This window comes from Amia ocellicauda, chromosome 7 (assembly GCF_036373705.1).
Source record: "Amia ocellicauda isolate fAmiCal2 chromosome 7, fAmiCal2.hap1, whole genome shotgun sequence".
In the NCBI taxonomy this organism is placed as follows: Eukaryota; Metazoa; Chordata; class Actinopteri; order Amiiformes; family Amiidae; genus Amia; species Amia ocellicauda.
The window spans coordinates 54627-178735 of NC_089856.1; the positions used below are offsets into that span (position 1 = coordinate 54627).

General features: G+C 43.8%; 8 protein-coding genes and 7 long non-coding RNA genes across 18 annotated transcripts; 3 read left to right on the forward strand and 12 right to left on the reverse strand.

Moving 5' to 3' along the window:
- Window positions 1–1041: 1041 nt before the first annotated feature.
- Window positions 1042–2111, reverse strand: LOC136753997 (uncharacterized). The gene is made up of 3 exons (XR_010817475.1): window positions 1975–2111; window positions 1544–1627; window positions 1042–1171 (listed from the first exon to the last, which is right to left on the reverse strand). It is a non-coding gene; the product is annotated as an uncharacterized LOC136753997 (long non-coding RNA).
- Window positions 2112–11314: 9203 nt separating this feature from the next.
- Window positions 11315–13352, reverse strand: LOC136753998 (uncharacterized). The gene is made up of 2 exons (XR_010817476.1): window positions 11852–13352; window positions 11315–11443 (listed from the first exon to the last, which is right to left on the reverse strand). It is a non-coding gene; the product is annotated as an uncharacterized LOC136753998 (long non-coding RNA).
- Window positions 13353–16332: 2980 nt separating this feature from the next.
- Window positions 16333–24061, reverse strand: LOC136752395 (uncharacterized). The gene is made up of 3 exons (XR_010817302.1): window positions 24043–24061; window positions 16870–16953; window positions 16333–16461 (listed from the first exon to the last, which is right to left on the reverse strand). It is a non-coding gene; the product is annotated as an uncharacterized LOC136752395 (long non-coding RNA).
- Window positions 24062–34019: 9958 nt separating this feature from the next.
- Window positions 34020–35068, reverse strand: LOC136753999 (uncharacterized). Its single transcript, XR_010817477.1, has 3 exons — window positions 34925–35068; window positions 34495–34578; window positions 34020–34149 (listed from the first exon to the last, which is right to left on the reverse strand). It is a non-coding gene; the product is annotated as an uncharacterized LOC136753999 (long non-coding RNA).
- A 4616-nt stretch (window positions 35069–39684) lies between these two features.
- On the reverse strand, window positions 39685–40740 carry LOC136754000 (uncharacterized). Its single transcript, XR_010817478.1, has 3 exons — window positions 40597–40740; window positions 40166–40249; window positions 39685–39814 (listed from the first exon to the last, which is right to left on the reverse strand). It is a non-coding gene; the product is annotated as an uncharacterized LOC136754000 (long non-coding RNA).
- Window positions 40741–45364: 4624 nt separating this feature from the next.
- LOC136754001 (uncharacterized) lies at window positions 45365–46420 on the reverse strand. The gene is made up of 3 exons (XR_010817479.1): window positions 46277–46420; window positions 45846–45929; window positions 45365–45494 (listed from the first exon to the last, which is right to left on the reverse strand). It is a non-coding gene; the product is annotated as an uncharacterized LOC136754001 (long non-coding RNA).
- A 4616-nt stretch (window positions 46421–51036) lies between these two features.
- LOC136754002 (uncharacterized) lies at window positions 51037–52093 on the reverse strand. The gene is made up of 3 exons (XR_010817480.1): window positions 51950–52093; window positions 51519–51602; window positions 51037–51166 (listed from the first exon to the last, which is right to left on the reverse strand). It is a non-coding gene; the product is annotated as an uncharacterized LOC136754002 (long non-coding RNA).
- A 5030-nt stretch (window positions 52094–57123) lies between these two features.
- LOC136752397 (zinc finger protein 180) lies at window positions 57124–64150 on the reverse strand. Its single transcript, XM_066707698.1, has 2 exons — window positions 63832–64150; window positions 57124–59755 (listed from the first exon to the last, which is right to left on the reverse strand). Exon 2 carries the CDS (start codon window positions 59559–59561, stop codon window positions 58266–58268), a length of 1296 nt encoding a protein of 431 aa, XP_066563795.1. The 5' UTR covers window positions 59562–59755; window positions 63832–64150; the 3' UTR covers window positions 57124–58265.
- Window positions 64151–74886: 10736 nt separating this feature from the next.
- LOC136752396 (zinc finger protein 391-like) lies at window positions 74887–83345 on the reverse strand. The gene is made up of 2 exons (XM_066707697.1): window positions 82990–83345; window positions 74887–76445 (listed from the first exon to the last, which is right to left on the reverse strand). The coding sequence occupies exons 1-2, from the start codon at window positions 83009–83011 to the stop codon at window positions 74959–74961; spliced, it is 1509 nt and encodes a 502-aa protein (XP_066563794.1). The 5' UTR covers window positions 83012–83345; the 3' UTR covers window positions 74887–74958.
- A 3424-nt stretch (window positions 83346–86769) lies between these two features.
- On the reverse strand, window positions 86770–89010 carry timm29 (translocase of inner mitochondrial membrane 29). The gene is made up of 2 exons (XM_066707699.1): window positions 88899–89010; window positions 86770–87618 (listed from the first exon to the last, which is right to left on the reverse strand). The coding sequence occupies exons 1-2, from the start codon at window positions 88993–88995 to the stop codon at window positions 86969–86971; spliced, it is 747 nt and encodes a 248-aa protein (XP_066563796.1). The 5' UTR covers window positions 88996–89010; the 3' UTR covers window positions 86770–86968.
- Window positions 89011–90720: 1710 nt separating this feature from the next.
- yipf2 (Yip1 domain family, member 2) lies at window positions 90721–93403 on the forward strand. 2 transcript variants are annotated; one of them, XM_066707703.1, is made up of 10 exons: window positions 90721–90837; window positions 91313–91465; window positions 91587–91640; window positions 91839–91972; window positions 92051–92131; window positions 92210–92297; window positions 92374–92490; window positions 92592–92755; window positions 92825–93007; window positions 93084–93403. In XM_066707703.1, the coding sequence occupies exons 3-10, from the start codon at window positions 91610–91612 to the stop codon at window positions 93168–93170; spliced, it is 885 nt and encodes a 294-aa protein (XP_066563800.1). In that variant the 5' UTR covers window positions 90721–90837; window positions 91313–91465; window positions 91587–91609; the 3' UTR covers window positions 93171–93403. The 2 variants fall into 2 exon arrangements, with proteins under 2 accessions (XP_066563800.1, XP_066563801.1); XM_066707704.1 differs by lacking the exon at window positions 90721–90837 and adding an exon at window positions 90874–91197.
- A 262-nt stretch (window positions 93404–93665) lies between these two features.
- Window positions 93666–101190, reverse strand: carm1 (coactivator-associated arginine methyltransferase 1). 3 transcript variants are annotated; one of them, XM_066707701.1, is made up of 16 exons: window positions 101011–101190; window positions 99378–99500; window positions 98930–99036; window positions 98691–98795; window positions 98443–98553; window positions 98189–98366; window positions 97929–98019; window positions 97701–97782; window positions 96804–96889; window positions 96547–96636; window positions 96245–96382; window positions 95938–96027; window positions 95716–95828; window positions 95412–95489; window positions 94857–94931; window positions 93666–94719 (listed from the first exon to the last, which is right to left on the reverse strand). In XM_066707701.1, the coding sequence occupies exons 1-16, from the start codon at window positions 101150–101152 to the stop codon at window positions 94580–94582; spliced, it is 1749 nt and encodes a 582-aa protein (XP_066563798.1). In that variant the 5' UTR covers window positions 101153–101190; the 3' UTR covers window positions 93666–94579. The 3 variants fall into 3 exon arrangements, with proteins under 3 accessions (XP_066563798.1, XP_066563797.1, XP_066563799.1); XM_066707700.1 differs by having other exon boundaries at window positions 99378–99503; XM_066707702.1 differs by having other exon boundaries at window positions 94863–94931; window positions 99378–99503; window positions 101011–101189.
- Window positions 101191–102029: 839 nt separating this feature from the next.
- LOC136752402 (guanine nucleotide-binding protein G(I)/G(S)/G(O) subunit gamma-5) lies at window positions 102030–103873 on the reverse strand. The gene is made up of 4 exons (XM_066707705.1): window positions 103728–103873; window positions 103241–103440; window positions 102767–102893; window positions 102030–102536 (listed from the first exon to the last, which is right to left on the reverse strand). Exons 2-3 carry the CDS (start codon window positions 103325–103327, stop codon window positions 102768–102770), a joined length of 213 nt encoding a protein of 70 aa, XP_066563802.1. The 5' UTR covers window positions 103328–103440; window positions 103728–103873; the 3' UTR covers window positions 102030–102536; window position 102767.
- A 1443-nt stretch (window positions 103874–105316) lies between these two features.
- On the forward strand, window positions 105317–107642 carry clpp (caseinolytic mitochondrial matrix peptidase proteolytic subunit). The gene is made up of 7 exons (XM_066707706.1): window positions 105317–105493; window positions 106057–106158; window positions 106242–106313; window positions 106478–106574; window positions 106654–106841; window positions 106941–107046; window positions 107309–107642. Exons 1-7 carry the CDS (start codon window positions 105332–105334, stop codon window positions 107527–107529), a joined length of 948 nt encoding a protein of 315 aa, XP_066563803.1. The 5' UTR covers window positions 105317–105331; the 3' UTR covers window positions 107530–107642.
- A 1919-nt stretch (window positions 107643–109561) lies between these two features.
- On the forward strand, window positions 109562–116788 carry LOC136752404 (afadin- and alpha-actinin-binding protein). The gene is made up of 14 exons (XM_066707708.1): window positions 109562–110040; window positions 111724–111786; window positions 111859–111974; window positions 112130–112300; window positions 112409–112519; window positions 112597–112720; window positions 114704–114779; window positions 114861–114996; window positions 115073–115223; window positions 115337–115446; window positions 115568–115729; window positions 115845–115917; window positions 116001–116148; window positions 116409–116788. Exons 1-14 carry the CDS (start codon window positions 109962–109964, stop codon window positions 116491–116493), a joined length of 1605 nt encoding a protein of 534 aa, XP_066563805.1. The 5' UTR covers window positions 109562–109961; the 3' UTR covers window positions 116494–116788.
- The last annotated feature ends 7321 nt before the right edge of the window (window positions 116789–124109 follow it).

Consider the following 124109-nt stretch of genomic DNA (forward strand, 5'->3'; position numbering starts at 1 on the left):
TATCATTTATAAAATAATTTTTCTCTTCCTTGGAAAAAAACCTTATTGACATTCTGATTAAAATGCTTCATTTGTGTGAAGTGGTGGTGGGGGGCAGAGGAGGACGGGCTCCTGCTGTCCTCCTTAGGGTGGGATCTCTTCTATCAATTTAATGTACTTCCTTTATTTCCATGCTAATCTGTTATTGGCCAAGACACGTAAAATGATGCTCCAAGGGAGGACGTCCTCCATAACCAATCAACAACCAGAATACAATATTGACATCGTGTTCATCCAATGATAATTTCCAAATTTCATCTTCAGTTCTCTACCATTGTATCGTACGTGAGTGTGACGAACTGGTGGTAAAGCGATAGATAGCGATAGATACAGTACCACATTAGAAAATAAAAATTATAAGTGCAAAATGCGAACCACATTTAAACTTTTCAGATTTACGTTTCCCTTTCTTTTATAGTAGCTTGCTAGTGTTGGCTTTTTAAATCAGAGGGTGTTGTGAAAACTTCCCACTGTAACGTACTGGGTGCTGTGTCACCGCTAATGGGACTGACAGGCTTCTAGTGACACACGAGGTTCATCCCCATCCAGAGCCCGCAGTGTTTACATGTGTCTTTCCCTCTCGTTATCCTGGCCCCTTTTTTATATTCATCCTTTGTGTTGTAATATGATACATGATAATGTGATATTTGTTCCTTAGATGGGGATAAAATGGGGATAATCTTTGGGTGCATTACCTTATCTTAGTTGTATAGTAAGTCTGCATTAGGTTGCTAGTTGGATTATTGCTACATTTGAACATAAGAACATAACACAACCGGAACATAAGAAAGTAGAGCTAAGTAGCCAACTAGTATTAAATAACATGACGCAGTGTATTGGTTCTCCTCTTGTCCACCCAAATTGTTTGAGTCACCAGCCGCCACTGCTGCACAATGTTGTGTGAGCCCAGTTCTATGAGTGTACAGTGACACAACATTGTCAACACCCTTCCTAACAGACACAGGATGGTCTCATCACTGGTAATGACAGACAGGAACACAGTTTTGTGGACAGGGATTTTATTTAGTCAAACAGCCTTCTCACTGATTCTAGTATACAGGCGATTACACAGTTTCTTGGTTCAATAGAGCACGGCTGGAATGGTCTTGATTACTGCAGCCTCCGATGAACTCTAGAAAAAGAACGGCACAGACAAATCAGTTATAATAATAATAAAACTCAAGGTCCCTGAACCACCCGTGACCCTCTCTCTTTCTCCTTAAAAAGATTACTGAGAACTAATTTCCAACTCTGAACATGATCTCTTAAAAACGCCTATGCAGTTCATGGGGACTCTGTGTAAAGAACATGTTGTTGTTTATTTAGTATTTATTACATATAAGAACAGCAAACAGACAGCTTCTTCTTTGAAATTGAGAATTGTGGTTAAGGGTTTCTTGTATACACCTGCAGGAACCACTGTAAAAGGCGTCTGATGCAGATAAAGCATACAAATATTATTAATTATAATAATAATAATAATGAAACTTTTCAGTCTACTTACCTCATTACACGCCTGAATAAAATCTGAAGATTGGATTATTTTTTGGCTGCATTTCACCACAGGCCAGTACACCTACAGCTGAAACTGAAAAGAAGAGCATTTAAAGCAGATTAGTGTGGAATCAATACAGCACTTGACTGACACAGACACAATGGGTGGCTTTCTTTATGCTGGAGTCTGTATAGAGTTTCCGAAAAGCTACATAAACCATAGCTTCAACTTTTTAAACAATTTTAAAGACATTGTATATTTTTAGGGCTGCCTGTTACAAGAGCTCTTGATAATTTCTGTTTACAATGTTATCTTCACATTGATGGCTGTTATTTTGGACAAGTCTACATTGCCTTCTCAGTTCAATATTCCACTGTCAATCAATCCATTTAGGCCCAATACAGAGTTATTGACGATGATTTGTCATAGGTTTCACTTACTGCTGTAGAGCACGCCAACGATGAACAGGATGGTCATAGTCTTCATGGTGTCTCTGGGTGGGTCAGTGTTGTCGTGCTGAGGAGCAGAGTCTCTCTCTTTATGCAGGAGAACTCACACCTCACTCCCTCATCCTGCAGCCACAGGGGTTGTGATGTAATAGTTTGCATAATTCTGAAGCAAAGCAGCTGAGACGTGGCGTGTTGTCAAAGTGGGATCATTTCTCATCTTTCAGCAGAGTTTCATCAAACATCACAAAACATACAGGATATTCCAATGAGGAAGACCATTACACCAGTGTCACATTGTTTGTGCATAAACACACTCCCATACACTAAAAGATGGCTTTCAAATTATTCTCACACTCCATTAAAAATAACATCACTCACAGATTTATTAGGTTTAATGAATGATGGTAATTAAAGAATACCTATTTATCAAGAATATGTATGAACACTCTGTAGGAATCTGGGTCCTGTAGGAAACTCCTTACAAACAAAATCACAATATTGGGTGGAAGCTAAAGCATTATTACAGTTGGAGATTAATACTTCATTGGCTCTTTCCCATCCTGAGAATGTTAAGAGGTGAATTGAATGTTCCAATACCCCTCAAGAAAATATGATAATTTTAAAGATGCTTTTATGAAAATGATTAGGAGGAAACTAAGCTATTCAAGACTGTCATCCTTATATATATAGTATATATATAATATAATCCTATTATGCTAATATAAGCTCCTATTATGGTTAAAATGACGTACATATTACATCACAAACGTTTTCTTGCATTTGATATAAAAGCTCATACATTCTGGAAAAATGTTGAAAGTTAATGTAGATTATCTAAATTGCTAAATGAATTCTCAATTCATTGTGAAATATTGAATAGTTTCAGTTTTACGCTTCAAAAAGGCTATGACGATTCTTTGGAAAGAAAAAGTAATTTGATAAAATCATTAGAAAACTCAGCAATGGATGTCATTCTATCACAACAAGCACACTTTGTTTAGAAGGAATTCAAAGAGAATATACAATCCTTTGGTGTGAAGTTAGTTCTGAATCATCACCACACTCCCTTTCTTTCTTCATTTCTCTGCATCACAGATGGCGAGTTAACTCTGATAGTATGTGGTCATATTTTGAAATAGTGAGCTGATGATGTGCAGTGTATTTATTGCAGTACTAGTGTTATTTTGCACAGGATTTGCTCCTATTACTAAGCTTATTTAAATGAGCAGAATATATTAATTTTTAATTTCTTGTAATGTTGTCCTGTCTTTTTTGAGACCATGCTATACCTATTATTGACTTTTCCTGTCAGGTGGCTAATACACAACCCTCATGTGTACCAACCAACCCGAATGTCAATATTATCTCCCCAAAGGGCTACCTATGGATGTACATTTGGGCGGAGACATGATAGACTACTTTAGTTGTCACATTTATGTAACCAAATGTTGTTCAAATTACTTTGCTCCTCAGGAAGCAAAAGGCTGTATTTGTGTGACACGTTGTACCTGCCCTGAAGATAACATCAATCAAATGTATTATATTTGAAAGAGCAAAAACTGTATGATGTTGCTATGCTGGTGAGAGCACAGCTTTAAGGCAGGGGTTCTCGAGCTTTGTCAAAGTGAGCCTCCTGGAGCAATGACAGAAAATGGTCAAACACATTGTTCTTTTGTTTTAGTAAACTATGGGGAGGCACAGTCACCTATGCAAAATAACGTAATTATTTCAATGTTTAAAACGTGGAAATGTGCTCTCCCAAAAAACAAATGTTCATTAGATCACTTTTATTGTTGACTTTTACAACTGGAAGGAAAATCGATGCAAAACATTGAGGAGTTTGGTCCAGAGTTCCAGAACCTGCAGGATCTCTGTAGCAGATTGTTCTTCAGCGAATGAACTCTTGCAGTACAGCTGTCTGTACCTATTTCCAAGAATAAGCACTGTATCCCCTCAAATGTATACTTGAGTTATCTGGGGTTGTCCATATTAAGTTTGTACAGTACAGGAGTCCTATTACGATGGCGAATGTATTTGGAGAGTCACCAAGGTCATGCATGATCACCTGCTCTCCATCAGCAGGGCTCTGTCGATTTCATTGGGTGGTCGTGGTTGCTCCTCGTCCTCAGTAACAGTGAGTATGCCAGTCTTCACTTCCTTGACAGCAGCATCCTCAGGATCAGCTGGCAACGTATACACAGTGCAAGAGGACTCATTAGAAGAGGTATAATAGCCCCGAATTGTTGTAATTTAGAAGAAGTTCTATTAGCTCTGCATCTTCTAGTTCTGTCAATGAATAGCTACAAAACATGACCCAATCCACAGTGCTCGTTACACATTTGAATGAAGCAACTACGGTGTTCCTAAATCTCCAGGTGCAGCACATCTGGTCCAAATACTCAAAATGAATTACAGCAAATCCAAATGCAGATGTTGAGGAGCCACTAGAACAGAGTGGCAGTTAAGTTACTATCCTTTGAGTGTAAATTGTAGAGGGAAGATGTACTTTCATTATTTTCTTTATATTATTAATGATTTAATGTTGCTAATTCAGTTTTGTCTGTTAAGCAATCATTAGCTTGTATTTACCCTCTTCTGGGGGCTACTTTAATTATTAGTTCCTAATGCATTTCTGTCTTGGAGGTTATTTCAATCAGTGATTGTCTTTTGGTTATTTAAATCGACTACTGTCTTTAGAATTATTCAATCAGCTATGGTGTAACAACCTCAGGGACAAGGATAGTGGATCCAATTGCAGGCTCACTAATAAGATGGAAGACAGGCAAACAATCCAACAAGGGGAAATCCAGAAGGCAAAAACAGGAACAGTCCAAGGGTCAATCGATTGAGCAAACAGGCTAGACAAGGAGATCCAAGAGAGGTAGTCAAGAACGAGAAGGCAATGGTCAAAACACCGGTAAGCTACAAAGATAGGGTAAATGCTCAGAAATGCTGCTAAAGAGAATGCAAGACTTCGGAAAGTGCCTGAGGAACAGAGGGGAATATATACTCTGTGGAGGGGAGCAGATAACAGGAGAGGAGAAAGATGGAACAAGTGCACATGGGTGAAAGGAATGTTAAGTGGATGATTGATCCTGGTGCTAGGGAATGTGAGAGACAGGGTTTAGTATTCGGGAGAGAGGGACCTCTGGTGGTGAACTAAGGTAGGATCAGGTGAAGCTGTGACATATGGCCTTTACATTAATTAATTCAGCCAGTGCCTTCTAGGATATTCAATCAGCTAAAACAGTTACATAGTATAAAGGTTGTGTGTTTTGGGGCACAGGTATTTGATTAAGGACTTACATCAATGTCTTTGATAAACATCTGCTGCCTGAAGAATGCTGACCATCACCCATCAACACATCAAACAGTTCAACATCAGCAACAAACCTAGCTCTCTAAAAAGATACTTCACAAGCCCATATTTTAATTAGTTACGAGTTGGAAGTATAATATTCTGGCATTCTGCATGTGTTTGTACCAAAACTTAGGAAATTGAGGACCAAACAACATTGGCCAAAATGGTTTAATAGAGGTATGCAAAAAAATATCAAGAGAAAGAAAATGTTGTATAGCGCAAACAAAAGGGATGGAGACGAAACAAAATACATAGAATATGTATGACCTTGAAAGAGATATTAAGAAAGGGATCAAAGAGGGAAATAGAAAGAAACCTATCTCTTGGAGCTAAAGCTAATGGAAAGAGCTTTTATTCAATACAACAACAGCAATAGGTCAATAAAGGAGGAAGTGAAACAGATAAAAGGCAAGAAATGAAGTATCTTATAAAATGCACAAGATGTGGGAAATGTTCTAAATGAGAATTTCACAGAGGTTTTTACAAAAGAAAAGACAGATAACATGCCACAGTCAACAATAATTCCAGGCAAATCCTAAGAGACATCAGGGTAAATGAGGAGAAGGTACTAAAGGGACTAGCAGAATTAAAAACCAACAAATCTCCTGGGCCGGATGGTATATTTTCAACAGTACTTAAAGAAATGTGGGAATTTATTTATAGGTCGCTAAGTCAATTATTCCAAATTACACTTAGAACAGGGGATGTGCGAACGGACCTGAAGACAGCAAATGTCATACCAATCCACAAGAAAGGGGACAAAACTGAGCCAGGAAATTACTGACCAATCACTCTCACCTGCATCACCTGTAAAATGTTGGAAAAAATGATTAGACAGAAAATAGAGGAGCATCTTAATGAAAACCATTCTTGGTATTCTTGGAGATAGTCAACATGGGTTTGGAAGAGGCAGATCATGTCTTACTAATTTATTAGAATTTTTTGAACATGCAACTGCAGCTGTAGATCATGTGAAAGCATGTGATATGATATACTTAGATTTTCAAAAAGCTTTTGATAAGGTTCCACACCAAAGACTGGTCCTCAAATTGGAAGCTGTAGGCATTCAGGGTAATGTAAGTAGATGGATTATGAACTGGTTGATGTATAGGAAACAGAGGGTGTTGATTAGAGGAGTTGCTTCTAACTGGAGTGAGGTTGTTAGTGGAGTTCCCCAGGGATCAGTAATAGGGCCTTTGCTGTTTCTAATTTATATTAATGATCTGTACTTTGGGATAGTTAGCAAACTTGTCAAATTTGCAGATGATACTAAAATAGGTGGCTCAGCAGATACAATCTCGGCAGCACAGGCTATTCAGAGGAACTTGGATAATATTCAGTTGTGGGCCGACACCTGGCAGATGAAATTCAATGTGGACAAGTGCAAGGTAATACATGCAGGCAATAAAAATGTCCACTGTAATTACACTATGGGAGGAATTGAACTGGAAGAAGTAACGCATGAGAAAGACTTAGGAGTCTACGTGGACTCCTCATTTTCCCAATCCAAACAATGTGGGGAAGCAATACAAAAGGCAAACAAAACGTTAGGGTATATTGTCAAAAGTGTAGGGCAGTAATGTTCAGACTGTACAATGCACTAGTTAGAGCTCATCTGGAATACTGTGTACAGTTCTGGGCTCCACACTTCAAGAAAGATGTTGCTGCTCTAGAGGCAGTTCAGAGGAGAGCAACCAGACTTATTCCAGGTCTGAAGGGAATGTCCAACTGAGAGACTGAGGGAAGTGAACCTTTTCACCCTGGAACAGAGGAGACTATGTGGGGACTTGATTCAAGTCTTCAATATCATGAAGGGCATCGACCACATCTAACCAGAGGAGCTTTTCCAGATCTGCAGGGACACACGCACCCGGAAACACAAATGGAAATTGGGCTTCAAGGCATTCAAGACAGAAAACAGGAGACACTTCTTCACACAGAGTTGTCACAATCTGGAACAAACTCCCCAGCAATGTGGTTGAAGCTGGATACTTGGGCACATTCGAAATGAGACTGGATAGGATCCTTGGATCACTTAGTCACTAATGGACACCAAACGAGCACAATGGGGCGAATGGCCTCCTCTCGATTGGACACCTTCTCATGTTCATATGTTATGATTAGGGCCCTACCAAATTCACGGTGGTTTGCCTTACATTTCACGGTCATACCCCTGGAAAAATCTTAACTTTCACGGTCTCGCATATTTAATTCATACATTTCACGGTGTTGTAACAAAGTAATTAAAATACATATAGGCCTGTATGTATTGAGAAAAAAAAATAGCCTATAAAGCCTATAGCCTATATAAAGAGCCCTTAATATAACATAAGCACGTGTTATTAATTATACTTACAGTATATAAAGAAAGTGTGAAAACGGTGAATGTACAGAAGTCAGTGAGCATGGAGCATCCTGCAACTGTCTCTTTCTTCATTCCCTGTCTCTGTGCTGCAAACACCTGTCCGTGTTTAGACAGAGCTCTCTCTGCATCCACGGAGTTTGTTGGAATTAATAGACAGTGCCGAGCCAGCCTTGCCAGGTGGGGGATTATGCTTTCAAAACTGGAGCACAGGCAAACTACAGTCGGCTTCTTTAGCAATGTTTTTATAAGCAGGAATCTATAGCCTACAGTTCTTGTCAAAGCCAGGAATTGCATTAAGCCATGGGAAATCCACCCGCAACACATGTATTTGTGCGGTCAAAAATATGCACAGCTTTTAGGATCTGTGATGCAAGTTGTTGAAACCATTCAGATTTGTTTTCTGTATCACTTGACTCTTTGCCGTAGCAGTAATAGTTTCATTCTTTAGTTTCTTTACCATGCCCCAAAACACCTGCTGAGCACTGACATTTTATTCAGCGTTGTCGGAGTGATTTTCACTTGACTGTGCTTCAGCCCAGGACAGCAGATCCATTGCTTTGTTGTAAGCTTCATGGATCGTGCCAAGTGATTAAGTCCATCAGTCATGTAGCATGTGTTGCAACAAACTGAATTTCCTCGTTCAGGAGAGCATTGTTTAGAAGGGTTGAAAGTTCTGTTAAAATCTTTGTTTTTGGGGTGAGCGCTAGCTCTTCTGAGACAAACTCAGATTAGTACTTCAGGTGAGCTGCATGGTACTGTACAGCTCGAAACCACGAATCCCAAGTAATTACTGGCGAGTGCAACTTCTTGATCCCCCGATTTAATTTGTACATTTTCAGTCTTGTCAGAAATACAATCAAACAGAACATGCAGAACGTAGTTCAATCGTCAGTGGACTCGTCATTAACAATTCCAAACGACTCGCATAAATTAATTAGAGACTTAATTTCCTCAAAATGTGCACGAAAAACTTTAGGAAGGTAATCCTGTCGTAGTTTCTTTGCTCATGGTAAACAACCTGCATTTTGAATGCAATTCAATGACATTGAATGACATTCTTTTGAATGAATTCACGCAGTTGTGGGTGACCAAGTTTTCCCAACGGTATATTAGCACTTGCAAATGCATCCACAAGTTCCATTCTAGCGAGATGACGGCTGTCAGAGCTGTGTGTCGTCTTCTTAAAAAGTCTTGTTTTCTTACCTTGTCATTTACCAATGCATTGCAATCTGCTGGCCTCTTTGTGCTTCGATGACTTTCTGAATCTAAGTGGCGCCGAATCGATGCCCGTCGCGTGTGATCCAACGAAAACATTGCAGCTTGTACAAAACGGTATACCACCATCGGCATGTAGAATCTGACTTCCAAATTCTTTGACACGATCTGCTGCAGTAATCACTGTAGAGGTTTTTGACTTGCTTTGGACACTCATTTTGAAATAATTTCACTTTTTTTACAGTAGACTACGAATTGAAATTACTATGATATAAACCCACCCCAGATGCCCATATCTACCAATCAGTGAGTTGAGCCCTGAGTGTTATTTGCATCTAAGAACTGTCAATCAATTAATCCTGTCCAATTAATCACCTTTCTTTTTTTCTACTTAACGAAACAGAATATGAATCGCGTCTGGAACATGTAACACTACTACATTGGATTTCATGTTATTTTTAACATTTCACGGATGAGACCATATTTCACGGTCCGTGACACGTTTTTCATGGTCTTGAATTTGGTAGGGCCTTAGTTATGATTGTAATAATGAACATTTTGAAATGCCCTGTTATGAAGCAAGAGTAGATCCGGAGATGTTTTTTTATTCGTTTTTATAGAGCTTATTGAAATGTTAATATTGTTTTTCCACAAACAAGAATTTATAATATGATTTCAAGGAGGCACCAGCTAAGCTTATTCAATGCTTCAAATAACTGAAATCAATGTTGATAGCAAATGTGTGCTTTCCTTACAATAGAAACATCCAAAGTGTTTATAGGCAACATTGAAAACTCAATGCCACAGACTACAGGAGCAATTATTATTATTATTATTATTATTATTATTATTATTATTTATATTTCTTGGCAGACGCCCTTATCCAGGGCAACAAAAAACAATGTGGGTCTCCAGAAATCAGTAAAGTGAGAGAATACAATATTCAGTGTGACTTTGACAAAGTACACCTATGACGTCAAATTGGCCAGAGTTTCTTCAAGAATCGTACAGCGAAGTTCTTGTTTGATTTTGAAAAGGCTGCACACAGAAGAGGCTGGTCTACAGAGGTAGAGGAGGTTGCTCCTCCTCCATTTGTGAGAGGCAAGAGTGAAATCAAGCTATAAAAAAGAGTAATTGGTTGAAATAAACCATTACCAAATCTCAGGAAAATTTATAAAATAATTTCTCTCTTCTTTGGAATAAACCTTATTGAAATTCTGATTTAAATGCTTCATTTGTGTGAAGTGGTGGTGGGGGGCAGAGGATGACGGGCTCCTGCTGTCCTCCTTAGGGCGGGATCTCTTCTATCAATTTAATGTACTTCCTTTTTTTCATGCTAATCTGTTATTGGCCAAGACACGTAAAATGATGCTCCAAGGGAGGACGTCCTCCATAACCAATCAACAACCAGAATACAATATTGACATCGTGTTCGTCCAATGATAATTTCCAAATTTCATCTTCAATTCTCTACCACTGTATCGTATGTGAGTGTGACAAACTCGTGGTAAAGCGATAGACAGCGATAGATACAGTACCACATTAGAAAATAAAAATTATAAGTGCAAATTGCAAACCACATTTAGACTTTTCAGATTTACATTTCCCTTTCTTTTATAGTAGCTTGCTAGTGTTGGCTAGCTTGCTGGTGTTGGCTTTGACTTCTGTCTTGCTCTTGGATGCAACAATAGGCCAGCTATGGAGATAGTTTCCCAACCTGTAAAGTGAGTGGAACCCTCCCACATGCAGACGAACTCATAACACACTTCATCTCTGCTTTGTTTTTGATAATTCCAGATTTTCGTGGTTTTTGCTTTTCCTTTTTAAATCAGAGGGTGTTGTGTAAACTTCCTACTGTAACGTACTGGGTGCTGTGTCACCGCTAATGGGACTGACTTCTGGCTTCTAGTGACACACGAGGTTCATCCACATCCAGAGCACGCAGTGTTTACATGTGTCTTTCCCTCTCGTTCACCTGGCCCCTTTTTTATATTCATCCTTTGTGTTGTAATATGATACATGATAATGTGATATTTGTTCCTTAGATGGGGATAAGATGGGGATAAACTTCGGGTGCATTACCTTATCTTAGTTGTATAGTAAGTCTGCATTAGGTTGCTAGTTGGATTACTGCTACATTTGAACATAAGAACATAACACAACCGGAACATAAGTAAGTAGAGCTAAGTAGCCAACTAGTGTAAAATAACATGACGCAGTGGATTGGTTTTCCTCCTGTCCACCCCAATTGTTTGAGTCACCAGCCGCCACTTCTGCACAATGTCGTGTGAGCCCAGTTCTATGAGTGTACAGTTACACAACATTGTCAACACCCTTCCTTACAGACACAGGATGGTCTCAGCACTGGTAATGACAGACAGGAACACAGCTTTGTGGACAGGGATTTTATTTAGTCTAACAGCCTTCTCACTGTTTCTAGTATACAGGCGATTACACAGTTTCTTGGTTCAATAGAGCATGGCTGGAATGGTCTTGATTACTGCAGCCTCCGATGAACTCTAGAAAAAGAACGGCACAGACAAATCAGTTATAATAATAATAAAACTCAAGGTCCCTGAACCACCCGTGACCCTCTCTCTTTCTCCTCCTTAAAAAGATTACTGAGAACTAATTTCCAACTCTGAACATGGTCTCTTAAAAACGCCTATGCAGTTCATGGGGACTCTGTGTAAAGAACATGTTGTTGTATATTTAGTATTTATTACATATAACAACAGCAAAATTGTGAAACTGAGAATTGTGGTTAAGGGTTTCTTGTATACACCTGCAGGAACCACTGTAAAAGGCGTCTGATGCAGATAAAGCATACAAATATTATTATTATTATTATTATTAATAATAATAATAATAATAATAATAATAATAATAATAATAATAATAATAATGAAACTTTTCAGTCTACTTACCTCATTACACGCCTGAATAAAATCTGAAGATTGGATTATTCTTTGGCTGCATTTCATCACAGGCCAGTACACCTACAGCTGAAACTGAAAAGAAGAGCATTTAAAGCAGATTAGTGTGGGATCAATACAGCACTTGACTGACACAGACACAATGGGTGGCTTTCTTTATGCTGGAGTCTGTATAGAGTTTCCGAAAAACTACATAAACCATAGCTTCATATCATGTTTTTTCCTATAAAGTTTACAAACATGAGTACAACTTTATAGGAAAAAATTACGTAACATCTTATGGCCGTTCATCCAATCAGAAGATACAGGTCCGGGTCCGTTTTACGATCTGTCCTCCCGTGAAGAGGTGATGGATCCAAAGCAGATGTCCGTCTTTGATGTGCACTAGGAAGATGCGATCCCACGGTCGTCATTTACCTAGTGTCAATCATTCTTTAACAGAAGCAATTCCTGCCTATCTGGAGAAACAATTAAGTCATAAACAAATTTTCAGCAGACAGCTGTAGGCTATTTCGGCACTGTGTAATCTTTCATTACTGACAGGAGTTTCTAACAAATCGACCTTGTTGACCCTTTACTTGTCCTGCTAAATCGAATCTGCTCTGTATACAAAACTACTTCTAATGCTAGTATTAATATAAAACATTATATAATAATCACAAAAACACTTTCTTTAACTTCTTATACAGAGTCTTCATTCCCTGCTGTTTTGCAATAGAGCAAAGTGGAAAGAAGCCAAAAAGTTATGTTTATCAGTTACAAGCAAATCCCCTTAGGGGTTAGGAAGATTTGACGCTGCGTTTTCAGCTCCTTCATCCCAACCCTTCCCCGTGGGGTGTATATGTGTGTACGGTGAGTGTAAGGGTGTCCCTGCTGTCGGGGAGAGCGATAAGTGTGTGTCCCTAAATGTGAATGTACAGAATGTCCTGAAGGCGTCTCATGGAGCAGAGTGACTTTTGTAATAGTATCTTTCCATTGCATCCTTTGGTTTTCCTTGAGTCATGAGGTTTATTGCCTTTGATACTAAATCCATTTGTCCTCAGTCACATGGAGCCTCCAGAACCAAGGGGATAGAATAAGATTTGTGTCAATGGGTGTGTGAGTTTTGCTCCTCCCGAGTGAGGAACGGTGTCGTTTAGTAGAAATTTAGAGAAAGTCTGCCAACGAGGGTGTTTTAATTGCAGCTGTAACCATAGTAGATACATTATGAGGTTTACAAAGTTGTTGAGATGCTCTTTGAACAGTGTATTTAAGACATAAAAAAGAAACATACAGACATAGCAGAATAGTAACTACCGATATCAATCCTTGTAACACAATCATACCCAGATTACCAAAGGAATCAGCAAGCCATCCCCAGAGGGTTTTTCCTCCAGAGGACTGGTGTATCTTTGTAGTTGCTTTCCTAATGTGCTCTATAAGATTATCAATGTGTTCAGAGTTATCTGGTATGTAAGTACAGCATTCCTGCCCTATAATGGCACATGTCCCTCCTTGTGCTGCTAGAAAGAAATCTAGAGCTAGCCTGTTCTGGAGGGCAACAGTTCGCATAGCCACTATTTCAGTTGTTAAATTGCTGAGAACTTCAGTTGTAGAAATACTTAATGTTTCTAATATACCAGCTACGAATCCCAAGTAATTACTGGCGAGTGCAACTTCTTGATCCCCCGATTTAATTTGTACATTTTCAGTCTTGTCAGAAATACAATCAAACAGAACATGCAGAACGTAGTTCAATCGTCAGTGGACTCGTCATTAACAATTCCAAACGACTCGCATAAATTAATTAGAGACTTAATTTCCTCAAAATGTGCACGAAAAACTTTAGGAAGGTAATCCTGTCGTAGTTTCTTTGCTCATGGTAAACAACCTGCATTTTGAATGCAATTCAATGACATTGAATGACATTCTTTTGAATGAATTCACGCAGTTGTGGGTGACCAAGTTTTCCCAACGGTATATTAGCACTTGCAAATGCATCCACAAGTTCCATTGTAGCGAGATGACGGCTGTCAGAGCTGTGTGTCGTCTTCTTAAAAAGTCTTGTTTTCTTACCTTGTCATTTACCAATGCATTGCAATCTGCTGGCCTCTTTGTGCTTCGATGACTTTCTGAATCTAAGTGGCGCCGAATCGATGCCCGTCGCGTGTGATCCAACGAAAACATTGCAGCTTGTACAAAACGGTATACCACCATCGGCATGTAGAATCTGACTTCCAAATTCTTCGACACGATCTGCTGCAGTAATCACTGTAGAGGTTTTTGACTTGCTTTGGACACTCATTTTGAAATAATTTCACTTTTTTTACAGTAGACTACGAATTGAAATTACTATGATATAAACCCACCCCAGATGCCCATATCTACCAATCAGTGAGTTGAGCCCTGAGTGTTATTTGCATCTAAGAACTGTCAATCAATTAATCCTGTCCAATTAATCACCTTTCTTTTTTTCTACTTAACGAAACAGAATATGAATCGCGTCTGGAACATGTAACACTACTACATTGGATTTCATGTTATTTTTAACATTTCACGGATGAGACCATATTTCACGGTCCGTGACACGTTTTTCATGGTCTTGAATTTGGTAGGGCCTTAGTTATGATTGTAATAATGAACATTTTGAAATGCCCTGTTATGAAGCAAGAGTAGATCCGGAGATGTTTTTTTATTCGTTTTTATAGAGCTTATTGAAATGTTAATATTGTTTTTCCACAAACAAGAATTTATAATATGATTTCAAGGAGGCACCAGCTAAGCTTATTCAATGCTTCAAATAACTGAAATCAATGTTGATAGCAAATGTGTGCTTTCCTTACAATAGAAACATCCAAAGTGTTTATAGGCAACATTGAAAACTCAATGCCACAGACTACAGGAGCAATTATTATTATTATTATTATTATTATTATTATTATTATTATTATTATTATTATTTATATTTCTTGGCAGACGCCCTTATCCAGGGCAACAAAAAACAATGTGGGTCTCCAGAAATCAGTAAAGTGAGAGAATACAATATTCAGTGTGACTTTGACAAAGTACACCTATGACGTCAAATTGGCCAGAGTTTCTTCAAGAATCGTACAGCGAAGTTCTTGTTTGATTTTGAAAAGGCTGCACACAGAAGAGGCTGGTCTACAGAGGTAGAGGAGGTTGCTCCTCCTCCATTTGTGAGAGGCAAGAGTGAAATCAAGCTATAAAAAAGAGTAATTGGTTGAAATAAACCATTACCAAATCTCAGGAAAATTTATAAAATAATTTCTCTCTTCTTTGGAATAAACCTTATTGAAATTCTGATTTAAATGCTTCATTTGTGTGAAGTGGTGGTGGGGGGCAGAGGATGACGGGCTCCTGCTGTCCTCCTTAGGGCGGGATCTCTTCTATCAATTTAATGTACTTCCTTTTTTTCATGCTAATCTGTTATTGGCCAAGACACGTAAAATGATGCTCCAAGGGAGGACGTCCTCCATAACCAATCAACAACCAGAATACAATATTGACATCGTGTTCGTCCAATGATAATTTCCAAATTTCATCTTCAATTCTCTACCACTGTATCGTATGTGAGTGTGACAAACTCGTGGTAAAGCGATAGACAGCGATAGATACAGTACCACATTAGAAAATAAAAATTATAAGTGCAAATTGCAAACCACATTTAGACTTTTCAGATTTACATTTCCCTTTCTTTTATAGTAGCTTGCTAGTGTTGGCTAGCTTGCTGGTGTTGGCTTTGACTTCTGTCTTGCTCTTGGATGCAACAATAGGCCAGCTATGGAGATAGTTTCCCAACCTGTAAAGTGAGTGGAACCCTCCCACATGCAGACGAACTCATAACACACTTCATCTCTGCTTTGTTTTTGATAATTCCAGATTTTCGTGGTTTTTGCTTTTCCTTTTTAAATCAGAGGGTGTTGTGTAAACTTCCTACTGTAACGTACTGGGTGCTGTGTCACCGCTAATGGGACTGACTTCTGGCTTCTAGTGACACACGAGGTTCATCCACATCCAGAGCACGCAGTGTTTACATGTGTCTTTCCCTCTCGTTCACCTGGCCCCTTTTTTATATTCATCCTTTGTGTTGTAATATGATACATGATAATGTGATATTTGTTCCTTAGATGGGGATAAGATGGGGATAAACTTCGGGTGCATTACCTTATCTTAGTTGTATAGTAAGTCTGCATTAGGTTGCTAGTTGGATTACTGCTACATTTGAACATAAGAACATAACACAACCGGAACATAAGTAAGTAGAGCTAAGTAGCCAACTAGTGTAAAATAACATGACGCAGTGGATTGGTTTTCCTCCTGTCCACCCCAATTGTTTGAGTCACCAGCCGCCACTTCTGCACAATGTCGTGTGAGCCCAGTTCTATGAGTGTACAGTTACACAACATTGTCAACACCCTTCCTTACAGACACAGGATGGTCTCAGCACTGGTAATGACAGACAGGAACACAGCTTTGTGGACAGGGATTTTATTTAGTCTAACAGCCTTCTCACTGTTTCTAGTATACAGGCGATTACACAGTTTCTTGGTTCAATAGAGCATGGCTGGAATGGTCTTGATTACTGCAGCCTCCGATGAACTCTAGAAAAAGAACGGCACAGACAAATCAGTTATAATAATAATAAAACTCAAGGTCCCTGAACCACCCGTGACCCTCTCTCTTTCTCCTCCTTAAAAAGATTACTGAGAACTAATTTCCAACTCTGAACATGGTCTCTTAAAAACGCCTATGCAGTTCATGGGGACTCTGTGTAAAGAACATGTTGTTGTATATTTAGTATTTATTACATATAACAACAGCAAAATTGTGAAACTGAGAATTGTGGTTAAGGGTTTCTTGTATACACCTGCAGGAACCACTGTAAAAGGCGTCTGATGCAGATAAAGCATACAAATATTATTATTATTATTATTATTAATAATAATAATAATAATAATAATAATAATAATAATAATAATAATAATAATGAAACTTTTCAGTCTACTTACCTCATTACACGCCTGAATAAAATCTGAAGATTGGATTATTCTTTGGCTGCATTTCATCACAGGCCAGTACACCTACAGCTGAAACTGAAAAGAAGAGCATTTAAAGCAGATTAGTGTGGGATCAATACAGCACTTGACTGACACAGACACAATGGGTGGCTTTCTTTATGCTGGAGTCTGTATAGAGTTTCCGAAAAACTACATAAACCATAGCTTCATATCATGTTTTTTCCTATAAAGTTTACAAACATGAGTACAACTTTATAGGAAAAAATTACGTAACATCTTATGGCCGTTCATCCAATCAGAAGATACAGGTCCGGGTCCGTTTTACGATCTGTCCTCCCGTGAAGAGGTGATGGATCCAAAGCAGATGTCCGTCTTTGATGTGCACTAGGAAGATGCGATCCCACGGTCGTCATTTACCTAGTGTCAATCATTCTTTAACAGAAGCAATTCCTGCCTATCTGGAGAAACAATTAAGTCATAAACAAATTTTCAGCAGACAGCTGTAGGCTATTTCGGCACTGTGTAATCTTTCATTACTGACAGGAGTTTCTAACAAATCGACCTTGTTGACCCTTTACTTGTCCTGCTAAATCGAATCTGCTCTGTATACAAAACTACTTCTAATGCTAGTATTAATATAAAACATTATATAATAATCACAAAAACACTTTCTTTAACTTCTTATACAGAGTCTTCATTCCCTGCTGTTTTGCAATAGAGCAAAGTGGAAAGAAGCCAAAAAGTTATGTTTATCAGTTACAAGCAAATCCCCTTAGGGGTTAGGAAGATTTGACGCTGCGTTTTCAGCTCCTTCATCCCAACCCTTCCCCGTGGGGTGTATATGTGTGTACGGTGAGTGTAAGGGTGTCCCTGCTGTCGGGGAGAGCGATAAGTGTGTGTCCCTAAATGTGAATGTACAGAATGTCCTGAAGGCGTCTCATGGAGCAGAGTGACTTTTGTAATAGTATCTTTCCATTGCATCCTTTGGTTTTCCTTGAGTCATGAGGTTTATTGCCTTTGATACTAAATCCATTTGTCCTCAGTCACATGGAGCCTCCAGAACCAAGGGGATAGAATAAGATTTGTGTCAATGGGTGTGTGAGTTTTGCTCCTCCCGAGTGAGGAACGGTGTCGTTTAGTAGAAATTTAGAGAAAGTCTGCCAACGAGGGTGTTTTAATTGCAGCTGTAACCATAGTAGATACATTATGAGGTTTACAAAGTTGTTGAGATGCTCTTTGAACAGTGTATTTAAGACATAAAAAAGAAACATACAGACATAGCAGAATAGTAACTACCGATATCAATCCTTGTAACACAATCATACCCAGATTACCAAAGGAATCAGCAAGCCATCCCCAGAGGGTTTTTCCTCCAGAGGACTGGTGTATCTTTGTAGTTGCTTTCCTAATGTGCTCTATAAGATTATCAATGTGTTCAGAGTTATCTGGTATGTAAGTACAGCATTCCTGCCCTATAATGGCACATGTCCCTCCTTGTGCTGCTAGCAAGAAATCTAGAGCTAGCCTGTTCTGGAGGGCAACAGTTCGCATAGCCACTATTTCAGTTGTTAAATTGCTGAGAACTTCAGTTGTAGAAATACTTAATGTTTCTAATATACCAGCTACTAATCTGATTTCCTTTATTGCTCTTCCGACTCCATACATAGGAAATAGTATGGAAGCAAACCTGTCTCCTTCCCCTATCTCACGTTTAGGGTGAGTAAATTGTTCTATATCTGGAAGGTATTTATCTTCAGTGTGGCGCAAAGCTGGCACCACAAATCCGAAATAACAAGAACCTGTGAACTTACAAGGAAGTTCCCAATATGCCCGCATGCCGCATATCCAATAAGTCCCATTCCATGGAGCGTAAAATCGACAAGTCTGATACCTAAAGTCAAGACCATCGATAGCCACAGTGTGATTACAAGTACTATTACCTATAAATTGGGATTGCATGGTTTGGTTATAGTATGAAACACACACAGATCCTTTGTTACTGTGAGCCAAGTAAATATATGGCATTTTAAAATCTCTTCTATTCTGATCCATCTTTGGTCTAAAGTACCATTCTCCTGTGATGCCTAAGGCATAATCATATGCATACCGTACATTAGAGGCAACTCTAAGTTGTGAATAATTAGAAAATACTGGAATTGGAATGGGGATCATTGGAACCCCTTTCTTAGTGTTGTGTGGAATGTGGGAACAAACCCAACATTTTGTTTTATTAAGGGCATTTCCATAGGTGCGTGTCATTTGGATAAATTTGTTATCTGTCCATGATTCAACCAAGGACAGGCAGATCAGTCCAAATACTGTAGTGTACACAGTCGTCTTCATGCTGGATTATCTCTTAGTACCTGTAGGGGGACAAAACCTTTACCAGTTAGGGGAATGTCTCTCAAAATTCAGGAAATCTGCAACTGTTGCTTTCCTAGGAATGAAAAAAGATAAAGGTTTAGTACACAGTTCTCCTGGATTATAATTTTTAACTTGTGACCAATGTTTCCATCTAGTACCCCCCTCCTGTCCGTCAATACAGACCGAAGTGTCTGTAGAAAGAAGGACATTATGCGGTCCTGTCCATTTGGGCCTGAGCACTGGTCTGCTTGGGATTATTTTACACATTACTTGTGAACCAACCTCAGGAAGTGTTGTTGGCATTTCCTCTTTGAGTTCCAAGTCTCTGAGGGACTGGAGATCACGTGCTTGTGATCTAAGTTTTTTTAAGTGTGTACATAGCTGTGCCACATACTGTTTAAGATAGTCTTTGAATGGAGCACTGGGATGAATGGGACCCCAGATGCCAGCAGGGAGTTGCATAGCTCTCCCTGTCATTAACTCATGTGGAGAAAGCTGAGTACTAGGTGACGTTAGGTGACGCTCTAACTTTATACAGCACAGCGGGGAGCTGTCCATCCCTTGCCTGTAGTTAACAGGGCTTTTGCCAAACTTTCCTTCAGTGTCCGGTTAGTGCGCTCCACTAAGCCTGAACTCTGAGGGTGATAAGGTATATGAAATCGTTGTTTTACCCCTAGCAGTAAACATGCTTCCTTCATTACCTTACCAGTGAAATGAGTCCCTTGATCTGAGTCCATTTGACGGGGCACACCCCATCGAGGAATAACCTCAGTTGCTAGGACTCGTGCTGCAGTGGTGGCAGAGCAGTCCCTGCAGGGGAAAGCCTCAACCCATTTTGTGAAATGGTCAATTATTACCAAGCAATAGGATTTCCCATTAAATTTTGTCAGGGGTTCTTTAAAGTCAATTTGAATATTTTCCCACGGACCTCGAGGCCGGGGCTGGTGTGATTTAGTGACTTTGATCGGTTTACCTGGGTTTACTTGTGCGCAAGGAATATACTGTTGACACCACTTCGCAGTGTCCCTGCCTATGCCAGGCCACCACCAGTATTCACGCAATTGAGTTAACATGGCCTTGCGACCCATGTGAGCTGGGCCATGGTACTGGTCCAGAAGCTTTGACCTAATACACTGGGGTGCTAATACACATTGTAAGTTAGGACTTCACCACAAACCGTCTGAGTGTACTGCACCTCCCTTAACCCACTCTTGTACTTCATTCTCCTCACAGTCTTTCTGTAGCTGTGCGAGGTCAGTAGTTTCTGGTTCTAGGATACTCGCAAGTTTACTAGAGCAGGGGAATCCTGCTAACGTCACATAACTGCCTGTCTCTGCTGCCTTTTTCGCAGCTAGGTCTGCAAAGTGATTCCCACGGGTGCGCAGGCATCCATCATCAGAAAGATTCTGATGAGCTTTCACTTTAACTACTGCTACCTTTTCTGGAAGGTGTGCTGCCTCAGCTAGGGCTATAACATACTCATAATTTTTGATTACTTCTCCTGCTGTTGTTATAAACCCTCTACGTTCCCAGGTTGCCATATAGTCGTGTACTACTCCAAATGCATAGCGACTGTCAGTGAAAATATTAACTTTAATGTCTTCCGCTATTTTTAATGACTCAGTCAACGCTACGAGTTCTGCCACTTGGGCTGAACAGTGTCCTGGCAGGGATCCAGATTTTACAACGGTGCTGTCATCCAATACCACCGTCCACCCAGTGTGGGGGATTCCATCTATTATTTTCCTGGATCCATCAACATATAGTTCCAAGTCAGGGTCTGTGAGGGGGTTTTCTAGGAAGCGACTGTGGTCCTCCTGGAGCACCAGCTCAGAGCATGTATGCTCTTCTCCCTCCCCTAACATCCCATCTGCTGGGTTTACTCGTGTGTCTTTTATTATTTGTATGGATTTATCTCTGGGGAGCAAAACAGCTTCCCATCTAGCTCGTCTACTATCGGAGACTGAACGCAATTTGCCGGTGTGTAATAACTCAACTAACGTGTGTCCTGTATGCAGAATCAACTGTGTGTTCATTACAATCGGCTCGCATGCCTGCACATTATGTGGTTTTGGCATATTTAGAATGGCTTCTTGCCTATTATGCGTCATAGATTTTTGTCTTTGTGAAATGTTGTGTCCGAGATATTTAACCTTAGTTAGGCCTATTTGTGCTTTCTTAGGGATTGCTTTAAATCCTGCTTTTTGTAAGACACCGAGGACTGTAATTAATGCGCCTAAGTGTGCGGTCTCATCAGGAGATGCAATCAAAAGATCATCCACATACTGGATGATTAAACTATCCCAGGGTGTCAGATCCATTCCTTCTAAAGTCTTGGCCATTGCCTGGTGAAAGAGTGTCGGGCTGTTGTGAAATCCCTGTGGCACTCTAGTCCATGTGTACTGTTTGTTGCATACAGTACTGGCCAGATTGGAGAATTAGTGGTTGAATGTGTTTCGCGTATTATTCCTTCATTTTGCAATGTTTGAATAATTGTCTGAACTGCCGTAAAAGCTTCTGGTTTAATAGGATACTGTTTATGTGCTTTGTGTACTGGACCTGGGATAACTATAGGTTCAATTTGTGCCAGACCACAATCTTGTTTATGTGTTGCCCAAACATCAGGAAATGCCTGACACACGTGTCCAAGTGGTGTGTCTGGCCATATATGAGATGTTGACGGTGTGAGTGAGATACTAGATACTTCTCTAAGGATATCTATGCCTAATATTGTCCCCTCTGGGTTTTTACAAACCCAAAAAGACACTGGTATTAGGAGATCGCCTATTTCTAGAAGTTGAGGTGTGTTGAGTGTGGCTGTGATACATGCGCCGCCTACACCTGAGATCTGTAGTCTGCGTTTAGTCAGTGGGAGGGGGAGATCTGCACACTGCCGACCCCCTAACAGTGCGGTTATGTGGAGGTGGGGATCTTCCGCTGTACCGACCTCGGGGGCCGAGGCGACCTATTTCCTATTTAGTTTCTCTGTCAGATCTTGGATGATCTGCAGAAGCTCCGCGTTTCCTCTGGGCTGACCAGGGTTTGTCTTGGTCTGATTCCAGGGCGCTTCGTGTTCGCCTGGAGCGCCTGCCTTCCAGCACTTGTCTCCCATGTGCCCTGTCCTCCCACAGAAACTGCACTTAGGGTGGGTTGATTTAGACCGACAGTCTTTAGCGACATGTCCTATTTTTCCGCAGTTGTAACATTTACCTCCGTTTTGTGTTATGGCAGATATAGCTGCCACAGCATTTATTTTAGCTTTTGACTGCTTGTTTTCTACCTCTGAAGCCCATTGTACAATCTGCTGATATGTGTTTCCTACAGGCACACCCATATTGAGGATGTCTTGGTGTGCTTTACTAAACCCTTCTTTTAGTAATTTTAAAAAGATCGCATTATCACGTTCGGTGTCTGGCATTCCGGAGTATTCTCTAAAAGTAGTGTACTTTCGTTCCGCATAATCGTAGCAAGTCTCTCCTGGCTTCTGTACGAGGCCACAGACTATACCCCAATTTTCCTGTCCTGCTCCGAGAGCTGTCTTTACAGCCGTGATGAAGTTAGTGATCCTTAGATTATTATTATCATTTCCAGCTGTTATCCAGGTACCATCCTGCTGGGCGGCGGTTAACCAGTCCCAGATTGGCCTTGCACATTTAGTTTTAATTATTATATGTACGTCTCTAGCGTGCATTTGGTGTACATCTAACATCTCATAAAATTTTTCCCAGAAATCCAGATTCCCATGATTGGGTTTAAGTTTTGGAAGATCGCTTAATATTGTGTGTTTCTCTCCGGGTGTGAAGGGGCGATGCACCGACGTTGTTAATGCATAAAATTGTCTGTCGGCATCGCGGTGTTGCCTAGTGCGCGTCTCTATAGGTGCTAATTTTACTTTCTCTGACTTGAATGAACTCAAATCTGGGTAAAGTTTAGACTCTGTTCTATTATCAGTGGGGTTGTCTGAATGTTTATATGGTGGAGGGGCAGAAGCACCAAATCCACATCCCCCATATTTTTCGCATTCATGTTCCCAGGCTTTTCGGTCTAAATCGTCCCAGTCAGGTTCATCGCCTTCTATATGTGCCCCCAGGGCACTTGCGCATCGTTTCCCTACATTATTAGTTCGTTCTTTATTTTTCTCTTCCTCATTTCTAATTATTTTCTCATTATTTATCTCTATTTGCATCTTAGCGACTTTCTCTTTTAATTCTTTTATTGTTGCTGTATTTTCCTTATCCATTGCGATTAGTTTCTTCTCTAATTTCGCACTATATTGACAAAGGATTACGGAAGCTTTATTGGTTTTCTCTCTCTTTTCCTTATTCCACCATTCTCTATGCTGTTTGGGAACCCAGTTAGGATCCCATCCTGCCATTTCCATCTTAAGTTGAAGTTTCTTAAACTTCTCTTGTAGGTATTCACATATAGACACGTCTTGTAATGCCATAATGCCAACCCTATCTTTGCCAACGATGGGGCTATATCGTTGGACTTTACAGTACCTCCGGTTCCGTCTGGTTATTGACTGCCACTAACTCTGGCCCTGGCGTACAAGGATTTCCTTGCTTAACTTGGGGCTCAGCAGGCCTCGTCGTACCTTTAGGTTCCTTTGGTATCTCTCCCCGCAGATCTGTCTTACTTGGAGTTCACCCTACTGTGAACCTCCGCTGTACAGTCAACCTTTCTATTTGTTTTACCTCTACCTCTCCACAGGTTCTCTATAAATTACAATCTGACAGCCAAACACAATCCTGAGATCAAATCTAAATATACAGGGTGGTAATTTTTAAAGGTACTCACCCTTGCTTTGGTCCCGGGAGTGGAGGCAAGTTCAGATCCTCGTTCGTGACGCCAAGTTGTAGAACCGTGTGGGAAATAAGTGGAGAAGTCGCGGAGATAAAGCAAATAGAACTTTAATCGAGCCGGCTCGGAAGCTCCACGTCAGAAATAATTCCTTCAGTGAGACTTAATGTTTACAAACATGAGTACAACTTTATAGGAAAAATGACGTAACATCTTATGGCCGTTCATCCAATCAGAAGATACAGGTCCGGGTCCGTTTTACGATCTGTCCTCCCGTGAAGAGGTGATGGATCCAAAGCAGATGTCCGTCTTTGATGTGCACTAGGAAGATGCGATCCCACGGTCGTCATTTACCTAGTGTCAATCGTTCTTTAACAGAAACAATTCCTGCCTATCTGGAGAAACGATTAAGTCATAAACAAATTCTCAGCAGACAGCTGTAGGCTATTTTGGCACTGTGTAATCTTTCATTACTGACAGGAGTTTCTAACAAATCGACCTTGTTGACCCTTTACTTGTCCTGCTAACTCGAATCTGCTCAGTCTGTATACAAAACTACTTCTAATGCTAGTATTAATATAAAACATTATATAATAATCACAAAAACACTTTCTTCAACTTCCTATACAGAGTCTTCACATACTAATCTAAAGCAGATTCCCCCTGAGTATTTGTTATAGGCTTCCTGTTTGTATTCAGCATTGTGATTTATAATAATGCATTTGATTAAGGTTGAATAAATCCAAAACAATAAAATAAAATAAAATCTTGATCTTTGTTAAAATGAACCTTTGTCTTTAGCCTGTATTTTACTGATAAGTCAAATCCCGCTTAAAAATTGCTTGTACATCGGGCCCAAAAGCCAAATATGTCCACCAGTATAAAAACTGTGTTCATATGATTTAAAATACATGTGCTGAATAAAACAACAAATCAATAAGATTTTATTAAACATGCTGTTAGAAGGCGATACACATGGCACCATACTTCTTGATAGACCAGAAAAACTGATGTGGTTGAGGCTGTACTTTTCATTTCAGGGGTGATGCAGACAGATGACGGGGTCCGAGAATCAGTGTCCTATGCTGTGGGACGTGTGATGGTGGTTCAACCCCCTTAAAGCCTGAGAAATCCTGTCCCCCAATTTGTGTAACGCTCCAGACGATCACTAGTGTTGTATTTTGAATAATGTTCAGCCAGGCTTAATAGCCCTGCCCATTCATTAACTGTATTGCCCTGAATTCAAGGTAACCATTAAGATGCTACTTATTCTTACAATTACTAATCTGTTAAATCTCAATCATTTAATTTTAAACGCCTCTTAGATGCAATCTTTACACTTTCACACTTTCAAGTTAGTGTATTTTTAATGTCACTATTTGGAAAGTTTAATTTGTCTTTAGTGCGCTCACAGAGAGGCAGTGGTGGGTGGTCAGTTTAGTTATTATTGAAGTTATTTGTAAAACAAATCAATACAAATGTAAAGTGAAATTAATATTTTAAAGCACAAACATTTCATTTTATTTTCCTTTAGTTTACTGATCCTGTCTGAAAATGATAATACCTTAGTAAGGAAAAATAAAAACATCAAGACCTTGCAGTTCTCATGCGTTTCTGTACAGCCTTAACAGTGTCAATGCTGAGAATTCATACAACTATCTAACTAACTAGACAGACACCCTGCATTTGACAGATCTGTTCAGGGTGATGCTGTGTCTGTCTGTCAGTCTGTCACTATGTATAAACATAAAGAACAGCTTTATGTTATCACCAGACTACATACAGTTAAAAGGAATGCCAAATGGCTAAATTTGGCTCTTGAAACAGAGCAGGGCAATAAGGCTTCTGGAAATGCCTGAGCTCAGACCCCCACCCCAACCCATACAGCTCCACTTAAACTCCTCTTGAGGAGACCTATGTGTAATAAAAGTAATAAAATCGATATATGCAATAAGCCCACAAAGTATTTTGAATATAACATACAGTGAGGGAAAAAAGTATTTGATCCCCTGCTGACAGAGGTCAGACGTTTCTTGTAGTTGGCCACCAGGTTTGCACACATCTCAGGAGGGATTTTGTCCTACTCCTCTTTGCAGATCCTCTCCAAGTCATTAAGGTTTCGAGGCTGACGTTTGGCAACTCGAACCTTCAGCTCCCTCCACAGATTTTCTATGGGATTAAGGTCTGGAGACTGGCTAGGCCACTCCAGGACCTTAATGTGCTTCTTCTTGAGCCACTCCTTTGTTGCCTTGGCTGTGTGTTTTGGGTCATTGTCATGCTGGAATACCCATCCACAACCCATTTTCAATACCCTGGCTGAGGGAAGGAGGTTCTCACCCAAGATTTGACGGTACATGGCCATCGTCCATCGTCCCTTTGATGCGGTGCAGTTGTCTTGTCCCCTTAGCAGAAAAACACCCCCAAAGCATACTGTTTCCACCTCCATGTTTGATGGTGGGGATGGTGTTCTTGGGGTCATAGCATTCCTCCTCCTCCAAACACGGCGAGTTGAGTTGATGCCAAAGAGCTCGATTTTGGTCTCATCTGACCACAACACTTTCACCCAGTTCTCTTCTGAATCATTCAGATGCTCATTGGCAAACTTCAGATGGGCCTGTAGATGTGCATTCTTGAGCAGGGGGACCTTGCGGGCGCTGCAGGATTTCAGTCCTTCACGGCGTAGTGTGTTACCAATTGTTTTCTTGGTGACTATGGTCCCAGCTGCCTTGAGATCATTAACAAGATCCTCCCGTGTAGTTCTGGCCCGATTCCTCACCGTTCTCATGATCATTGAAACTCCACGAGGTGAGATCTTGCATGGAGCCCCAGACCGAGGGAGACTGACAGTTATTTTGTGTTTCTTCCATTTGCGAATAATTGCACCAACTCTTGTCACCTTCTCACCAAGCTGCTTGGCGATGGTCTTGTAGCCCATTCCAGCCTTGTGTAGGTCTACAATCTTGTCCCTGACATCCTTGGACAGCTCTTTGATCTTGGCCATGGTGGAGAGTTTGGAATCTGATTGATTGATTGCTTCTGTGGACAGGTGTCTTTTATACAGGTCACGAGCTGAGATTAGGAGCACTCCCTTTAAGAGAGTGCTCCTAATCTCAGCTCATTACCTGTATAAAAGACACCTGGGAGCCAGAAATCTTGCTGATTGATAGGGGATCAAATACTTATTTCCCTCATTAACATGCAAATCAATTTATACCTTTTTTGAAATGTGTTTTTCTGGATTTTTTCGTTGTTATTCTGTCTCTCACTATTAAAATACACCTACCATTAAAATTATAGACTGATCATTAATTTGTCTGTTGGCAAACATACAAAATCAGCAGGGGATCAAATACTTTTTTCCCTCACTGTATACACTCACCTAAAGGATTATTAGGAACACTTGTTCAATTTCTCATTAATGCAATTATCTAACCAACCAATCACATGGCAGTTGCTTCAATGCATTTAGGGGTGTGGTCCTGGTCAAGACAATCTCCTGAACTCCAAACTGAATGTCTGAATGGGAAAGAAAGGTGATTTAAGCAATTTTGAGCGTGGCATGGTTGTTGGTGCCAGACGGGCCAGTCTGAGTATTTCACAATCTGCTCAGTTACTGGGATTTTCACGCACAACCATTTCTAGGGTTTACAAAGAATGGTGTGAAAAGGGAAAAACATCCAGTATGCGGCAGTCCTGTGGGCGAAAATGCCTTGTTGATGCTAGAGGTCAGAGGAGAATGGGCCGACTGATTCAAGCTGATAGAAGAGCAACTTTGACTGAAATAACCACTCGTTACAACCGAGGTATGCAGCAAAGCATTTGTGAAGCCACAACACGTACAACCTTGAGGCGGATGTGCTACAACAGCAGAAGACCCCACCGGGTACCACTCATCTCCACTACAAATAGGAAAAAGAGGCTACAATTTGCACTAGCTCACCAAAATTGGACAGTTGAAGACTGGAAAAATTTTGCCTGGTCTGATGAGTCTCGATTTCTGTTGAGACATTCAGATGGTAGAGTCAGAATTTGGCATAAACAGAATGAGAACAAGGATCCATCATGCCTTGTTACCACTGTGCAGGCTGGTGGTGGTGGTGTAATGGTGTGGGGGATGTTTTCTTGGCACACTTTAGGCCCCTTAGTGCCAATTGGGCATCGTTTAAATGCCACGGCCTACCTGAGCATTGTTTCTGACCATGTCCATCCCTTTATGACCACCATGTACCCATCCTCTGATGGCTACTTCCAGCAGGATAATGCACCATGTCACAAAGGTCGAATCATTTCAAATTGGTTTCTTGGACATGACAATGAGTTCACTGTACTAAACTGGCCCCCACAGTCACCAGATCTCAACCCAATAGAGCATCTTTGGGATATTGTGGAACGGGAGCTTCGTGCCCTGGATGTGCATCCCACAAATCTCCAACAACTGCAAGATGCTATCCTATCAATATGGGCCAACATTTCTAAAGAATGCTTTCAGCACCTTGTTGAATCAATGCCACGTAGAATTAAGGCAGTTCTGAAGGCGAAAGGGGGTCAAACACAGTATTAGTATGGTGTTCCTAATAATCCTTTAGGTGAGTGTATATATATATATATATATTATTCAGCAATATATCATATATTATTGTATACTTTTGAGTATTCAAAAATGGTGCTTCACTGTGTCTCTCTAAGAAAAGTGGTGAAATTGTCTTTATTCTCTATTGATCAATATGATAAATATATATATATATATATATATACACTCACCTAAAGGATTATTAGGAACACCTGTTCAATTTCTCATTAATGCAATTATCTAACCAACCAATCACATGGCAGTTGCTTCAATGCATTTAGGGGTGTGGTCCTAGTCAAGACAATCTCCTGAACTCCAAACGGAATGTCTGAATGGGAAAGAAAGGTGATTTAAGCAATTTTGAGCGTGGCATGGTTGTTGGTGCCAGACGGGCCGGTCTGAGTATTTCACAATCTGCAATTTGCACAAGCTCACCAAAATTGGACAGTTGAAGACTGGAAAAATGTTGCCTGGTCTGATGAGTCTCGATGTCTGTTGAGACATTCAGATGGTAGAGTCAGAATTTGGCGTAAACAGAATGAGAACATGGATCCATCATGCCTTGTTACCACTGTGCAGGCTGGTGGTGGTGGTGTAATGGTGTGGGGGATGTTTTTCTTGGCACACTTTAGGCCCCTTAGTGCCAATTGGGCATCGTTTAAATGCCACGGCCTACCTGAGCATTGTTTCTGACCATGTCCATCCCTTTATGACCACCATGTACCCATCCTCTGATGGCTACTTCTAGCAGGATAATGCACCATGTCACAAAGGTCGAATCATTTCAAATTGGTTTCTTGAACATGACAATGAGTTCACTGTACTAAACTGGCCCCCACAGTCACCAGATCTCAACCCAATAGAGCATCTTTGGGATGTGGTGGAACGGGAGCTTCGTGCCTTGGATGTGCATCCCACAAATCTCCATCAACTGCAAGATGCTATCCTATCAATATGGGCCAACATTTCTAAAGGCAGTTCTGAAGGCGAAAGGGGGTCAAACACAGTATTAGTATGGTGTTCCTAATAATCCTTTAGGTGAGTGTATATATGTGTATATATATATGCAATATGCAATATATTCTTAAATATGATATATGTTAAGTCTACTTCTGAGCATTCACTAATGTAACAACAATAATAAGTACAGGGCTGGTCAAAATATACATTTATAATTCTGTACATTTCACAGTTTTTCTCTAAGAAAAGTGGTGTATATGTCTTTAGTGTGTTTAAGTGTGTTTGCTAGTATATATACCCTTGCCAATAAACAAGTAGAGGGAGTTGCTAGAGCGGTGCAGTTCAGTTGTTTCTTCCTGTCTGCTGTAGGTGTTGGGGAGGGGAGATCATTGGTCACCCGTGTCAGTATCTAATTTCACCGACACACGCACCCGTGGACACAAATGGAAATTGGACGTCAAGGCATTCAAGACAAAAAACAGGAGACACTTCTTCACACAGAGTTGTCACAATCTGGAACAAACTCCCCAGCAATGTGGTTGAAGCTGGAAACTTGGGCACATTTGAAAACAGACTGGATAGGATCCTTGGATCACTTAGTCACTAATGGACACCAAACGAGCACAATGGGGCGAATGGCCTCCTCTCGATTGGACACCTTCTCATGTTCATATGTTATGATTAGGGCCCTACCAAATTCACGGTGGTTTGCCAAACATTTCACGGTCATAGCACTTGAAAAATCTTAAATTTCACGGTCTTGCGTATTTAAATCATACATTTCACGGTGTTGTAACAATGCAATTAAAATACATATAGGTCTATATTAAAAAAGGGTGAAAACAGTGAACGTACAGAAGTCAGTTGTTGAAGGTGAGCATGGAGCATCCTGCAACTGTCTCTCTCTTCATTCCCTGTCTGTGCTGCAAACACCTGTCCGTGCTTAGACAGAGCTCTCTCTGCATTCACAGAGTTTGTTGGAATTAATAGACAGTGCCGAGCCAGCCAGAGGTGGGGGATTATGCTTTCAGCTGAGTTCCAGAACTGGGGCACAGGCAAACTACAGTCGGCTTCTTTAGCAATGTTTTTATAAGCAGGAATCTATAGCCTACAGTTCTTGTCAAAGCCAGGAATTGCATTAAGCAATGGGAAATCCACCCGCAACATTTGTATTTGTGCAGGGTCAAAAATATGCACAGCTTTTAGGAACTGTGATGCAGGTTGTTGAAACCTTTCAGATTTGTTTTCTGTATCGCTTGACTCTTCGCCGTAGCAGTAATATTGTCTTAGTTTCTTTACCATGCCCCAAAACACCTGCTGAGCACTGACATTTAATTCAGTGTTGTCGGAGTGATTTTCGCTTGACTGTGCTTCAGCCCAGGACAGCAGATCCATTACTTTGTTGTAAGCTTCATGGATCGTGCCAAGTGATTAAGTCCATCAGTCATGTAGCATGTGTTGCAACAAACTGAATTTCCTCGTTCAGGAGAGCATCGTTTAGAAGGGTTGAAAGTTCTGTTAAAACCTGTGTTTTCAGGGTGAGCGCTAGCTCTTCTGAGACAAACTCAGAGTAGTACTTCAGGTGAGCTGCATGGTACTGTACAGCTCGAAATCACGAATCCCAACGAGTAATTACTGGCGAGTGCAACTTTTTGTTCCCCCCGAATTCATTTGCGTTTGCATTATGGTGCTGGTATCGAAGTTTGTGGCTAGGACAGTGTTTAAATAGCTTCTTAATGTAACTGACCAGTTTGTCAACTTTGCCAAACTCGCACTTCCACAGCTCACTGACGAGTCAAATTATATATGCGTTACATGTAATGTGGACAGCATTTGGCATTAGACCTTGGAGTACAGATTTGAATGATTTTGTCATGTAAGTCGCATTGTCGCTTATGAAAGCAGATACTTTGTCAAAGTCCGCTCCGTATTTTGAAACCGTTTGAATGATCGCTTGAGAAACTGTAGTGTAGTTTACGGCATCCAAGTAAGCGCAGTCAGCGAGCACAGTTTTTATCTTTTCTGTTTGTACATTTTCGGTCTTCAAACAGAACATGCAGAACGGAGTTGTCTTGCTCATCAGTAGACTTGTCAGTAACAATTGCAAAAGACTCACATGAATTAATTAGAGACTTAATTTCCTCAAAATGTGCACAAAAAACTTTAGGAATGTAATCCTGTCGTAGTTTATTCGCACATGGTAAACAACCAGCATTTTGTACATTCTTTTGAATGAATTCACGCAGTTTTGGGTGATCAAGTTTTTCCAACGGTATATTAGCACTTGCAAATGCATCCACAAGTCCATTGTAGCGAGATGACGGCTGTCAGTGCTGTGTGTCGTTTTCATAAAAAGTGATGAAATTGTTTTTTGTTTTTTTACCATGTCATTTACCAATGCATTGCAATCTGCTGCCCTCTTTGTGCTTCGATGACTTTCTGAATCTAAGTGGCGCCGAATCGTTGCCCGTCGCGTGTGATCCAACAAAAACATTGCAGCTTGTACAAAACCACCATCGGCATATAGAATCTGACTTCCAAATTCTTTGACACGATCTGCTGCAGTAATCACTGTAGAGGTTTTCGACTTGCTTTGGACACTCATTTTGAAATAATTTCACTTTTTTTACGGTAGACTATGAATTGAAATGACTATGATCTAAACCCGCCCCAGATGCCCATATCTACCAATCCGTGAGTTGAGCCCTGAGTGTTATTTGCATCTGAAAACTGTAAATCAATTAATCCTGTCCAATTAATCACCTTTCTTTTTTTCTACTTAACGAAACAGAATATGAATCGCGTCTGGAACACGTAACACTACTACATTGGATTTTATATATGGTACAAATTCCAACATTTTTTTTCAACATTTCACGGAGGAGACCATAGTTCACGGTCTGTGACACGTTTTTCACGGTCAAGAATTTGGTAGGGCCCTAGTTATGATTGTAATAATGAGCATTTTAAAATGCACTGTGATGAAGCAAGAGAAGATCCGGAGACGTTTTCCTATTCGTTTTTATGGAGCTTATTGAAATGTTAATATTGTTTTTCCAGAAACAAGAATTTATAATATGATTTCAAGGAGGCACCAGCTAACATGCATTGTTAACGTTGGTGTGATATCCTCCCTTTGTAGATAACCTGCTCTTTCTCTTACTTGTGGAGGATTCATACACCTCTGTTTCAAAGGTTTATTTACAATGTGTTACAGATAACCTTTTTCAATGCTTTTTCAATGATTTCAATGCTGAAATCAATGTTGATAGAAAATGTGTGCTTTCCTTACTTTTTACATTAACAATAGAAACAACCAAAGTGTTTATTGGCAACATTGAAAAATCAATGCCACAGACTACAGGAGCCACATTATTATTATTATTATTATTATTATTATTATTATTATTATTATTATTATTGTTATTGTTATTATTATTATTATTATTATTATTATTATTATTATTATTATTATATATTTCATAGCAGATGCCCATATCCAGGGAAACAAGAAACAATGTGGGTCTCCTGAAATCAGTAAAGTCAGAGAATACAATATTCATTGTGACTTTGACAAAGTACACCTAAGACGTCAAATTGGCCAGAGTTTCTCTAAGAATCGGACAGCGAAGTTCTTGTTTGATTTTGAAAAGGCTGCACACAGAGGAGGCTGGTCCATAGAGGCAGAGGAGGTTGCTCCTCCTCTATTTGTGAGAGGCAAGAGGGAGATCAAACTATAAAAAAAGAGTATTTGGTTGAAATAAACCATTACCAAATCTCAGTATCATTTATAAAATAATGTCTCTCTTCTTTGGAAAAAAACCTTATTGAAATTCTGATTAAAATGCTTCATTTGTGTGAAGTGGTGGTGGGGGGCAGAGGAGGATGGGCTCCTGCTGTCCTCCTGAGGGTTGGATCTCTTCTATCAATTTAATGTACTTCCTTTTTTTCATGCTAATCTGTTATTGGCCAAAACACATGAAATGATGCTCCAAGGGAGGACGTCCTCCCTAACCAATCAACAACTGGAAAACTATATTGACATCACGTTCGTCCAATGATAATTTCCAAATTTCATCTTAATTTCTCTACCACTGTATCGTACGTGAGTGTGAAGATGGGGATAAACTTTGGATGCATTAACTTACCTTAGTTGTAGAATAAGTCTTCATTGGGTTGCTAGTTGGATTATTGCTACATTTGAACATAAGAACATAACATAACCTGAACATAAGAAAGTAGAGCTAAGTAGCCAACTAGTGTAAAATAACATGACGCAGTGGGTTGGTTTTCCTCCTGTCCTCCCCAATTGTCACCAGCCGCCACTGCTGCACAATGTCGTGTGAGCCCAGTTCTATGAGTGTACAGTTACACAACATTGTCAACACCCTTCGTTACAGACACAGGATGGTCTCAGCACTGGTAATGACAGACAGGAACACAGTTTTGTGGACAGGGATTTTATTTAGTCAAACAGCCTTCTCACTGATTCTAGTATACAGGCGATTACACAGTTTCTTGGTTCAGTAGAGCACGGCTGGAATGGTCTTGATTACTGCAGCCTCCGATGAACTCTAGAAAAAGAACGGCACAGACAAATCGGTTATAATAATAATAAAACTCAAGGTCTCTGAACCACCCTCTCTCTTTCTCCTCCTTAGAAAGATTTCTGAGAACTAATTTCCAACTCTGAACATGATCACTTAAAAACGCCTATGCAGTTCATGGGGTCTCTGTGTAAAGAACATGTTGTTGTATATTTAGTATTTATTACATATAACAACAGCAAACAGACAGCTTTTTCTGTGAAATTTAGGAACCACTGTTAAAGGCGTCTGATGCAGATAAAGCATACAAATATTATTATTAATAATAATAATAATAATAATAATAATAATGAAACTTTTCAGTCTACTTACCTCACTACACTTGTTTATAGAATCTGTAGATTGGATTCTGTTCGGGACCCATTGCATCGTAGGCCAGTGCACCTACAGCTGAAACTGAAAAGAAGAGCATTAAAAGCAGATTAGTGTGGGATCAATACAGCCCTAGACTGACACAGACACAATGGGTGGCTTTCTTTATGCTGGAGTCTGTATAGAGTTTCCGAAAAGCTACATAAACCATAGCTTCAACTTTTTAAACAATTTTAAAGACATTGTATTTTTTTAGGGCTGCCTGTTACAAGAGCTCTTGATAATTTCTGTTTACAATGTTATCTTCACATTGATGGCTGTTATTTTGGCAAGTCTACATTGCCTTCTCAGTTCAATATTCCACTGTCAATCAATCCATTTAGGCCCAATACAGAGTTATTGACGATGATTTGTCATAGGTTTCACTTACTGCTGTAGAGCACGCCAACGATGAACAGGATGGTCATAGTCTTCATGGTGTCTCTGGGTGGGTCAGTGTTGTCGTGCTGAGGAGCAGAGTCTCTCTCTTTATGCAGGAGAACTCACACCTCACTCCCTCATCCTGCAGCCACAGGGGTTGTGACGTAATAGTTTGCATAATTCTGAAGCAAAGCAGCTGAGACATGGCGTGTTGTCAAAGTGGGATCATTTCTCATCTTTCAGCAGTTTCATCAAACATCACAAAACATACAGGATATTCCAATGAGAAAGACCATTACACCAGTGTCACATTGTTTGTGCATAAACACACTCCCATACACTAAAAGATGGCTTTCAAGTTATTCAAACACTCCGTTAAAATAACATCACTCACAGATTTATTAGGTTTAATAAATGATGGGATTTAAAGCATACCCATTCATCAAGTATATGTATGAACACTCTGTAGGAATCTGGGTCCTGTAGGAAACTCCTTACAAACAAAATCACAATATTGGGTGGAAGCTAAAGCATTATTACAGTTGGAGAGTTATACTTCAATGGCTCTTTCCCTTCCTGAGATTGTTAAGAGGTGAATTTAATGTTCCAATACACACCTCAAGAAAATATGATCATTTTAAAGATGCTTTTATGAAAATCATTAGGAAGAAACTAAGCTATTCAAGACTGTAATCCTTAGATATGTGTGTGTGTGTATATATACACTCACCTAAAGGATTATTAGGAACACCTGTTCAATTTCTCATTAATGCAATTATCTAACCAACCAATCACATGGCAGTTGCTTCAATGCATTTAGGGGTGTGGTCCTGGTCAAGACAATCTCCTGAACTCCAAACTGAATGTCTGAATGGGAAAGAAAGGTGATTTAAGCAATTTTGAGCGTGGCATGGTTGTTGGTGCCAGACGGGCCGGTCTGAGTATTTCACAATCTGCTCAGTTACTGGGATTTTCACGCACATCCATTTCTAGGGTTTACAAAGAATGGTGTGAAAAGGGAAAAACATCCAGTATGCGGATGTGGTGGAATGGGAGCTTCGTGCCCTGGATGTGCATCCCACAAATCTCCATCAACTGCAAGATGCTATCCTATCAATATGGGCCAACATTTCTAAAGAATGCTTTCAGCACCTTGTTGAATCAATGCCATGTAGAATTAAGGCAGTTCTGAAGGCGAAAGGGGGTCAAACACAGTATTAGTATGGTGTTCCTAATAATCCTTTAGGTGAGTGTGTATATATATATATATATATATATATTATGGTTAAAATGACGTACACAGTGCATCACTGTGATATATGATATAAAAGCTTATACATTCTGCTTGGGGGAAAAATGTTGAAAGTTAATGTAGATTAACTAAATTGCTAAATGAATGCTCAATTCATTGTTAAATATTGAATAGTTTCTGTTTTATGCTTCTAAAAGGCTATAACGATTTTTTGGAAAGAAAAAGTAATTTGGTAAAATCATTAGAAAACTCAGCAATGGATGCCATTCTATCACAACAAGCACACTTAGTTTAGAAGGAATTCAAAGATAATATACAATCCTTTGGTGTGAAGTTAGTTCATAATCATCACCTAACTCCCTTTCTTTCTTCATTTCTCTGCATTCTTTATGATCACAGATGGAGAGTTATCTCTGATAGTATGTGGTCATATTTTGAAATAGTGAGCTGATGATGTGCAGTATATTTATTGCAGTACTAGTGTTATTTTGCACATGATTTGCTCCTATTATTAAGCTTAATTAAATGACATGAATACATTAATTTTAAATTTCCTGTAACGTTGTCCTGTCCTGTTTGAGACCATGCTATACCTATTATTGACTTTTCCTGTAAGGTGGCTAATACACAACCCTCATGTGTACCAACCAACCTGAGCGCCAATATTATCTGCCCAAAGGGCTACCTATGGATGTACATTTGGGCAGAGACATGATAGGCTACTTTAGTTGTCACATTTATGTAACCAAATGTTGTTCAAATTACTTTGCTCCTCAGGAAGCAAAAGGCTGTATTTGTGTGACACGTTGTACTTGCCCTGAAGATAACATCAATCAATTGTATTATATTTGAAAGTGCAAAAACTGTATGATGTTACTATGCTGGTAGAGAGGACAGCTTTAAGGCAGGGGTTCTCGAGCTTTGTCAAAGTGAGCCTCCTGGAGCAATGACAGAAAATGGTCAAACACATTGCTCTATTGTTTTAGTAAACTATGGGGAGGCACAGTCACCTTTGCAAAATAATGTAATTATATCAATGTTTAAAACGTGGAAATGTGCTCTCCCAAAAAACAAATGTCCATTAGATCACTTTTATTGTTGACTTTTACAACTGGAAGGAAAATCGATGGAAAACATCCCATCAAATGTATACTTGAGCTATCTGGGGTAGTCCATATTCAGTTTGTACAGTACAGGAGTCCCATTACGATGGCGAATGCATTTGGCAAGTCACCAAGGTCATGCATGATCACCTGCTCTCCATCAGCAGGGCTCTGTCGATTACATTGGGTGGTCGTGGTTGCTCCTCGTCCTCAGTAACAGTGTCACTCCCTTGACAGCAGCATCCTCAGGATCAGCTGGCAACGTAAACACAGTGCAAGAGGACTCATTAGAAGAGGTATAATAGAACTTCTTCTAAATTACAACAATTCGGGGCTATTAGCTTTGCATCTTCTAGTTCTGTCAATGAATAGCTACAATACATGACCCTGTCCACAGTGCTCATTACACATTTAAATATAGCAACTATGGTGTTCCTCAATCTCCAGGTGCAGCACATCTGGTCCAAATACTCAAAATGAATTACATCAAATCCAAGATTACATATACTGTAGATGTTGAGGAGCCACTAGAATAGAGTGGCAGTTAAGTTACTATCCTTTGAGTGTAAATTGTAGAGGGAAGATTTACTTTCATTATTTTCTTTATATTATTAATGATTTAATGTTGCTAATTCAGTTTGTCTGTAAAGCAATCATTAGCTTGTATTTACCCTCTTCTGGGGGCTACTAATTATTAGTTCCTAATGCATTTCTGTTTTAGAGGTTATTTCAATCAGTGATTGTCTTTTGGTTATTTAAATCGACTACTGTCTTTAGAATTATTCAATCAGCTATGGCCTTTACATTAATTAATTCAGCCACTGCTTTCCTGGATATTCAATCAGCTAAAACAGTTACACAGTATAAAGGTTGTGTGTTTTGGGGCACAGGTATTTGATTAAGGACTTACTTCAATGTCTTTGATAAACATATGCTGCCTGAAGAATACTGACCATCACCAGTCAACACATCAAACAGTTCAACATCAGCAATAAACCTAGCTCTATGTTAATTATTATGCATGTGGTAAACTATTTTGTACAACTGTATTTTAATTAGATATAATCACTTCCAATTGATAAGACTGCAACCTCATTTATCAGCAATAAGGCTTCTCTTTTCTTCAGTTCATGTGAGAGGAGAGCTCTTAGTAAACTTGTATTTATTATTTTGTGTAATAAACTTGTTACATAAGAACATAAGAAAGTGTCCAATTGAGAGCCCATTCGCCCCATCGTGCTCGTTTGGTGTCCATTAATAACTAAGTGATCAAGGATCCTATCCAGTCTGTTTTTGAATGTTCCCAAATTGTCTCTTCAGCCACATCACTGGGGAGTTTGTTCAGATTGTGATGCCTCTCTGTGTGAAGAAGAGTTTCCTGTTTTCTGTCTTGAATGCCTTGAAGCCCAATTTCCATTTGTGTCCCCGGGTGCGTGTCCCTGCTGATGTGGAAAAGCTCATCTGGTTTGGTGTGGTCGATGCCTTTCATGATTTTGAAGAGTTGGATCAAGTCCCCATGTAGTGTCCTCTGTTGTACTTCCTTTTTTTCATGCTAATCTGTTATTGGCCAAAACACATGAAATGATGCTCCAAGGGAGGACGTCCTCCCTAACCAATCAACAACTGGAATACTATATTGACATCACATTCGTCCAATGATAATTTCCAAATTTCATCTTAATTTCTCTACCACTGTATCGTACGTGAGTGTGACGAACTGGTGGTAAAGCGATAGACAGCGATAGATACAGTACCACATTAGAAAAGAGAAATTATATGTGCAAATTGCGAACCACATTTAGATTTTTCAGATTTACGTTTGTTTTTGATAATTCCAGATTTTCATGGTTTTTGTTTTTCCTTTTTAAATGAGAGGGTGTTGTGTAAACTTCCCACTGTAACGTACTGGGTGCTGTGTCACCGCTAATGGGACTGACAGGCTTCTAGTGACAAATGAGGTTCATCCCCATCCAGAGCCCTCAGTGATTAGATGTGTCTTTCCCTCTCGTTCACCTGGCCCCTATTTTATATTCATCCTTTGTGTTGTAATATGATATATGGTATCATGATATTTGTTCCTTATGGAAGATGGGGATAAACTTCGGATGCATTAACTTACCTTAGTTGTAGAATAAGTCTTCATTGGGTTGCTAGTTGGATTATTGCTACATTTGAACATAAGAACATAACATAACCTGAACATAAGAAAGTAGAGCTAAGTAGCCAACTAGTGTAAAATAACATGACGCAGTGGGTTGGTTTTCCTCCTGTCCTCCCCAATTGTCACCAGCCGCCACTGCTGCACAATGTCGTGTGAGCCCAGTTCTATGAGTGTACAGTTACACAACATTGTCAACACCCTTCGTTACAGACACAGGATGGTCTCAGCACTGGTAATGACAGACAGGAACACAGTTTTGTGGACAGGGATTTTATTTAGTCAAACAGCCTTCTCACTGATTCTAGTATACAGGCGATTACACAGTTTCTTGGTTCAGTAGAGCACGGCTGGAATGGTCTTGATTACTGCAGCCTCCGATGAACTCTAGAAAAAGAACGGCACAGACAAATCGGTTATAATAATAATAAAACTCAAGGTCTCTGAACCACCCTCTCTCTTTCTCCTCCTTAGAAAGATTTCTGAGAACTAATTTCCAACTCTGAACATGATCACTTAAAAACGCCTATGCAGTTCATGGGGTCTCTGTGTAAAGAACATGTTGTTGTATATTTAGTATTTATTACATATAACAACAGCAAACAGACAGCTTTTTCTGTGAAATTTAGGAACCACTGTTAAAGGCGTCTGATGCAGATAAAGCATACAAATATTATTATTAATAATAATAATAATAATAATAATAATAATAATAATGAAACTTTTCAGTCTACTTACCTCACTACACTTGTTTATAGAATCTGTAGATTGGATTCTGTTCGGGACCCATTGCATCGTAGGCCAGTGCACCTACAGCTGAAACTGAAAAGAAGAGCATTAAAAGCAGATTAGTGTGGGATCAATACAGCCCTAGACTGACACAGACACAATGGGTGGCTTTCTTTATGCTGGAGTCTGTATAGAGTTTCCGAAAAGCTACATAAACCATAGCTTCAACTTTTTAAACAATTTTAAAGACATTGTATTTTTTTAGGGCTGCCTGTTACAAGAGCTCTTGATAATTTCTGTTTACAATGTTATCTTCACATTGATGGCTGTTATTTTGGACAAGTCTACATTGCCTTCTCAGTTCAATATTCCACTGTCAATCAATCCATTTAGGCCCAATACAGAGTTATTGACGATGATTTGTCATAGGTTTCACTTACTGCTGTAGAGCACGCCAACGATGAACAGGATGGTCATAGTCTTCATGGTGTCTCTGGGTGGGTCAGTGTTGTCGTGCTGAGGAGCAGAGTCTCTCTCTTTATGCAGGAGAACTCACACCTCACTCCCTCATCCTGCAGCCACAGGGGTTGTGACGTAATAGTTTGCATAATTCTGAAGCAAAGCAGCTGAGACGTGGCGTGTTGTCAAAGTGGGATCATTTCTCATCTTTCAGCAGTTTCATCAAACATCACAAAACATACAGGATATTCCAATGAGAAAGACCATTACACCAGTGTCACATTGTTTGTGCATAAACACACTCCCATACACTAAAAGATGGCTTTCAAGTTATTCAAACACTCCGTTAAAATAACATCACTCACAGATTTATTAGGTTTAATAAATGATGGGATTTAAAGCATACCCATTCATCAAGTATATGTATGAACACTCTGTAGGAATCTGGGTCCTGTAGGAAACTCCTTACAAACAAAATCACAATATTGGGTGGAAGCTAAAGCATTATTACAGTTGGAGAGTTATACTTCAATGGCTCTTTCCCTTCCTGAGATTGTTAAGAGGTGAATTTAATGTTCCAATACACACCTCAAGAAAATATGATCATTTTAAAGATGCTTTTATGAAAATCATTAGGAAGAAACTAAGCTATTCAAGACTGTAATCCTTAGATATGTGTGTGTGTGTATATATACACTCACCTAAAGGATTATTAGGAACACCTGTTCAATTTCTCATTAATGCAATTATCTAACCAACCAATCACATGGCAGTTGCTTCAATGCATTTAGGGGTGTGGTCCTGGTCAAGACAATCTCCTGAACTCCAAACTGAATGTCTGAATGGGAAAGAAAGGTGATTTAAGCAATTTTGAGCGTGGCATGGTTGTTGGTGCCAGACGGGCCGGTCTGAGTATTTCACAATCTGCTCAGTTACTGGGATTTTCACGCACAACCATTTCTAGGGTTTACAAAGAATAGTGTGAAAAGGGAAAAACATCCAGTATGCGGATGTGGTGGAATGGGAGCTTCGTGCCCTGGATGTGCATCCCACAAATCTCCATCAACTGCAAGATGCTATCCTATCAATATGGGCCAACATTTCTAAAGAATGCTTTCAGCACCTTGTTGAATCAATGCCATGTAGAATTAAGGCAGTTCTGAAGGCGAAAGGGGGTCAAACACAGTATTAGTATGGTGTTCCTAATAATCCTTTAGGTGAGTGTATATATATATATATATATATATATATATATATATTATGGTTAAAATTACGTACACAGTGCATCACTGTGATATATGATATAAAAGCTTATACATTCTGCTTGGGGGAAAAATGTTGAAAGTTAATGTAGATTAACTAAATTGCTAAATGAATGCTCAATTAATTGTTAAATATTGAATAGTTTCTGTTTTATGCTTCTAAAAGGCTATAACGATTTTTTGGAAAGAAAAAGTAATTTGATAAAATCATTAGAAAACTCAGCAATGGATGCCATTCTATCACAACAAGCACACTTAGTTTAGAAGGAATTCAAAGATAATATACAATCCTTTGGTGTGAAGTTAGTTCATAATCATCACCTAACTCCCTTTCTTTCTTCATTTCTCTGCATTCTTTATGATCACAGATGGAGAGTTATCTCTGATAGTATGTGGTCATATTTTGAAATAGTGAGCTGATGATGTGCAGTATATTTATTGCAGTACTAGTGTTATTTTGCACATGATTTGCTCCTATTATTAAGCTTAATTAAATGACATGAATACATTAATTTTAAATTTCCTGTAACGTTGTCCTGTCCTGTTTGAGACCATGCTATACCTATTATTGACTTTTCCTGTAAGGTGGCTAATACACAACCCTCATGTGTACCAACCAACCTGAGCGCCAATATTATCTCCCCAAAGGGCTACCTATGGATGTACATTTGGGCAGAGACATGATAGGCTACTTTAGTTGTCACATTTATGTAACCAAATGTTGTTCAAATTACTTTGCTCCTCAGGAAGCAAAAGGCTGTATTTGTGTGACACGTTGTACTTGCCCTGAAGATAACATCAATCAATTGTATTATATTTGAAAGTGCAAAAACTGTATGATGTTACTATGCTGGTAGAGAGGACAGCTTTAAGGCAGGGGTTCTCGAGCTTTGTCAAAGTGAGCCTCCTGGAGCAATGACAGAAAATGGTCAAACACATTGCTCTATTGTTTTAGTAAACTATGGGGAGGCACAGTCACCTTTGCAAAATAATGTAATTATATCAATGTTTAAAACGTGGAAATGTGCTCTCCCAAAAAACAAATGTCCATTAGATCACTTTTATTGTTGACTTTTACAACTGGAAGGAAAATCGATGGAAAACATCCCATCAAATGTATACTTGAGCTATCTGGGGTAGTCCATATTCAGTTTGTACAGTACAGGAGTCCCATTACGATGGCGAATGCATTTGGCAAGTCACCAAGGTCATGCATGATCACCTGCTCTCCATCAGCAGGGCTCTGTCGATTACATTGGGTGGTCGTGGTTGCTCCTCGTCCTCAGTAACAGTGTCACTCCCTTGACAGCAGCATCCTCAGGATCAGCTGGCAACGTAAACACAGTGCAAGAGGACTCATTAGAAGAGGTATAATAGAACTTCTTCTAAATTACAACAATTCGGGGCTATTAGCTTTGCATCTTCTAGTTCTGTCAATGAATAGCTACAATACATGACCCTGTCCACAGTGCTCATTACACATTTAAATATAGCAACTACGGTGTTCCTCAATCTCCAGGTGCAGCACATCTGGTCCAAATACTCAAAATGAATTACATCAAATCCAAGATTACATATACTGTAGATGTTGAGGAGCCACTAGAATAGAGTGGCAGTTAAGTTACTATCCTTTGAGTGTAAATTGTAGAGGGAAGATTTACTTTCATTATTTTCTTTATATTATTAATGATTTAATGTTGCTAATTCAGTTTGTCTGTAAAGCAATCATTAGCTTGTATTTACCCTCTTCTGGGGGCTACTAATTATTAGTTCCTAATGCATTTCTGTTTTAGAGGTTATTTCAATCAGTGATTGTCTTTTGGTTATTTAAATCGACTACTGTCTTTAGAATTATTCAATCAGCTATGGCCTTTACATTAATTAATTCAGCCACTGCTTTCCTGGATATTCAATCAGCTAAAACAGTTACACAGTATAAAGGTTGTGTGTTTTGGGGCACAGGTATTTGATTAAGGACTTACTTCAATGTCTTTGATAAACATATGCTGCCTGAAGAATACTGACCATCACCAGTCAACACATCAAACAGTTCAACATCAGCAATAAACCTAGCTCTATGTTAATTATTATGCATGTGGTAAACTATTTTGTACAACTGTATTTTAATTAGATATAATCACTTCCAATTGATAAGACTGCAACCTCATTTATCAGCAATAAGGCTTCTCTTTTCTTCAGTTCATGTGAGAGGAGAGCTCTTAGTAAACTTGTATTTATTATTTTGTGTAATAAACTTGTTACATAAGAACATAAGAAAGTGTCCAATTGAGAGCCCATTCGCCCCATCGTGCTCGTTTGGTGTCCATTAATAACTAAGTGATCAAGGATCCTATCCAGTCTGTTTTTGAATGTTCCCAAATTGTCTCTTCAGCCACATCACTGGGGAGTTTGTTCAGATTGTGATGCCTCTCTGTGTGAAGAAGAGTTTCCTGTTTTCTGTCTTGAATGCCTTGAAGCCCAATTTCCATTTGTGTCCCCGGGTGCGTGTCCCTGCTGATGTGGAAAAGCTCATCTGGTTTGGTGTGGTCGATGCCTTTCATGATTTTGAAGAGTTGGATCAAGTCCCCATGTAGTGTCCTCTGTTGTACTTCCTTTTTTTCATGCTAATCTGTTATTGGCCAAAACACATGAAATGATGCTCCAAGGGAGGACGTCCTCCCTAACCAATCAACAACTGGAATACTATATTGACATCACATTCGTCCAATGATAATTTCCAAATTTCATCTTAATTTCTCTACCACTGTATCGTACGTGAGTGTGACGAACTGGTGGTAAAGCGATAGACAGCGATAGATACAGTACCACATTAGAAAAGAGAAATTATATGTGCAAATTGCGAACCACATTTAGATTTTTCAGATTTACGTTTGTTTTTGATAATTCCAGATTTTCATGGTTTTTGTTTTTCCTTTTTAAATGAGAGGGTGTTGTGTAAACTTCCCACTGTAACGTACTGGGTGCTGTGTCACCGCTAATGGGACTGACAGGCTTCTAGTGACAAATGAGGTTCATCCCCATCCAGAGCCCTCAGTGATTAGATGTGTCTTTCCCTCTCGTTCACCTGGCCCCTATTTTATATTCATCCTTTGTGTTGTAATATGATATATGGTATCATGATATTTGTTCCTTATGGAAGATGGGGATAAACTTCGGATGCATTAACTTACCTTAGTTGTAGAATAAGTCTTCATTGGGTTGCTAGTTGGATTATTGCTACATTTGAACATAAGAACATAACATAACCTGAACATAAGAAAGTAGAGCTAAGTAGCCAACTAGTGTAAAATAACATGACGCAGTGGGTTGGTTTTCCTCCTGTCCTCCCCAATTGTCACCAGCCGCCACTGCTGCACAATGTCGTGTGAGCCCAGTTCTATGAGTGTACAGTTACACAACATTGTCAACACCCTTCGTTACAGACACAGGATGGTCTCAGCACTGGTAATGACAGACAGGAACACAGTTTTGTGGACAGGGATTTTATTTAGTCAAACAGCCTTCTCACTGATTCTAGTATACAGGCGATTACACAGTTTCTTGGTTCAGTAGAGCACGGCTGGAATGGTCTTGATTACTGCAGCCTCCGATGAACTCTAGAAAAAGAACGGCACAGACAAATCGGTTATAATAATAATAAAACTCAAGGTCTCTGAACCACCCTCTCTCTTTCTCCTCCTTAGAAAGATTTCTGAGAACTAATTTCCAACTCTGAACATGATCACTTAAAAACGCCTATGCAGTTCATGGGGTCTCTGTGTAAAGAACATGTTGTTGTATATTTAGTATTTATTACATATAACAACAGCAAACAGACAGCTTTTTCTGTGAAATTTAGGAACCACTGTTAAAGGCGTCTGATGCAGATAAAGCATACAAATATTATTATTAATAATAATAATAATAATAATAATAATAATAATAATGAAACTTTTCAGTCTACTTACCTCACTACACTTGTTTATAGAATCTGTAGATTGGATTCTGTTCGGGACCCATTGCATCGTAGGCCAGTGCACCTACAGCTGAAACTGAAAAGAAGAGCATTAAAAGCAGATTAGTGTGGGATCAATACAGCCCTAGACTGACACAGACACAATGGGTGGCTTTCTTTATGCTGGAGTCTGTATAGAGTTTCCGAAAAGCTACATAAACCATAGCTTCAACTTTTTAAACAATTTTAAAGACATTGTATTTTTTTAGGGCTGCCTGTTACAAGAGCTCTTGATAATTTCTGTTTACAATGTTATCTTCACATTGATGGCTGTTATTTTGGACAAGTCTACATTGCCTTCTCAGTTCAATATTCCACTGTCAATCAATCCATTTAGGCCCAATACAGAGTTATTGACGATGATTTGTCATAGGTTTCACTTACTGCTGTAGAGCACGCCAACGATGAACAGGATGGTCATAGTCTTCATGGTGTCTCTGGGTGGGTCAGTGTTGTCGTGCTGAGGAGCAGAGTCTCTCTCTTTATGCAGGAGAACTCACACCTCACTCCCTCATCCTGCAGCCACAGGGGTTGTGACGTAATAGTTTGCATAATTCTGAAGCAAAGCAGCTGAGACGTGGCGTGTTGTCAAAGTGGGATCATTTCTCATCTTTCAGCAGTTTCATCAAACATCACAAAACATACAGGATATTCCAATGAGAAAGACCATTACACCAGTGTCACATTGTTTGTGCATAAACACACTCCCATACACTAAAAGATGGCTTTCAAGTTATTCAAACACTCCGTTAAAATAACATCACTCACAGATTTATTAGGTTTAATAAATGATGGGATTTAAAGCATACCCATTCATCAAGTATATGTATGAACACTCTGTAGGAATCTGGGTCCTGTAGGAAACTCCTTACAAACAAAATCACAATATTGGGTGGAAGCTAAAGCATTATTACAGTTGGAGAGTTATACTTCAATGGCTCTTTCCCTTCCTGAGATTGTTAAGAGGTGAATTTAATGTTCCAATACACACCTCAAGAAAATATGATCATTTTAAAGATGCTTTTATGAAAATCATTAGGAAGAAACTAAGCTATTCAAGACTGTAATCCTTAGATATGTGTGTGTGTGTATATATACACTCACCTAAAGGATTATTAGGAACACCTGTTCAATTTCTCATTAATGCAATTATCTAACCAACCAATCACATGGCAGTTGCTTCAATGCATTTAGGGGTGTGGTCCTGGTCAAGACAATCTCCTGAACTCCAAACTGAATGTCTGAATGGGAAAGAAAGGTGATTTAAGCAATTTTGAGCGTGGCATGGTTGTTGGTGCCAGACGGGCCGGTCTGAGTATTTCACAATCTGCTCAGTTACTGGGATTTTCACGCACATCCATTTCTAGGGTTTACAAAGAATGGTGTGAAAAGGGAAAAACATCCAGTATGCGGATGTGGTGGAATGGGAGCTTCGTGCCCTGGATGTGCATCCCACAAATCTCCATCAACTGCAAGATGCTATCCTATCAATATGGGCCAACATTTCTAAAGAATGCTTTGAGCACCTTGTTGAATCAATGCCATGTAGAATTAAGGCAGTTCTGAAGGCGAAAGGGGGTCAAACACAGTATTAGTATGGTGTTCCTAATAATCCTTTAGGTGAGTGTGTATATATATATATATATATATATATTATGGTTAAAATGACGTACACAGTGCATCACTGTGATATATGATATAAAAGCTTATACATTCTGCTTGGGGGAAAAATGTTGAAAGTTAATGTAGATTAACTAAATTGCTAAATGAATGCTCAATTCATTGTTAAATATTGAATAGTTTCTGTTTTATGCTTCTAAAAGGCTATAACGATTTTTTGGAAAGAAAAAGTAATTTGGTAAAATCATTAGAAAACTCAGCAATGGATGCCATTCTATCACAACAAGCACACTTAGTTTAGAAGGAATTCAAAGATAATATACAATCCTTTGGTGTGAAGTTAGTTCATAATCATCACCTAACTCCCTTTCTTTCTTCATTTCTCTGCATTCTTTATGATCACAGATGGAGAGTTATCTCTGATAGTATGTGGTCATATTTTGAAATAGTGAGCTGATGATGTGCAGTATATTTATTGCAGTACTAGTGTTATTTTGCACATGATTTGCTCCTATTATTAAGCTTAATTAAATGACATGAATACATTAATTTTAAATTTCCTGTAACGTTGTCCTGTCCTGTTTGAGACCATGCTATACCTATTATTGACTTTTCCTGTAAAGTGGCTAATACACAACCCTCATGTGTACCAACCAACCTGAGCGCCAATATTATCTGCCCAAAGGGCTACCTATGGATGTACATTTGGGCAGAGACATGATAGGCTACTTTAGTTGTCACATTTATGTAACCAAATGTTGTTCAAATTACTTTGCTCCTCAGGAAGCAAAAGGCTGTATTTGTGTGACACGTTGTACTTGCCCTGAAGATAACATCAATCAATTGTATTATATTTGAAAGTGCAAAAACTGTATGATGTTACTATGCTGGTAGAGAGGACAGCTTTAAGGCAGGGGTTCTCGAGCTTTGTCAAAGTGAGCCTCCTGGAGCAATGACAGAAAATGGTCAAACACATTGCTCTATTGTTTTAGTAAACTATGGGGAGGCACAGTCACCTTTGCAAAATAATGTAATTATATCAATGTTTAAAACGTGGAAATGTGCTCTCCCAAAAAACAAATGTCCATTAGATCACTTTTATTGTTGACTTTTACAACTGGAAGGAAAATCGATGGAAAACATCCCATCAAATGTATACTTGAGCTATCTGGGGTAGTCCATATTCAGTTTGTACAGTACAGGAGTCCCATTACGATGGCGAATGCATTTGGCAAGTCACCAAGGTCATGCATGATCACCTGCTCTCCATCAGCAGGGCTCTGTCGATTACATTGGGTGGTCGTGGTTGCTCCTCGTCCTCAGTAACAGTGTCACTCCCTTGACAGCAGCATCCTCAGGATCAGCTGGCAACGTAAACACAGTGCAAGAGGACTCATTAGAAGAGGTATAATAGAACTTCTTCTAAATTACAACAATTCGGGGCTATTAGCTTTGCATCTTCTAGTTCTGTCAATGAATAGCTACAATACATGACCCTGTCCACAGTGCTCATTACACATTTAAATATAGCAACTACGGTGTTCCTCAATCTCCAGGTGCAGCACATCTGGTCCAAATACTCAAAATGAATTACATCAAATCCAAGATTACATATACTGTAGATGTTGAGGAGCCACTAGAATAGAGTGGCAGTTAAGTTACTATCCTTTGAGTGTAAATTGTAGAGGGAAGATTTACTTTCATTATTTTCTTTATATTATTAATGATTTAATGTTGCTAATTCAGTTTGTCTGTAAAGCAATCATTAGCTTGTATTTACCCTCTTCTGGGGGCTACTAATTATTAGTTCCTAATGCATTTCTGTTTTAGAGGTTATTTCAATCAGTGATTGTCTTTTGGTTATTTAAATCGACTACTGTCTTTAGAATTATTCAATCAGCTATGGCCTTTACATTAATTAATTCAGCCACTGCTTTCCTGGATATTCAATCAGCTAAAACAGTTACACAGTATAAAGGTTGTGTGTTTTGGGGCACAGGTATTTGATTAAGGACTTACTTCAATGTCTTTGATAAACATATGCTGCCTGAAGAATACTGACCATCACCAGTCAACACATCAAACAGTTCAACATCAGCAATAAACCTAGCTCTATGTTAATTATTATGCATGTGGTAAACTATTTTGTACAACTGTATTTTAATTAGATATAATCACTTCCAATTGATAAGACTGCAACCTCATTTATCAGCAATAAGGCTTCTCCTTTCTTCAGTTCATATGAGAGGAGAGCTCTTAGTAAACTTGTATTTATTATTTTGTGTAATAAACTTGTTACATAAGAACATAAGAAAGTGTCCAATTGAGAGCCCATTCGCCCCATCGTGCTCGTTTGGTGTCCATTAATAACTAAGTGATCAAGGATCCTATCCAGTCTGTTTTTGAATATTCCCAAATTGTCTCTTCAGCCACATCACTGGGGAGTTTGTTCAGATTGTGATGCCTCTCTGTGTGAAGAAGAGTTTCCTGTTTTCTGTCTTGAATGCCTTGAAGCCCAATTTCCATTTGTGTCCCCGGGTGCATGTCCCTGCTGATGTGGAAAAGCTCATCTGGTTTGGTGTGGTCGATGCCTTTCATGATTTTGAAGAGTTGGATCAAGTCCCCATGTAGTGTCCTCTGTTGTACTTCCTTTTTTTCATGCTAATCTGTTATTGGCCAAAACACATGAAATGATGCTCCAAGGGAGGACGTCCTCCCTAACCAATCAACAACTGGAATACTATATTGACATCACATTCGTCCAATGATAATTTCCAAATTTCATCTTAATTTCTCTACCACTGTATCGTACGTGAGTGTGACGAACTGGTGGTAAAGCGATAGACAGTGATAGATACAGTACCACATTAGAAAAGAGAAATTATATGTGCAAATTGCGAACCACATTTAGATTTTTCAGATTTACGTTTGTTTTTGATAATTCCAGATTTTCATGGTTTTTGTTTTTCCTTTTTAAATGAGAGGGTGTTGTGTAAACTTCCCACTGTAACGTACTGGGTGCTGTGTCACCGCTAATGAGACTGACAGGCTTCTAGTGACAAATGAGGTTCATCCCCATCCAGAGCCCTCAGTGATTAGATGTGTCTTTCCCTCTCGTTCACCTGGCCCCTATTTTATATTCATCCTTTGTGTTGTAATATGATATATGGTATCATGATATTTGTTCCTTATGGAAGATGGGGATAAACTTCGGATGCATTAACTTACCTTAGTTGTAGAATAAGTCTTCATTGGGTTGCTAGTTGGATTATTGCTACATTTGAACATAAGAACATAACATAACCTGAACATAAGAAAGTAGAGCTAAGTAGCCAACTAGTGTAAAATAACATGACGCAGTGGGTTGGTTTTCCTCCTGTCCTCCCCAATTGTCACCAGCCGCCACTGCTGCACAATGTCGTGTGAGCCCAGTTCTATGAGTGTACAGTTACACAAGATTGTCAACACCCTTCGTTACAGACACAGGATGGTCTCAGCACTGGTAATGACAGACAGGAACACAGTTTTGTGGACAGGGATTTTATTTAGTCAAACAGCCTTCTCACTGATTCTAGTATACAGGCGATTACACAGTTTCTTGGTTCAGTAGAGCACGGCTGGAATGGTCTTGATTACTGCAGCCTCCGATGAACTCTAGAAAAAGAACGGCACAGACAAATCGGTTATAATAATAATAAAACTCAAGGTCTCTGAACCACCCGTGACCCTCTCTCTTTCTCCTCCTTAGAAAGATTTCTGAGAACTAATTTCCAACTCTGAACATGATCACTTAAAAACGCTTATGCAGTTCATGGGGTCTCTGTGTAAAGAACATGTTGTTGTATATTTAGTATTTATTACATATAACAACAGCAAACAGACAGCTTTTTCTGTGAAATTTAGGAACCACTGTTAAAGGCGTCTGATGCAGATAAAGCATACAAATATTATTATTAATAATAATAATAATAATAATAATAATAATGAAACTTTTCAGTCTACTTACCTCACTACACTTGTTTATAGAATCTGTAGATTGGATTCTGTTCGGGACCCATTGCATCGTAGGCCAGTGCACCTACAGCTGAAACTGAAAAGAAGAGCATTAAAAGCAGATTAGTGTGGGATCAATACAGCCCTAGACTGACACAGACACAATGGGTGGCTTTCTTTATGCTGGAGTCTGTATAGAGTTTCCGAAAAGCTACATAAACCATAGCTTCAACTTTTTAAACAATTTTAAAGACATTGTATTTTTTTAGGGCTGCCTGTTACAAGAGCTCTTGATAATTTCTGTTTACAATGTTATCTTCACATTGATGGCTGTTATTTTGGACAAGTCTACATTGCCTTCTCAGTTCAATATTCCACTGTCAATCAATCCATTTAGGCCCAATACAGAGTTATTGACGATGATTTGTCATAGGTTTCACTTACTGCTGTAGAGCACGCCAACGATGAACAGGATGGTCATAGTCTTCATGGTGTCTCTGGGTGGGTCAGTGTTGTCGTGCTGAGGAGCAGAGTCTCTCTCTTTATGCAGGAGAACTCACACCTCACTCCCTCATCCTGCAGCCACAGGGGTTGTGACGTAATAGTTTGCATAATTCTGAAGCAAAGCAGCTGAGACGTGGCGTGTTGTCAAAGTGGGATCATTTCTCATCTTTCAGCAGAGTTTCATCAAACATCACAAAACATACAGGATATTCCAATGAGAAAGACCATTACACCAGTGTCACATTGTTTGTGCATAAACACACTCCCATACACTAAAAGATGGCTTTCAAGTTATTCAAACACTCCGTTAAAATAACATCACTCACAGATTTATTAGGTTTAATAAATGATGGGAATTAAAGCATACCCATTCATCAAGTATATGTATGAACACTCTGTAGGAATCTGGGTCCTGTAGGAAACTCCTTACAAACAAAATCACAATATTGGGTGGAAGCTAAAGCATTATTACAGTTGGAGAGTTATACTTCAATGGCTCTTTCCCTTCCTGAGATTGTTAAGAGGTGAATTTAATGTTCCAATACACACCTCAAGAAAATATGATCATTTTAAAGATGCTTTTATGAAAATCATTAGGAAGAAACTAAGCTATTCAAGACTGTAATCCTTAGATATGTGTGTGTGTGTGTGTATATATACACTCACCTAAAGGATTATTAGGAACACCTGTTCAATTTCTCATTAATGCAATTATCTAACCAACCAATCACATGGCAGTTGCTTCAATGCATTTAGGGGTGTGGTCCTGGTCAAGACAATCTCCTGAACTCCAAACTGAATGTCTGAATGGGAAAGAAAGGTGATTTAAGCAATTTTGAGCGTGGCATGGTTGTTGGTGCCAGACGGGCCGGTCTGAGTATTTCACAATCTGCTCAGTTACTGGGATTTTCACGCACAACCATTTCTAGGGTTTACAAAGAATAGTGTGAAAAGGGAAAAACATCCAGTATGCGGATGTGGTGGAATGGGAGCTTCGTGCCCTGGATGTGCATCCCACAAATCTCCATCAACTGCAAGATGCTATCCTATCAATATGGGCCAACATTTCTAAAGAATGCTTTCAGCACCTTGTTGAATCAATGCCATGTAGAATTAAGGCAGTTCTGAAGGCGAAAGGGGGTCAAACACAGTATTAGTATGGTGTTCCTAATAATCCTTTAGGTGAGTGTATATATATATATATATATATATATATATATATATATATATATATATATATATATTATGGTTAAAATTACGTACACAGTGCATCACTGTGATATATGATATAAAAGCTTATACATTCTGCTTGGGGGAAAAATGTTGAAAGTTAATGTAGATTAACTAAATTGCTAAATGAATGCTCAATTAATTGTTAAATATTGAATAGTTTCTGTTTTATGCTTCTAAAAGGCTATAACGATTTTTTGGAAAGAAAAAGTAATTTGATAAAATCATTAGAAAACTCAGCAATGGATGCCATTCTATCACAACAAGCACACTTAGTTTAGAAGGAATTCAAAGATAATATACAATCCTTTGGTGTGAAGTTAGTTCATAATCATCACCTAACTCCCTTTCTTTCTTCATTTCTCTGCATTCTTTATGATCACAGATGGAGAGTTATCTCTGATAGTATGTGGTCATATTTTGAAATAGTGAGCTGATGATGTGCAGTATATTTATTGCAGTACTAGTGTTATTTTGCACATGATTTGCTCCTATTATTAAGCTTAATTAAATGACATGAATACATTAATTTTAAATTTCCTGTAACGTTGTCCTGTCCTGTTTGAGACCATGCTATACCTATTATTGACTTTTCCTGTAAGGTGGCTAATACACAACCCTCATGTGTACCAACCAACCTGAGCGCCAATATTATCTCCCCAAAGGGCTACCTATGGATGTACATTTGGGCAGAGACATGATAGGCTACTTTAGTTGTCACATTTATGTAACCAAATGTTGTTCAAATTACTTTGCTCCTCAGGAAGCAAAAGGCTGTATTTGTGTGACACGTTGTACTTGCCCTGAAGATAACATCAATCAATTGTATTATATTTGAAAGTGCAAAAACTGTATGATGTTACTATGCTGGTAGAGAGGACAGCTTTAAGGCAGGGGTTCTCGAGCTTTGTCAAAGTGAGCCTCCTGGAGCAATGACAGAAAATGGTCAAACACATTGCTCTATTGTTTTAGTAAACTATGGGGAGGCACAGTCACCTTTGCAAAATAATGTAATTATATCAATGTTTAAAACGTGGAAATGTGCTCTCCCAAAAAACAAATGTCCATTAGATCACTTTTATTGTTGACTTTTACAACTGGAAGGAAAATCGATGGAAAACATCCCATCAAATGTATACTTGAGCTATCTGGGGTAGTCCATATTCAGTTTGTACAGTACAGGAGTCCCATTACGATGGCGAATGCATTTGGCAAGTCACCAAGGTCATGCATGATCACCTGCTCTCCATCAGCAGGGCTCTGTCGATTACATTGGGTGGTCGTGGTTGCTCCTCGTCCTCAGTAACAGTGTCACTCCCTTGACAGCAGCATCCTCAGGATCAGCTGGCAACGTAAACACAGTGCAAGAGGACTCATTAGAAGAGGTATAATAGAACTTCTTCTAAATTACAACAATTCGGGGCTATTAGCTTTGCATCTTCTAGTTCTGTCAATGAATAGCTACAATACATGACCCTGTCCACAGTGCTCATTACACATTTAAATATAGCAACTACGGTGTTCCTCAATCTCCAGGTGCAGCACATCTGGTCCAAATACTCAAAATGAATTACATCAAATCCAAGATTACATATACTGTAGATGTTGAGGAGCCACTAGAATAGAGTGGCAGTTAAGTTACTATCCTTTGAGTGTAAATTGTAGAGGGAAGATTTACTTTCATTATTTTCTTTATATTATTAATGATTTAATGTTGCTAATTCAGTTTGTCTGTAAAGCAATCATTAGCTTGTATTTACCCTCTTCTGGGGGCTACTAATTATTAGTTCCTAATGCATTTCTGTTTTAGAGGTTATTTCAATCAGTGATTGTCTTTTGGTTATTTAAATCGACTACTGTCTTTAGAATTATTCAATCAGCTATGGCCTTTACATTAATTAATTCAGCCACTGCTTTCCTGGATATTCAATCAGCTAAAACAGTTACACAGTATAAAGGTTGTGTGTTTTGGGGCACAGGTATTTGATTAAGGACTTACTTCAATGTCTTTGATAAACATATGCTGCCTGAAGAATACTGACCATCACCAGTCAACACATCAAACAGTTCAACATCAGCAATAAACCTAGCTCTATGTTAATTATTATGCATGTGGTAAACTATTTTGTACAACTGTATTTTAATTAGATATAATCACTTCCAATTGATAAGACTGCAACCTCATTTATCAGCAATAAGGCTTCTCCTTTCTTCAGTTCATATGAGAGGAGAGCTCTTAGTAAACTTGTATTTATTATTTTGTGTAATAAACTTGTTACATAAGAACATAAGAAAGTGTCCAATTGAGAGCCCATTCGCCCCATCGTGCTCGTTTGGTGTCCATTAATAACTAAGTGATCAAGGATCCTATACAGTCTGTTTTTGAATATTCCCAAATTGTCTCTTCAGCCACATCACTGGGGAGTTTGTTCAGATTGTGACGCCTCTCTGTGTGAAGAAGAGTTTCCTGTTTTCTGTCTTGAATGCCTTGAAGCCCAATTTCCATTTGTGTCCCCGGGTGCGTGTCCCTGCTGATGTGGAAAAGCTCATCTGGTTTGGTGTGGTCGATGCCTTTCATGATTTTGAAGAGTTGGATCAAGTCCCCATGTAGTGTCCTCTGTTCCAGGGTGAAAAGGTTCAGTTCCCTCAGTCTCTCAGTAGGACATTCCCTTGTCTTACTGCCACCCTCTGTTTCCTATACATCAACCAGTTTAAAATCCATCTACATTACCCTGAATTCCTACCGCTTCCAATTTTAGGTGTAATTGATTGATTGTTCAAAACAACTTATTTTATATTTCATATTTTAAAGTTTGACATAACTGCGTAATGAAATAAAATAAAGACGTGTTGCTGTAAAAATATTAGCATTAAGACTATATCCCAAGGTGGAAAATTGTTGGGGTCTAAATAGCGGCATAAACCCTTTCACATAGACCTTGCTGGCAAAATGGCACCAAAAAGCCGGCATACGTTTTGTGTGTAAATGGGGTAAAAAAGGTGTCTTATTAAGGTTAAATTTGAAAGAAAGGATTTCCTCTGCTCTACAGATGATTCAGTTCACAATTACAGCTTTTCAAATGCCGTAGAAGTCACAATGGGACAAGAAATGCAAATTAAAAAGTCTGTAACAACTACAGTCTGTACAGAATTAACAGAAAAACCTAACAACAAAACAGCCCGGAGAAGAGGGACAGAGACAGTCTTCAGACGACACATACAGGTAAAGCAGTTCATCTTCAGGAAAGATACATTTTTTTGATAGTTTGTATGTATAACTTTAAATGTATGTGATAACGCCATTTAAATTATTAATTCTGCACGTCACCTTGGATACATTGTAATAATAATACATACCAATCTTTTTCAATCTCAGATGTTCAATTTATAGTTTTAACTGATCCACAAGGACACAGTAACAGCATATTGGCTTGACAAAGCAGGCAAAATAGAGACTCAATTCTTCTACCCCCCTCCCCAGTCATGTTCCCAGTCCTGACCCAACTCCAAAACAGACAAGACAAGAGTCACTGGGTGAGGACTGTGTCCATTACAGCAATCTCCTTCAACAGGCTGTGATGGCAGCAAATTATACATGTGAGTGTCCCAAAATAAATGTTTTGTTTCTTAATGTTATACCATTTGGCCAAATGCTGATATGATAGTTGTCCTTTTTTACTTGATACACAAACATACATGGTATGACTGTACAGTATGAAAATGTTGATTCTTATTCTTCCAAGTGACTGGTATCCCGTGAAAGCTGAGATGGTGTCAATCATTCTCTGATGCGAAAAAATATATATTCTAAAATAGGGGGTGGGGGGAAGGGGATATTTGGTCTGAGTCATAATAAATCTCAGAAAATGCTGACAACACTGACATAGTCTGGAACCAGACAGTTTACTGATCAAAACAAAACTGAAACCATTTCAGTAGAAGCAACACACACTAGTACAGAGCTCATGTCAGGAAGTAAAAACTCTGTATAGTGTACGAATACAGAAGTATTTTATATCACTGGATCTGAATTTTATTGTTTGATAGAACAAAAAATAGTATATACTGGATTAATAATTAAGCTGTTCTAACCAAAACAAGCCTATTTGCAAAAAAATCTGATTTGGAAAGAAGCCAGTAAACTCAGCTTTCAAATGAGTTGCACTTTTGGCGGCTATACCTCTGCACAAGAGGAATGCGTAATCAAGACGTACTGTAACATTACGCACTGGCACATTACGCACTGGCACAGACACAGACCACCCCGTGATGGGTAAAGCTGCCACGCGCCCACAGACTCATTTTTAGATACTGTGGAGTATTAGTTAGTAGTATTCTTTGGCCAGTTGGGTATTTGTTTGGACACCGAGACACCTCACACAAAAACTCTCATACAGTGGGTTCTATCAACACATAAATCGGTACACTTGTTGTTGAGATGCCGCTGAAGAGATATGTGGAGATTCAGCAATCTATACATAGAGGTGCCTTCTTAATGTGATGTGAAACATGATTTTGAAAATTATAACATGCAGAAAAAACTACTTTATATTATATTGTGTAATGTGTATTGTGTTACTCTGTAAAGATTTACAGAGTTATAGGCTTTTGAAATCAGACCAGTCCTTTTAGGAGGAAATTTGATATGTTGATTAAATGAAACAAATAGCCAAAACAATTGTTTTGTATGTTCCCTTACAAGTTTAGTGAATTATTATTCACGAGTACCGTGTTGATAATTATTTACAGTAGTAAGGAATATTCTAAACGTCAGAAACAACTAAACAGTGGCTTTCACTAGTAGACGTCATGTTATTGTGTTTCACTTGGACGTCACACCCAGTTTGTGCATTTCACATCTCCGGAGTGTTCTCTATATTTTTCAGAAATATTATTTATTTTGGGTGCTTTAATGCCATACAAATGATAAACATTACTGCACATTATGAAAGTACAATAACAATATACAATTATGCCCACCCAAGATTGAGAGTCATGTTTCGGTGAAACCCTTCCCACATGGGTGTTATGGTCTCTCTGCTGCGTGAACGCGCTGGTGTCTGTTGAGATGAGAAGCAGCAGAAAAGTTCTTCCCACACTGGGCACACCAGTACGGCTTCTCTCCCGTGTGAGTGCGCAGGTGTATGTTAAGATTAGCTGCCTGAGAAAAGCTCTTTCCACAGTGTGCACAGCTGAACGGTCTCTCGCCTGTGTGAGTGCGCTGGTGTGCATGGAGGTTAACTGCCTGGGTGAAGCTCTTCCCACACTGGCCACAACAATAAGGTCTCTCTCCTGTGTGGATGCGCTGGTGTCTCGTGAGGTTAGACGCATCAGAGAAACTCTTCCCGCACTGGAGACAGCAGAACGGTCTCTGTCCTGTGTGAATGCGCTGGTGTTTGTTGAGACAGCCTGCCTCAGAAAAGCTCTTCCCACACTGCCCACAGATGTACGCTCTCTCTCCTGTGTGAACACGCTGGTGTCTGTTGAGGCTAGCTAACTGAGAGTAGCTCTTCCCACACTTGACACAGCAGTACGGTTTCTCTCCTGTGTGAGTGCGCTGGTGTGCGTCCAGAGTGTCTGCCCGAGAGAAGCTCTTCCCACACTGGGTGCAGCAGTACGGTTTCTCTCCTGTGTGAATGCGCTGGTGTGCACTGAGGGTATCTGCCCGCGCAAAGTTCTTCCCACACTGGGCACAGCAGAACGGTCTTTCTCCTGTGCGAATGCGATGTTTTCCACGCCGCAGCGGTGAGGAGGGGGGGCTGGAGGAGCTGGAGGAGCTGGAGGAGCTGGAGGAGCTAGGGGGTCTAGGGGGCCTAGGGGGTCTGGGACGTAGCCGTCTGCGCTGTGATGATGGGCTCTCCCCTCTCACTGCACTGTCGCTCCCCTCACTGAGCCCCGTCCTCAAGGCAGCACACTGTCCAGCTACAGGGAGCTCAGGCCCCAGGTCACACTGTCCAGCTACAGGGAGCTCAGGCCACAGGTCCCAGGCACTGTCTGTAATGTTGTCAATTTTGAGATGTCCAAGTGCATCTCTGAAGGGAGTCTGTGTTCTCGGCTCCACTGTGTAAACACACTGCAGTGCGTCGTCCTCTGTTTTAATGTGATCAGACAGCAGACTGGGTCCACACTGTGTTCTGGGAGAGCCTGGCTCAGCACCAGCTGTACTGGGTCCACACTCAGATCCCAGAGACTGGGTCCTGCAGAAATCCACAGTGTGGGTGCAGTCCAGCTCAGGATCACTCTTTATGACCACTGACCCTGCACTGTCAGATGCCAGTGCCCCGAGTCCCTGTGTCGACCCCTCAGTGTGTGGCTCTGCCATGTGGCCAGACTCCTGTCCCCCAAGTTCCTCCTCACTCTGTCTGCTCCTGGGCTGCTCACTCAGCCCCTGGGTGCCTTCAGTAGCTGTGGGCTCTGTGTCCTGACTAAGACTGGAGCCCCCCTCCTGCTCCCAGTGCTGCTGCTCAGTGGGAGCCCTTTCCCCAGAGTCAGGGAGAGCGCTGGCCTCTACAGCTCCTGGGGGAGAGATGACACAGGAGAACAGCACTGAGAACAGCAGCTCTGAAAACTCACACAGTTCATGCAATTCCTACACAAGTCATTATATCAGAACATAATTCAGAAGTGCTAATAAAGTGTCCAGTCAGCAAATAAACTGGGAGCATGTATGAAGTCAGACAGTGAGAGCACAGCCTGGTGCTCGTATATGGAAAGTCAAATGGATTTCAAAACTTCTTGAAATATTTCATCTCTAAATACTGTAGACCTCTAAATAAACCGAGAGCATGTAGGCACTCTGTGTCAGAGTGCAGTTTTCCCACTAGTGCAGCTGTTCCAATGATTGTATGATCACAATTATAGGAACAGACCACAATCAAATAATATGAAACAGAAGGATTTACAAGTTGCCACAGGCAGACACAGGACAGTACAGGTGAAATGCAGCCATCTTGTTGTTTTCCTAATTTCAGACCAGTCTTGGCATTGCTCATTTTGTTTTAAGTTTGCCTTAATTGAAGTCAATTCAGTTCAGCTGCTGAGTTGGTGGAAGTAAACAGGTTGTAGAAGGGAGATTTAGTCAAGGACTAGCAGGAAATCTGTTGCAGGAGGAGCCAGGTGGGGCCAGACAAAAGCTACTTAAAGCAGCTGTTGAGAAAGAGCTGCGCTGTTTCTCAGTCACAAAAGTTAAGCAGTTGACTAGGGAACAAGAACCAAGAGACAAAAACAAAACAAAACAACAACATCGAGAAGCATGTGGCCACTAGTGTCAGGTTTGCAGAATGAAACCTTCTTGGATGACTTCATCCAGGAAGGCAATCATTTGTGAACGTTGTTGAAATCCTAGAGATTAAGGTTCATGATCTTGAGGCTCAGATTGTTGATCTGCACTGTATTAGGGATATAGAAGAATTGGTGAATCAGCCCATGAAAGAGATGGTGTGCAGCCAAAACCTAGAATAGTTGAGACCTTAGAGCAGGACAGCGTGGAGAACTGCTGGGTTACAGTAGGTCGTAACCGCAGAACAGGGCGTGCACAACCCCTAGAGACATCCCAAGAGCTAGAACTGCCCAACAGGTTCCAACTGCTGGACACCGAGTTGGACAGTGACGGCTCAGAGGGTGATGGGGGGGCAGTTGAGCACCAGAGCACCATGGTGCCCACTCCCCCCAGAAGAGGGAGGTAGTTATAGTAGGAGACTCAATTCTTAGAGGTGTAGATCACACAGTGTGTTCTAGTGATACTATCTGTTAAATGGTATCTTGCCTGCCTGGTGCTCAGGTTGCAGATCTCCCTAAACTAGTAGACGGGCTACTGGCCAAAGCTGGGGGAATCCACTGGTCTTGGTCCACACTGGAACCAATGACATAGGAAAAGGAAGGGCTCTGCAAAACAAATTTAAAGAGTTAGGAAACAAACTAAGGAGCAGAACCTCCACGGTAGTTTTCTCTGAAATACTTCCGGTACCACGTGCCAGGCCAGGGAGACGGGCAGAGATTAGAAAGTTTAACACGTGGTTGAAATCCTGGTGTAGGAAAGAGGGTTTTAGATTTATGTAGCATTGGTGTTTCTTCTGGGATAGATGTAGACCATCCAGATTGTACAGGTCCCATCTAAACAGAAGGGGGGCTAATACATTGGGAGAGCGTATGTGCCGAGTAATTGAGAATCTTTTAAACTAGGGACCAGGGGGGCAGGGAGCTCTGACAATGGGAGTGTCACAATCAAGTGACACTGAAGATATATTAGAAGGGTTTACTTTTTACTCAGTTACTTAACTGATTTAGTAATGTATTCAGTATGATATTTAACACAGTTAATTTTTTAAAAGGGCATTTTCATTCAGAGGCACTGATGCTTATACAATGGTCTGTATCTAGCCAAGTTAATGTATTATTCCAATGTAAGTGATCGAGAAATTAGGGTGGAACAAAAAAACTCCTAAATCTTTGCAGATAGGACGGTAAAATTACATTACCAATACAGAGATAGAACATTACAAATCAATCAGTTAGTTAATATATGCATTTAGAGGTTATATGTGTGATTTAATTTGCTTGTCCACAGCCACTCATCTAATGCCCCGTTTCCACTAGCCACGTTCAGGTGCACCTCCGTGTGGCCGGGCTGTAACTGTACACTTTGCTGGCAGCGTTTCCACTACATTGTCGTGAGGTACAGCTGCCCTAGGAAGTGACTGTGAGACACGAAAGGTCAAAACGCATCTGGTACACTCGGTATTCTGGGATTTAGTGTTTTAAACTGGAGGCTGAAATACCTCTAACATTAAAGTGCAATAAACACAGTCTTATAGTATAATTTATACCAGATATTCAAAAGTACAAATACAATTAAACAATATATAAAACAAATGACATCACTTAAAATGTCTTCTAGTTTATTTGATTTTGTTAACCAGTGCATCGTAAATAACCGTGTTACTTCTCCCTGTATCATGATCCAATTAACATTGACAATATAGCTTAATTTAAGTATCCTAGATATTCAGCCTTATTATTTGACTGTGGGAGAATGAAATGTGTTGCATTATTAAATACAGTGCGCTGAGTTTAAATCTGTCCCGTGTAGCCACTACATGTCTATATCATGAAATATACAGTATGACAGTCACAGACAGTTTCTTAAGCAAAACCAATGCATGTATATAAAAATACAGTTACAACACTCTGGGATCCATAACTTAATGAACAGTTTTCCCACAAATTCAGTGTTAGCATGTTTTCTCTGTACCTGCAGCTTTATCAATGTGCAAAATAAAAGCCACATCAATAACTTTTATTGTGAATGGGATTCCTTTAAAAACACATTTGACACTGTAATGAATGGATCAGTTGTATTAATCGATACGTTTTGTAAGGTTTGTATTTCTGCAGTCGGTAAAGCTCTATACTTGGATTATCATTAACATATAGTTATAGCGATAATGAGGGATTACAAATGTAATTAAAATATACGATTTTTCATGAGATTGATCATATAAAAATCTGCCTCCGTTTTAAACATTTTAATAGTTTTAAGATACTGTAAAAAGGGGAAAGCTAAAAACCATGCCGTTTACATAATTTTTAGAGAATTAACAATTTGACATCGGGACATTAAATTTAAATCCAGGATGAATATTTCATATTTGCGTGCATCTATAACAAAAAAAATAAAGTATTTCGTCAGGGCACATTGTATTGCAGTCCTATGCAGTCCTTTCTGCAACAGGATTTTCGCGATCTTTTCAAACACTCTTAAATGTCTTTCAGTAATTAACCCTGTGTGGCACTTTTCAACCGTACATTAATAACTGCTCCAGATTAATCGTTTCCCAAGGTACACTCCTTCTTTGGAAAAGTTTCAACCGCATCGAGAGCAGCAGCCATTACTGTAGTTACAATTTCCAGCTGCAGTGGCGCTGCGTCTGTGACGTCACAGTACTGACCCGGACCGGTGTGGAAACTGTGCCGCCTGAAACTAGTCCGGGCGCAGGCGGAGGTGCAGCTGAGCCCCAGTACAACCCCCCTGGCCCGGCACGGCCACGCTGAGGTCCAGCTAAATGTGGCCAGTGGAAACGGGGCATAATTAACCTAGCAAATTGTTTGACGACGAACGACTGTTTGGTGCTGTGTATTTATTTTTACGCATATTAATATTTTTGACAGTGATCTCCCTCCATACCTTACCAGCGTTTGCGACCATACTTTATTCATTGTCACATTTTTTGCTAATTCTTGCTAATTTATATATGCCATTTCCATTGCTAACGCCTTTTCAGTAGTATACACGAAGGTTAAATCTTTTTCGCACAACAACCTCTTTTGTACAAAGTCACAGTGCAGGCCACAGACAGACCCGTCCCGCAGCGCCTGACAACAACGCTGCAGCTCAGAGATCAGCAGAGAGGGAGAGGGAGAGACAGTCTCCCTCTGTGGAACCGAGACGTCCTGCAATAACGGCTGTGTTGGGGATATATGCCGCTGCAGCACTTCAACGAGTTCGGCGAAAGTTTTGTGGGTTGGCTTGTCGGGTGCCAGTACATGTTAAGCGCTGGAAAGCCCGATATCGTGTTACACAGAAACACACTTACACGTCTGTGGTCTTCTCGGTAGATCGGACCTCTCGATATACGATTCAAACTGTCTCTCCTCTGTAAACTCAACCGCGCCACTGCACCCACACAGCGCTGTGCTGCACACACTGCTGTCCCGCCACGCTTCTGCCGGGCATAAAGGTTCCTACCTACTATATCACCCGCAACAGTCATCTCATTGTGGGCTATTTCGGTTTGGGCTCAGTATTTAGTATTGTTGTGATAGGAAGTGTGTGTTTACATGGGTTCGACAAGCAGACTTTAGTCATTCTGCACAGAGTCTGCGGAAAGTCTGAGCATTCACTGGCTAAATGTTAATATTCTACGCAGATTCGTGTAGCGCAGATTTCCGCAGTTCTGAACAGATCTGCAGAATCTCACCGATCCTATTGGTGGAGCCGCGCAAACCCGCGCAGAACTGCGGAAATCTGGGCAGCACGAACGTGACCATTGACTGAAGTCTGCGCGACGTGAACGCAGCCACGTAAACACGCCGACAGAGTGATGCATTCTGGGCATGGTAGTTTTCTGTAGGAAGTCTGCATACAGTCATGTAGCCGGAGATATCAATTAAAAGGAGTGAGATTAAGAGTTGAAAAACAGACTACACCTGCAGTGGGTAACTGTGGGATTTAATCAAAGGCTTCTTTTGGAATCGTTGCAGGATATGAAGATGTATTGGACCTAAAGAGACAGTAAGTGACTGGGTTTATTTATGTAACTACTGAATTGAATATGAACTGTATCTGTTATTTATGATTTATTTATATGTCTATTTGGGGTTTTATTTATGTAATTTGTACGTGAATATGTACTGTATCTGTTATTTATTGTTTATTATAGCGCTATTTGTTTTTAACAAAGCTTAAATAGTGATTCATAACAGAAGACTAGTTTTGTCAGTGACTTATTGCTGGTGATGAAAAGTGCATGATAAATTGACAGGATACATTAGGCTCCATTTAAGAACTCCTATGCGTTAAAGGCAGACACAACAAAAGCTTGTTTCTGTAGCATCTTCACACACTATGCCTATTCTTCATGAAACCAGGCCACTGAAGAAAAATAGGCTACAATGCAAAGACAATTTGAACACTATTCTGTTTTTCACTTCTGACAAATTAATTAAACATTTAAATACAATTAATTTAAATTTAAATTAACCTTTAACCATTCCGTGATACAGAAAACAAGCCTATCATTGATATTTTAAAAATGTTCTTTTGAAAACAATCACAATTAATGTATTGTACATACAGCTTGGTCCTTCAGACAATTAAATACCTTTCAGTAATTTTAAAGAAAAGTCCATTTAAATATTTTAATATTTAAAAGACATTCAAGACAGAAAACAGGAGACACTTCTTCACACAGAGAGGCATCACAATCTGAACAAACTCCCCACTGATGTGGCTGAAGAGACAATTTGGGAACATTCAAAAACAGACTGGATAGGATCCTTGGATCACTTAGTTATTAATGGACACCAAACGAGCATGATGGGGTGAATGGCCTCCTCTCCATTGGACGTTTTCTTATGTTCTTATGAAAGTTCACTTACTTTCCAGTGGGCTCCTCAGTCTGAGTTAATCCAATATGGATTAATCCATTATTGCCCAGTACTATGTGAATTACATTAGATTATGTTGCAGTATTCTGCCAGAATGGGGATGCTCAGTTGATTTTGCCAACATCTTTTTCGAAGTTATGCTGTTGCACGAATGACGGTAGCCTTCCAATGCTGCAACCTCAATGGACTTGAATGGAAGCCTGTAATTGGTGTAACCACAGGCTTAGGATGACCACACTGCATTGAATGCTTAGACTACACTCTGTAAGGGATTCTGTTGAATTGATACAGTGAGGGGAAAAGTATTTAATCCCCTGCTGATTTTTGCCCACTGACAAAGAAATGATCAGTCTATAATTTTAATGGTAGGTGTATTTTAACAGTGAGGGATAGAATAACAACAAAAAAATCCAGAAAAACTCATTTCAAAAAAGTTATAAATTGATTTGCATGTTAATGAGGGAAATAAGTATTTGACCCCTTTAGTACTTAGTACTTGGTGGCAAAACCCTTGTTGGCAATCACAGAGGTCAGACGTTTCTTGTAGTTGGCCACCAGGTTTGCACACATCTCAGGAGGGATTTTGTCCCACTCCTCTTTGCAGATCCTCTCCAAGTCATTAAGGTTTCGAGGCTGACGTTTGGCAACTCGAACCTTCAGCTCCCTCCACAGATTTTCTATGGGATTAAGGTACAAAATCAGCAGGGGATCAAATACTTTTTTCCCTCACTGTATGTAATATCAGATTCACAGCACTTTCTTAAAATATGTAGACAGAGACACAGGCATTAACAGACCATGTAGTGGGAAAAAGGGGTGGAATACTAAAAACTGGTATTGGTTATCGTTCTGCTTCCTTGGCATTCGTGAATAATCATCTCTGTTTTCAGGTTTTGTTCATATTAAGAGAATAAAGTTCACATTGAAATCAGTGCCATTATTTCATGGAGACATACTGCAGATAATATACACATTCTACAGTTGTTTTTTTTATAGCATTAAAATATAAGATAATAGTTGATACATTACAGGAGTGCACTAGGTATCTATCCCTACTGAATTTGGTTCCTTTTGCCTTTCTCCATTCATCTTTGTACAGCTTGCTGGCCAGCACAAAGTGCCAATGGGTCAGTAATGCAGCAATCCTGACATCAAAAATAGAACCAGATGCTATTTAGTATGCAATTTTTATACCAAGAATTCAATTTCTGATATCAAAAATACAGTTCATTCTTGATATCAAGAAATTGTATTTCGGATATCAGTAATTATGGATTAAATGTCACAACGGCTTGCCATATGTAACTGAATATAGTAAAATCTTTTTTCAAAGTATTTTTTGCTGTTGAGTGAAATTGTTTCTACTTTGGTCTTCTTGATATGAGTCAGCCAGAGAACATGAGTTCAGTTCATGCTGGGGTGAAATGTTTACTGACCATTTACACTATTTTACAAGCAAGCAGAATAAGACAGAGAGAGTAGTATAGGGCTGACCATGTCATATTGATGCTCATAGTATTTGTTGTGCCATTGTGAATTGGCTGATGGAAAGAACATTTAATTACTTATTATTACTAAATTAAACATTATTAATTATTAAAAGACAAATTATACTGTTTTGATGGAGTGCATCTATGCAGTGGCACAGCAGCTCCATTGACATATGTGCCACTATTTTTGATCATGTGATAAATCATGGCCTTTCAATGCGAGAGGCTGGGTGCAGCCCAATCTAAGCAGGTCAAATGTGGCATCAATAATTACTGTAAAAGTATTCATAAATGGGAAAAGGTAAGTGACCATAGATTACTTCACTGGATTACGGTACTATACAATATACACATCAGGAGTTTTCATCATCATCATCTTCCTTGACCATTTAATTATATCCATTTATAGACTTGAAAAGACAACCCAAGGAAGAGTCAACACTGAACAGGAGGCTGCCATTGTAGATACACTGGTTTCAAACAACTCAGTATGTTTGAGGGAAAGAGATTAGGTTCCAGTCTGTACAAGTCAGGGGTCATCACAGTGATGCATTTCCTTACAATATTTAGTTGCAGACAGTTATAATGGCTACCCATGTTCATTTTGTGTTTCCCTTGAGGCAAATGTGTTGCCACATAAATTCATATATACGTGGATGAAGCAATTAAATTTGCCCAGAGAGAGCAGACTTCTCATTAACATATTTTAATCAACATCTTACGCTCATTCGATGGGATTGGGCACAGGTGGGACAAGCCCACCCTTATGCCACAGGTTGGCACATAATGGAATGAAAATGCTGCTACACAGCTGTTAAATGCAACAAGACTTATGCCTTTTAAAAAACAGCGGTAAGACTCAACAAAAAGTTGCACAGTTGTGCAGCATGATCACAGACTGACCAAACTGCTACAGAGAGCGAGAGAGTACAATCTCAAGTTAAACAAAAGCAAGTGCAAGATCAGAACAGAAATAAGATATATTGGTCACATACTCACAGCTGATGGTCTGAAACCACAAAATGTGAGAGCCAGGGTGCAACTTCCTCTACCTGAAAACAAACAAGCATTGATGCAATTCATGGGAATTATACAATATCTTGCCAAATTAATTCCTAACCTGTCTGAGGTCAGTGCTCCGCTCAGGAAGTTACTTGAGATCGATACTACATGGCACTGGGAAGATTAACAAAAAATAAGCTTTGAAAACCTCAAAAGACTGATTACAAATACACCAGCACTGAAGTGCTACAACATCAACAAACCCATCAAACTATCTCTGGATGCCAGTTCAGAAGCCATAGGAGCAAAGCTTGTGGCTTGTGGGTCATGAGCATTCAGACTGTCAGCACAGATACGCACAGTTTGAAAAAGCTACTAGCCAGTCTATGGATGTTATAAATTGCATTAATATGTGTATGCCAGAGAAATACATGTTGAGAGTGATCACAAACCTTTGGAAAACCTTTTCAAGAAGCCACTTCACCAAGCTCCTCCAAGGTTGCAGAGGATGTTACTCAGACTACAAAGATGCAGTATGCACATCGCCAATGTGTTGAGCCGAGCATATCTCAACAAACATAGCGAAGACCTGCTGGGAGAAGAGATGTAGGTCAACTGGATCACACTATGTTTGAAGAGAAACTGCAAGTGTTCAGAAAGGTAACAGCAGAAGATCCACAAATGCAAATTCTGACAGAAATAACAATGAGTGGATGGCAAAGTGAGAAGAAAGCTGTTCCAAAAGAAATTCAGCTATACTAGACATTCAGAGTGGAAATCAGCTACACATCAGGGCTCATGTTCAAAGTTGCAAAGCTCATTGTACCAAACCAACTAAAACAGGAGTTGCTGAACAAAGTCACACCTGGGAATAGTAAAGTTAGGGGAAGAGCCAGGGACATTCTCTATTGGCCAGGCATGTCAACTCAGATTGAGGACACTGTGTCTCAGTGTGCTGTCTGTAACACAAATAAAAACAGCAACCCCAGAGGACCTGTGCTCACATACAGTGCCAGGAAGAGCATGGTCAAAAACTGGCACTGATCTCTTTTACTACAATGACTCTTACTTAATCTGTGTGGACTATTATGAGGTGTTCTTTTTCTGCAAGACTTTGATTTCTTCTGGATACTTTAGTCTCTAGCTGAAGCAGATTAGCTCAGTTTCAGCTTGGACAAGTCATCCATTGTAAGCGGTTTCTTATCTAGTGTTACTTTATATTTCTGCATTTGCTGCTGGAGCAAAGCTTTCTGTTTGTCAGGGTCACTCTCAGACTGACTGATTGTAACTTGAAACTCTTTTCTTTTACCACTCAGGTGAAACAACATTTCTTTCAGTCGGATAAACTATTCAACAGCTTTCTTCAGCTGATGCCATTTTGAGTAGTAATTGATTGTTTGTTCAATGCATCAGAATTGTCCTTTATATTCATGAGATTGACTTTTTTTTATCTCAACGTCATCCTCTGGAACTTGACTCAGTTGATCTGGTCTTTTTGGCCATTCACTTTCTTCTTTCAACAGGAAACTCGGTCCCTGTATCCAGTTTTCTCTGTTAATAAAGTGTTCAGCTTTCAAACCTCTGGAGGCCTGATCTGCTGGGTTCACTGAGGTGTTGACATACCTCCATGGTTTGGTTCTGTAGCCTCACGGATAATAGCAATTCTGTTGGCCACAAAAGTCTTGAAACGCATGGTTTCATTCTCTATGTACTTCAAAACTGTAGAGCTATCCATCCAGAAGGTAGACTCTTCAAGTGGAACTTGTAGCTCTTCCCTCAGCATTTTGTCAACTTTGACTGCAACGACTGCTGCTGTCAACTCCATTCTTGGAATAGTGATCTGTTTCAGCGGCGCCACCCTGGATTTTCCCATCAGAAAGGAACAATGCTTCTTGCCTTTTTTATTCGTCAGCAGGTATGACACTGATCCATTGCCAGAAAAGTGATGTAGCCGTGTCGTCTTTGTGGTGCCAAAACTTGAAGGCTTGATACATCTGTTAACATTAAAGCTGAAAAGCTGCTTCAGGTCTGTCAACCATTTCTGCCAATTCTGAGCCAGTCCATCTTGGATGTCTTCGTCCCAGCCTCACATCTCTCTACACAGGTCTCTTAATATAAGCTTCACTGGTAGAATGAACGGTGCCAAAAAACCAAGAGGGTCATAAATAGAACTGACAATGGAGATAATTCCTCATTTTGTGATTGGTTTATCCTGTATGTGCATCTTGAACTTAAACATATCCGTTTTGGTACACCACTGAACACCAAGAGCTCTCTCCATGGGATGACTGTTGTGGCTCAGGTCTAGATCTTTGACTTCTGTGGCTCTTTCTTCTTCTGAGATGGATAATAAGACAATTCAGCTGTTGCTCATCCATTTCGTCAAACAGAACCTTCCACTGGAACACAAAGTTCTGAGATCCCTTGCCAAAGCAACTGCATGGTCCTCTGATGACACAGACTTCAAACAATCAACATAAAAGTTTCTGAACACTGTGTCAACCACCTCTGGTGTTGTCTTGTCTCAGCTGTTCTTCTCAGTGCATAGGATGCACAACTGGGGGATGATGTGGCTCCAAACAGGTGCACAACCATTCTGTACTCCACTTTTGCTTGACTCAAGTCGCCATCCGGTTACCACAGGAAACGTAGCAGATCAGCATCTTCAACCGGAACTTTGACCTGGGAAAAAACTCAATGTCCGCCATCATAGCCACAGGGTCTTCTCTGAATCTGGTCAGGACACTGATAAGTGTGTTGGTGAGGTCGGGTCCCTGAAGTAACTGTTCGTTCAGCAAGGTTCCCCGATAAATTGCATTGCAATCGAAGACTACACAATCTTCTTTTTCTTCTGATGGTAAACTCCATGGTGAGGAATATACCACACTCTTCCGTCTTCTCGTTTCAGTTGTTCTTGGAGTACCTTCACAGCATATCCTTTGAACCTTAACAAAAGGTTCAGTCTTCTCACTTCTCTTGGACTAATCTTCACGCTTGAGACTGTCTTCTCTTCAATGTTCCTCTCTTCACTCTTCTTGGAGATGACACTGTCTTCTTTAATGACATGCAACATGCTTGGGTGCCTCAGAGAACAATCTTGACAAGTCATTCTCTTCTTGCAATCCTTGCTAAGGTGCCCCTGTGTAAGACATCCAAAACAAAGACCCTTTTTTAGAAACTCAGTTCTGTCTTTCTGTGGCTGTTCTCTGACATTACTGCAAGAGTCAAATGCATGATTGAATTCTGTCAGAATAAGCAGGGTTTCTGGAAAGCATTCACAGGCTTAGCTTGGCTACTCTTTTTTGAAAGTGATTATTGTGTTTTTTCTTCTCCAGCTGGAGTGATGCTGGTGACAAAACTGCTTCCCTTTTTTTTCTTTAGAGTTTTTGTGCCAGCAGTTTTTTTTTCCCTTTTCCTTCAGTAGCTCTGCTGGAATCCTGTATGTCTCCAAACAGCGGGTCCATAGCAACTTTAGCTTGCCTTTCGATAAACCTGGCTCTTCTTCCCTGTCTGTCTTGAATATCGAAGGCTGTCGCTCTCCAATTCTCTCTCATCTTGTACGGAAGTTTTGAGATGACAGCTCGCATGTTTGTTGGATTGTCCATTTCATCCATGTACTCGATACCCTCCATAGTTTTACGACATCCAATCAACACTTGCAACAGTGCAACACTTTCCCATCATCTGACTTGATCTGATGCCACTTTAAGGCTTTTTTTCAGCTCATCACCATAATGCTTCTGAAGTAGCTGCCTTGCTTCTCTTTAACCTCTGTCTGGTGCCATGTGTTCACAGCTGCAGACAAGGTCCTGTGGTTCTCCACTGGTGTACTGTTCCAAGTAGTACAACTTGTCTCGACTACTCTGTTTTGCTGTTGATGACATGCTCGAATATTCTGATGAAGGATTTATAACAAGCAGGTCACCTTTGAACACAGGTATGTCTCTTTTAGGGAGATGAGACATGTCTTACTGCTTTACAAGCATCTCTGTAATCTCGTTCTGCCGCCGCATAACTTGATAGAGATCTTTCTTATATTCTACAGGTCTCTGGTGGTCATCACAGTGGTATGGTCTACGCTGTTCCATACCTGGACTGTCCCCCACTGCTGTAGTGCTCTCATTTACTCCTGTAGCATGAGCTGGTTGGAATAAAAGTGCTGAGAGATCTTTTCTTCTGACTGATGGTGCAGGAGGTGGATCTCCATACTCCAACCCTGAGGCTCCTCTGGGTTCTGCCTTGATTGATGTCTTCAACTTAAAGTAGTCATTCATGCCATCCAGAGGGTTGTCATTATCTTCAAACACTTTCAGCTTAGCACTGGATGCTGCGATAGCTGTCTCTAACTCCAGTTGCTCCTTTAGCTTTTAACTGTGCTTCCTCAAGTTCAATAGCTTGTTTCATTTTTAAAGATGCTGCCTTGGCTAGCAGTGCTGCATGCTCAGCTTCTTCCCTTAAGCCTGCAGAACCTGTGGAGCTTGTGGATGAAGACACTGACATGTGTCCAGTAACAGTCCCATGTTTGACATTTTTCTTGCACAAGTGTGTTAAAACTTCTGAAATGCTATCACTTGGATCAACATTATCATCATCATCTTTATTATTTTTTAGTTAACTGAATATAAGTCGTTTTGCATTAACTCTTCAACTTTTTCAAATTACCTTCATCTTCTTTTAGATGATCCAATTCTTTCATTTTGCTAGTAAGCTGACCTAGCTTTGCTCTTCTTAATGATGTAAGTCTGTAATGTTTTTCCTCCAAAGCCTTTTCTGTGGGCTTTGCTGCCCTCTTTTCTGCGGTGACTAAATCGTCCACCATTTTATCTTCACTTCCCAAAGTCGCTAGCAAACGTTTACACTTCTCAGAAAAAAACTATTATCAAACGAAAACCATTACATACAAATACTCAAAAAAGATTCACCGTCTCTCAAAAAGTAAAACGTTGCTATTTTCAATATGGCATGTAAACGGCAAAAAACGAACGCAGCTCACAGTCGTATGGGGTCTAAACTTCAGTACTTGGCTCATAGTAACAATTAGCTTCGTCATTCCCACTCATTGCTAGCAATCCTGATTTTCTATCATTCATCTGTATTCAGTCAAAATGTCAATAGTCACTGTACCTTTAGTAATTTCAATTGGTCCCGTCTTTTGGTGTGGTTAATGAAAGGTAAGAAATCCCACTGACTCTGTTCCTTTCTTCAGCACAGCGAGTCTGTTGTGCTCCTTTCTACGGCTTCCAATGTGAGCAAGTTTTTGACTAATGTAGTGGCGCAGCTTTCTTCAAATTTGCAACCGCAGTTGTCTATGTGAAGCAATGAGTCTGACACGAATAAAAACGGAGCTACAAGGTTCTTCGTTTGACTGTTTACTAAAAAAAATGTTTTCACACGGTCAAAAACTGTGTTGCTCCATCTTTCCTAAAATTGATTAAGAAAATACAATTTGGCTTTTAGATCCATAATATATGGTTAAACGGTGTCTCATGAACTTTCAATTTCCCCAAAAATTCCATAATAAGGTGACTTATTAAGGTTAAAATGTGTAGAAACTAAAAGAAAGGATTTTCTCCATTCTACACATTCTGTAATTCGTGGGGATCACCACAACTTTTCAAATGCCTAAGAAGTGGAGTAATGGTTAGGGCTCTGGGATCTGGGATCTGGGCTCTGGGCTCTGGGCTCTGGAGCACAGGGTTGTGGGTTCAATCCCAGGTGGGTATACTGCTGTTGTACCCTTCAGCAAGGTCCTTTACCTTGATTGATCCAGTAAATACCCAGCTGTATAAATGTGATAATAGAAAACAGGAGACACTTCTTCACACACAGAGAGGTGTCACAAACTCCCCAGTGATTAAAGATGAACTGGATAGGATCCCTCAGTTATTAATGGACACCTCTCCTTGATTGCAAACTTTCTTATGATATCTTGGCTAAGGGTGTCTGCTAATCAAGTAATAATAAGAAGCACAGATTAAAAACTCAGTCTGTATAGCCACTACAGAATTAACAGAACAATCTAACAACTGAAAAGCCTGGAGAAGAGTAACAGACAGACAGGCTCTTGGGATTGTGTGCTGCTGTGCTCATTGCCGTCCTTACCACCAGCTACTGAGAAGAAGCTGTGTACAAGCAAAGCAGTTCATCTGGATACCCCTAAATTTCTTTTTTTAATGACAGTTGGTATTAACTAAATTGTGGGATAACACAGTTTAAATTATTAATTCTGTGCATCACCTTGGATACCATGTAATAATAATACATACCAATAGTTTTCAATCTAAAATTCTCAATTTATAGTTTTAGCTGACATTGACAGCCTTGACAAACTTGGCAAAGGAACAACTCCTTTCTTCACCCGCCTCCCCAGTCCTGTCCCAACTCCAAAACAGACAAGACATCATTAGAAGAGGACTATGTCCATCACAGTAATCCGATATGCCGATATGCCGTTTCTTTACTTGATACACAAACGTACATGGCATTACCGTACAGTATGAAAATGTTGATTCTTATACTTTGGAGACCCACAAAAACCAAACATACTTTAATATTTAACTTACGAGATTAAATTAAACAAAATGGCCAAAACAATTGTTTTGCACGTTCCCATACAAGTTTAGTGTATTATTCTTTGCGAGTACTGTGTAGATAATCATTTGCAGTAGTTTAGAATATTGCTTGCATCGGAAACAACCGAACAGTCACTTTTGCAAGTAGATGTCGTGTTATTGTGTTCCACTTGTGATGTCACGCCCACTTCATGCATTTCACATCTCCAGAGCGTTCTGTATTTTTAAAACATATTGAGTATTTTGGAACTATCAAAGTGCTTTCATGCCATAAAAATGATTCATAATTGGGCAAGAAAGTGTAAGTGCACGAAGTAAGGGCCCACCAGTTTTCGTTGTCATGTCACGCGTGTTATACAGTGCATCTCTAGAAGACAATACCAGTTAGAGATTGACAAACCATGCAAGAAATCTTGGATGATGGTTAAAAACTTTAATAACGATAACAATAACAATAACGCCCACCCAAGAACATCTTCCCACACTGGTGTTATGGTCTCTTTCCTGTGTGAGTGCGCTGGTGTCTCCTGAAACTAGATGCATCAGAGAAACTCTTCCCACACTCGTCACAGCTGTAGGGTCGCTCTCCTGTGTGAATGCGCTGGTGTTTTTTGAGATGAGAGGAATCATAGAAGCCCTTCCCACACTTGTCACAGCTGTACGGCCTCTCTCCTGTGTGAATGCGATGGTGTGTTTTGAGATAAGAGGAACCAGAGAAGCTCTTTCCACACTGGGCACAGCTGTACGGCCGCACTCCTGTGTGAATGCGCTGGTGTTTGTGGACGGAAGCTAACTGAACAAAGCTTTTCCCACACTGCGCACAGCAGAATGGTCTCTCTCCGGTATGAAGGCGCTGGTGTGTGTTGAGGCTAGATGCGTACACAAAGCGCTTCCCACACTGGCCACAGTGGTACGGTTTCTCTCTTGTATGGACGCGTTGGTGTATGTCGAGGTGTACTGCCTGAGAGAAGCCCTTCCCACACTTGTCACAGCTGTATGGCCTCTCTCCTGTGTGAATGCGCTCATGCTTCTTGAGATTAGAGGAATTAGAGAAGCTCTTCCCACACTGGGCACAGCCGAATGGTCTCTCTCCTGTGTGAACACGCTGGTGTGCACGGAGGTGTACTGCCTGAGAGAAGCTCTTCCCACACTGTACACAGTGGAACGTCTTCTCTCTGAGGGTGCGGTGCTGCTTAATAATATCTGATGCCCCCGTGAGGCTCTTCCTACTCTGGGGCTGGCGATGGGGACGCTGTTGTTCATGCTGCAATGGTAAGGAGGGGGAGGAGCGAGGTGGTCTAGGGGGTCTGGGACGCAGCTGTCTGCGCTGTGATGATGGGCTCTCCCCACTCACTGCACTGTCACTCCCCCCACTGAGCCCGGACCTCAAGGCAGCAGACTCTGGGTGACACTGTCCAGCTACAGGGACCTCAGGTCCCGGGTCACAGGCACGGTCTATAATCTTGTCAAATTTGAGATTACCGAGTGCGTCTCTGAAGGGAGTCTGTGTGCTTGTCTCCAATGTGTAAACAGACTCCAGTGTATCGTCCTCCGTTTTGATGTGAACATATAGCAGACTGGGTCCACACTGTGTTCTGGTAGAGCCCGGCTCAGCACCAGCTGCACTGGGTCCACACTCAGATCCCAGAGACTGGGTCCTGCAGAGATCCACAGTGTGGGTGCAGTCCTGCTTAGGGTCACTTTTTATGATCATTGACCCTGCGGTGTCAGATGCCAGCGCCCTGAGTCCCTGTGTCAACCCCTCAGTGTGTGGCTCTGCCATGTGGCCAGACTCCTGTCCCCTGAGTTCCTCCTCACTCTGTCTGCTCCTGGGCTGCTCACTCAGCCCCTGGGTGCCTTCAGTAGCTGTGGGCTCTGTGTCCTGACTCAGACTGGAGCCCCCCTCCTGCTCCCAGTGCTGCTGCTCAATGGGAGCCCTTTCCCCAGAGTCAGGGAGAGCGCTGGCCTCTACAGCTCCTGGGGGAGAGACGACACAGGAGAGCAATACTGAGAACAGCAGCTCTGAAAACTCACACAGTTCATGCAATTCCTACACAAGTCATTATATCAGAACATCATTCAGAAGTGCTAATAAAGTGTCCAATCAGCATTTAAACTGGGAGCATGTATGAAGTCAGACAGTGAGAGCACAGCCTGGAGCTCGTATATGGAAATACTATTTTATTTAAGTATTTTACATTACAAAAACATTCAAACTTTAATACTTATGATTAAAAAAATTAAAATCCAGTTCTAAAATCATCTCTAACATTAAAATCATAAGTGATTCAAAACCAAAATGCAAAATGAACTCAAAGTGGACAGGTGCATTAAAGCAATGGCAAACTTCCAAACCAACAACAATTTAACAAAAGCATCTAATGCAATGACAATTAACGAAAAATGCAAAACCATCTGATGCATTTAAAGAAAATAGAACGGTCAATGCATTAGATAAACAAATAAAACCACCAATAATCAATTCCACAAATAAAGTGCATTTTATAACCCTAAATTTAAAACCATAAATATTTTAAAATAAATAAAATCTATATTTGTGTAAAAGGTTAAAACTCAAATAAAATCACTTGGACTCGGGAGGGGGAGCAGGGGGAGTAGGGGGAGTATCCCTCCCCGGAGGTGAGATCCCATCATGGGATTCTGAGCTCCCCCAGATCAAGGATTTTCCAGTTCTTAAAGGCTTGCTCCTTGCTCCGTGGTTTTAAACTATTCTTTATGGTCAGAACATGACAAACACTTGCCAAACAGTGGATCATTTCACAAATCTGAGGTAAAACATTAAAAACAATTATAATAAAATATTTTTTCAACATAAAAATATGCATGAGTATAATTAAGTAAAATTAAGTAAGTAAATTAAAAATAATAAAAGTGTTGTTTGCAGTAAAAAATCTGTAGTAAGAGTAATAAGTTAAAATACATATGTACTAGCACATATCTTGATGATGTTTACAATAATAAAAATAATAATAAATAGCAAATATTTTATTGTTCTTGTTCTTAAAGTAACATAATGCATGTCTGAATATAATGTTGTCTATACACGTTTAGCTCTTTCTAAAATCTCTTCCTAAGAAAAGTGTATTTGGGTCAATGACGTGACGCCTACATTTTCTGTCCAACTGCATTTTCTGAAGCTGTTCTTCACATTGATTTTTCTGAAAACTATCCCTGCAAGATGAGTACAAAAATACAAGCTTATCATTTAGGAGGCAGCTGAAAGCAGGCCACAATACACACTTCTGTCCTCTATACAGTCCATGGCACCAAATCGTATGCCACACTCTCAGACAGCCTGCGCTATGATGAGCGGGCAGTGTGGGCACACCTGGAGCCCATACTGAAAGAGCTTCGAGCAACCTGCCCACAGATTACAGTTCTACATATAATCAGTGATGGACCCGTTACACAGTACAAGAACAAAGCAAACTTCTACCTCCTTAGTACTGTGCCTTTCCTTTCTGGGTTCAAGCACGTTACATGGAACGATTCAGAAAAGTCCCATGGAAAGTGTGCCCCAGATGGCATTGGTGGTGCCATAAAGAGGGATGCAGATCTCTACATTCAACGAGAAGGCGAGCTGCAGACTCCACTGGACTTGTATGAAATGCTAGCCAAAAAATCAGGGTCAACTATTACTCACCATTGGGTAAGCAAAGAGAGCATTCAGAAGTATGATTAGCTAATTCTAGGCAAATTGACGGCTGTGAGGGGCACCTTAAAAATACACCAGGTTTTGTCTTCACAAGCTGCACAAATTAGTCATAGGGAGATGTCATGCTTCTGCAAGCATGCAGAAATGAAGACATGCATATGTTACCAGCCAGTGAAAGTAGACCTGAGGGACACCATGTGCCACACTGAGGATCCCTCAAGCACTCCTGAGCCACCAAGGGAACAAGCTAGTCTTCCAGACTAGAGTGGCAAGTTTGTTATTGTAACCTATGACGAGCTTCCATATGTAGGCCAGGTCCTTGAGGTTGTGCGAGAGGAAGTCCAGGTTAGCTCCATGCGGCAGTCAGGTGAAAAGAACTTATTCATGTGGCCACAAACTCCAGATGTCATTTTCTATTGTAAGAAAGATGTTCATGTTGTCATCTCAGAACCTGAGCCAGCAACCTCACGCTACTCTAAGTTGAGCAGCCAAGATTAATTTTTTGTTTGGAATTTATCATTAATTCATGTCTTCAAATAGATTTGTAACTATATGAGGTCTTCATGTCATTTGGAGTGACCACTAATCATGTGGTGCGACCAATAATAGCAATAACTGTATTAAATTCAAAATATCAAATTTCTGTGGCTGAAATATTAATAACTGATACAGTATGCTTAAGTGAATGGTACTTTTGACTGTGACATTGTAGAACAAAAATATGAGATTATTATTTATAAAAACTCACACAAATACAAATACTTTGTTACTAAACACTTTATATTACTGAGAACTTGTTAAAAATGTTAAGCATGTTAAGGAAAATTAATGAATTTTAAGATAAATCGCACCATATGACATTTTTTAAGGCCACGGCCAATTCATTTAGATGAAAAAACACTAAAATCACTTAATTTAAAATGTTAATATGAATTTATGTGTACACAACATTCTTAATGGTTTGAACAATTGCAATAGATATTCTTATTTTTTGTATTTTAAAATTGGCCTGTAGCGGTCTCCAATCATGTAAAGCAGAAAGAATAAAATAAACACAAACGTCGTAGTGTTGTTTTCGGTCTTTGTTTTTAAAACGAAACAAACCAAACCCACAATCACTCTGCTCCTCCCACAACAAATGCACTTCCAACACGGCCGGGTTTCACATACAGCTCTGGGGCGCTGACGGCACTGCCAGTGGAGCTAAGGCACAAGTGTGTTTAGTGGGTGTATACCTCTCCACGGGCATACTGTCACTTCTCTGCATGTTCCTGCTGCGTCACAGAGGTGAATTGGACTGCTGTACCGAATTATCAACATTATTGAAAATTAATCTAAACGTCTTTATATTGTTATTGAGGGAAGTAATTACCTCGATAATTATTGATATTGATTTATTGCCCAGCCCTACTTGGGAGTCAGAACTGGGGTAAAGTTCCAAGCAGTGCAGTTTAGTTTAAATCTTTGTGGAATAAATATGTTTTTGAAAGCTGAAGTCACTGGTTTTTACTGTTAGGGTTTAAACAGATTTATGCTGAATAACAGACTTAAATCTGCATTTAAACAAGCTGCTGTCATCCCACTCCTCAAGAAACCAACCCTTGACCCCACCTCTCCTCAGAACTTCTCCCTACTCCCCTTCCTCTCAAAGACTCTCAAGCGGGCGTTCCACCGTCAGCTCTCTGATTTTCTGTCCCAACACTCACTTTTGGATCCTCTGCAATCCGGCTTCCGCACAGCTCACTCCACTCGCTCCCTGGACCCCCTCATCATATCCCATGGTTTCTCCTACCACTTCTACGCAGATGATGCCCAGATCTTCCTGTCTTTTCCCTCTTCTGACCCTCTCAACCCCCCTCGCATCTCTTCCCGTTTGTCTTCTATCTCCACCTGGATGCACTCGCACCACCTCAAGCTCAACCTCTCCAAATCGGATCTCCTGTTTTTCCCCCACTCTTCCTCACCTTCTGCTGATCTCTCCATCTCGATCCCCTTGGAATCCACAACACACTCTCCTTCTTCTTCCACTAAAAATCTAGGAGTCACCCTCGATTATGCGCTCTCCTACACCCAGCACATCACCACGCTGACACGCACCTGTAGGTTCTTCCTGAGCAACATACGCTGAATCCGTCCCTTCCTCACCAACTACTCGACTCAGCTGCTTGTCCAGTCACTGGTCCTCTCCTGCCTGGACTACTGCACCTCCCTCCTGGCCGGCCTGCCTGCATCTACTACCCGCCCACTCCAGCTCATCCAGAACTCTGCGGCTCGTCTGGTATTCTCTCTGATTCGCACACGCTACCCCACTGCTCTGCTCCCTCCACTGGCTCCCGATACCGGCACACATTCAGTTCAAGACTTTGACCCTCACCTACCGCTGTCTCGACCACACTGCACCAAGTTACCTTCAGTCACTCGTCTCTCCATACATCCCCTCCAGACCACTGCGTTCCTCCAGTGCCAGAAGACTAACTCTGCCTCCTCTCCACTCTCCTTCCTCCAGAGCTGCTCCTTCTCATCCCTGAACCCTAAATGGTGGAACGACCTGCCCACTGAAGTCAAAACAGCGAGTCCTTGACCTCATTCCAGCGCTTACTCAAGACGCATCTTTTCAGACAGTACTTGTAATATTAGTCCTTTTATCCCCATTAGATAGCACTTCACAGTTCTTATAATGCTTCTTGCATTATTGATTGTTTTCCTCCTTGCTCCCTTTCCCGTAGCCCTAGTCTGTAACCCGACATCTTGACAGCACTTAGCTTTCACCGTCCAGGATGTAGGAAGTCTCTTACTGTACTTGTGTAAATTGTAAATTGGAATTTGTAAAATGTATTATTTTGAATTGCTGTTTTAGCAAAATTGAATTTGTAATGATTGATGCCTTGTACTTCACTGTATTTTTGCACTTTGTTTTGCACTTATGTTGTAAGTCGCCCTGGATAAGGGCGTCTGCCAAGAAATAATAAAAAAAAAATAATAATAATAATAATAATAATAATAATAATAATAATAATTTTCGTAACGTAAGTAGTGTCCATCCGCGTACTTTTCGCTTACTATTATATTCATTCTATGTATCTGGACGCACCACTAATGGTGCTGTTTTGGTATACTCTTTAGGACGTGCCTTTGGACGCAGCGCTGCTGTAGGATACAGAAGTTCCCACCTTTGTAATCGCACACTGGCGATGAAAGGGATTCTTGTCCTTTCCGGGGTTGAAGGTGAACCAGGGATGGGGAGCCCGGTGTAGGATACAATAGTTCCCGGCCATACAAAACTTCCCACCCCCCTTTCCGGTTCCATCGCTTAGATTTCTACGCAGTGCTGAGCATGCACATTTTTAAACACGAAAACTCATATCAGCAAACTTGATTTCCCAGCGGCCACTGCGTATTGACCTCAAATGTAATGTTAGCTAGACAGTTGTAGAAATTGTTAAATATGTATCAAGGAAATAATACATAGATAGATAAAATAAAATGATTATATAATCATGATTTAAATACAGTGAGGGAAAAAAGTATTTGATCCCCTGCTGATTTTGTACGTTTGCCCACTGACAAAGAAATGATTAGTCTATAATTTTAATGCTAGGTGTATTTTAACAGTGAGAGACAGAATAACAACAGCAAAATCCAGAAAAACGCATTTCAAAAAAGTTATAAATTGATTTGCATGTTAATGAGGGAAATAAGTATTTGTATACAATTAGAAAGTTAAACCAAAAAATGTTTTGAAAACTATCATTTAATTAATTACTGAAGTAGTATCCTATAAAACTAGGAGGTGATATTAACGAACAGTGTATTTCAAAATTATTATTATTATTATTATTATTATTATTATTATTATTATTACTATTTTAATTAAATATACATACAAGAAAAGACTGCGTAGGTACTTTTTCAGACAAAGGCAAAGGCGCTGAATGCTGACGCTGAAGTGTGTCCCATTGAGCGCTTTTAGTTTCACCCTGCACCTACACCTTCCACACCCTAGTGCACACTGTGATGTCAGCACAACGTCACGCAAAGTGTACACTTGTCGAAGGGTGTAGGGAGAAAGTGTGCGATTTGGGACGCAGCCTAATAAGATCCTTCATGCCATGACTCAAGGTGATTCACCCCCTGACTAGGTGGCGCTGCTGCAGTGTCTCTGTGATTGGCATGTCTTTGTCACTCAGCGCTCGTTTGTTGTTTTAAAGCCGCGGCTGCTCCTGCGCAGTCCCTCTTAAGCAGCTGCGCGGCTGTGCAGACTTTGCAGCCGGTGGATGCGTCACATTGTGACATATTTTCCGGCTGAGTTCATGCAGACGGGTGACTTGGACAGTTTCGTCGCAGAGTCTGCAAAAAGTCTGCGCAGACTAGGCAAAGTATGCGTGTCGTGAACGCGGCCATTGTATCTACACCGGCCGCCCCACTGCTGCGCCCGGAGGACCCGTGTCGAGAGAGCACAGGGGTGGATGTGCTGCAGGAGCCGACTCTCAGTGCGTTGTTTTTGTCAGTGTTGTGTATCCAGTGGCGAAATCATAATTGAATATATACATTATACACACACACAGGCGGATTCCGAGTAACAAAACAGAGATGGATCCGTCTGAACATCCGGCTGGTCTTTAGCCCGACCGCACGCACAGTCAGACCCGAGGTGTGCAAACGCGTTTCTAGAGCCGAATCATAACCGTCCCGAGCAGCGGCCGCGCTGCAAGCGCACTCTCAGGGATGCAGCCTGCCGAACAAACGCGCTAAAACAAGACCACACAGATACATCACATTAAAACAGCGCACTTGTACGTTAGAAAAGTTACGTTTAAAGTTTGAACCACAAAACAGCCCACTCACCGTGACACAGGTTGCTCTCCATGTCTCGCTTTTTCCAGCCTGCAGCCCAGCTCAGTCCCGGCCTGGCGCGCTGCCGCTGGGGGCGTCTCCCTACTCTGGGCCGGCGACAACCCGGACGCGCAGCGGTTCATTGTGTCAGCAGTGAAATGACTGCAAACCTAAACGCACAAATGGGGTGCATTCCCGCAAAAGATAATCACGTAGGAGGGAACGGTTTGTCTGTTAATAGTGGGATCTTGTCAAACACGTTGCCTATTCCACATGGACGGGCACTTGTGTTGCTGCAGAAATCGCAGTCAGGATCCACAGATCCCGCACACCCGCCCGCAGAGGGCACACTGCCTTCCCCTGTGCGGAGCTGCGTTTGCATGGTCGGCTCCAGAATAATGTCCGGCTCAACAGAGCAGTGCCATGGCAAGCACAGTGATGAATCACAAAAAGGGCCGTTTTAAGGGCCACCACATCACATTAAAACAGCAATATTCCTGTGTCTCAATGTGTACCTTTTCATTGGAAATTAGATTACACTATACAATTATATTATTATACAGTACTTTATGATGTATTACTGTAATCACTACACACTATTATATAGGCTACTACTAACATTATACTGTATTATTATTATTGCATTTTAAACTATTTAGCCTACAATATATTGTGGTATGAAATGTAGTATCCTTTATATTTGGGTAATAGCACAACCAATTACACTAATTATGCAATTGCATCAAAGCTATCTGCTGTATTTATGTATTCATTAATTTAATTTGTGAATGGGCACACGTTAAATAAACCGTGTTTGCCTTGATTGTCTCTGCGGGGCTGTTATACAACAGACTGCACACCATTCACTAAACGACAGCCTGTAAGCAGTCATTGTTTCTGTACGTGAATTTCACTCCATGCTGCTAATAAAACTAATTTCTTCGTGATCGCACACGGCATTTGAGATTATATTTGCCGACACAGTGTATTTGATCTCCTCCCTGTCTAAAGTCAATCACACGTCTCCGCTTCTGAAAGAGAAGGATTTCCTTAGTGGGCGTGACGGACGTTACAGCCCCTGCGCGTCCGCCAGTGGAAACGGGGGAACAAGCACGAGGGGGATTGGCGGGATTGAACCCCCCTAATTAAGACTTGGACCCCCCCTGAAAGAGTCAAAAATAGAAGGGTGGCGGGGTCGAAACATGAATACACTCACCTAAAGGATTATTAGGAACACCATACTAATACTGTGTTTGACCCCCTTTCGCCTTCAGAACTGCCTTAATTCTAAGTGGCATTAATTCAACAAGGTGCTGAAAGCATTCTTTAGAAATGTTGGCCCATATTGATAGGATAGCATCTTGCAGTTGATGGAGATTTGTGGGATGCACAACCCCGAGAGCCCAGTGAAGTGAGCTCACCAGAGCAGGCATCACACTGAGCTCACTGTGACCTTTCCAACAGTGGAAACTTTCAGCTTCTACCACATCGCTTGGTAGTTTGTTCCAGATTGTGACTACTCTCTGTGTGAAGAAGTGTCTCCTGTTTTCTGTCTTGAATGCCTTGAAGCCCAATTTCCATGTGTGTCCCTGGGTGCGTGTGTCCCTGCTGATCTGGAAAAGCTCCCCTGGTTTGATGTGGTCGATGCCTTTCATGATTTTGAAGACTTGGATCGAGTCCCCACGTAGTCTCCTCTGTTCCAGGGTGAAAAGGTTCAGTTCCTCAGTCTCTCAGTAGGACTTTCCCTTCAGACCTGGAATAAGTCTGGTTGCTCTCCTCTGAACTGCCTCTAGAGCAGCGATATCCTTCTTGAAGTGTGGAGCCCAGAACTGCACACAGTATCCAGATGAGCTCTATACGGTGGACCTGAAGAGTAACTGCTGAAAAAATAAAACAGCTGCTGAAAAAATAAAGCAGGGGCTGCGAGATTTGCAGTGGCTGTGAGATTTGGAAGTGCTGAAAAAATAAAGCAGCTGCTTTATTATTATTCTTAAGCGTTAACAGAAAACAACCGTTAACAATTCCATCAGAAGGAGCCGTTTACTGATTTAATAGACAAGAGCATGAGCTAATTTGGGAAATGCAAAATTAGTGAGACGGCTTTAACAAATATGAATATCTCCAAAAAACTAAGAAACAATAATAAACAACACATAAATATAAGATAGTATTTTTATTTTAGGGGCAGCACGGTGGCGCTGGGTTCGGGTCTCGGCTCGGTGTCTGTCTGCGCGGTTTCCCCGGGTCTCCCGCTTCTTCTCACCGTCCGCCAGGTTGATCGACAAAGATAAACTGCCCGGCAATGGGCTGCGTCCCGTCCTGGTGTGTTGCTGTGTTCCTGCCGATCCCCAATGCCTGCCACAATTGCCTGAACAATTAATTGGACAAATTAAGTAACTGAGGACTCGGTTGGAACGAAAACCAGCTGCACACGGCCCTCCAGGAATTGAGTTTGAGACCCCTGCATCACTGGGATGTGGCTGTGGGAGGCAAGTTGTGGCTGGGATACAGAGACAATGCAGAGGTCATGAGGGCCATGTTAAGCTTAAAGAAAACTACTGCTGCCACCTTATTAGCGAAGGTGAGCGTCAACTTATTACACGATGAAGCCGTTGTAGGATACAATTGTTCCCATCCCCATTTCCAGTTACATCTCTGTGCAGCGCATGCGTATTTTTAAAAAGATGAAAAAAAAAAAAAATTCCCTGCTGTAATCTCTGTACCTTTTAGGCATCAATCATACGCACCTGACTACTGCCAACTAGGGATAGTTAGCAAACTTGTCAAATGTGCAGATGAAACTAAAATAGGTGGCTCAGCAGATACAATCTCGGCAGCACAGGCTATTCAGAGGGACTTAGATAATATTCAGTTGTGGGTGACACCTGGCAGATGAAATTCAATGTGGACAAGTGCAAAGTAATACATGCAGGTAACAAAAATGTCCACTATAACTACACTATGGGAGGAATAGAACTAGATGAAGTAACGCATGAGAAAGACCTAGGAGTCTATGTGGACTCCTCATTTTCTCCATCCAAACAGTGTGGGGAAGCAATAAAAAAGGCAAACACAATGCTAGGGTATATTGTCAAAAGTGTAGAATTGAGAACAAGGGCAGTGATGTTCAGACTGTACAATGCACTAGTTAGAGCTCATCTGGATACTGTGGACAGTTCTGGGCACCACACTTCAAGAAAGATATCGCTGCTCTAGAGGCAGTTCAGAGGAGAGCAACCAGACTTATTCCAGGTCTGAAGGGAACGTCCTACTGAGAGACTGAGGACCTGAACCTTTTCACCCTGGAACAGAGGAGACTACGTGGGGACTTGATCCAAGTCTTCAAAATCATGAAAGGCATCGACCACATCAAACCAGAGGAGCTTTTCCAGATCAGCAGGGACACACGCATCCGGGGACACAAATGGACATTTTTGGGAACTTGGCAATTTGGGAACATTCAAAAACAGACTGGATAGGATCCTTGGATCACTTAATTAATGGACACCAAACGAGCACGATGGGGCAAATGGGCTCCTCTCGATTGGACACTGTCTTATGATCTTATGTTATTGGCGCAGATGGTTTAAAAGACTTTATAACCCTTAGGGTGTGACTCTACTTTTCCTTTTCCATATGAAATCACATAAATCTCCACTATATATTTTAAGGACGAAACCCCCCTCACTGCCAGTCTGTTTCCTGCTTGTGCTGTTACTGTGAAAGGAAGGCTGATACCCCACTGCCACCCTGCCCATCTGCACACAGGACACAGGCACCTCACACAACACACACAGCTGAACATTTTATTGAAATGAATCTGAAAAGTATAGCATGAACTGTACAACAGGTCACCAGTAATGAGTGACAGTAACGTCTCCATCTCCAGGCTCTCAGCAGCTGTCAGTCAGGAGTGGCATCCCAGCGGCATTGCTATTGCGGGGCGCCCCGGGGCACAGTGTCCGAGGGGGGCTGCCTGCCGTGCGTGGCCTCAGGGCAGCGGTCGTGCCGCCGCACCGCCGCTCTCCCTCTGCTGCTCCCGCTCGGCACGGGCGACATCCTCGGGGCCGAGCTCGATGGGGTGCCGCGCCTCGCGGTGCAGCTGCTCGTTGCGCTCTGAGTGCAGGGCGGCGGGGGGCAGGGCGCGCAGGGCCGGGGGCAGGTGGCGGAACTCGTCCTCGTTCACGTCAAAGTCGCGCAGCTTCCGCTCCAGGACCCACCAGCGGCCCAGGCAGCCCAGGTCCAGCAGGCGGTCGGGCAGGGCGATCCAGCGTGGGCGCAGGGGGGGGCAGCGCGCCTCATACAGGCAGCTGTCGGGGTCGAAGGGGGCGCTGTAGGCCACGGTGACCAGGCCCAGGCTCAGGGTGCGCAGCCGGCCCTCGTCCTGCAGCCGCAGCAGCCCCCGCACGTGCCCGTCCGCCGCGCCGCTGCGCACCCAGGGCGACAGCAGCAGCAGGGCGTTGGACGCCTCCAGCAGCCGGCCCTGCAGGGAGGCGGGTCCGGGGTTGCTGCGATAACAGCCCCAGGCCCCGCCCAGCAGCGACACATACAGAGCCGCTCTGATTGGCCGCTCCCGAGTGCCCATGATGACATCACGACACGCATCACGGTAGTCGCTGAGCAGACCGCGGATCCACTGGCCTGAGTGGGAGACAGAGGCGGCGTTAGAACAGACAGAAACGTCCTACAGGCAGGGTCTCACAGACAATATATGTAAGACCTCAAATATTGTGTAAATTGGAATGTGTCAAATGTTTTATGGCTTGAACTGCACTGTGTTTTTGCACTTTGTATTGCGCTTATATTTTGTAAGTCGCCCTGGATAAGGGCATCTGCAAAGAAATAAATAATAATCATAATAACGGGGGCAGAGTGGAGACTGGAGTGCCATTCACAGGGCCCTGGGGCCACCCTGGGGCAACATATTCTGAGCCTTCAAGCTTCATCAAGCATTCAGGCTGTGGCAGACTTTCCTCTCTCTCTCGTAAACAAACCATTTCCCCAGATTCAGTGACTTCATCACTGAATATAATATATAACACACAACAACTTGCAATACTTTCACACAGCAGCCCTGTGATATCCAGAGCTGTCTCAAACCACCCCATTGTTTCATTATTTCTCTTTTGTTAAATTCTTAAACAACCTAAAGTAATCAGGAAATAAACTCCAGGCCCACGTGACAGCAGTTACTTCACATGTGCAGTTATTGTTGTTGTTAGTAGCAGAAGTACGTATGGTTTTAGTACCAGTGGTACCTGGGTCTTAAATACTTCACACTACTGCCTGTGTTCTGTCTATTTATAGCCAATGTAACTAATGATAAAGCTTTCTCTTTATAGTTTTCAAATCTCCCTGTTACAATGAATCTGTTCCATTTGTATTTTCATTAATTGTATGTAAAATTGATCAACATGATGCTCGGACCTCTACAGGCTACTGATGCTCAGTGTCATTGCCATACACATGCGTGTTCCAGAGCTGTCATGTCAGCGATTCTACAGAATATCGCTGGCCCGGTCATTCAGACCCACAAGCATGGTGTTGCAGTGACTGGACTCTTATTGTAGCTCACAGGGTGGGGGGTGCACAGGTCCTGCACAGGAGCTGCTCAAATACCACAATATCACACTTTAACACCTAATAGACACCGACACACCTCTGCAGAGCGACAGAGACCTCATGCCAAACTGACTGACTGTGCATACACTGACACACTACACAGACAGCGCTGATCCTACAGCAGCTCCACAAGCTGCAGACATATGCCCGACCTTTACAGAGGACCTGAAGCACAGCCTGCTCCGGAGCACAGGCACACAGGACACAGGACACACAGGGAGATAGGACACAGGGGCACAGGACAAACAGACACACACAAACAGAGGACACAGGACAGACGGACGGACGGACAGGCTCACCCACGCGGCCGCCCCCCTGTCCCCCCTGTCCCCCCTGTCCCCCGGCGGCTCGCGCGGCGCTCGAGCAGCTCCTCCTGCAGACGCGCGCTACGGCCATGTTCGCTCGCGCTGGTGGGACAGACGGTGGCCGGAAATCCGCTCTGCGCGCAACCATAGAAACTAATACTAGAAGAGTGTCCGCGGGATGCGCGCGCACTGCCGCCATCTTGAGTGGGCTTAGTGCATCGTTGCAAATGTAAACGACTACACTCAGGTAATAGAATCTAATTTTGACTGTTTTAATTAACAAACAATATGCAGCGGGTTAATAACTGTACTGTTTACAAATAAACACAAGCTTTTCAACTGTAAATATTGTATTACATATATTATTATTGCAATATTGATGGAACGATTGTGTGTTTTTCCTCAGTTTTTATTCTTTAAAAGTTGTACATATAAATATAGTTAAGCAGTTTATTTGAGGGTTTACACTCTTCATACCAACACAAATAAATTACACACTGATTATTAATTACAATAATACAAAGAAAACTATTGAAGACTAGTTTATTGTAATGTACAAAATAGATAGTCCCAAGGAAATCCATAATAATACATACAAAATATTGTACATCTGTATTTCTCTGAATGCACAGGTTTAATGTAGATTCTAAACCAGTGTATATATAATATTGTACACACACAAACAAAATTGTAATTAATTTGCTCAGTATGTGAGTATTTATGTGTCCTAACAATGAGTAGGAATAAAGATTTCTATTAATTAAAGATTATTAACGGATCGTAAAGCTACTTAATCTGATATGAACTGATTAAATGGGCCATTTTCTGATTACACTGTAAAGTATTAAGCTGGTGGAGCACGAAGGGAACTTTGATTGCATTAACTTCTGTGATTAGGACTGAATTCTCTCAACAGCGACTCCATGTTTGTTCTGCTGAGTCTGCAGCTCCAAAACCAAAGCTGTCCACACTGCGGCTGCACAGACCGTGACGTCCACGCAGACTCCCGTCTGTAATCTAGCGGCAGAGAAGAGTCGTGAACGCGGGGAACCGAGGGGATAACTGTCACGTCTGACACTCTCTCCTGACTCACCAGCCTGTCTTGTCCCATTATCTTTAACCACGACCTGACGCTGTATCGAGTTTGGGTTTTGCTAGAGTCTGCGGCTGCGTTCAGACCCTGGGAGCCTGCTGAGGGGTGTGGCCTGCGGGAGGGGGAGGAGGCTGCTGGATTACTTTACAGTGTAATCAGAAAATGGGCCATTTAATCAGTTCATATCAGATTAAGTAGCTTTACGATCCGTTAATAATCTTTAATTAATACAAATCTTTATTCCTACTCATTGTTGGGACACTTAAGGGTTAAATACTCACATACTGATCAAATTAATTACAACAGATTGTGTGTGTGCAATATTACATATACACTGGTTTCGAATCTACATTAAACCTGTGCATTCAGATAAATACACATGTACAATATTTTGTATGTATTATGGATTTCCTTGCCAGGTGTGCAATTTACAAATTCACATAATACGTGGAAATTAGGTTATAATGTATACGTACACCACTACACATGCATGATCTTTTATTTTTCAACTTGTCAATCTTTAAAATATTATATTTCTGTTGTACTTGTGAAATTCATAAGATCCTTCATGCCATGACTCAAGGTGATTCACCCCCTGACTAGGTGGCGCTGCTGCAGTGTCTCTGTGATTGGCATGTCTTTGTCACTCAGCGCTGGTTTGTTGTTTTGAAGCCGCGGCTGCTCCTGCGCAGTCCCTCTTAAGCAGCTGCGCGGCTGTGCAGACTTTGCAGCCGGTGGATGCGTCACATTGTGACATATTTTCCGGCTGAGTTCATGCAGACGGGTGACTTGGACAGTTTCGTCGCAGAGTCTGCATAAAGTCTGCGCAGACTCACCAAGGTATGCGTGTCGTGAACGCGGCCGCTGTGTGTATGTTGCTGGTCAGATGATCAAGTGCTGCCGTGTTGTATGCATCATTCGGGAGACCACAGCTGTGAAATGGCGGATGCTTGACGCGCTCTGTCAGGAGCTTCCAGCATCAATATAGACTCGGCTCTTTAAGCCAAATTGGCGAAACACGATCAGTTTGGTAATATTTTGCCCCGCACTGCAAGCCCTCCGCCGGGGAAACGCTCTGAGCGCCATTAAACCCCCTTGGCTTGACTGTACAAAGAGACTTCGTACATGGATTATTTATCATTGCATCGTACAGCGCTACACCTAGACAAGATGGCGTCTCTCTTTACATACCACAATGACGTAAGCCTATCTAGTCATTCTACATCTGTGTCTATCTCACTCTGGCTTCAATCCCCAGTCACCTGACAGGGTTGTGAATGTTGTTGTTTTTCGTTATCCGGGTTCTTGTCACAAGGGTGACGTGGAGGTAGTGACGCAGTGACACACAGTGGTGTGGACAGACGGACAGACGTGGGTCCGGCGGTTCATCGTACTGCTCTCAGTGACTCGGACCCTCTCTGATCGGGACCCAACCCGCCCACAGCGCAGCGCCATACGGGACACCGAGGTGAGCTCCTGGGAAAGCGGGGCAGTGGGTATTAAATACGGAGGCGGTAGTTATACCGGCGGCGCAGATATCCCCTCCGCTGTGAAGCACCGAGCGACGCGCTGTCGTTTTGTGTCCGCAGGATTGCCCGCTGAAGGGTGCGCCATGGCCAGCCCCGACGACCTGAAGTTCCAAGGTGAGTGTGGGGCCGGGAGTCTGTGCTGAGCAGTGATGACTGACATCTGCTGAAGAGTCTGCGTTTGTAAACACTGCAAAGTGGGGACAGCTTCTTTATTGTGAATTGTGCATCCCGAGCCCTGTGCTCGCTACTGCCTGAGCCGCTTCCATCACACCGGCCCAGGTCTGCACACTGATGCCCCTCTCCCTCCCCCAGAGTTCGAAGAGGCCGCAGACCTGCTGTCCGCTGACCCAGGTGCCTCCACCAACCCCATTCACAAACACACAGACGGGGACGGGGCCATAAAGCTTGACCTCTCGGAGGATGAGGACGCAGAGGAGAAGTCGGAGGTGAGGGTGGGTCTGAAGGCTCACAGGCTGCCCCGGTGTTGAGTGTGACCGTTACTAACCCCCTTGTGTGCTCTACAGCTGCTGAGTGGAGAGAGGCCCGCAGCCAGCTTCTGGACTTTCGAGTATTACCAGTCCTTCTTCAACATCGACACCATGCAGGTACAGTCACTCTCTCTCAGCGGCGCTCCTGCTGACTCACTCACTCACTCACTCACTCACTCACTCTCTCTCTCGCAGGTGCTGGACAGGATCAAAGGCTCCCTGCTGCCGTTGCCAGGGCGAAACTTTGTGAAACACCACCTCCGTAGCAACCCAGATCTGTATGGTATGACATGTGCACTGCCCCCCCGCGTACTGCCCCCCAGTGTCTCTCTTCCTCACTGCCCCTCTCTCTCTCTCAGGGCCATTCTGGATCTGTGCCACCCTGGTGTTCACTATGGCCATCAGCGGGAATTTCTCCACCTTCCTGTTGCGGAAGGGCGACCCTCAGTATCACTACAGGCCCCAGTTCCACAAGGGTGAGTGAGAGAGGAGGGAGGGAGAGACGCTGAGTGAGAGGGGGAGTGAGTGAGGCCGAGGGATAGAGAGAGAGATCGTGTCTGTCCGTCTGTCTCCGCAGTGTCCATCGCGGGGCTGGCGGTGTTCAGTTACTCCTGGCTCACCCCGCTGTGCGTGTGGGGGCTCCTCCAGTGGCGCAGCACCCGGCACGGCCGCAGCAGCTACTCCTTCCTGGAGACGGTCAGCGTGTACGGATACTCGCTGTTCATCTACATCCCCACAGCCGTGAGTCCGCCGCCGCCAATGTAACCCCCCCCACCCAGCGGATGCCATCCTGACCCACCCCTCTTGCAGGTGCTGTGGACCGTGCCGCTGGAGTGGCTGCGCTGGCTACTGATCCTGGGGGCCACGGCGGTGTCAGGCGCGGTGCTGCTGCTCAGCTTCTGGCCGCTCGTCCGCGATGACAGCAGGCCGGTGGCCCTCGCCACGCTGACGGGCATCGTCCTGGCACACGCGCTGCTTGCCATCGGCTGCAAGGTGAGCCCCCCCCCCCCCCGGTACCAACAGCAACCCCACCAGCCCACACTCTGACCCTCTCCCTCTCTCTCTGCAGCTCTATTTCTTCCAGACAGCCATTCACACAGTGACCCTTCCCTCAGAGGCCCCCCCCATAGCCAACCTCAACCTCACCCATGCCTAGGGCCCTGCTGCAGAGGAGTGGGGGGCTGAGGGGACGGGCAGGACTGGACAGAGCGCCACGGGACCCTGCGCTGCACGCGACAGTGGAGCCACACTGCCCAGGGCTCCCCAGCACAGAGGAGGACATGGCCACGATGCTTCTGCCTCGCAGCAGCCCAGGGGTGGGATTATTATAAAGAGAATAATATTTATGTTTGTTTTTTCTATGTTGAGATTAAAATGACATTTGCTGGAGTGGCGAGTGGCTGTGAGTGTGTTTGGGGGCCGGGGCCGCTCCTGCTCCTGCATGTGGGTCAGGCTTCCTGGGGCCTGTCCAGCGGGTCTGACTGAGCTGTAGCTGCACAGGACCATGAACACATAAGCAGTGTGAACGGACCCGCGTGGCCGGAGCAGCTCCGCTGTAGAGCGTGTCTGAACAGTGCAGCGTGGGGGGGAGAGGAGTGCGTGTGCGTGTGCTGCGGGCCAGATGCCTTAGGATAAAGACGCGGCACAGTGCTGCAGGATCTCCATCAACCTTTAATTTGCTCTTTTTTTTTTGTTTTTTTTTTTGTTTTTTTTTGTTTTTTTGTGAAAGAAAAAAAAGAAAAACACATGAGTTAATTCTACAAACGAGACGATTCTTCTGCTCAGCACTAATTGCAATCGGGTGACGTCAAGCTCCCGAGTCCCGGGCAGTGGCCCCGCCTGGGGGGACGGGATCTGCATACCACCAGTCTCTCAGTCTCAGACTCACATGGGTTGGGGGGGGGTGGGGGTGCTGCAGTGAAGTGTCCGTTTCCGCACGAGGCCTCCAGCAGCCTCCTCCCCCTCCCGCAGGCCACACCCTTCAGCAGGCTCCCAGGGTCTCAATTGGCCAGCACCATCCTGAAGGCGGTTCCTCGGGGACATCGGGGCTGCCGATTGGCCGAAAGCCCCCATGTGCTCCGTGCTGGTTGCCAGGGTGGTGGGGGAGAGGGAGTGGGGGGGCGAGTCCATATCTCCTGCAGGCTCCGTGAGGGGAGGGGCAGCCACACACTCAGGAGGGGCGGCAGGACAGACAGGGATGGACGGACGGACGGACAGGAGGACAGAGGTGGGCAGACGGGTCTAGTCCAGCTTTCCAGCGCGCCTGCCGTTCACCGACAACTGATAAAAGTAAACGAGCAGCCGCGGCCCGTCGGGGGGGGAGGGGTGCTGTCCGTCTGTGCGTCTGATTGGATGGACAGGTGCTGCCCTCTTCTGGGCAGAAGTGGAAGTACAGCTGCTACTCAGAGATGGGGGGGCTCTGAGGTTGTGGCTCAGGAGGGAGGGAGGGAAGTGGGACCCAGAGCAGGAGGAGTGGAGAGGCAGGGGAAGGAAGCAGCAGTCTGGTTTTGGTTTCCTTTTGGCTGTAAGTTCAGAGGTGAGGGGGCAGGGGGCAGGGGGCAGGGCTTAGCTGCCATAATGCATGGTGTTGCTAGGGATGGCCATGGGTGACGCCATGGAGATGGCCGGGCCCCCCATGGTGAACTGGCTGTTGATTGGGTAGTGAGCACTGCTGCTGCCCCCCCCCGCCTGGCCTGCGGATGCTCCTGAGGGAGAGAGGGAAGCGTATTTTAAACATTTTTAAAGACAGACACACTCTCACAAATAGAGTCACACACACACACACACACACACACACACACACCCACCCACCCACCCACACAACCCCCCGGGTCTCACACACCCTCACCCTGGACGATGCCCGTGCTCATGATGGAGCCCATCCGGGAGTGAGTGTGGTTTACGATCCCAGTGTTTGCTGCAGAGGGACAGGGAGAACAAGGTCAATCCGTGTGCGCCGCCCCGTGCCACAGTGTAACCAACAGTGCAGGTCAGGCAGCACAGACGGCACCGGACAGGGTCTGGCACTCCGTCACCATCACTCCGTCCATCTGTCCGGCACAATCACGGTGTCACCGTCACTCCGTCCGGCACAAATCACAAACACTCCATCCATCCGTTCACCACAATCACTGTCACTATCATTCTCGTCTGTCCATCTGGCATTGTCACTATCACACTGTCCGTCTGTCCAGCACAATCACCGTCACTCTGTCCGTCCATCCAGCACAATCACTGTCACTCTGTGCCAGACAGACGGACAGACGGACAATCACCACCACCATCACTCTCGTCTGTCTGGCACAATCACTGTCACTCCGTCCGTCCAACTGGCACTATCACTCTCATTCTCACTCTGACTGGCACTCTCACTGTCACTCCGCCTGTCTGTACACACCCAGGGGGATGAGGTTGTTGTGCGAGACCGTGGATCCGCTGGCGATGACTGTGCTGAGGTCATAGGCTGTCGGCATCCCTGAGAGAGAGCGAGAGGGAGGGAGAAAGAGAGGGAGTGAAACACAGTCCACTGTGACATCGCAGTGCCTGTACAGAGACCCGGGCAGGGCTGTATGTGTGGACGTGTTCATGAGAGTGTGTCTCAGTGTCCGTCTCTCCAGTCCCTCAGCGTGTCAGTGTGTCAGCCCCTCAGTGCGTCAATGTGTCAGTCTCAGTGTGTCAAGCCCTCAGTGCGTCAGTGGTACCTGACACGGCCATGCCCTGGCTCATGCTGTAGGCCCCCCCTGTGTTCCACATGTTCTCAGAGGGGGATGTGTAGTGGGAGCCGGGGGGGGGGGTGGGGGTGGCTCCTGTGTACCTGCAACACACACAACACTCCCGTTAATACTACAGTTTCTATTACTCTATTATAATATTATTTTAGCCCGAGATGGACAGCACCCCCCGGCCCTCAGCTGCGCTCTCACCTGAAGAAAGGGTTCTTCAGGTCCAGAAGGTTGCTGGACTTGGAGCCGGTCTGGTCCACCTGAGCCACGATGCTGATGTCATAGCTTTGCCTGCGAGGCAGAGAGATCGGAGCAGTCAGACCCAGAGTGAGTGAGTGAGTGAGTGTCAGGATCAGGTTGCGTCCGTCAGTGTCAGGGTGTGTGTGTGTGTGTATATGAGTGTACTGATCTCTGGCACAGCTGTGGGGTTTGGCCCCTCTCAGTGCAGGGTCGTGTGGGTCAGGCAGCACTAGCCCTGTGGCCTGAGGTCCGTCTCGGTCCGTCTCACCTCTTATTAGCGATGAGGAGGGCGGTTCCAGACAATGTGTCACCCGCCTTGGCAAACAACGGGGACTGCAGCAGGCAGCGCACCTGGTACCAGTGGGTCAGCGGCTCCGTTGGGGCGGTGGAGAGCCACACGGTCATCCTGCAGGACACAGCGGGTCAGAACCAGGCTTACTCATACACACAGATACAACCCACCCACCACCCCGACACACCCACCCCCCCCAACACACCCACCCACTCACTCGCTCCGACACACCCACCCACTCACTCGCTCCGACACACCCACTCTGACACAGAACTCACATAGAGCCGATGAATGCCACGTCGAACCAGAAGGCCAGGCCATGTACCAGGCCCGAGTGCATCATGTGGAACTTGAAGGGAATCTCTATCCTGAGGGAGGAGCAAAGAGTCACAAATCACAACACAGTCCTGGCTGTGTGGCCCACAGTGGCCCCTGCACACACCGGGATCCTATCCCTGCCACCCTCTACGCAGCCTGCACCCATCTGCTCTCTGTCCCTCCCAAGCAGCGAGCACAGAGTCCTCCCCCGGCTCACCTGTGTAGGTCATCCTCTTTGGCCTCCAGGAAGTTGACCGTGTATTTCACCGACTTCGCCATCAGGATGCGGATGTCAAAGGTGTCCTGAGAGACAGAAGGAGACGGAGGTTTGGCAGAGAATGCCAGGGCAGCTTCCACGGCTCTGCCACGCGGTGTGACGCCGTTTCCACACTGCGCTCTGCTTGCCTCAGACTGAGCACCAGAGGCCGGATGCATAAAACTGCATTAGACTAGTCTAAACCATAGACTCCCTCCCTCCCTCCCATCGGCTCTCACCCGCCTCGCCGTCCCTCCCTCCCTCCCATTGGCTCTCACCCCCCACTGTCCCACCCTCCCTCCCTCCCATCGGCTCTCACCCCCCACTGTCCCACCCTCCCTCCCTCCCATCGGCTCTCACCCCCCACTGTCCTTCCCTCCCATCGGCTCTCACCCCCCACTGTCCCTCCCTCCCATCGGCTCTCACCCCCCACTGTCCCTCCAACCGGCAATCCCACAAAACATGAGACCCCTCCCCAAAGAGTTCAATACCCAACAGTATATTTTACCTACACTTGTAATTTCTAAGATGTAATCTGTATTATGCCCAATTTGTAATTTTGTACTGTATTTTTGCTCTTGTATCCTCTAAGAGCATCTGCCAAGACAAAAATAAAGTAGCCGCGTTTTAGGGAGATCCTCCTCCAGTACGTGGATGTTAAATATTTGTTTTAGCATATTCTTCCATCGTATCTTTCACAGGCCACACACACAGCGGGTTGACACTGTTCACTGTGTTGTTATTTTAGCCCACGTCTCGTATTTGACGCCGCGCTCGTCCGTAGACTCGACGCTCAGACTGATGGTCCGGGAGGTTCTGACTTCACTGCCCAGAGTCAGCACAATAAGAGACACTCACCACGATGGGCTGCCGGAAATACTCATCCACTGCCGCCCCGCGCAGCGCAGAGAGATCAACACCGTGGAACGAGGGCTGGTACCTGGAGAGAGAGAGGGAGAGAGACAGCGCGGTGAGAGACAGCAGGATGGAGTCTGATTGGAGGCTCTGTAACACCCACCCTCCCTCACCCTCCACAGCTTAATCCTCCATCCCCTCTTTCCCCATTGCCCCCCCACCCCTCCTCACCAGAAGTTGGCCTTAGTGAACTGCTCCATGTACAGCTGCTCGTCTGTGAACGGGGCCAGGTGCACATCACCGATCGTGGGGAACAGGTTACCTGAGAGAGAGAGACAGGGATGGAGGGAGAGTGAGCGATCGAGAGACAGGGAGGGAGAGCGAGCGAGTGAGCGAGAGACAGGAAAGAGCAAGCGAGCGATCGAGAGACGGGAAGGGAGAGAGAGAGAGAGAGAGAGAGGAGCTCCGTGCCCGTCAGTGCCCCAACTCACCGCTGGGCTTGAGGAACTTCTTGGCGTGCAGGTAGCTCTCCAGCATGCGCTCGTTGAACAGCATGTAACCCATGGGCTCCGACACGATGATGTCCACCTGCTCGGGCAGGGACACCTCCTCCACCTTCCCCGGGATCACCACCACGCGGTCCGCCAGCCCGTTGCTGTTCACCAGCACCTGCGGGGCAGAACAGGCTCAGCGTCTCGTCTGCCGGACCGTACTGTGTGTGCCAGGGTGTGTGGCGCTGCGTTACCTCTGCGTGCTGCGCCATGGTACTAGCCTCCACCGCGTAGATCTTACGAGCGCCAGCCTGAGCAGCAAAGAACGACAGGATCCCAGAGCCACAGCCCACATCCAGCACCACCTGGACAGACACAGACAGCATTAACCCGAGTGACGTAACAACCCGCACAGCGCAGCCTCTCCCGGCAGCCGGGGCACCGACTGACCCGGAGAGACAGAAGCACTGCACACACACACGGGCTCAGTCTGCTCCGGTACCTTGTCCTTAAAGTCTGTGTGGTTCTGGAGGATGGCTCGCTGGTAGGTTCCGGTCCGAACGTAATCCTGCATCATGTTCTGCTGCTGGGAGAGGTAGCCATAGAACTGCAGGGAGAGGGAGAGGTGGCCGTCACTGAGAGTGAGTCGCTGTCCCCCATCCCGTCAGCGACTCCCAAAGTCCGTCTCTAGTTCGGTCAGTCGGTCAGTGTCAGAGCGCCAGGCCACGCGTCAGGCTGTACCTGGAAGTACTGCACGGCAGAGGACTCCTCTGTCCTCTCGCTGAAGACGGAGCGCTCGCCGTTGTGTCCGCGGCAGTTCTTCAGGATGTTATAGAAGGAGCAGAACTCTGGAGCAGTGCCATGAAAACAGCAAGTCAGTCAGTACGGTGTGTCAACACACAAACACAGAGTGACACACTCTGACACTCACACACAGAGAGGGGGGAGTGAGAGAGCGCTATGATCATAGCAGAGTACATCACAGCCTGGCCAGAGAACCACAACCATGTCTTCAAACCACCAACACAGCACATTAATAATGTAAAATATATGTAAATAACATTTTATATTTGTAAAGTTTTTAATGTTATTGTATATAATTTCAATGTACCCGATTGCTTGGGCAATACATCTCATGCCAGTAAAGCTTGTTTTGAATTTGAATTTGAGAGAGGGAGACAGCAGGTACCTGAGGGCGAGGAGAACTGCAGGAGCACGCTGTTGCAGCCCAGCGTCACGATGAAGGACTGCTTCCCCACGCGGCTGCACTCCGTCTCCCGCGACACGGTGCACTTGAACACACACGTCTCCTCTGCTGGAATACGTCAGCACATGCACAGAACACGTCAGAACATGCACAGAACACAGAACAACACACAAGCACATGCTCAGAACACGTCAGCACAGAGAGCATGCAGTCTGTACATGTGTGGAGCTCACAGCACAGTGCCAGGACACTGGTCCCTCTCAGACCCGTTTCTGTATAATCACACAAGAGGAGGCTGACTGCTGCAGGAGGCAGCATCACAGTGTCCCCCCACACTACTGCCCCCAGTGTCCCACCACACAACAGTGTGCCCCCAATGTCCCACCACACTACAGTGTGCCCCCACACTACTACCCCCCAGTGTCCCACCACACTACAGTGTGCCCCCAGTGTCCCACAGGCCAGACCAGATCTCAGTGCAGCTGAAGGCAGTACAGAATTTACACAATATATTGACCATGGCTTATGTCTGTGGGGATTTCACTCAAAACAGGCCGCTGCACTGCAGAACACCTGGAGCGGATCACACTGGGTCTCCATTGTGCCTCTAACTCCCAGCACCGATCAGCAGAGCCGTGAAAACCGGAGCCGCTCTCAGCGCTGCGCGGTGAACCGCAGTGAAGCTTCTGGAAGTGGGACGCTGGCCCTTTAAATGAGCTCCGGGCCTGTGCGCAGCGGAGCAGCGCCGGCTCCCTAATGGAGACTCGGGGCTCCCAGCGCCGACACAACAAAGACCCCGCAACCCCCATCGCCCTCCCGCAGCCCCACACAGCCCGGCCCGCGACCAAGACGCTCTCCCAGGCCTCCCTCCCCGTAGCCCCCTCCCGCTGCGTCTCCCCGTTGTCCTCCTCAATTAAACAATAATGCGCCACTCCTGCCCCGGAGCCGGCGTCGAGGGCCGAGGGGAGTGGGCCATTGTTCGCGCACGCAGCGCGGCGGTTTCGGGCGCAGCTGCATTCCTGCGCACACGACACTACTTAATCTAATTACAGCCGCCCGGGCCGACAAGGGCTCTGCGCAGCCCGGGACACCGGAGCCCCCTCCCCAGCCCAGCAGTCCCCGGCTCCCCAAGACCCGCAGCAGCCGGGACGCCACCATCACTGACATGCCCTGACCGCAGCGGGACCCACCGGCCGTGCAGAAACGGGACGAGTCGCCCCGAGCAGTTGCCCGCCGGGAGTACTCGATTAACGAGAGACAAAGCCGGCCGCCAGACCTGGGATCGCCGGCCCGGGAACCGCGCCGCTCTCGCTGTGTCGATATGGGTGATTACTGTGGTATTTACCCTGTTTAGGGCACTTCAGTGCGGGTCTGGTAAAGACCCGAGCACCGCCTGGTAGAGCGGCCGTACTGAGGAGCGGTGTCGAGGGCTGACCGGGCAGCGTCAGAAGCGACCCCGGGGAAGAAAGATCCTGTCTCACGCCGGGACAGACAGACGACACCACGCAGCACCCCCCACACACGCAGGCAGCACAGCGGCGGAGTGGAGGTCGCTGGCCGGCGTTGGAGGCACTCAACACGGCCGCAGGATGCGCAGCGACGGGGATGCACTTACTGTTGGAGAGGGTGAGCAGGGCCGCGTCCTGCGTGCTTTTCACCTCCAGTTTGAGCGGCTGCTGCTCGGAGTGCCGCTGGATTTCTCCATTCGCGTCGCCGATAGAGAGGAGCCGCACGCCGGGGAACACGGACACCGCCATCTTCGATCTGCGAGAAACAGAGCCACACAGGCGCACTGCCTCTCACACCCCGGCGGGGGCGAGTCCATAGCGGCGCCCAGCGGCCGCCCCAGGAACTGCAACTCACTGCCCCCCCTGCGACACGGGACAAAGGGACACAGAGACAGACAGACAGACAGACACAGAGACACACACACACATAGACAGATTGACTGCCGAGCCGCCCGTGGCAGCAGTGCTCATGCTGGGACTGTGCATGAGGACGGGGGGTGGGACACAAGGGCATTTACCGGTGTATCACTGTGGAGTTGTCATCTGTCCTGTGCTGAATAGTATGTAATGTATACCACTGTGTTCTGACACTAATTTGACCGCAGCATGGTGTTCACCCAGACATGTCCATCTAAACAGACGAGATGCTGGAATCACTGGGTGATGTCTGCGACTGGAGAGTTCATTGTTTGCTTATTTATTTTAGTAGCATACACATATTTGAAAAATAATTAGTGAAAATTAGAGCAGACAGTGTCACTTTGTCCCACTGAGTGCTGTTAGTCCTGGCTGATTGTGGCTATCATTCTTCAGAAGAGTCCTGCAGCCCCACACTCATTTAATAATATTATTTATGAACTGGTACACACATATACTACCTTCTGTTGGACATTTTCATTTTGAAGCTGTTTTCCCTCCTCGTTTATTTTATTTTAATGCTAACGCTGCTTCCTGCTATTGAAGTTAATCTGAAAGTTTTCAACACTTTGAGGGAGTTTGTCTGCAGACACTCATTCTGCGCTTTGTTTCCATTAAATACAGATTTTTCTCCATTCAGTAAACATAAATAAATAACTGAACAGTCAGTGGCTGTCTGGGTCAGAGACAGGAAACAGACACACGGTACTTCCCAAACAATAAGCTCTTTATTGATTCACACATTTCTGTTAAAATTAGTCATATTTGAAGTCTACAAATAAAGGCATTGGAAACAATTATTTGTTAAGGCACTAGACTTTTAATTAACAGTTAATTAAAAACACACAAAAACATGTTGATTTAACCTGTTGTGCGTTTGTGTTGCGTGCATGAGTACACACAGGGCTGGGCTTACTGAACACTGACTGCACAATGGACCACGAGGAAGAGAGAGGGGCTTAAGTGAGGATGGGGTGGAGAGACAGATGCAGCAATTCAGGTTCGTCAGTGTGTGCCCTGCCCTGCTCAGCGGGGGGATTGTACCTTTGGCACAGGTGCAGTGGGGGTGTGTGGGGCCTGTAGTGTAACTGTGTCAGTGCAGCAGGATGTGCGTCAATGTTGCAGTGTTCTGACCACAGTCTGTGTTGTAGTGTGTCAGGGGGTCAGTGTATCGGGGGGAGGCTGTTTTCAAAGTTTCAGCATCTTCTGTCAACTCCTAAGAATGAGAGAGAGAGAGAGAGAGAAGACATCAGTCCAGCCAGTTCACAGCGCTTACTCACAGTCCACCAGTCCACAAAAAACAAGTGAGTGCAAAGAGGAGAGAAGATGGAAAAGAGTGGATGAAAAGAAGAGAGGGAGGCTGAAAGGACAGAGGGGACTGGCAGAGAGATGAAAGAAGCACAGAGATGATGGAGGGAGCAGAGGATGGAAAGAGCAGTGCAGTACCTCAGAACAGGGCGCAGGACTTGGGCGGGCGGAAGGGGTTGTCGCTGGATGGGACACCCATCAGTAGAGGGTCATTGTGGGCGTTCTGCAGACAGAAGTGCTTCAGGTCCGCCGCTGCCTGGGACACCTAAACACACACACAGCACTGAACACACACGCACTGCATTGGACACACACTGGATATACACGCACTGGACACACACGCACTGGACACACACACACTGCACTGGACACACACTGGATATACACACACTGAACACACGCACTGCACTGGACACACACTGCAATGGACACACACGCACTGCACTGGACACACACTGGATATACACGCACTGCACTGAACGTCTGTTTGTTCCCCGGGTGCCCCAGTTTTGCAGGAGAACTGGCTGCGCGAGGCTGAGGGCACTGTCAGTATCTCTGCCCCTCCCTCGGTACCATCAGTATCTCTCCCTGCTTCCCTCTCTCGCTCGGTACCTTGATCCGGCGGACGCTGGCCTCTAGGCGCAGCTGCTTCACGGCTCTCTGCATCAGCAACAGGTTGCTGTTCGCGCTGTTGGACATGGCGATCAGAGACACGGCGGAGGACCGGAGACCGACTGGAGAAACCGGACTGGCAACTTTCCACACTCCTCTCTTTCTCAGACTTCATTGGTTGCTGGCCGATAACACGTTTCCTGAAACAGACGTGCACACTTACATAACCCTACCACCACCAACACCAATCATAACAATACACATACTAACAATCATTATAATAATAAATAATAAGAATAAGAATAATGATAATAAGAATAATCAGAAGAAGAAGAATGATGATAGGAAAATTAATAATGATCAGGTAATGAACTCTAGTTGGTAGCAGCTGTCTCCCCAGCAAAGTCAGTACACACTAACATCACACTGATAATGACACACACTGCAGCTACTGCAAGATCGTGTTCCAGTGGACACAGAGCGGTACCTCAATATCACAGTTTCCGAAATACCCCTGGAGTCACAAATACAACAGCACCTATTGCCATTTCCCAATGCATTGCCTTAGCGAGTCAGCCTGAAACTCAGGGCAAGTCATAGTTGGTCAAGCGCTGTGGGAATGGAATGTCAACAGGCCGATTGTGAAAGAGTTACAATGTGCAACAGCCCAGTGACGTCACACCGGCGCAGCTCCGCCCGCGCAGCCTCGCAGCCAACGCCACCCGGGGCACTCCAGGGGCTGTAGTTCATGTGCTATGTGTTTGTAAACTTTTAACTCTTATAAACTGGTACTTGATTTTATAATTACGTTTTTATATTTGTTTATGTATACACTTTCATTGACTTGTTGTGTATAAACTGAACTGAATGTGTTTATCCATGCTATTGTATTTCTGAAAAAGTAATACAAAATAATTAAAAAAACAGTTGGGAGGTTAAAGTGCAGTAGCAGTTTGTTGACAAAAAAAAAAAAGATTTATGTTCACTGTAGACTGCAGATGATTATGTTATGTTGTTTTATACATGTTTCCTATAACCACTGTGCAATAACCACTGTTTTCCAATAAAACAATATAAACTTTAATCAGTGTCCTCTCATTTATCCTCTTTATGTCGTGTATTTTGTGTGTCTGCAGTCTGTCTGTATTGCTAATGCTGGTGTTGCTGATTTAAGAGCCTAGGTCTCATGCTCTGATTGATTCGAATTCAATGTATTTTATTCCAGTCACTCCCTGCCCTCCCAGTCAAACTCAGGGGTTAACACACAATCTATACAAAGATCTTCTATCTACACTGAATAAACGCCAAATGTAAAGTGTTGGTTCCATGTTTCATGAGCTGAAATGAAAGATCCCAGAAATTGTCCATACGCACAAAAAGCTTATTTTACTTAAATGTTGTGCACAAATTAGTTTACACCGGACAGGTGTATCCATAAGCTGATTAAATAGCGTGATCATGACACAGGTGCACCTTGTGCTGGGACAATAAAAGGCCACTCAAAATGTGCAGTTCTGTCACACAACACAAAGCCACAGATCCCTCAGCTTAGTTTGAGGGAGCGTGTGTGCGATTGGCTGCTGACTGCAGGGATGTCCTCCAGAGCTGTTGCCAGATAATTGAATGTTCAGTTCGTTTTAGAGAACTTGGCAGTATGTCCAACAACCTCACAACCGCAGAACATGTGTACCAGGCCAGCCCAGGACTCCACGTCCGGCTTCTTCACCTGTGGGATCATCTGAGAGCAGTCGCCGGACATCTGATGACACTGTGGCTTTGCACAACCAGAGAATTTCTGCACAAACTGTCAGAAAGCGTCTCAGGGAAGCTGGTCTGTGGCTCATCATCCTCACCAGGGTCTGGACCCAACTTTAGCTCTGGTGGACATCCCTGCAGTCAGCAGCAAATCACAAGCTCCCTCAACATAATCCATAGATTATGTCCTAATGACTGATTTCCTTATATAAACTGTAACTGAGTACAATATTTAAAATGGTTGCATGTTGCGTTTATATTTTTGTTCAGTGTGAATAGACAGAGGACCTTTGGTCTGAACACCAGCTTTAGAGCGATACATAGCTAGAACACGAGATGGCGTTGTTGGCTGTGCGTCACAATGACTCTCATCACATGACCGGTGAGTCTCCGCTGCGGCTGCACTTCCGACTTCAGCAGCTGGAGAGACAGCAGTTCCGGGTCGGCAGGGGTCACACGGAGGTTATCGGGCAGCCAGGTTACACGATGCTGATACGAGTGAGTAGCGAAAACCGGCTCCTGCACGGATAGAAACAGAGTCGTTTCCCTTTGTGCGCGGCTCCCCTGTCCCCGTCTGTCTGTGGCTCGACCCCCTGGCCCCCCGGCAGCGCAGGCTGTGTCTAAAAGGCTGCAGTTTCTTACATCGCAGAGACAGAGAGCTGAGCAGAGCTTCGGCTGGTCTTCTGTCACTCCTTGTCCAGTTACGTGTGAAAGCACTGACACTGCACTGCAGCTGCCGGCGCTGCCAGGTCGGTTTGGTAACATTAGTGCTGCTGTCATGTGGCGTTTGTAATATAGACTTATAATACTGGCACAATATAACGCCATACTGGTGAAATCCACTGTCCCTGGCCGTGTGCAGCTCCTGATCAACTCGCTGCTGCTCTAATCCGCTTTCTTTTAATAAGCGCTTGTTATCATGATCATTACTGGGCTCTGAAGCTGCTGCCACTGTTGTGTCTGCCTGCTACTTCACTGCTCCTGACCAGCAGCCCTGGCAATAATCCGTTGCTCTCTCTGTATAATACAGCCTGCCCTCTGCCCATCTCTCCCACACACAGAGTGCGCTACAGGGAGGGCTGTCCTTGCTGAGGGGCACACGGCTGGTCCACTGCAGCGCCCCCTGGTCCAGCCCCTTGATCCCAATTGTGGTGGAGCAGACGGTAAGTGGGCATTGCCAAGACCCATGGACTCGGAGGACCAGTCTGTGGTGGCTGTCTAACGCACGGTCTCTCTCTCTCCGCAGGGCCGGGGGGAGCGCGCATACGACATTTACTCCAGGCTACTGAGAGAGAGGATCATCTGTGTGATGGGGCCGGTCAGTACCCTCACCTCGGTGTCTCGGATTTGTCTGTCTGCATCTGTGTCTCTCTGCTCTCTCTGCCTGTCTCTGTGTCTGTGTTGAGAGTCTTAGTGTTGTTCTCTAATCTCTCTTTTTCTTGGTGTCTTTCGATGGCGATCTGATGCCCTCCTCCCTGTCAGATCGACGACTCCGTGGCCAGCCTGGTGATCGCCCAGCTGCTTTTCCTGCAGTCTGAGAGCAACAACAAGCCCATCCACATGTACATCAACAGCCCGGGTGAGAGGCGGGGGGAGAGGGACAGGGAGGGAAACGGAGAGGGAGGAATAAGAAAGAGGTGACCATGTTTCCGCCGTAGGGGGTGTGGTGACCGCCGGCCTGGCCATTTACGACACCATGCAGTACATCCTGAACCCGGTCAGCACCTGGTGTGTCGGCCAGGCGGCCAGCATGGGCTCCCTGCTGCTGGCGGCCGGCACTGCGGGCATGAGGCACTCGCTGCCCAACTCCAGGATCATGGTGCACCAGCCCTCAGGGGGCGCAAGGGTGAGCGCTGCGGGGTGGTGGTCTTGTGCTATAGTGTGTGTTGTTGTCTTGTGTGGACTTGTGTTGTTGTGCTATAGTGTATGTTGTTGTGTTGTGCAGGGCCAGGCCACCGACATTGCAATCCAGGCCGAGGAAATCCTGAAGCTGAAGAAACAGATCAACATCATCTACAGCAAACACACCGGCCAGCCTCTGGACACCATCGGTAAGTGTGACACACGCTGCACAAGGGGGCAGTGTGTGTGTGTCACTGTGTGTGTGTGTGCATCACAGTGTGTCTCTGTGTGTGTCAGTGTGTATGTGTTTGTCAGTGTGTGCATCACAGTGTGTGTGTGTCACTGTGCAGCAGTTTTTAGCAGTGTGTCTTTGTGTACATGCAGTGAAAATACATCTCTTGTGAACTAAACACCCTCCTGCTCTCTTTCTCTCCTCCATCCATGACTCGCTCCTCTCTTTCCCTGTGCCAGAGGGAGTGATGGAGAGGGACCGCTATATGAGCCCAATGGAGGCCCAGGACTTCGGACTGATTGACAAGGTGCTGGTGCACCCCCCCCAGGCCGGGAGGGATGAGCCGGAGCTGCTGCACAAAGAGCCCCCCCCCAGCAGTGCACCTGGCACCGGCACTGCCTCCCCCACCCTGTCGGCCACCAGCACCCCCACGGCCTCCTCCACCAAGCCTGAACCCTGATCCCTGACCCCACCCTGCTCTCCTCTCTCCTGTCTGTCCCTCCCTCTCCCTCTCTCTCTCTGCAGTGTAGCACTTTGTTATTCCAAACACACAATAAAGTGAATTTGATACAACTTTGTGAATCTGTGTTCCCTCTCTTTGTTCATAGGTATGTTGTTCTTGTGTGTGTGTGTATGTATGTATGTGTCTGTATATATATATATATATATATATATGACCACCTGCCTAATATTGTGTAGGTCCCCCTTTTGCCACCAAAACAGCCCTGACCCATCGAGGCATGGACTCCACTAGACCTCTGAAGGTGTGCTGTGGTATCTGGCACCAAGACGTTAGCAGCAGATCCTTTAAGTCCTGTAAGTTGCGAGGTGGGGCCTCCATGGATCGGACTTGTTTGTCCAGCACATCCCACAGATGCTCGATTGGATTGAGATCTGGGGAATTTGGAGGCCAAGTCAACACCTTGAACTCGTGATTCATCAGACCAGGCCACCTTCCTCCATTGCTCCGTGGTCCAGTTCTGATGCTCACGTGCCCATTGTAGGCGCTTTCGGCAGTGGACAGGGGTCAGCATGGGCACCCTGACTGGTCTGCGGCTATGCGGCCCCATACGCAACAAACTGCGATGCACTGTGTGTTCTGACACCTTTCTATCAGAACCAGCATTCACTTTCTCAGCAATTTGAGCCACAGTAGCTCGTCTGTTGGATCTGACCACACGGGCCAGCCTTCGCTCCCCACGTGCATCAATGAGCCTTGGCCGCCCAGGACCCTGTCGCCGGTTCACTGCTTTTCCTTCCTTAGACCACTTTTGATAGGTACTGACCACTGCAGACCGGGAACACCCCACAAGAGCTGCAGTTTTGGAGATGCTCTGACCCAGTCATCTAGCCATCACAATTTGGCCCTTGTCAAAGTCGCTCAGATCCTTACACTTGCCCATTTTTCCTGCTTCTAACACATCAACTTTGAGGACAAAATGTTCACTTGCTGCCTAATATATCCCACCCACTGACATGCCATGATAACGAGATTATCAGTGTTATTCACTTCACCTGTCAGTGGTCAAAATGTTATGGCTGATCGGTGTAGATACAAACACACGTACATACACACACACCTCTCTCAGATAGGTGACAAATTAAAGGAAAAACCCACATAAAGTGTCTCAGTGAGCTGTTGGGCACCACGAGCCCCAGAACAGCTTCAATGCTCTTGGCACAGATTGTACGAGTCTCTGGACTCTACTGGAGGGATGTACACCATTCTTCAAAAAGACATTCCCTCATTTGGGTTTTGATGATGGTGGTGGAGAGTGCTGTCTAACACGTCGGTCCACAATCTCCCATAGGTGTTCAGTTGGGTTGAGATCTGGTGACTGTGAAGGCCAGAGCATATGAGTCACATCATTTTCATGCTCATCACACCATTCAGTGACCCTCGTGCCCTGTGGATGGGCATTGTCATCCTGGAAGAGACCACTCCCATCAGAAATGTGTCACCACAGGATAAAGGTGATCACTCAGAATAACTGTGTCATGATTTCCAGTGACCCTTCACTCTAAGGGGACAAGTGGACCCAAACCATGCTAGGAAAATGCCCCCCACAGCGTAACAGAGCCTCCGGACCCCCTCACTGTAGGGGTCCAGCAGTCAGGCCTGTCCCGTTCTCTTGGTGTCCCACACATGCACTCGCCCACTTGTCCAGAACACGAGCCAGTTGAGCGTCTGTGTGACTGAAGCTCATGTCATTCATGCCCCAATAATGACCCCTCATTCACAGTCACTTAGATCCTTTCCTCTTGCCATCTTGATCCAAAATGCAGGTCAGCTGGGCTTGCTCAGCATTTGTATACATGCACAGAGCATGATAGGATGTTAATTGCTTAATTGTATCATGCAGTACAGCTGTTTGGAGGCATCTGCATTCCTTATGTTCCTCCACTCATTTATTTATTATGTGTTCTATATAGTTAGGTGGATTGTGTGTGTCTATAGAAGATTGGGGGGCAGTTAGCCACTGCTCTGCTCATTCTGATGTAATTTGCTGCAGATTCCTGTGTCACCTTACCACACAGCTCTGACCAGTGGCCAGACTGTATTATTGCATCTGAGTTCATTATTAGTCGATTGAACAGTCATTGTCCGAAGCCATTATAAACTCCCTTGGGGCCGCTGACGTCACAGCCTCATGGGCAGTGGTTCCAGGTGACGGTCCGCGACTGTCGTGTCCCCCTACAGCTGCTCTAGTGCGGGTCAGGCGACCAATCTGCTGCCGTCTCTCTCACGATGTTGATCTCTCAGCCAATCGGAATGAGTTGCTTCTATCGCCGTGGAGTTTGAACAGCAACGGGAGATCGACTACCTCAATAAAACCACCCGGACAGCAGCCAGTGCAGGACAGCCTCCGCCCGCCGCTGGCCGGCTCCCTCATGACCCACCGGACCAGCCCGCCGCTCTTCCGCCCGCCGGGGGCCACGCAGTGGCGCAGCACGGAGCCGCTCAGAGCCGGTATGGAGATCGACAGAGGAGAATCGCACTCGCTTCTGTCACAGCAATGAGCATGTTTGCTATTGTTACGATATTTAGTTTGAATTGATATGGCTTTAACGGCCTCAGAATAGTCATGTAATTAAACCATTTAACACATTATGAAACCGGTATATATTGCGAACATGTATATTCATTTATATTGGAACTCCGTTCTAGGCGTGTTTCTTGGATGTAGCATTGTGCGATTGCTGAACCAGTTATAATGCAGCACGTTACACATCTGCTAAAAAACAATGTATAGCAAAATTACCACAATTGCCACAATGCCCACTCCTCTGAGCAACTTTACATATATACATCTGGTATACATGAGAGCCCAAAAAACACCCCTCACTTGTACTGTGCCTCAGGGCTTCCAGGGCAAACCAAGTCCCATCATGACTCTCTCTGGCTGGGCTGTGTCCCACTGTCCCTCGGTCCCAACCCAGCACTGACAGAAAGGGATTACACACGCACACGCACACTGTCCATGCCCGTAGCCAGGGGGGGTTTGGGTAGTTCGAACGACCCCCTCACTGCCAAAGGTCCAGAATTTAAGTCCTTTTTTTTGTATTCATTAATCATGCTTTACAGGAGTATTACATGCGCAGCCAGGGCTGGCCCTATCGGCGGAATAGGCAAATGCTAACTGACTGCGATGCAGGGGGCACCAGTTAAAATCTTGCCTAGGGCACCAAATTGGTCAGGGCCGGCCCTGTGCGCAGCAACTGACGTTATGCACTCATAGCAAAATTGGTGAGGCCAACGACATCCAGCTGGATAGTGAGTATGGGGCGAAAAGAGCAGGAGAGACGGGAGAGAAAGCAGGCAGCAGCGTCATTGTCGCAGAATATTGAACACATGTTCAAAAAGACTGCCAAACAGGGTAAGGTTGTTATATTTACTACCTAACCTAACAGTTGAGATGGCTAACACTAACTACATGCTAGCTAACAGTCGTCAACCCCACAGGAGCAGAATGCAGCTAATGTTTTTACTCGTGTGTGTGTGTGTGTGTGTGTGTGTGTGTGTGTGTGTGTCTGTGTCTGTCAGGATTACGCAAAAACTACAAGACCGATTTTCTCAAAACTCAGTGGAGGGGTATAGCATGGGTCAAGGAAGAACACAGTAAATTCTGACCATTATCCATCCAGTGGAACTAGCTAGCTACAGTGACCGATTCGGAAGGTTTTTACCCTGAATGTGTGTGATGTGTGTGATGTGTGTTCCTCTGTGTCGGCTCTCCATTCACGTGTGTGTGTGTGTGTGTGTGTGTGTGTGTGTGTGTGTGTATGTTTGGACTGAAAAAGGTGGAACATCATGGAAAGCAATTTGACAACATTGTAGTAAATATTTTCGGTGCATCAAAAAACGTGCTCGTTAAGATACCAGCAGACAAGCTAATCCAGCACAAATTAGTGCATAAAAAGTCACCAAAATGAAGTATTTGAACCTCATAATTAAATACAAAATGAGGGGAAAAACTGCAAAAAGGTCCACTTTTTGAAAAAAGAACCCCCCTTCCACTAGGCTGGCTACGGGCCTGCTGTCACCTACTCAACTCTCATGCTTCTCTTCACCTGCGTACCTGCTGCGTACCTGTGTCCAGCTGCATAAACCAGCCCAACTCCCTCTCTGTCGCCCTCTTCCTCTCTCCTGCAGTGTCCACGATGATGGAGTCCACACGCTGGCCAACGGACTCTGAGCTCGACTCCAGGTCACCAGGTACGTTACTGCGATGAGAGAGGCTGGGAGGTCAGAGAGGCTGGGGGCTGTGACGTGTCTCTGTCTCCGCAGGGCTGCAGGACACCTTCAGTATCGACTCTCCATGCAGCCCCCCCCACACTGACCGGCTCTACAGTGCCTTCTCCTGGACAGACAGGGAGCAGCAGCGTCTCGAGCTCTTTCTCTGCGTCAGTGCAAGGCTGTCTGTGTGTCTGTCTGTCTGTCTGCAGTCTGTGTGTCCCCCAGCATTCTCTGTGTCTCTGTCTGTCTGTCGGTGTCCTGTGCAGGGCATCAGGGTTCCCCTCCTCAGTGTCAGTGAGCCGCAGGTCTCTGTGTCCCCTAGGAGACCGCAGCACTGGGGCTGCCCTCCGTGTGTGAGGGGGAACAGGGCCGAACGAGCTCCTCTGTGGTGGTCTTGCTGAACTGCGCCTGGTCCCTGCTCACCCTGCACCAGCAGACCCGGACCAGACTGAGACAGGCGGAGAGAGAGAGAGAGCGAATGGACACCCTGAGGGTGAGAGAGCGAGAGAGAGTGCGCAAGTGGAAACCCTGAGGGTGAGAGAGGCGTAGGGGAGTCTGAATTGCCTACAGGCTCACGGTTTCTGTGTCAATGACCCCCCAGGAGAAGCTGCAGGAGAGGGATGTCCATGTCGCTGCACTGCAGGACAGCCTGAGGACGCTGCGGGAGCAGAACTCGGAGCTGCACAGCTCTCTGAGGGCGGAGAGGGAGCAGGTGGGCAGGGAGCTGCACTGGGCTGTGTGTAGAACAGGAAGCTGAGTGAATAATCACTGTGTCTCTGTCTGCGGCAGTGTGTGCGGCTGCGGTCCCGGGACACCCAGCAGGCCGCGGAGCTGAGGCGACGGGAGCAGCAGTGCCAGAGATTGAAGGACAGAGTGACACAGCTGACAGATGGACAGAGGGACAGGAGAGCCAGTGAGAGACGGAGACATTATTATTTTTTTATTATTATTTTTATTTCTTGGCAGACGTAATTGCAAAAATACAGAGAATTACAAGGCATCAATCATTACAAGTTACAACGTAGATATAAAATACAAAATACATTTTACAGATTCCAATTTACAATTTACACAAGTACAGTAAGAGACTACCTACATCCTGGACGGTGAAAGCTAAGTGCTGTCAAGATGTAGGGTTACAGACGAGGGCTACGGGAAAGGGAGCAAGGGGGAAAACAATCAAGAAGGGATAGAGGACTAATATTACAAGTGCTGTCGGAAGAGATGCGTCTTGAGTAAGTGCCGGAATGAGGTCAAGGACTCTGCTGTTTTGACTTCAGTGGACAGGTTGTTCCACCACTAAGGGTCCAGGGATGAGAAGGAGCGGGCTCTGGAGGAGGGAGAGTGGAGAGGAGGCAGAGTTAGCCTTCTGGCACTGGAGGAGCGCAGTGGTCTGGAGGGGATGTATGGAGAGACGAGTGACTGAAGGTATCTTGGTGCAGTGTGGTCAAGACAGCGGTAGGTGAGGGTCAAAGTCTTGAACTGAATGCGTGCCAGTTTTGGGAGCCAGTGGAAGGAGCGGAGCAGTGGAGTAGCATGTGCGAATCGTGGCAGAGAGAATACCAGACAAGCTGCAGAGTTCTGGATGAGCTGGAGTGGGCGGGTAGTGGATGCAGGCAGGCCGGCCAGGAGGGAGTTGCAGTAGTCCAGGTGGGAGAGGACCAGTGACTGGACGAGTAGCTGAGTCGAGTAGTTGGTGAGGAAGGGAGGATCGAGGGTGACTCCTAGATTTTTAGCGGAAGAAGAAGGAGAGAGTATGGTGGATTCCAAGGGGATCGAGATGGGGAGGTCAGCAGAAGGTGAGGAAGAGTGGGGGGAAAAAGATCTGATTTGGAGAGGTTGAGCTTGAGGTGGTGCGAGTGCATCCAGGTGGAAATGGCAGACAAGCAGGAAGAGATGCGTGAGGGGATGAGAGGGTCAGAAGAGGGGAAAATACGGGAAGATCTGGGCATCATCAGCATAGAAGTGGTAGGAGAAGCCATGGGAAGCGATGAGGGGGCCCAGGGAGAGAGTGTAGAGTGAGAACAGGAGCGGGCCCAGGACGGAGCCTTGTGAAACACATGTGAGGAGAGGTTGAGGGGTGGATGAGGAGCCTCGCCATGTCACTTGGTAGGACCGGTCGCTGAGGTAGGAGGAGAACCAGGTGAGAGCAGTCCCAGAGATCCCAAGGTCAGTGAGGCAGGAGAGGAGGATGGAGTGATCAACGGTGTCAAATGCTGCAGAGAGGTCAAGGAGGATGAGGACTGAGGAGAGGGAGGCTGCCCGAGCGCAGCTGAGGGAGTCAGTGACAGCCAGGAGAGCCGTTTCAGTGGAGTGAGCTGTGCGGAATCCAGATTGCAGAGGATCAAGGAGTGAGTGTTGGAACAGAAAATCCGAGAGCTGACGGTGGACCGCCCGCTCGAGAGTCTTGGAGAGGAAGGGAGGTAGGGAGACAGGGCGATAGTTCTGAGGAGAGGTGACATCAAGGGTTGGTTTCTTGAGCAGTGGGATGACGGCAGCTTGTTTAAATGCAGAGGGGAAACCGCCAGAGAGGAGTGAGGAGTTGAGGAGGGAGGAGATGAAAGGGAGATCAGGAGCGGTTGCTTGGAAGAGACAAGAAGGGAGAGGGTCCAGGTCACATGTTGTGGGTTTGTGACGTAGGAGGAGAGCAGAAACTTCAGCATCTGAGAGAGGTGAGAATGAAGAAAAGGAAGTTAGGTCGGTGGGAGGTTTCGGTGTGATGGGAGATGAAGGTGGAGTATTGAAGAGCCTGCGGATGACATGCACACACGCGCACACTGACATTGACAGACACAGAGACGCACAGAGCTGAGCACGCTGCCGGACACGCAGACACTGCTGGACCCGTAGATGCATGGACCTCAACAGGCTGACTTTGCTGTTCGTCTCTCTGCAGCCATTGAACTCCTGAACCCACTGCCTCGGCCGGAGGGCAGGAGAGTCCCCTGCAGGGCGGGCAGAGCCAACACCCGGTGCGTGCGCGTGCGTGCGTGTGCGTGTGTTTGTTTGCAAGAGTGTTGTGGTCAGTCTGCTGCTCTCTGTTGCCCATGCAGGCGGGAGGAGGCGCTGCAGCGGCTGCTGGAGGCGGGGCAGGCGGAGCTGCAGGGGGCGGAGTCTCGCAGTCACCGCCTCGCTGGCCTGCTGGCCGGACTGAGCCGAGACATGGGCGGCCTGCTGTGCCGGGGCGGGGTGAGCACTGCGCTGGGGGGGGTGAGAGGAGAGGCAGAGTGAGTGAGTGAGTCCGTCTGCCCTCCGTCTCCTGCAGGCGGCCCTGGACGATGTGGAGGCTGGGGGGGAGGGTCCAGATTGGGAGCAGCTGGTCCAATCAGAGGCAGATCTGGGGGACCATGTGACTGGGGGCGTGGTGCGGCTGTGGAGCAGCGTGAGGACATACCTAGAGGAGCTGCCGACACACGGTAATAACACGCTACATGCCACTGACACCGTTACACTAGACGCTTTCCTTTGATGCAGTTGTAGCGCACCGCACGTGCAGCCAGGAGTCAGTGACGTCTGTGTGTCTGCGCAGGCTTTTCCTCAGTGCCCATGGGTACAGACCAAGAGAAGCAGCTGGCGCAGCTGCAGGTGGAACTGGATCGCAGTCACCAGCTGATCCGGCTGCAGCAGGAGCTCCTGCAGGTAAACACCGGCACCGTGGGGTCAGTACCAGCTGCACCACGTACCCTCTATTGCACAGCCTTGAACGGTCCTGGGAAAGGGCATCTGCTAAATATAATGATGCCTGTTCTCTCTCTCTCAGGAGAGCGTCTCTCCTGCTCTCCCCTCCTCCCTCGCTCACTGTTACCACCTGGAGGAGTGGGAGCGGCTCCGGGCCGAGAGGACGGAGCTTGACTCTCAGCGGCGCAGATTCCAGGAGGAAAGGCAGAGATTCACCGAGGCTGCCATCCGATTGGGCCACGAGGTGAGGAGGAGGAGTCACTGAAGACCCCAGCTGGTCTCTGTCTGTCTGTCTGGTCCATCCACCATCTGTCTGTCCATCTCTCTGCGCTGATCCTCCCTCTCTCTCTCTGTCTCAGCGCTGTCAGTTCGACCAGCAGAGGGCGTCTGTCCTGCAGCAGCAGTTCCTCAGTCTTTCGCCCAGCCCCCGTGGTGAGAATCCCCCACTGATTGTGTTTCCTGTGTTTCCTGTGTCTCCTGTGTCTGCTGTGTGTGTCAGGCTGTCTGTGTTGCAGGTCTGGATCAGGAGACCCCCTCTCGCTCTGGCCGGGCTGCAGCCTCCTCCCCGGGGTCAGCAGTCGTGCCCTGGCTCAGCCGGGCCGCAGTCTGCACCCCAAGCACCCCAGAACTGTACCGCTCTCTGAGACTGCAGCTCCCCACCAGGTCAGACACTGACACTTGCACACACAGAGACGCACATACACTGATGCATGTTTACACAGACACACACTCACACTGACATGCTCACTGAGACTTACTCAAACAGACACCAAAACACTCACGCACACTGACACGCACACACAGAGACACACACACACACCCTGACATGCTCACAGACTGACGCATGCACACACACACACACACACACACACGCAGAGTCCGTATGCATGATCCCGCCCAATTTCCAGTGCTCTCTCTTTCAGGGAAAGCCCAGCTGGGGCAGAGCGCTGGGCCCTGGGGGGGGCGAGAGGACAGTACCCCCCCTCAGACCTGGACTTCTCTTTCTGAAGAGGGAGAGAGCAGCCAAACCCCCACCACCTGCCTGTCCCGTCCCCCGTCCCGCCAGCTAGGTGGCGTCCCTGCAGCACCGATCTCTGGCTGCTTTTTCACTGTCGTTTGATTTTAATATTAAAACGAATAAAGATGTGACTGACGGCCGTGTCGCTGTGGAACTGATCGAGGGGCTGAACTCTCATAATAAAGGTTTTTGCGATTCAAGCTGCCCTATATTATTCAACGCTCTGAATAAAATAGCCATCTGTTCTCTTAACAGCCTGACTCCAAAAGGCTTTGCAGAGACTGGTGAATAGGACACCCGCCTACACCCCCCCACCTGCACACAGCAGCACCAGCTGCAAAACACCAGTAGAGGGACACAAAGCCCAACAAGCCCCCGACACCAAGCAGTGCCAGGGCCCCAACATTGCAGGACCCAGCTTCCATGACCTCGTACAGCTGCCCAAGCGCAGGAAAGCCTCCGATTTAGTCTGATTTTCATGTGAAGACACTCGGGGTGACCGGGAGAGCTGAGTGCGCTGTATGAGCTGCCAGTGGACTCGGGGAAGGATGGCTTTGAATTGAATGCCTGGAACATTGTTCTGCTGAAACACGGTCATTTCAGTGACCGGACTCTCGGCGCTCCTCCTGTTATCAGTGCACTGTGGTGATGCTGTGTTGCTTTTCAATACACAGAACTTTACTTTCTTAAAAAGAATGTGGGTAAAAAAAAGACACTAACTGTCCCTTCTGTAATGTAGGAGACTGTTTTCATCTGGAATTAAAACTCAAATGGAATTTAGTTTTAATCAGACATTAAAACATGTCATACAGTTAATGGGAATATTGTTTTATCCCTTACATTCTTCATTTCTCCGTTGTGTTTAAATTTGCATTAAGCCCAATTTCTTAGCTAGTGGAGTCAAAAGATATTGAAATATTCACATTGTTTTATTTATTTATTTGTATTTCATTGTTAAGGATTCATATGAAAGTAAATGTACATGCATCTGACCAGGTGGAAATGAAATCATTACTTTATATTTGATTAATCTGTTCTTGTTAATTGTGGTTAGTAACAAAATCCGCTGTCCCTCAGATTAGTGTTTGAACTTGGGGAAATCACACTGGGCAGCCTCCTGCGATTCGTGCTGATTAAGGGCTATTAATGGTTAACAAAACAAGAGTTTCACGAGCCTCTTTATTCTCCTTTCAGGTTGTGTTCTGGTTCGAATCACGTAGATCAAGGGGATTAACACAAGACATTCTGCAAGAGGCTTTGATCGGTACTTGAGTTGAATAAACAAAGGCCTGACTTTATTCGATAGTATTTCTTCCGAGTTATGTATTTTTTATCGTTTTTACCAATAAACATTATATTTGTAGCTTTTAATAGGTGTTCATATTTTAATTAACTTGATTTACAATAGCAAAATTACAATTCATTTTGTAGAAGCATTGAGGACATTCAGTAGCTTGTAAGAGTTACATGAGACAATCAGGAAAGTGGCGAAAATGTAGCTGATTGGATCATCACTGTCTCTGATCACAAGAATGTAGGCTGATCAAAGCGTGTTTCTGTTCTGGTTGATAAAAGATCTGCTGATAACGTTGAATTCAATGTAAGATCAATGAATGTCCTTAGCCTGTGAATTGAAAATGAAGCAGTTTTGCTAAGGGTCAAACAGCGCATTAACTATCTTTTTTTGAACATCTGGACTCTATATTTTGAATATTGTGCCATAACTCATCGCTGATTGGCTGTTGGTGACGCCTGTCTCTCACAGAAATATGCTTCACAAGAACACACCCACAATTGTGATTGGCTGATTCACTCTTAATTACACGGTAATATCGTACATTTGAACACGTTTTGTAATATTAATCTGAAGAGGCTTCACATATCTGGCAACATTGACTGTGCTGTACTATAATTTAGGCGGCAAAACGAATGAAACAACACTACAAATTCCAGAGTTCCCTGCACCCCAGGATATGCCAGCGAGTAGGCGAGTTCATTATGAAAGGAAGGGGAGTACTTAAATTGGTTTAAGCAGATATCAATATTATAAATAACACATATTTTAAACATGTCATAAAATATACACATATAATAAGTTGTTTTCTCCATCTGATGTTTACAGACCCCAGAGTTAGCAATGGCGGGAGAATAGACACCCCCTGCTCAGGACTGCAGTGGGTCACGCTGGTTCCCGCCAAGTAGAGGAGGACACGCTCCGGAGCACGTGAGTGTGCCGTTTGACGAGCGCGCGGTTAAACCGCAATGTGGCTTACAGGCCGCGTGCGTGACGTGCGGGACAAGCACAGGGTCCCACTGCAACCCGGGGACTGCTCAGACGCGGCCCTGACCGCCCGGTGTTGTGTTGTGTTGTGTGGTGTTGCTGTATGATGTGTAGATTTTGGATGTGTTGTGTTGTGTTGAGTTTGGATGTGTTGTGTTGCTGTGTTGTGTTGCTTTATGATGTATTGAGTTTGGGTGTGTTGTGTTGCTTTGTGATGTGTTGAGTTTGGGTGTGTTAAGTTGAGATGTGTTGTGTTGCTTTATGATGTGTTGAGTTTGGGTGTGTTGAGTTGAGATGTGTTGAGTTGTGTTGTGGTGTCCGGGCTGTAACTGTCAGTTGGTTTCGGCGCAGTCCACAGTGCAGTGTGTGATTTGGTTGCTTTAGACAAAATCCCACTAAGACGAACACATTGTAAACTGTGACAGTCAGCCCCATTTTGTGCAGCGCTTCAGAAGAGGCTGTAAATTGACTGAAAGTTATATTTGGTTTGTTTTCGGGTTATTCTTTGTACTCAGTATTGCACAGCATTGAAGTGTGAGATTAGGGTTAGACTCGGAGTGTGCTGTGTTGTGTAGAGCGAACACGTGTGACGTCACAAGTACCTGTCGCCGCCATCTTGGCAGACGAGCGCAGCGATTCACAGTCGACGGTCTGAGTCTGCTGTGCGCTTAGAGTGTGTGCGACTCAACAGTCAAAAGTGAGACGTGTTCAGACTCATATTTATTTCTGTAAAAAAGCTGGTTTGCAATTTACCATGTCAAATATTGCAATCAACTCCTCCTATCTAGAAATTCAAGTTTCTTTGATTTGAAAACATTATATATATCATGTGTCATCACTATTTATTATGCATTCACTATGTTTAAACTATTAACTGTTATTCTGTCAGGTTCCAATCTCGATTCTATAAAAAAGTGTTTATTAAACTATTTTTAATAATTATTATCAGTATTGCTTACGTTTTGTGAAGCATTCAGTGTAAATCCACATCAGCTGCACATTTATACATTGTGATCAGGATCTGCACTGCTCTCTAATCATTGATCGTTTATGCATCGTACCGCCATGATCCTGATCAGCTCGCCAAATACCCCTTGAAATGATCCAGATTCATATAAATAAATACAACATGTATAGCACAAATATGGTTGCATTTGTTTATTCAATAATGAAAACTTTATCATATTGAGCCTGACTCTTATCATATTGACCAGTGTAGATCCAAACTAGCATAATCATCCAAATTCAAGGCAAGTTGCAGACAAGGTAAATTAAAAACAAAATGATGAGTCAACACATATTGACATAATTAAAATGAAAGCAACAGTAACAATATAACATGCACAACTGGTATTCTTTAAGCAGTCATTAATCATATATATTAATTTGTCTGATTGTCGGTTTTCAGGATAATTTGGCAGTTTTTATCTTAGCATTGGTCACAGATTTAAGCTCTTTTTCTTTTGAAGCCTCTAACTGTCTGCAGTCAGGGCAGGAGTTGTCTACCAAGATGGTGGTGGCCTGAAAGTAGGCCACGTAACCATGGGTTGTCACTGTGTTGTGACAGTGTTGTGTTGTGACTGTGCTGTGTTGTATTGTGATGTGTCGTGACTGTTGTGTTGTATTGCGATGTGTTGTGACTTGTGTTGTATTGCGATCTCTTTCCAGGCACGCAATGACTCGGAAGAGGAGACTGCAGAACACAGGTACTGTGTGAGTGGATAGGGCTGGACTACACACTCACAACTCATCTGTGTGAGTGTGGGTTTCAGTGTGACTGTGTGTGTGTTCCAGCTGTGTGTGTAGTAGGCAGTTATACTTATTGTGTAGTGTTTGCATAGCGATTTTGTAATATCAGTGATTGTGTACTGACTGTGTAATGGTTTGTCCAGTGACTGTGTATGTAGTGTTTTGTTGTGATTGTTCTGCAGTTGTGTATTGTGTGTGCAGCAGGCAGTGCAGAGTCGCAGCCCAAACCACAGAGGGGCAAGAAGAGTAAGCTGCCTGAGAGAGAGAAGGGCACCTGTGGACAGACAGGGGAGCAGCAGCCTGCGCCCACAGACACAGACGGGTACTGGACACAGTTTGCCGTCTTCCACAGAATGATTTTCCTCCCGCAGAATTGGGCATAATAAAAAAAACTAGAAAAGCTGGTACCATATTAGAGATCGGACAATTTATCGGGGCTTATAACTGCTTTTTCAAACTATCAGCAGGAATGAACGCCAATAATCCACCGATAAGTTATCAAAGTATTGGCTAAATATTTTTTCTCAAATTACCATAAAATCCTTTGTCAAACTTCAGACAAGAAATTAGATGTTTATTTGGTTTTACAGTCTCTGTTATAATTATTTACCATTGTTTTTTAACATAGTTATGGTGCTTTAGTTTTCGCTCCACAGTGATACTGAGCGCCGTGTAAAATCCCCCCGCTGAGAGACGGGGCTCATAAACCAATACCAACGAGTGTCACTAAAACCCTCACAGCCAATAGAAAGTGTTGAGCGCTGCAGTTGAGTGTCCGTGGTTTTGGTTAGTGTTTATTCTCATGGCTGAAGATCACCGTATAGTGTGGCATAGAGGCGCATCTTTACTGAAGTCCATTACATCGCTTTTTGAAATTACTAGTAACTAAAATAAAGCAATTACAACAATGTTTGCTGAATATGTTGATTGGATATCATCAATCTCCAAATGACAAGCAAGCTTAGATCACAGAAAAACATGTAAATAAAATTAGTGTAAACACGCACTTCCCAGAAAGTGTTGGATAAAAGTGAAACTATACACGATATTTATAAAAATATTTCAAATCGTGTTTTGGCTGTTGAACCTTTGAATTGTGTAACTGATAAAAAGTTGGTTCCTTAATAAGATCATAATTTCCTTATACAATGTTAAACTTAACTTAAAACGCCTACTGTTAAAAATAATGAAAAGGCTCTGATTTAGGAAATTACAACTGTAACAGAAACCAGCAGGTCAAGCCCGGCACTGAGAACCACTGCTCTAATGTATAGAACATGCATATTGTTATATTTTTATTTTATTCATCCATTTACTCATTTATTTTTTAGTTTGATTTGTTGGTTATTTATGAAGAAAATGTATATTAACCTAAAGTTTATTGTTCAAATGTAAAAATCCTGCCTGTCAGATTTGAGGAATCTGATAATAAGTCAACTGTGCCAACACGATCAGTTACCCATAGCGGCAGGTGTTAACACATTCGCTGACAATTTTACAATTTCAAATGGCTTTTGCATTTACATTTCATTTTCAAGGGATCCCCCTGCTGATACACAAAAGATTGTGATATTAAAAGCATAAGCATCTTGAGAAGCCCTACTGTAGCCAAGTGTGAATTGCGCTTCATGCTGTGTAAGCGCATGAATATAATTAGAAGGCTTTTTTTTTTTTTTCATTTTTTCCACAGTATTTCGTCTCGTTATCATCACTGAAAATAGGATATACTGAATATTTTTCATCATGGTTTTCGTTGTCACAGTATTGCATGTTCATGTTCATCATTGTCTCAGTTTATGCCTTTTAATTGTTCATTTCGTGACATGAAACAGTTTGTCTCTGATCGAAATCACTGCCGCTGAATTCCACAGACAAAAATAAATACATGGCAGAATGTATGAAGATGTGGGCAGGTTTCTGTGCAGGGTTGTGTAGCTGCTGCACTGGGGATAATGCTGCTCCACACTGTGTTACAGAGACCTGTCTGGACCAGGGCTGCGGGGCCAGACTGCCCAGGTAATGTGTTGTGTGTCTGTATTGTGTGTCAGGGCCGTGTGCCAGTGTTGTGTTGTGTGTCAGTGTTGTGTTGTTGTATTGTGTTGTGTGTCAGTGTTGTTTTGTGTATCAGTGTTGTTTGGGGTGTCTGTGTTGTGTTGTGTTGTGTATCGGTGTTGTGTTGTGTGTCAGTGTTGTGTTGTGTGTCAGTGACCTGTCTGGATCAGGGCTGCAGGGCCAGACTGCCCAGGTAACGTGTTGCGTATCTGTATTGTGTGTCAGCGCCGTGTGCCAGTGTTGTGTTGTGTGTCAGTGTTGTGTTGTGTATCAGTGTTGTTTGGGGTGTCTGTGTTGTGTTATCTGTGTTGTGTTGTGTGTCAGTGTTGTGTATCGGTGTTGTGTTGTGTGTCAGTGTTGTGTTGTGTGTCAGTGACCTGTCTGGATCAGGGCTGCGGGGCCAGACTGCCCAGGTAACGTGTTGCGTGTCTGTATTGTGTTGTTGTATTGTGTTGTGTGCCAGTGTTGTGTTGTGTTTCAGTGTTGTTTGGGGTGTCAGTGTTGTGTTGTGTTTCAGTGTTGTTTGGGGTGTCAGTGTTGTGTTGTGTATCGGTGTTGTTGTTGTTTCAGGACCCCGGGTTTAAGCCGGTATTCGGGATGCAGAGACGGGAGGGGGCGGACTCTACCACTCCTCCCCAACCTGGGGGAGTGCCACCCGAGACAGAGGACTGTACCAAGCAGCCTGGGGCGGGGGGTGGAGAGGGAGAGGAGTCCACGGTGGGAGGAGCCATCGAAGCGGCCTCAGACAGGGGAGCACGGGGGGGCAGCACCGTGACAGTGGGGCCTACGACTGTGGGCAGTCCCAGGGGAGGTGCCGCGATGGAAGATGCCACTGTGGCCGGTCAGGAGGGGGAGGGGATGAGCGTGGCGGGGACCACTGTGACGGTGCAGATCGAGACCAGGCGGCCGGGGGGTGGGGCTGGGCCTGTGGGCGGGGGGCCGGCGCACAGGCTGCCGAACCCCTGTGTGGTGCTGGACAGGAGCTGGGACTGGGGCATCCTGGAGGAGGGGGACGACGACGAGAGGGGCAGGGGCAGAGCGGGGGAGCGGCAGTCACTCAGCCCAGCCCGGCGGCCCGGAGTCGGGGCCCAGAGGGACAGGGAGGAGGCAGGGAGCAGCGGCATGCAGGACTGGGGTGCACCATCTGTTGTCAGGGTCCCCCAAAGCCAGAGTGAGAACGAGAGAGAAAACGAGAGTGTGAGAAAGAACGAGAGTGAGAGAGAGAGCGAGAGAGAGAGTGAGGGTGAGAGAGACAACGAGAGAGAGAGAGCTCCAGCGACCCCAGAGAGACCCCCCTCTCCAGGAGCCAGACTGGACTCACCTGCTCACCCCCCAACACCACTCTCAGGTACAGCCAGGTGTCTGTGTGTCCTTCTCTCCTTCTGTGTGTCTGTCTCTCTCTGTACGTCTGTCTCTCTCACTGTCTCTGTCTGTGTGTCCTTCCCTCCGTTTGTGTGTCTATCTCTCTGTCTCTGTACGTCTGTCTCTCTGTCCCTCTGTCTGTGTGTCCTTCCCTCGGTCTGT

Bases quoted from the DNA above. Each gene is read 5' to 3' on its own strand.
- LOC136752397 (XM_066707698.1), bottom strand. From the start codon at position 59,561: ATGGCAGAGCCACACACTGAGGGGTCGACACAGGGACTCGGGGCACTG.
- LOC136752396 (XM_066707697.1), bottom strand. From the start codon at position 83,011: ATGGAGAGCAACCTGTGTCACG. The intron at 76,446-82,989 runs GTGAGTGGGCTG...TCTCTCCCCCAG, and splicing joins GGAGAGCAACCTGTGTCACG to GAGCTGTAGAGGCCAGCGCT.
- timm29 (XM_066707699.1), bottom strand. From the start codon at position 88,995: ATGGCCGTAGCGCGCGTCTGCAGGAGGAGCTGCTCGAGCGCCGCGCGA. The intron at 87,619-88,898 runs GTGAGCCTGTCC...TCTCCCACTCAG, and splicing joins ACAGGGGGGCGGCCGCGTGG to GCCAGTGGATCCGCGGTCTG.
- yipf2 (XM_066707703.1), top strand. From the start codon at position 91,610: ATGGCCAGCCCCGACGACCTGAAGTTCCAAG. The intron at 91,641-91,838 runs GTGAGTGTGGGG...TCCCTCCCCCAG, and splicing joins CGACGACCTGAAGTTCCAAG to AGTTCGAAGAGGCCGCAGAC. The intron at 92,756-92,824 runs GTGAGTCCGCCG...CCCCTCTTGCAG, and splicing joins TCATCTACATCCCCACAGCC to GTGCTGTGGACCGTGCCGCT.
- carm1 (XM_066707700.1), bottom strand. From the start codon at position 101,152: ATGGCGGTGTCCGTGTTCCCCGGCGTGCGGCTCCTCTCTATCGGCGAC. The intron at 99,037-99,377 runs GTACCTGCTGTC...GCACTGCTCCAG, and splicing joins GCAGTTCTCCTCGCCCTCAG to AGTTCTGCTCCTTCTATAAC. The intron at 97,783-97,928 runs GTGAGGAGGGGT...CTCTCTCTCCAG, and splicing joins TTCACTAAGGCCAACTTCTG to GTACCAGCCCTCGTTCCACG.
- LOC136752402 (XM_066707705.1), bottom strand. From the start codon at position 103,327: ATGTCCAACAGCGCGAACAGCAACCTGTTGCTGATGCAGAGAGCCGTG. The intron at 102,894-103,240 runs GTACCGAGCGAG...GTGTGTGTTTAG, and splicing joins CCAGCGTCCGCCGGATCAAG to GTGTCCCAGGCAGCGGCGGA.
- clpp (XM_066707706.1), top strand. From the start codon at position 105,332: ATGGCGTTGTTGGCTGTGCGTCACAATGACTCTCATCACATGACCGGT. The intron at 106,159-106,241 runs GTAAGTGGGCAT...CTCTCTCCGCAG, and splicing joins CAATTGTGGTGGAGCAGACG to GGCCGGGGGGAGCGCGCATA. The intron at 106,842-106,940 runs GTGAGCGCTGCG...TGTGTTGTGCAG, and splicing joins AGCCCTCAGGGGGCGCAAGG to GGCCAGGCCACCGACATTGC.
- LOC136752404 (XM_066707708.1), top strand. From the start codon at position 109,962: ATGACCCACCGGACCAGCCCGCCGCTCTTCCGCCCGCCGGGGGCCACG. The intron at 115,224-115,336 runs GTAATAACACGC...GTGTCTGCGCAG, and splicing joins AGAGGAGCTGCCGACACACG to GCTTTTCCTCAGTGCCCATG. The intron at 115,730-115,844 runs GTGAGGAGGAGG...TCTCTGTCTCAG, and splicing joins CCATCCGATTGGGCCACGAG to CGCTGTCAGTTCGACCAGCA.